This window comes from Tamandua tetradactyla, chromosome X, assembly GCF_023851605.1.
Source record: "Tamandua tetradactyla isolate mTamTet1 chromosome X, mTamTet1.pri, whole genome shotgun sequence".
NCBI lineage: Eukaryota > Metazoa > Chordata > Mammalia > Pilosa > Myrmecophagidae > Tamandua > Tamandua tetradactyla.
In genome coordinates, this window is record NC_135353.1 from 26147959 (window position 1) to 26292137 (window position 144179).

At 40.0% G+C, this 144179-nt stretch overlaps 1 protein-coding gene and 1 long non-coding RNA gene across 5 annotated transcripts; both read right to left on the reverse strand.

The window, feature by feature from the left end:
• Positions 1–27922: 27922 nt before the first annotated feature.
• Positions 27923–37342, reverse strand: LOC143671243 (uncharacterized). 4 transcript variants are annotated; one of them, XR_013169517.1, is made up of 4 exons: positions 35913–37342; positions 31046–31208; positions 30549–30682; positions 27923–30054 (listed from the first exon to the last, which is right to left on the reverse strand). It is a non-coding gene; the product is annotated as an uncharacterized LOC143671243 (long non-coding RNA). The 4 variants fall into 4 exon arrangements; XR_013169518.1 differs by having other exon boundaries at positions 31046–31168; positions 35913–37341; XR_013169520.1 differs by having other exon boundaries at positions 30571–30682; positions 31046–31199; positions 35913–37322.
• A 13105-nt stretch (positions 37343–50447) lies between these two features.
• On the reverse strand, positions 50448–92979 carry LOC143671749 (integrator complex subunit 6-like). Its single transcript, XM_077146937.1, has 4 exons — positions 92562–92979; positions 92097–92190; positions 91687–91723; positions 50448–50678 (listed from the first exon to the last, which is right to left on the reverse strand). Exons 1-4 carry the CDS (start codon positions 92977–92979, stop codon positions 50448–50450), a joined length of 780 nt encoding a protein of 259 aa, XP_077003052.1.
• Positions 92980–144179: the final 51200 nt, after the last annotated feature.

Consider the following 144179-nt stretch of genomic DNA (forward strand, 5'->3'; position numbering starts at 1 on the left):
ATGTCATTTGCAAAGAAGGATAGTTTTATTTCTTCCTTTACAATTTGGGTGCCTTTTATTTCTTTTTCTTGCCGAATTGCTCTGGCTAGAACTTCCAGTACAATGTTAAATAGCAGTGGTGAAAGTGGGCATCCTTGTCTTGTATCTGATCTTAGAGAGAAAGCTTTCAATATTTCACTACTGAGTATTGTTTTAGTTTGCTAAAGCTGACAAAATGCAATATATCAGAAATAGGTTGCTTTTACAATGGAATTTATTAACTTACAAGTTTACTGTTCTGCGGCCATGAAAAATTTCCAAATTAAGGCATCAACAGGATGATATCTTCAACTTGAAGACCAGCTACCAGCAGTTATCAACTTCTCTGTCACTTGGTCAGGAACATGGTGACATCTGCTGGTCTCTGCCTTCTCTCCAGGATTTCATTGCTTCCAGCTTCTGTCTTCAGTGGCTCCCTCCCTCAGTTTCTTTGGGGCTTTTTTCTGTGTCTTCTCTCTGTCTTATATCCTCCTAAGAAGGACTCCAGTAAGAGAATAAAAATGCATCCTGAAAGAGCTGGGTCACATCTCAATTTAAGATCCTACTCAACAAAAGATCCTATATATAAAGGTCCACACCCACAAGAATGGGTTAATTTAAGAATATGAAAAAATAAAAAAGTATATGTTTTTTTCTGCAGCACATATGGCCTCAAACTATCACAAATATGATGTTAGCTGTGGGCTTTTCATACTTACTCTTTATCATGCTGAGGAACTTCCTTTCTATTTCTTGTTTTCTGAGTGTTTTTATCAAGAAACGCTGCTGGAATTCATTAAATGCCCTTTCTGCATCATTGAAATGATCATGTGTTTTTTTGTTCTTTCACTCATTTAAATTACATTTAAAATCGTATCTTCAGTGAATAAAGAACTCGTAAAATAGATTAGGAAAAGTCTTAGGTGGCCAGAGAAAGTGAAAAAACAATGAAGACCTCTAAGTAGCAATAACCAGTAATACACTGATTATTGCTACTTAACGTGATTGATTTTCATGTTGGCCTACTATTTCAGTTTGCTGAATTTGCTGAAATGCAATATATCAGAAATAGGTTGGCTTTTAACAATAGTATTTTATTAGCTTACAATTTACAGTTCTTAGACTGTGAAAATGTCCAACTCAAGGCATAAATAGGATGATGCCATCTCTGAACAAAGGTTGCTGGCATCTGGGACACCTCTGTCACACAGGAAGGCACATGGCTGGCGTCTGCCAGTCTTTCACTCCCCGGTTTCATTACTTTCAAATTCTGGCTGCAGTAGCTGCCTCTCTGACTTCCCATGAGTCCTCTTTTCACGTCTCTAAGACTTTTCTTTATGAGTTTCTTTTAATTTCATCTCTTAGATTCGCTGGGGCTTATCTGAGCCATCTGAGGTTTTCTGTCTTTAAGCCTCTCATAGAAGACTCCAGTAAGAGGATTAAGACACAACGTGAATGGGGTGGGTCACATCTCAATTGAAATAACCTAACCAAAGTGTCCCACCTACAAAAGGTCTGCACCCAGAAGGATGGATTAAAAGAACATGGCCTTTTCTGGGGTGCATAGTAGCTTCAAACCACCACATCCACTCTTGCACTCCTGGGACAAATTCCATTTAGTCATGATGTATAATCCTTTCAATGTGTTGAGTTCAATTTCTTAGCATTTGTTGAGGGCTTTTGCATGTATAGTCACAAGGGACATTAGACTATAACTTACCTTTCTTATGAAATCTTTATCTGGTTTGTATTGCCTGGTAGAATGAGTTAGGAACTGTTGCCACCTCTTCATACTTTTGGAAGAGTTTAAAAAGGATTGGCATTCCTCTTTGAATGTTTAGTAAAATTCACCAGTGAAACCATGTGTCCTGAGCTTTTCTTTGTTGGCTGGTTTTTTATTCTGATACAATCTCTTTACTGTGTGATTGGTGTGTTGAGATCTTTCTTTTTTCTTGAATTAGTTTAGGTAATTTCTAAGAAGTTGCCCACATCATCTAGGTTACGCAGTTTGGTAGCATATAACTGTTCATAGTAACCTCTTATAACGCTTTTTATTTCTGCAGGGCTGGTAATTATGTCTCCTCTTTCTGATTTTTGTTGTTTGTGTTCTCTTTCTCTTTTCCTTTGTCCGTAGAGGGAAAGGCTTGTCAATTTTATTGATCTTTTCAAAAAACCAACTTTTGGTTTCATGTACCCACTAAGTTCAGCACCTATTATTTATTCTTACCTACAACGATTATTACTGTGGTATTTGCCAGTTGGTGATTTCCTATTACCACCCTTTCCTATACTTTTATTAATTGGAATTCTGCTGTAGGAAAGAACCGTACCTTCTTTAACTTCATTTATATATTTATTCACTTATTTATTTATATCAGTATGAACTTGTGAAAATTTATTTTATTTTATGGATATGAACAATTTTTAAGACTTTTGTTAAACTTGGGCAAATTGCTTTCCAGAAAAACACTGTACAGATTTACAGTCCGTCAGGTAGTACATGAGTGTGCCCTTCTCTGGGTACACCACAGGCAATGATTATTTATAAAAAATCTTTGTATTTGGTGGGGAAAATAATATCTAATAACTGCTTTTATTTGCATTTTTCTTGCTACTTAAATGTCTTCATTGTTTTTTCATTTTCTCTCATTGTTTTCTTGCCATCTAAGACTTTTCCTGATCTATGTTGTGATTTCTTTATTCACTGAGGTTATAATTTTAAATATAATAATTTGCAATGTATTTTCTCAGTTTCTTTTCATTTTGATTTTCTCTTAGTATGAATGAATTTTGCACGTGAATGTATCACGTCTGGATTCATCATTAAAGACAAAATCCTTCGGATTCTTTTGGCTTATAAAAATAGCAGTAACAATTGGGGAATATGAGTATAACAATAACAATTTGGGCATTATACCATTAATGAATAAAGAATCATGACAGTAATGAATAAATCATAACAATAAAAATTGGGGCATCACCCCGATAAATGCCAGAGGGATTTGGACAGTGAATAAAAAAGTATTTGCAAAGTCCCCTTCAGGGAATGGTGAGAAAGGAGGAAAATTCAACTTCCCCAAGTGGAGAATTCTTTATATTCTCACAAGCAGTGGGGAAAACCAAAGCAAAAGGCTGAGCCCCCAATCTTGGGGTTTGTTCATATGAAACTTAACCCTGCAAAGGATAGGCTAAGTCTACTTAAAATTAGACCTAAAAGTCACCCCCCCCCAAGGAACCTCTTTTGTTGCTCAGATGTGGCCTCTCTCTCTCAGCCAACACAACAAGCAAACTCACTGCCCTCCCTCTCTCTACGTGGGACATGACTCCCAGGGGTGTGGACCTTCTGGCAATGTGGGACAGAAACCTAGAATGAGCTGGGCCTCAGCACCAAGGGATTGAGGAAACCTTCTCGACCAAATGGGGAAAGAAAGAAATGAGACAAAATAAAGTGTCGATGGCTGAGGGATTCCAAACAGAGTGGAGAGGTTGTCCTGGAGCTTATTCTTATGCATTAAATAGATATCACCTTGTTAGTCAAGATGCAATGTAGAGGCTGGAGGGAACTGCCTGAAAATGTAGATCTGTGTTCCAGTAGCCATGTTTCTTGAAGATGATTGCATAACGATATAGCTTTTGCAATGTGACTGTGTGATTGTGAAAACCTTGTGTCTGATGTTTCTTTTATCTAGCTTTTCGACAGATAGTAAACATATAGATTAAAAATAAATAAATAATAGGGGAAACAAATGTTAAAATAAATTTGGTAGATTGAAATGCTAGTGATCAATGAATGGGAGGGGTAAGGGGTATGGCATGTGCGAATTTTTTTCTGCTTTCTTTTTATTTCTTTTTCTGAACTGATGCAAATGTTCTAAGAAATGATCGTGATGGTGAATATACAACTATCTGATGATATTGTGAATTATTGATCATATATGTAGAATGGAATGATCATATGGTAAGAATGTTTGTGTTTATATGTTGGTGCATTTAATAAATAAAATACATTTTTAAAATATTGGGGCATCATAAATATTTTCAAATGAAGATTATTAAAGTAAGGTAGTTGTATTGTAGAAGGAAATTACATTTTGCTGTATTTACTTGTGGTTTCTTTACCCATTCTTTAATAAATAAACTGGGAAGTTCCTAACTATTTAAAATGCAAATTCTTGGCATCCCCCAAAAGTTCTTTTCTTATGTTCTAAGGAACTGTAGGTTAACAGTTTTGTGAAGTATGGAAGGCAAAAGGCAAAAAAGAATCAAAATGTTAGAACCTGGACAAGAGATTCTTTTGAAATTTTATTGAGTCAATGGAGAAATTAACCCTCATTTTTTTCCCTTTATAATAAGATTGAAAACCTTTGAAGTTAATTGGAAGTCTAGGATCTGACATTTGCTCCATTGCTGCCAGCACGAATGATGCCACTTCAGAATGTCTCCTCCTTACACTTGCTCCCTTGGCAGGAGTATCTCCCCTCTGACCCTGGTTCTAAGATGACAGCCAGTTGCTTGGCATATTTATTTTAGGCCATATCATGACCCTGGTGTATGTTCTGAGATGAGGGTGAAGAATTCATGTTCAAATGGATATCCTATTAAAGTGGCAATTTTGTTTCCCCACCATACTGCTCTATTGCTGTATCATAAATCAAATAGCCCTATGTGTGTGAGTCTGTTCCTGGACACTATTCTGTTTATTGCAGCATACCAATTTAGATATCATTTTTACAAATAGTCTATTTCCCTGTTAAATTTATTGAATAATCTCTTATTGTCCTGTTGATTAGTGGTGTTGGAGCTCTCAAATTTATCTTTTTTTTTTCTGTTGCAAAAACTTAATTGTTTGCACTTGTTTTACTGCTCAAATTTGTCTTTTTTTCTTTAAATTAGGGTTTGCTTTGGATTTGGCCAGACTGTTGTACCACAACCAAGGAGTGGCAACAAAAGATGAACTGAAGATGACAATTGTGCCCTTTACACCTCCATGACAACTTGAACCTACTCTTTCTGTCCTAGAAACTGAGCCCTGTTACAGAAAGTTTGATTATCAGAGGGAACATTCCCCGAGAGTGCAGGGAACTTTATCATAGTTGGAGTATCTGTTATCCTAAAATGCAGGAAGCAGATCACAACATGTGGACAGGCTGAGAAGGAATGAATAACCCTTCAGGGGTCAGGGTAGGATACATCCCAGCAGTGATCCCTGCTGCGGGGCAGTAAACAGGTCATATCCACCAGAGAATTAGCCTTTCAAACTTAAAGTTTAATCTCAAGAACCTTAAGGTCAATCTTTTCTAGAGCCGCTATAGAGAGCAGAACGTATTCCTGAACAGTGTGTGCTTAATAAAAGCTGATCCAACCCCACACACTCCTTGACTATGACCTGACTGGTATATCATCGCTCTTTCCCTTGCTCCTTCCCTTAAGCTCTTTTCTTGATGGTGACCAGCTCCTGAACTTTAGACTTAGTCTCAGGCTCTTGACCTCTAACTTATTCTTATTCCCACAGTTGGCTTCCTGATTTGCAACTGGGATCTGTCTCTTCTGTGAACAAAATGTGGTTATTTCCTGTTAATGGGCCCATGCCATTTTAGCTACTCTATGCAAATACTTAACCAATCCAGCCCCAACCAATTTACTCAACTGTCTTCCCAGAGAGGTTCTTTGTATGATCACGAGAGGGGTTCAAGGTGGGGGTGTGTAGATCCAAGGGAGGTATGATGGACACTGCCCAAAAGGGGGGATTACTAACTCAGTGGAGTGGGGTCAAGTTCAAGGTTATGACATTGGCCAAAATGATAGATGTGAATGGAATTATAGGTATTAAGAATATGAAAGATTTAATACTATAAGTCTCTGAGTCAAAGTCTGAGAAAAACCTATTCCAAATTGTTGCCTTTAAGTAAGGCCTATCCCAGATTCAGTTATTATCCAAACCTGAAGGAAGTTACTTCTGTGTCCAGCACAATATACACATATCAGTTGCCTGGCGTTTATTCCTGGTTAGAGTGAGGCATTAAACATCCAGGATGAGGACATAAGTGGAATGTTTCTGAAAAACTGAACAGAGAGTAATATTGAGGGGCCTATATAAGAGTTAAAACTCTGAGCTCTCTGCCTCTACCTAAGCAAAGGCACAATAGACAGAGAAAAACAAAAGCCAAGCTGAAGTTGTAATCTATCAGTGAGAGAAGAATTAGAGACAAGGAAAGTTATTTCACACAAAAAAGGTGGCATTTAATAATGTAAACAATCAGGAATATTTCTAGACAAAATAACTTAAAAAATATATAATATTGATCAAATAATTCCATTTCTAGGAATTTATCCTGTGGAAATATATATAATATATATATTATAGCATTATTTGTAAGAGTAAAAAATTGACAAACCAAGTGAATAAGAGAAGCCTCATTAAGTAAATAAATTATGGAATAGCTATACAATATAATGCTATGGAGTTATTAATAAGAATGAGGCAGCTCTTCAAGTGTTAATTTGAAGTGATTTGCAAGATCTATGACTAAGTGAATAAAAGACAATATCAAGAAAGCTATTATTTATAAATACTCTCAGGCACACATCTCACAGGCATGTATCTGTAGACATATAGAATATAACTTAAGGGGACACATGGACAAAAACCTACTAACAGTATTTGCTTGAGGACAGTCAAGCAACTTCAGGAAAGCTCTGAAAATGAGAGATTTTGAACCTGGACTTCCAAGCCATTGCAAAATAGTCATCAATGGCACAGGCAGATTAAGGATATTTGCAGAGATGCACTATATCAAGGAGTTCACATACCAAGGAGTCATTTGGGGAAACTATTTAAAGATGGGTTAATGCCCAAAAGAGGACTAAACCAATCTTGAAGGGGCAGGAGGGTGAAAAGGAGTGTGGAGAAGTTGGAGGATGATGACTTACAGTTAGTCTAGATAGCAACAGGACTGCTTGGAGTGGGAGAGTGAAGGGCTCCAGATGGAAGTCTCCACTTTAAAAAGGGAGAGTAGGGATTGATAGAATAAACAGTCTGTCTGGAAGTCTGCATGCTAAGAGCTTAGTCTGACGGCAGTACATAGTGCTGAGCACACAATCTGTTAACCTAGTACCACCCTTTAAGAGAATTGTGTGAATTTACAGCAGAGATAAAAATGAAAATATTTATGAAACACAGTATTCTTTACATTTTCAAAGGGATTTCCCACAGAAATCTTATGAATGGATTCTTGACTAGTGTGATTTCCACATCAACAGCATTTATTATAAACATTGTTTTTACATTTTTTTATTAGAGAAGTTGTGGGCTTACAAAACAATCATGCATAAAATACAGGATTCCCACATAGCACCCCAACACCAACACTTGCGTTAGTCTAGAAACTTTGTTACAATTGATGATAACACTTTTTTTGTAATTCTATTTTTTTCATCATCGTTACACTTGTTACAATTGATGAAATATCATTAAAGTAGTACTATAACTATTACCTATAGTTTATGAAGGGGTATTTTTCCGCATATACCCAACTGTGTTAGTCAGGGCTCTCTAGAGAAACAGAATCAACAGGAGAGATCTGTAAATATGAAATTCATAAGATGTCTCACACAATGATGGGAATGAAAGAGTCCAAAATCCACAAGCTGTGAAGCTGGCAGCTCTGATGAAGGGTCTGGATGAACTCCACAGAGAGGCCTGCAGGCTGAAGAAGCAGTGAATGTCTCTCTTTTTTCCATAAAACCTTCAACTAATTGGATTATCTCAATGAGGGAGACATGCTCTCTTTGTTGGCACTCCAAGCATCTCCAAGCATCCCTGTCTCTGTCAGCTCTGAAGAAACTGTTCATCAAGCATCTGCTTCTGAGGTTTCTCCAAAATCTTTCCCCTTTTAAAGGACTCTAGTAAACTAATCAAGACCAGCCTCGAGTGGGTGGAGTCACATCACATCTCCATCCAATCAAAAGACCACACCCACAATTTCGTGTGTCACATCTCCATGGAAGTAATCTAACCAAAAGGTCACAGCTACAACTGAATGTCACATCTCCATGGAAACTATGCAATCAAGGTTTCCCACCCTAAACAATAGGGTCTGGCCCCAGAAGATTGGATCAGGATTAAAATATGATTTTTCTGGGGTACTTAATAGTTTCAAACTGGCACACATAGTCACATGATAAAAGCTAAAAAATTATACAGTCATTATCAAAGATTAAGGCTACCAGATTACATTTCAACTATTTCAAGTATTTCCTTCTAGCTGCCTTAATACACTGGAGACTGAAAAGACATATCTGTATAAGTGATTCAGTAGCATAGTTGTTTGTTAAATCCTAACTTCTCGGTTACAACTCAGTTACAGAAAATTTAAATTTTGGACAAAATAAACATCTCTTCTTTTGGTCTCACATAGAAGTTAGTGTTTAAAAATACAGACATATCATCCTTTACCCTGTATTCTGATTTACGTTAGTCCTAACCAGATTCTTGCCATTCATATCTCTAATTGAAGTCTGATCTTCTTTTCAGCTTCCTTAATCTTTGCCATACGGAGTAATGTTGACTTTCAGAGCTGCAGAACTCTAACTCTGCATCTCAAGTGTTATACAGGTACTTAAAGTTCCAGGGAACTACCAGGTTATACCCAAAGAGAACAGCATCTCAGAAGTTAGAAATAACAGTTAAAACTCTGGAATAAATGTGATTGCTGAAGAGTTTACAATCTAGGAACCATGATAATGGGCCTCATTGAACATTCTGTACTCCTTAATCATCGATTGCCTAGTATCTGCCTTTCAGAGTTTGCTCATTACAGGTAGTTCATATTAGTGAAACCATACAGCACTTGCCCTTTTCTTTCTGGCTTATTTCACTCAACATAATGTCCTCAAATTTCATCCATGCTGTTCCATGCTTGGTGACTTGACGCCCTCTTAAAGATACACAACATTCCATTGCATGCATACACCACAGTTTGTGTTTCCACTCATTGCTGTTAATGTTGGGATGTTTCCATCTGTTGGCCATCATGAATAATGCCACTGTAATCATCGGTGTGCAAATGTCTGTTCGTGGCCCTGCTTTCAGTTCTTCCAAGTATATACCTAGTAATAGGATTGCTGGATCATATGTGAATTCTATACTTAGCTTCCTGAGGAACCACCAAACTGCCTTCCAGAGCAGCTACACCATTCTACATTTCTACCAACAGTAAGTAAGTGTATCTATTTCCCCGTATTCGCTCCCACACGTGTAGCTTTCCGTTTATTTTCATAATGGCCATTGTAGTAGGTATGGGGTGAGATCATTGTGGTTTTGATCTGCATTTCCTTAATAGCTAGTGAAGTTGAGCATCTTTTCATGTGCTTTTGAGCCACTTGTATTTCCTCTTTAGAAAAGTGTTTATCCATGTCTTTTGCCCATTTTTCAATTGGGTTGTTTGTCCCTATATTGTTGAGTTATAGGATCTGTTTATATATTCTGGATATTAAACCCTTATCTGATATGTGGTTTCCAAATATTGTCTCATATTGTGTCAGCTGCCTTTTTACTTTCCTGGCAAAGTCCTTTGACACACAAAAGTATTCAATTTTTAAGAGATCCCATTTATCTATTTCTTCTTTCATTGTTGGCACATTAGGAATAAGGTCTAAGAAATCACCACCTAACACAAGATCTTAAAGATATTTCCTTACATTTTATTCTAAAGGTTTTATGGTCTGAGCTCTAATGCTTAGATCTTTGAGCCATTTTGAGTTAATTTTTGTATAAAGTGTGAGATAGGGGTCCTATTTCTTTCTTTTGGTTATGGATATCCAGTTCTCCAAGAACCATTTGGTGAAGAGGCTTCTGTATCCCAGTTGAGTGGACTTAGCTGCCTTACCAAAAAAAATTGTTCATGGAAGAGAGGGTTTATTTTTGAACACTCAATTCCATTCCATTGTTCAGTATATCTATCTTTATGCCAGTACCATGCTATTTTGACCACTGTAGTTTTGTAATATTCTTTAAAGACAGGTAGTGTGAGACCAGCCAATTCATTTTTCTTTCTCAAGATATGTTTTGCTATTTGGGGCACTGTGCCATTACAATAAATTTGATGATTGGTTTTTCTATTTTTGCAAAGTAGGCTGTTGGGATTTTATTTGGTATTGCATAGAATCTATAAATCAATTTGGGTAGTATTGACATCTTTACTATTCAGTCTTCCAGTCCATTAACACAGTTTGTCCTTCCATTTATTTAGGTCTTCCTTCATTCCTTTTAAGCAATGTCTTGTAGTTTTCAGTGTTTAGGTATCATGTCCTTGGTTAAATTTATTCCTGAATATTTGATACTTTTGCTTGCCATTGTAAACGGACTGTTTTCTTGATTTTCTCATCAGCTTGCTTATTACTAGTGCATAGAAACACTCCTGATATTTGCATGTTGATCTTGTATCCTACCACTTTGCTGTACTCATTTATTTGCTCTTGTATCTTTGCTATAGATTTGGGGGATTTTCTACATATCCGATCATGTCATCTGCAAAGAATGAAAATTCTTCACAAGTTCTTTTCCAATTCGGATGCCTTTTATTTTTTTTCTTGCCTAATGTTCTAGCGAGTACTTCCAGCACAACATTGAATAACAATAATGACAGTGGGCATCCTTATCTTGTTCCTAATCTTAGAGAGAAAGCTTTCAGCATTTCCCCATTGAGAATTATGTTAGCTGTTGGCTTTTCATATACACCCTTTGTCATGTTGAAGAAGTTTCCTTTTATTTCTATCCTTTGTAGTGTTTTTATCCAGAAAGGATGCTGAATTTTGTCATATGCCTTTTCTGCATGAATCAAGATGATCATGTGGTTTTTCCTCTTTGATTTATTCATGTGGTCTATTATATCAATTGATTTTCTTATGTTGAACCAACCTTGCATACCTGGAATAAAACCCACTTGTTATGGTGTATACTTATTTTAATGTGCTGCTGGATTCTGTTTGCAAGCATTTTCTTGAGGATTTTTGCCTCTTTGTTCATTAAAGTGATTGGTCTGCAATTTCTTTTTCTTGTACCTTTGTCTGGCTTTGTATTAGGGTGATCTTAGCGTCACAGAATCATTTAGGTACTTTTCCCTCCTCTTAAACTTTTCTGAAGCGTTTGAGCAGGATTGGCACTAATTCTTTCTTGAATACTTGGTAGAATTCACATGTGAAACCGCCTTGTTCTGGATTTCTTTTTTGAGTTTTCTGACGACTGATTCAATCTCTGTCTTCTTTTTTTTTTTTTGCATGGGCAGGCTCTGGGAATGAAACCCAGGTCTCTGGCATGGCAGGCGAGAATTCTGCCACTGAGCCACCATTGCACTGCCCACGATCTCTTTACTTTTGATTGGTTTGTTGAGGTCTTCTATTTCTTCTCAAGCCAATGTTAGTTCCTGCTTTTCTAGGAAGTTGTCCATTTTGGATTTGTTGTGTGGTTTGTAGAATATAGTTGCTCTTAGTAACTTCTCATTTTCTCATTTATTTCTGTGGGGTCAGTAGTTATGTCCCCCCATTCATTTCTGATTTTATTTGTTTCCATCCTTTCTCTTTTTCCTTTGTCGGCCTACCTAAGGGTCTCTGTTTTATTGATTTTTTCAAAGACCAACTTCTGGTTTTGTTGATTCTATTGTTTTCATGTTCTCAATTTCATTTATATCTGCTCTACTCTGTTATTTCTCTCCTTCTGTTTGCTTTGAGGTTTGATGTTCTTTTCCTACTGCCTCCAGGTGATCTGTTAATTTACCCACTTTGACTCTTTCTTCTTTTTTAATATAGGCATTTAAGGAATAAATTTCCCTCTCAGCACTGCTTTTGCTGCACCCCATAAGTTTTGTTATGTTATGTTCTTATTTTCATTTGCCTCGAGATATTTACTGATTTCTCTTGTAATTACTTCCCTGACCCACTGGTTGTTTAAGAGTGTGTTTTTTAACCTAAATGTTTTTGTGAATTTTCCAGCCCTCCTCCACCTGCATTCCATTATGGTCTGAGAAAGTGTTTTGCATGACTTCAATATTTTAAAATTTATTGAGACCTGCTTTGTGACCCAACATGCATCTTTACTATAGAGTGATCCATGAGCACTTGAGAAAAATGTGCATTCTGATGTTGTGGGGTGCAATGTCCTGTAAATGTCTGTTAAGTCTAATTTATTTATCATATTATTCAAGATTTCTGTTTCCTTATTGAAACTCTGTCTGATGAGAGTGGTGTATTGAAGTCTCCAACTATTATGGTAGAGACGTATACTTCTCACTTCAGTGTTGTCTGTATATGTCTCATGTATTTTGGGGCACTCTGGCTTGGTGCATAAATATTTCTGTTTGTTATTTTTCGTGATGAACAGTCCTTTTTATTAATGCATAGTGTCCTTCTTTGTCTCTTTTAATTGTTTCACATTTGAAATCTAATTTGTCTGATATTACTGTAGCTACTCCACTATTTTCTGGTTGTTGTTTGCATGAAATATCCTTTTCTGGCCTTTCACTTTCAAGCTATTTCTGCCCTTGGGTCTAAAGTGAGTCTCTTGTAGAAAGTGTATAGATGGATCCTATTTTGTTGTGTCTTGTTTCATCCTGTTTTTTTTAATCCATTATGCCATTCTATATCTTTTGATTGAAGAGTTTAATCCCATAACATTTAACGTCATTACTGTAAAGGTAATACTCTGGCCACCATTTTTTCCTATGAATTTTATATGTCATCTCTCTCTCTCTCTCTCCCCTCCCACTTTTGGATTATGTTTCAATTTTTGGCACTAATATATATATATATATCTGTAGACTCATCTGGGTGCCATATTCGAAATGCCCCTTGTTAGAATCCAGTTTTTTCTAACAGTAATCATTTCGAATTTTCTTTTTCAAATTCCTCAGGTGCTATATTAGGCTGACGTTTGATTTCCTGTGATTATAAATTAAAATTACAGATGAATAAACTGAATTTAGAAGCTACATTTAATCCAATTTTCTATTAAGTACCAATTAATTTAAATAGGATTAAAATTGAGTTTTTAATTTATACTCTAAGCTACGTTGAAGAATCAGAATTTAAAATAAAATTTATCTTTAAATATTATTAATTAAAAACAATATCAAAGTACAAAAGAAATTAGAATTAGCTCAAGACATCCTGCCACATATAAAATATTGAAATTGGATTCTAAAAAGGGGCATTTCGAATATGGCACCCAGATGAATCTACAGAGAATTCAACCAGAAAGCATTCAAAGAAGGAGAAAGAAAGTAAGGACACCCAGAAAATATTTATATATATATAAATATTAGGGCCATCATTGAAACATAACAAACACACATTGAAATTGCAAAGGGAGGACAAAACAGTGCATTGGTCAAAATCTTTAAAATGCAATAAATCAATGAATAGAGCTATAGACATAAATACTAAGATGTCGGCAAAACACAAAGTGGCCACAAAGATCCAAGAACAGTCATGACCTGAAAACATCCAATGGAAATGCTAACATTTTTATTACAGACAATTATACAGAAGTATAATTTAATACATAGAAACATATTTCACATTTTATCATGAGAAGTATATCATTCCTATTAAAGCTGTTTTAAAAAGCATCCCCATTCTTTTGCCTCAGTCTCAAGCTCGAGCTGGTAGCCAGGCATGCATGTTCCAAAATCTTCAGTAACCATCAATGTCCCTTAAGTTCCTCTGGGCTCATCTGTGCCAGTCTCCTGCCATGTGCTCCGCATTCACAGGCCACCATCATAGTGAGTCTCGTGAACGTTGGTAAAACTCAAGATGAACCTAAGAAAAAGTTGCCTCTCTCAAAGGAAGTAGAAGAAAATGAATAGGAGGAAGTGTGAGAAGAGGAAGAAGAGAGCAGTGACGAAGAGGTTAGCATCATTCAGGAAAAAAAGCAAGAAGGCACAATTCCGGAAAAGGTGGTGGTTTCCCCAGCAAAAAGATTGCTGTTACCACACTTGCTGAGAAAGCAGCTATCACCCCAGTCATGTGGGTCAAGAAGACAATCATACCAGCCAGAGTAGCCACAAGAGCTGGCAAGAAGGGAGCCACACTGGAAAATGTAGCTGTAGCAATCCCTGGCAAATAGGGAGCCACCAGCCCAGTTAAGAGTAAAGAATGACAACGCCAAGGAGGAGGACAGGGGTGAGGAAGACGATGATAATAAGGATGAATAGGAGGCAGTGGTGATTAAAGCAGCAGCAACCACCCATACTCAGAGGACAAGAATGCTGAGGAAGACAAAGATGAGAAAGACAACGAGGCTAAGAATGATGATGAGTATGATGACATGAAGAAGCATCTATGGAATCTGCACTTATGCAGCCAAGAAAGTTCCTGCAAAATCGATCCCCATGAAAACCAAGAGCATTGTTGAGAATAGGGTCAATAGATAAGATTCCTGAGAGAGAGAATGGACAGAGAAGAGACCCAGATTGAGAACTGCCTTCCCAGACACTGAATCAGGATGCCTGATGAGGACCAATATCTCATTACACTACAATGTGGAAATCACCCTGTTCATTACATTAGTAAAAAGCACAAGAGTCAAACACTTGGACATCACCTTGCCTCGATGCCCTCAGTTCCAGTTTACTCTGTGACCTTAATACAAGGCAGATGTGCCCCGTGAGTGTGCAATAAAAAGGTATCTGTGTGTGTGTGTGTGTGAGTGTGTGTTATTTTTTCTGGAGTAGGCAACTGGGAATAGCATGTCAGTTCATTTCCATTCATCTCTTCAGATGACCCCAGCTCACTATAAAAGTGATAAGAATGAGTGGTCAACTCAACCAAGGGTGATAGTTCACCAGAAATAATAGTAGCTCCTTCACAGCAGATTGTGTCAGGACAGTGGTCTGCAACAATACAGAGGGGGATGGAGGAGGTGAGGGAGGGAGGAGCAGAGGAAGACTGAGAGTAAGCAGCTGAGGACTTGCTGCACGGGGTCAGCCATGTCCACGGCTCCTGCCCTAGGGAAAGCCTGGACACTCCCAGCCCTCTTCTGAACCGAGTCTGCTCTACCTTGGGGCCTGACAAAGTCCCCTCATCCAGTGCCTGGAGGACCAATCCCGGATGTCCTAAAAAGGTCCTCAGTCACTTCGAAGGTCCTGGCAAAGGAAGCCTGATGCATTTCAGGCCTTAGCCTTCATTACGCGTTGACCAGAACCAGAACAAAAAGAAAGGAGCCACAAGGGGCAGGCCCCCTAACCCTCCCTACTTCTCCTTCCACTAGCTCCTACCCAAGGTGGTGCCACTTTTATGGACAAGGGAGAAGGGGGTAGGGGCCCCCTGAAGAGGGCAGAGTGATCTGTGCTGTGGGGGAAGATCAGAGACCCTCACCCTTCTCTGGAATGAGGGAAGTGTGTATCTGCACACAGCCCATGCCTTATGTACACTTGTAGTACACATGCATGCACCTCATGGCGGCTACTTCTCAGTACCAGGGTGTCCAGGGCCCAAGGGACTTTCCCTTCAGTCTTCAAATTTATACCGAGGGCGATGATTATGAGGAAACAGCATAGGTCCTGGCCCATAAAAGGAATGGGCCAATAAATTGATTCAATAAATGGAAGCAATCATTACTATGTATTTGAAATTACTTACACATCTTAAGACTTATACCAGTCTCACAGTTCCGTTCTCTCACAGAAAGTACATAACTTGTCTATCTGATTACATGCCCGTCTTTCTAAGTATTGATACTTGCCAATCCTGAGTTGAAATTCAATGTGAGAAATACTCCATTCTCACCAAGTTTTCTTTCTGCTCCTGCCCTGTAGGCCCTACCTCTCTCTTGAAGTTGTTTAGCACTCCTTGCCTTTCCTCTAATGTCTCATTTCCCAGGCCTCTTTCCCTGCCATCCAGGCTGGCTATCTCTCACACTACCTCTTAAAGAACCTCTTAAAGAGGTGAACCATCCCCAGAGGATCCCCGCTCTGCAGAGGATGACAGCTCAGAGACCGTCCAGTAGCAGCGATCCTTGTCTCAGTGTGACCTTGGATTTCAGGAACCTAGACACCTTAACTCACACATTCCTGCAGTTGGGCTGAGGGATGACATTATATACATGGCTAACGTTCCCATCAGCTTGGGGCAGGGTGGGCGATGGAACCGGGCACTGCAAGCGTCATATGAAAAAATATTCATTACTGAGCTAACATCTCAAGCTTGAGAAGTCCATCTGTGGTCAACGGTGGCTTTGCTGGTGCTGGACGCAGTCAGGCTAGCAGTGATACTCTTTTTTTTTTTATTCCCCTTAATAAGAAAAGTACTCTTACATCCTTTAGTTTTGCCATTTCCTTCCTCCCGTACTGTACCATCTTGAGAATTTCTAAAATTTAATTCTTGTTGTTACAGTTATGCTTTCTCTTGTTCTCCCTCTTTCTTCACTCTCGTTCTCTCTTGCTTCCCTCTCTTCTTCCCTTTCCCTCCCATGACCTTTTCAGAAAATTTTACTTTCTACAGCTCAAGCAGCATTTTATACTCTTGAACTTATTTCTCTTCTTATTTGAGTCTTTCTCTGAGCATGTTTATTAAAAATATTTTTCTTGAGAAATATACACACACACACAGTCCAACCATATTATACAATCTGTGGCTCACAAAATCATCACATAGTTGTGTATTCTTCACCATGACCATTTTTAGAACATTTGTATCACTCCAAAAAAAAAGAAATAAAAAGAAGAAAGAAGAACTCATACATCCCCAACCCCTTTCTCTCGTTGACCCACAATGTTTCAATCTACCCAATTTTTACCCTTTATCTCCCGCTATTATTTATTCATTTTTATCCTTATTTTTTACTCATCTATCCATTAGCTGGATAAAAGGAGCGTCAGACACAAGGTTTTCACAATCACACGGTCATGCTGCAAAAGCCATAGAGTCGTACAGCCTCCTTCAAGAAGCAAGGCTAAGCAGTAATACTCTTAATGTCACTGGCCACCAGCTCACCTCACCCTCAGTCCCTTACAAACTCACCTCCCAAAGCAGCATTCCAGAGAATGTCTTGGGAGAGGGACACATACTATGGAGGTCGCTCTCTCCTTGGGAGGGGGGCATGGGTAGGGGTCTCCTAATGGTAGACTCATTATTTAACACAACAGATCTAATGAAAGTTCAGAAATTAAGTTCCAGCTCTTATGGGAGAACAGGAGAAGTGATTTTTGATCTTGGCAAGCTGAGGAATACCTTAGGCAGTAGGTAAACCCTTCCAGCTTAAACCCCTCTAGACTGAATGTCAAGGACAGAGATACTGACACTCGCAGCCCAAATTCTTTAGAATTCCCAGGGAGAGACCTGGGAGTAACCACCCAGGATGGCCTATCTACAGGCAGGGCAAACTGCCACAGTCTTGCTCTCTTTTTTCCTAGGGCAAGGGTTTAATAACTACAATGTAAAAAATTCCATAGGCAGCTGAAAACTTATCTCAAAATTCTCTGGAGCTGGGCTTCTGGACATTTACCAATTTAAGATGTTAATTGATAAAATGTTTAAATAAGACTCAGTTGCGCTAGGAATTGTAATTATAGTAAATTAAGAATTGTAAATAATAGTTTGATGTATTTGGTATTATTAAGGAACAGACAACGCAAAAGGTATCTGCCCAGAACTTCAAACTCTTTTCTTTCTGTTCCTTAATCAAAGGAGGATTTTCTTCCTGAAATCCAGATTGAGTGGAGAAATGAAAATTCTTCAGATCAAGGGACCAAGACGCTAATGCAGGTTTTGACCAAGAATTAACTGAGTGCCCACCGCTTCCAGTTCAGGTCCAAATGATTTCTGAACTGATCTTCTGCAGAACCATGCTGGTCAACCTACCCTGCCTTACACTTGGCAGGATCAGGAGATTTGCCACAACCCCATTACCACCAAATAGGTGTTTGTGGCCTTCACGTAGTGGTAGCCAAAAGGACCCCTTCTCATAGGGATGCATTAGATTCCCCACTAAGTTTCTTCCCACACCTCTACCACCAAGCCCCTGTCCTCAATACCCCATACTCTGCCCTGGTACACTTGATGATGAACGTGACAGAGCCACAAGCTTCTTTGATCTTGCTTGTATTCAGTGGAAATAATACAAATGTACAATTAGGAACTTCTCCAACAAATCAGTTTTATTGGAAGAACATATGGATTTTACACATTCTAAGACGTATACCACATAGTACAGAAATGAAGGTAGCCTGGAAGAACTCAAGAAATAGTCTACTAAGTAAGGTTCTCTTAAAAGCAATGGCATTCGTGACACTTAGCAGAGAATCCCTCAGTCTTGGAGTCTAGTTTCAACTCCAAAATTAATAGGACAAACAACATATTTGCCTCACATTACAGTAATCATAGGGTAAGGTGACAAGTATTACAGTAAGAATCTATGGGCTGGGAACTCAGGCACAGGGCAAACAAGGGTGTCTATGCAGCGTGCAGATCTCAGACAAAAGGTACCAATATCCCGTGACTACTGTCTTCCACCGTATTGTATACAAACACAGTACATACACATTTTGTCATCTCCCCATAAGCATCATTTCAAGGTCCCTGTGTTAGCACAAATGCAGATATTGTAGACCTAGGAAAAAAACCCCAAAGCACCAGCCAAAGTCAAATACAAAATCACAGCAGCCACAGGGAAATCCAGTCATATCTTTGAATAGCTAACCTCCCGGGCCACCCCTGGAGTCAAAGTAGGGCAGGTGACATTCATGGCTTTTGTAGAACTAATGTGATTCTCTGACATTTAGTAACATATGAACTAAAGGTTACATTTTAAAACCTCTAAAAGAAATACAAATTGAGAAATCAAGGCAAACCAATTATATAGAAGCCGTAATTAGCATTACGCATTTCCCCTCATGAAGATATTTTTTACCCTTGGGTTCCAAAATCCTTACACATACAAAGAAAAGTGGAGGTGTCACGGTGTGGTGCTCCCTGTAATCATGGGAAGTACTATGATCACTTCTTAGCCCAAGTTCCCAGATTCCTCTGTTCAGGACTATGGAGAAGAAGCTTAGCTATCTGGTTGCTAAACCGCGTTCTACAGCCTGTAGTTGAGCACCCTGATTGGAAAACCTGTAGTCTCCCAGCTGAAATGCTAGTGGATTCTTTATCAGGCCTTTCCAGTATTGTATAGGACAGGCTTTTATAATTAAAGGGGTAGACTAAGAAAATCATTAAAGCCGACTAGGCATCCTCCCACCACTGTTCTTTTTCCAAATGATAAAGAGCAGTACAGTGAGACTCACTATGAATAGGAAGGGGCAAGGGAAGCTCAAAATGTCAACCCACACCTGCAATGCTGGGTGTCCTGCCTGGTGGCAGTCCCTAATGTGTATATTGTGATTTGGAGCAAGCAAGAACGTAAACCCAACTCTAGAGTAGTGGGCACAATTTGAACATACACTGAACACCTTTAGAGAGGTCCCTGAATAAGCAGTCTTATATGCAGATGACTACTGAGCTCAGAAGTCACCAGCATCAGTTCCTGCTTAATGACAGTTTCCACGGAACGTTTTTTTTCTCCACAAACACGCAGAGTATGCTCAGCAGAAGAGTGCAGGAAGCTATTAGGAAAACACTTAAAAACTCAAATGGCATTCCCATAGACTGGATCAGGATTTCTTATGGTTACTAATATCCCACTGTTCTGCAATGTAGAAACTGTACTGTACAGCTGATCAGTGTCAGAGCATGCGCATCTGACAATAGGCCATCTCCAGTTTCTTCCCTGGGACATGAAATTCCCATGCCTCAGATATTGCCAATGGCAGGAAGCTTTCCTGTGAGACCTTAAAGAAAACATCTGCGCTATACAAGTATACAGTAAGGGAATGCTATGTCTGGGGGAACAGGGTAGGTGGGAACAATCTACAACAAACAGCTGTTCATTTTCAAAAATATCTCCAGATGACCCCAGCTCACTGTAAGAGTAACAGGGTGGCTGAGTTTGATGAGGACTACATCGCATCAAGAACTTGCAGCACATTACCATTCCCACGTCAGTAGACATTCATTGAATATATGCCAGAGATGCATCAATGACAAGGCTGGCACGGGAAAGAAATCCTCAGAAAGACCCAAGGACCAGGACACACCGTACATTCAGAGGGGACTGGTTCATGAAATTACCATCAATTAGTCATCATCTTGGACATCTGAATCTTTACACCATTTTTTCATGGCAATGCTCAGTGGGATTATCCAATATTTCCTTCTGTTTAGCACACATTAAAGAGAACCAATTAGACTTCAATGGACAGAGGCCACAAGAGGATAATGTACTATTGGGCTTGACATAATGTAATTGTGGCTGTCTGTCTAACACCCAAACGTTTGCAGCAGAAAAATAGTGAAAGTAACAGCTGAAGAAAAACAATATTTGCCCTCTTGAGAAGTGAGGAAAGGGAAGTGTGAGGAATTGTATGGAGAGACTTACTGGGAATGATTCTGGAATCTCCACTATCATCTGCAGATGACCATGGGATTCAGGATCTGCTTTCCAAAATACAAATATACAAAGCGGCAGCCAAAGCGAGACATCACTTGCCCTATTGGGTACTGAGGAATAGGAGGTGTTAGGCATTCTATGTGGACAATTGTACTGATAGGTTCCTAGATCACGGTATCATCTGCAGATGGCCATGAGCATTCAAAGGTAATCAACTCAAGTTATTGATTAGACAGTTACTCAGATCACGTTTGTGTTCTGACCGCAAATATAGTGGTGGAGAATGAGCCTCAGAAGAGTGCTAGAAATTCTTACAGAATTGTTTGCAAAACACTCACTTTAGATTCCGGAACACATATATGGAAAGTAGCAGCCAAAGCTAGGAAAAAAATTTGATTTCTTGGCTTTGAGATATAGAAGCTGTTAGGCATACTATGTGGTCACTTGCCCTGATAGGTTCCCGGATTCCGGTATCATCTGGACATGGTCAGGAGGAATCAAACTTAAATCACTGATTTCAGACGTACAACAGGTCACTTTGGGGTTCCCACCTACTGGCAGAGGAAGAGCAGCAGAGGAGTGCAAGAAATTCTTACAGAAGTGTTTGCAAAACCCTCACTTTGATTTCCCAAATTCAAATATGGAATCTCCCAAGCAGGGACAGACTCTGACCTCTTGGGTTTGAGATATAGGAGGTCTGAGTCATTCTATGTGGACATTTGTTCTGATAGGTTCCCGGATCCTGGTTACACGTGCAGAGGAACAGCAAGAGAGCAGTGCAAGAAATTCTTAGAGAAGTGTTTGCAAAACCCTCACTTTAGTTTCCCAAACTCAAATATGTAATGTCCAAAGCAGGGACAGACTCTGACCTCTTGCGTTTGAGATATAGGAGGTCTTAGTCATTCGATGTGCACATTTGTTTGGATAGGTTCCCGGATGCCGGTTACATGTGTAGATGGCCTTGAGGTTACAAAAGGAATCAAAGCCAGGTTATTGATTACAGAATTACAGAGGCAAATTTCGTACCCCCCCCCTCAAACTGGCAGAGAATGAGCAGCAGAAGAGTACAAGAAATTCAGACAGAAATGTTTGCAAAAGCCTCACTTTGGTTTCCCAAACACAAATATGCAAAGTGGCAGCCAAAGACAGGGACAGACATTGACTTCTTGGGCTTTGAGATCAAGGAGGTATTAATCATTTTATGTGGACACATATTCGCATAGGTTCCGGGATCCCACAACCATCTGAAGAGGACAATCAAACTTCAAAAGGAATCTAACTCAAGTTATACATTAGAGAGTTAATCAGGTCACATTTGTGTTCCCCCCCATCAACACCACAGGCAGAGAATGAGAAGCAGAAGAGTGAAAGATATTCTTAGAGCAATATTTGCAAAACCCTCACTTTGTTTCCTGAACACAAATAGGAAAAGTGGCAGCCAAGGCCAGGGAAAGAATTGGAATTCTTACACTCTGAGATACAAGAGGTGTGAGGCATTCTATGTGGACACTTGCCGTGATAGGTTCCTGTCTCCCGGTATGATCTGCAGATGGTCATGGGGAATCAAACTCAAGTCATTGATTTCAGACTTACAACAGGTCACTTTGGTGTTCCCACCTACTGACAGAGGAAGAGCAGCAGAGGAGTGCAAGAAATTCTTAGAGAAATGTTTGCAAAACCCTCACTTTGGTTTCCCAAACACAAATATGGAAACTGACAGAGAAAGACAGGGACAGACATTGACTTCTTGGGCTTTGAGATCAAGGAGGTATTAATCATTCTATGTGGACACATATTCTGATACGTTCCTGGATCCCACTACCATCTCCAGATGACAATCCAAGTTCAAAAAAGAATTCAACTCAAGTTATACATTACAGAGTTACCCAGGACACTTTTGTGTTCCCCCCCATCACCACCACTGGCAGAGAATGAGCAGCAGAAGAGTGCAAGAAATTCTTAGAACAATGTTTGCAATACCCACGATTTGGTTTCCTGAACACAAATATGGAAAGTCGCAGCCAAGGTCAGGGAAAGAATTGGAATTCTTACACTCTGAGATACAAGAGGTCTCAGGCATTCTATGTGGACACTTGTCGTGATAGCTTCCTGCATCTCGGTATCATTTGCAGATGGCCATGAGGAATCAAACTCAAGTCACTGATTTCAGACTTAAAACAGGTCATTTTGGTGTTCACACCTACTGGCAGAGGAAGAACAGCAGAGGAGTGCAAGAAATTCTTAGAGAAGTGTTTGCAAATCCCTCACTTTGATTTCCCAAACTCAAATATGGAATCTCCAAAGCAGGGATAGACTCTGATTTCTTGCGTTTGAGATATTGGAAATCTTAGTCATTCTATGTGGACATTTGTTCTCATAAGTTCCCGGATCCTGGTTACATGTGCAGATGGCTTTGAGGTTGCAAAAGAAATCAAAGTCAGGTTATTGATTACAAAATTACCCAGGCAACTTTCGTATCCCACCCCACCACCCACACTGGCAGAGAATGAGCAGCAGAAGGGTGCAAGAAATTCGGACAGAAATATTTGCACAAGCCTCACTTTGGTTTCCCAAACACAAATATGGAAAGTGGCAGTCAAAGACAGGGACAGACATTGAATTCTTGGGTTTTGAGATCAAGGAGGTAATAATCATTCTATGTGGACACATATTCTGATAGGTTCCTGGATCGCACTATCATCTCTAAATGACAATCGAAGTTCAAAATAGAATTCAACTCAAGTTATACATTAGAGAGTTTCTCAGGTCACTTTTGTGTTCCCCCCCATCACCACCACTGGCAGAGAATGAGCAGCAGAAGCGTGCAATAAATTCTTAGAGCAATGTTTGCAAAACCCTCACTTTGGTTTCCTGAACACAAATATGGAAAGAAGCAGCCAAGGCCAGGGAAAGAATTGGAATCTTACACTCTGAGATACAAGAGGTCTCAGGCATTCTATGTGGGCACTTGGCGTGATAGCTACCTGCATCCCGGTATCATCTGCAGATGGTCATGAGGAATCAAACTCAAGTCATTGATTTCAGACTTACAACCAGTCTCTTTGGTGTTCCCACCTACTGACAGAGGAAGAGCAGCAGAGGAGTGCAAGAAATTCTTAGAGAAGTGTCTGCAAAACCCTCACTTTGGTTTCCAAACACAAATATGGAAAGTGGCAGCCAAAGACAGGGACAGACATTGACTTCTTGGGCTTTGAGATCAAGGAGGTATTAATCATTCTATGTGGACACATATTCTGATAGGTTCCTGGATCCCACTACCATCTCTAGATGACAATCCAAGTTCTAAAAAGAATCCAACTCAAGTTATACATTAGAGAGTTACTCAGATCACTTTTGTGTTTCCCCCCATCACCACCACTGGCAGAGAATGAGCAGCAGAAGAGTGCAAGAAATTCGGACAAAAATGTTTGCACAAGCCTCACTTTGGTTTCCCAAATACATATATGGAAAGTGGCAGCCAAAGACAGGGAAAGTTATTGATTTCTTGGGCATTGAGCTCAAGGAGTTATTAATCATTCTATGTGGACACATATTCTGATACGTTCCTGGATCCCACTATCATCTCTAAATGACAATGCAAATTCAAAAAAGATTCCAACTCAAGTTTTACATTAGAGAGTTACTCGGGTCAATTCTGTGTTCCCCCCCATCACCACCACTGGTACAGAATGAGCAGCAGAAGAGTGCAAGAAATTCTTAGAGCAATGTTTGCAAAACCCTCACTTTGGTTTCCTGAACACAAATATGGAAAGTAGCAGCCAAGGCCAGGGAAAGAATTGGAATTCTAACACTCTGAGATACAAGAGGTCTCAGGCATTCTATTGGACACTTGGCGTGATAGCTTCCTGCATCCCGGTATCATCTGCAGATGGCCATGAGGAATCAAACTCAAGTCATTGATTTCAGACTTACAACAGGTCACTTTGGTGTTCCCACCTACTGGCAGAGGAAGAGCAGCAGAGGAGTGCAAGAAATTCTTACAGAAGTTTTTGCAAAACCCTCACTTTGATTTCCCAAACTAAAATATGCTATCTCCCAAGCAGCGACAGACTCTGACCTCTTGGGTTTGATATATAGGAGGTCTTAGTCATTCTATGTGGACATTTGTTCTGATAGGTTCCCGGATCCTGGTTACATGTGCAGATGGCCTTGAGGTTGCAAAAGGAATCAAAGTCAGGTTATTGATTACAGAATGACCCAGGCAACTTTCGTATCACACCCCCACCCAAACTGGCAGAGAATGAGCAGCAGAAGAGTACAAGGAATTCAGACAGAAATGTTTGCAAAAGCCTCACTTTGGTTTCCCAAACACAAATATGCAAATTGCCAGCCAAATACAGGGAAAGACATTGACTTCTTGGGCTTTGAGATCAAGGAGGTATTAATCATTCTATGTGGACACATATTCGCATAGGATCCTGCATCCCACTACCATCTGCAGAGGACAATCAAACTTCAAAAGGAATCTAACTCAAGTTATACATTAGAGAGTTACTCAGGTCACATTTGTGTTCCCCCCCATCAGCACCACTGGCAGAGAATGAGAAGCAGAAGAGTGTAAGAAATTCTAAGAGCAATATTTGCAAAACCCTCACTTTGTTTCCTGAACACAAATAGGGAAGTGGCAGCCAAGGCCAGGGAAAGAATTGGAATTCTTACACTCTGAGATACAAGAGGTGTGAGGCATTCTATGTGGACACTTGCCGTGATAGGTTCCTGTCTCCCGGTATGATCTGCAGATGGTCATGGGGAATCAAACTCAAGTCTCTGATTTCAGACTTACAACAGGTCACTTTGGTGTTCCCACCTACTGACAGAGGAAGAGCAGCAGAGGAGTGCAAGAAATTCTTAGAGAAATGTTTGCAAAACCCTCACTTTGGTTTCCCAAACACAAATATGGAAAGTGGCAGCCAAAGACAGGGAAAGATATTGATTTCTTGGGCATTGAGATCAAGGAGTTACTAATCATTCTATGTGGACACATATTCTGATACGTTCCTGGATCCCACTATCATCTCTAAATGACAATCCAAATTCAAAAAAGATTCCAACTCAAGTTTTACATTAGAGAGTTACTCGGGTCAATTCTGTGTTCCCCCCCATCACCACCACTGGCACAGAATGAGCAGCAGAAGAGTGCAAGAAATTCTTAGAGCAATGTTTGCAAAACCCTCACTTTGGTTTCCTGAACACAAATATGGAAAGTAGCAGCCAAGGCCAGGGAAAGAATTGGAATTCTAACACTCTGAGATACAAGAGGTCTCAGGCATTCTATTGGACACTTGTCGTGATAGCTTCCTGCATCTCGGTATCATCTGCAGATGGCCATGAGGAATCAAACTCAAGTCATTGATTTCAGACTTACAACAGGTCACTTTGGTGTTCCCACCTACTGGCAGAGGAAGAGCAGCAGAGGAGTGCAAGAAATTCTTACAGAAGTTTTTGCAAAACCCTCACTTTGATTTCCCAAACTCAAATATGGTATCTCCCAAGCAGCGACAGACTCTGACCTCTTGGGTTTGAGATATAGGAAGTCTTAGTCATTCTATGTGGACATTTGTTCTGATAGGTTCCCGGATCCTGGTTACACGTGCAGATGTCCTTGAGGTTGCAAAAGGAATCAAAGTCAGGTTATTGATTACAGAATTACCCAGGCAGCTTTCGTATCCCACCCCCAACCCCCAAACTGGCAGACAATGAGCAGCAGAAGAGTGCAAGAAATTCTTAGAGCAATATTTGCAAAACCCTCACTTTGTTTCCTGAACTCAAATAGGGAAAGTAGCAGCCAAGGCCAGGGAAAGAATTGGAATTCTTACACTCTGAGATACAAGAGGTGTCAGGAATTCTATGTGGACACTTGCCGTGATAGGTTCCTGCATTCCGGTATCATCTGCAGATGGTCATTAGGAATCAAACTCAGGTCATTGATTTCAGACGTACAACAGGTCACTTTGGTGTTCCCACCTACTGGCAGAGGAAGAGCAGCAGAGGACTGCAAGAAATTCTTACAGAAGTGTTTGCAAAACCCTCACTTTGATTTCCCAAACTCAAATATGGAATCTCCCAAGCAGGGACAGACTCTGACCTCTTGGGTTTGAGATATAGGAGGTCTGAGTCATTCTATGTGGACATTTGTTCTGATAGGTTCCCGGATCCTGGTCACAGATGCAGAGGAAGAGCAGGAGAGGAGTGCAAGAAATTCTTAGAGAAGCGTTTTCAAAACCCTCACTTTAGTTTCCCAAACTCAAATATGGAATCTCCAAAGCAGGGACAGACTCTGACCTCTTGGATTTGATATATAGGAGGTCTTAGTCATTCTATGTGGACATTTGTTCTGATAGGTTCCCGGATCCTGGTTACATGTGCAGATGGCCTTGAGGTTGCAAAAGGAATCAAAGTCAGGTTATTGATTACAGAATGACCCAGGCAACTTTCGTATCACACCCCCCCCCCCAAACTGGCAGAGAATGAGCAGCAGAAGAGTACAAGGAATTCAGACAGAAATGTTTGCAAAAGCCTCACTTTGGTTTCCCAAACACAAATATGCAAATTGCCAGCCAAATACAGGGAAAGACATTGACTTCTTGGGCTTTGAGATCAAGGAGGTATTAATCATTCTATGTGGACACATATTCGCATAGGATCCTGCATCCCACTACCATCTGCAGAGGACAATCAAACTTCAAAAGGAATCTAACTCAAGTTATACATTAGAGAGTTACTCAGGTCACATTTGTGTTCCCCCCCATCAGCACCACTGGCAGAGAATGAGAAGCAGAAGAGTGTAAGAAATTCTAAGAGCAATATTTGCAAAACCCTCACTTTGTTTCCTGAACACAAATAGGGAAAGTGGCAGCCAAGGCCAGGGAAAGAATTGGAATTCTTACACTCTGAGATACAAGAGGTGTGAGGCATTCTATGTGGACACTTGCCGTGATAGGTTCCTGTCTCCCGGTATGATCTGCAGATGGTCATGGGGAATCAAACTCAAGTCTCTGATTTCAGACTTACAACAGGTCACTTTGGTGTTCCCACCTACTGACAGAGGAAGAGCAGCAGAGGAGTGCAAGAAATTCTTAGAGAAATGTTTGCAAAACCCTCACTTTGGTTTCCCAAACACAAATATGGAAAGTGGCAGCCAAAGACAGGGAAAGATATTGATTTCTTGGGCATTGAGATCAAGGAGTTATTAATCATTCTATGTGGACACATATTCTGATACGTTCCTGGATCCCACTATCATCTCTAAATGACAATCCAAATTCAAAAAAGATTCCAACTCAAGTTTTACATTAGAGAGTTACTCGGGTCAATTCTGTGTTCCCCCCCATCACCACCACTGGTACAGAATGAGCAGCAGAAGAGTGCAAGAAATTCTTAGAGCAATGTTTGCAAAACCCTAACTTTTGTTTCCTGAACACAAATATGGAAAGTAGCAGCCAAGGCCAGGGAAAGAATTGGAATTCTTACACTCTGAGATACAAGAGGTCTCAGGCATTCTATGTGGACACTTGCCGTGATAGCTTCCTGCATCCCGGTATCATCTGCAGAGGGTCATGAGGAATCAAACTCAAGTCATTGATTTCAGACTTACAACAGGTCACTTTGGTGTTCCCACCTACTGGCAGAGGAAGAGCAGCAGAGCAGTGCAGAAATTCTGAGAGACATATTTGCAAATCACTCACTTTGCTTTCCCAAACTCCAATATGGATTCTCCAAATCAGGGGCAGACTTTGACCTCTCTGGTTTGAGATATAGGTCTTAGTCATTCTATGTGGACATTTGTCCTGATAGGTTCCCGGATCCCGGTTACATGTGCAGATGGCCATGAGGTTGCAAAAGGAATCAATGTCAGGTTATTGATTCCAGAACTACCCAGGCAACTTTTGTGTCCCCACCGCCACCACCACTGGCAGAGAATGAGCAGCAGAAGAGCGCAAGAAATTCTTACAGAAATGTTTGCAAAACACACACTTTGATTTGCCAAACGCAAATATGCTAAGTGGCAGCCAAAGCCAGCGGCAGTATTTGATCTTAGAGACTGGTTGACTAGTAGTGAAACTGCCATCCCAAACAGGATCGGCCACCAAGTGGTAAATAATATCTCACTGTAATGTCATGTGCACATCATCATGTGCAGCCTATTTGTATCAGATCACAGGAGACCTACCAAGGACCACTGCCTATTCATTCCTCGGGACTCAATATATCCCATGTTCCTGATATTACCAGTATCAGTGTGCCCTCACTTCGTTGATATTATGCAAGATATCTCAGCTCTGTGATTCTACTAATGACAGGCTGAGTCTGTTGGAGGCTGCTGGAAGTATACTTATGCAACAGCATTTCATTTTTTGTAAGTATCTCCCAAAGGCCCCAGCTCACTTTGAAAGTGATAAGATAGCTAAGCTTGACATGGAATACGTTCTATCAAGAACTTGCAGTACATTACCATTCCCATCTGAGTAGACGTTCACTGATTATATGATAGTGGTGCCTACCTGTCAAGTCTGGCATAGGAAAGGAACCCTCAGAAAGTTCCAAGGACAAGGCCGTACCTTTAATTTTCAAGAGGGTCACCTTTTCTTTCCCCGAGGCCCTCAACTGTTGAAATTACCCCAATGAAACAGTAACCATTTTTGAATCCTCTCTCCTATACCAATACTCAGTGGAATTTTCCATTAAACCAAACCACTCACTTCTGGTTTTGACACGTGAAGAGGCCTAAAATGATTGGGACGCATAGAGGGCACAACAAGATAGCGTGGCTTGAGAAGGATGGGCCTCAGTTATAGTTAAGTTTTACAGCTGTTTTGGAGTAACAAGTAGGCCACCTTTCGTGAAGGAACATCACTGGCATAGTCCTACTAAGTGTGTCTGAGGAAAGCCTTTTGTAAAAACCTCAGGCCTCAGTTTTTCACTGGGTTGGGATATAACAATGGACCCCACCTTAGAGCATTTTAAAGTGATTTAACCACCTAGAGGATTAAACCTAGACTTGAAACGTTCACTTCAAGCTACACAGAGCTTACACAGACTCTCTGGTTCCTAGTAAAAAAGAATTGAACTTCATACTCTGTGATGCCGCCTTGTCAGTAAAACCCATGCTAATAGAAAAGTAGAGGAACTGGGGGTATCTATTGAGACAGAAGGTTAGAAGTCTCTTTGAAACCATCTAAGAACATTTCATATTACCCTGTCTCTCTCAAATTGCCAAATGTTTTCACCTGAATTGCAATGATTAAATCACCTCCCAATAAATGACTCTATACAGGCGAGGAAAACACAGAGACCCCTGTCACACAGCCAGTTAACAGGCACCCTCCAGCGAGCAGAGTGTGAGAAAACCTAGCAAGTCATGATAGGTGCTGAACCTCTTCACCCTTGATGTAAAGTGTCATAGTTGGCACCGACAGATGTCAGCACAGAGCTCAGCAAAGTTCGGGTTCCTCTGCTACCTGTAGCTTTACAGGAAGAATACAGTGGTGTCGTTTCCAAAGGGATTCCCGAGTAACCTCTGAGGAAATTTGCTGGTCCTGGAAAAGGAAACAAACATGTTAACTTAATTATGCCTAGGTCAAAACAGCTGGGGGTTAGGGGAATGGGGAAGGAGAGGAGGTAAACCAAGCACCATAATGCTCTCCTCCTGTATGTGAATTCATGAAGTGGTGCACTCATTGCTTAAGTACCTAGTGCATCCTGGGTCCTTTAAAAAGATTACCACACTTGATTCTCACAACCTGCCTACAGCAAGGTACGATTTACATTTTGCAAATGAAGAAACTGAGGCTCAAAGGTGAGAGTGAGCAAACCAGGGAAAATACCAACGATGCATGGCCAAGTACAGGTTTGGAGGAATACTGACTTATATATTACATTAATTGTTGACCTATACCTCCATGACCCCCCCTCAAATAAATGTCCTCCTCACTCCTGTAGAACAGACTGGCAGACTACCAACCATGCCACTCACTTGATCCTCAGAGCCTATCTTCCCCCCTCTCATAGACAGACTTGGTATTAAAATTACCTTGAGATCCACATTCTCATACCTGAGACAAAAGCACCTGAGCCGTACTTCCATAATCCCTGGACTCCCGATTTTATTATTATTTTTTGACAATCGCATCCAGTCTTTCCTGCTGTTGTCTGCCACTGCAAAGGCTTTGCAAAAAGGATAAAAAAGGTGGATCAAAACTTTGATTTTAAAATGTGAGTATCAGGTTTCTCTGAGATCAGAACATCCCAAGAATACTAATGTTTCTTTAACACTGGCACCCAAAATGTACTGAGGAACACACATATGCACTCAAAGGATGTCACTATCTAATTAAAAATAAGTGGTAGAAACATGGTCTCTACCACGGAGTTAGTTAGCAGTGGCCGGATAGTGACCCTGTGTAATTACTATCTCTAGACACTCAATGAAGAGATAGCGACATTCTTTGAAATATGGTTACCTGACAGAGACAGATGCTGCCCTCCCCCCATCATTTGTCACCTCACACTGCATAGCATTGCACTTACTCGACTTTCTGGCCTTGACAGTTGGTTCCAGTTCTACTCTTTCCATGTTACAGGCCCAGAGACAGACAGGAGTAGACTTTTTCCATCACAGGTCCTCAGGGAGAAGATGGTGATTGTACAAACCTGCAAGGAGGCTTGTCAGTGGGTCCAAAGCCTAGAAACACTGCAGGAAAATTACAACACTTGGAAACTCATAACGTGGGTTGCTGGGGCAAATTTCCTCTTTCCCATAACCAGAGGAACTTCTGAAAATAATTGGTTGGCCCAGGTTACTTAGTCATGCAACTTGTATGAGGTAGGCCAAAAGAGTGAAATGTAATGTGGGACAGGGACTGCACAAACCAAACCACAAGGTCAGGTATGACTGCTCTTCAGAGCCAGACAACCCTTCAAAACGAAACATAGCTCATAGTGCTTTAATTGAGTTTCATAGGGCAATTATTAATTATTACAGAGAGGCAATGACATTTCTTTGCTAGAAGAATAGTTTCAAAGAAGCTTGCTTTTTTCTCTTCACTCATAAGGCAACTGACACATGCAAAACCATGGGTAGAAATCCTCTGCAATGGGTTTCGTCTTCTTAATATGTTATCAAATACTGACACTATTATACTATGAAATGCACATTATGACATTATACAAGGGCATTTTTGGTATATTATTATCAAACATCAGTAACATAATAACTTGACAAACACTTTACACCAAAAACAAGTTAATATCATTCAGAACAATTTTGTGAAGAATTCATAACTTTTTTTTTGCATGGGCAGGCACCAAGAATTGAACCTGGGTCTCCAGCATGGCAGGCAAGAACTCTGCCACTGAGCCACCGTTGCCCGCCCAGAATTCATATCTTAAATAATGATGCTAACATCTGACATTGAACATAGGTCTTTGAGGAGAAAACAATGGAAAAGATTTGGTAGTTGCTAATAGGATGTAGATTTGGGGGATTTACGTTAAAAACAAATTTCTATTGACAAATCTTTACACACATACATTCCATACATGGTGTATGATCGATGGTTCACAATATCACATAGTTTTGTATTCACCACCATGATCACTTTTAGAACATCTGCATCACTCCAGAAAAAGAAAGAAAAAGAAAAGAGAAAACTCATACATCCCATACCCCTTACCCCTGCCCCCCACTGACCACGAGGATTTTAATTTACCCAATTTCTTCCACCCCTTTGGGGAATTTACCTTTAATTGCAACTATTTACATAGGATTCCTTAGGTAACAGGCATATAATAAAAGTACCTTCTTTCCACACTTACATGTTGTCCAGGCTGTGCCTGGAAAGTCAGGATTTGTGAGGCTAGAGTCTCAATTTCTGAAATCTCTATTCCTGTCTGTACCCAGGGTAGATAGAGCAGAAAACCCAGACACCAGCAAACCGTCTTTCTGATTTCTAAATGTAATCCAAGCGGATTACATTTAGAGAAATCAGGGGCCCACCAATAAAGGAGTCATCAAATCATCTCCACATGAGATAATAGACAAAACATCCATACCAAGAATGAACCAGAAAAAAGGCTGATAAGTAAACTCAATTGTTTCCATCATAAAAGGGAAGAGTTTGGATATTACTCCAAAGCAAGCAACGCTTTACTCTCAGTGACTACGGTGATGAGGTGTCTGTGGGAGATAACAAGAAATTCATTCGAATTCTGCCGTTGAATACCAATTAGGCATTACACAATGAAGGCACGCTTATAAATAGGCGGGCCCTGCCCACTTCATGCCAATACTTTCACTTGAAGCCCTGAGGCACAGTCAGAATTCGTGGTCACACTAGCCTCCTCCAGGATGGGAGGGGGTTGGGAGAGCATATTCGTGCCACTTTCGCTGTCAAACCAGCCAGGCCTTGAATCACTCTTATTTCTTCTACTTGTTTGCAAACAGAAACAACAAAAAATCAGTTTTTCCATAGAAGAATAGCTGGGAAGGAGGATCGGGTTGAAATCTTAAAGATCTAATGCTGCATTTAATAAACAATTACCGTTATAAATTGAATTCGAACACTAGGCAACACGACCTGCAAGGGCCATTCGACCCAGAGAACAGAAGCATTCAATCCGACCCATTAATTCCCACGTTTGGAAAGTGAAAGTGCCTCATGAATTTCAAGGGAAAGTTTTGAAAAAAAACTAAGGACAGAATTCAATTGAATGATGTGATATTCTGGCAACTGCCGCAGGAAATGAAATTCACACAGTCGTTCTGTGGTGGCCCAGGAACCGTACTTCCAGGTTTTTACTGTCCTAAAAGCACAGGGCCAGTTGGGCAACAGTGGCTCATTGGCGGAGTTCTCACCTCCGATGCCGGAAGACCCGGGTTCGTTTCCAGGGCCAGTCTAACAGGCTGTCTTTTTTGTTTGTTTATTTGATTACATGGGCAGACACCGAGAATCGAACCCGGGTCTCCGGCATGGCAGGCAGCAACTCTGCCTACTGAGCCACGGTGGCCCGCCCCAGGCCGTGTTTCTTTACCCTGAAAAATACCTTAAAACGTTATTTTCAATAGAACTATGAAATACGACGACGCACAAACACAAAACTGACAAGATAGATGTTAATAAAATGCAATTTAATAGTAAAATAAAATGAAAGGTTAGGCTTGCTGGCAGCACGAGGCCAGGAACCGCCGTAAATCAAGAAGCATAATGGCAATTAGAACACACTGTGAATTTGAGATAACACCAAACTATCACAAAGCTTATGATAGGAACCAAGGCCCACATTAAACGGAATAAAACCAAGCACGCAATTCCGTTGTAAAATTAAATGCCAAACTACCTTTAATAGCAGCTGATTTCAGATGTTTTAAGACTGAACTGTCGTAAAACATCAAGGATTCAGAGGATTAAGGCCCAAGAACCGTACTTCCGGGTTCTTACTGTCGTAAAACATCAGAGCCGGGTGGGCAACGGTGGCTCGTTGGCGGAGTTCTCGCTTCCCATGCCGGAAGGCCCGGGTTAGTTTCCAGGGCCAGTCTAACAGGCTGTGGATTTTTGTTTTGTGTTTTTTTTTTTGCATGTGCAGACACCAGGAATCGAACCTGGGTCTCCGGCATGGCAGGCGAGAACTCTGCCTGCTGAGCCAGCGTGGCCTGCCGCAGGCCCTGTTTTTTTACCCTGAAAAATTCCATAAAACGTTCTTCATTTTCAATAGAACTATTAAATAAGACGCACAAACACCAAACTTACAAGTTAGATGTTAATAAAATGCAATTAATAGTAAAATAAAATGAAAGGTGAGGTCCACTGGCAGCATGAGGCCAGTAACCTCCGTAAGTCAAGAAACATAATGGCAATTAGAACACATTGTGAATTTGAGATATGCCAAACTTTATCACAAAGCTCATGATATGAACCAGGACCACATTAAAGGGAATAAAACCAAACACACAATTCTTTGTAAAATTAAATGCCAAACTATCTTTATAGCAGCCGATTTCAGACGTTTTAAGACCTCACTGTCGTAAAACATCAAGTATTCAGAGGACTACGGCTGTATTTGTAAATTGAGAGTACCATGAAACATTTATTTTTGAAGAAAATATAAAGGGACAAGATTAGAATTGAAACAAATTATGTCAAAATATGCAATGAGAACCATCATATTATGAAATATAAACCTCTCCATCAGACGTTAATTTGCCGCTCTGAAAACTGAAATCATACAAAAACCTGAAAAGAAACTTTGGCAATGAAGATAAATGCACAGTTGTTTTTTGCTATTTAATGCCAAGGTGTGTCTAATCAAAGCTGTAAGACCTACTAAGGCATCCGCTGTATTTGTAAAATGTCAAGTGCTCAGCTTAGACGATTCATTTCCAAATGGATACTCCCCAAAGACTTTCATTTTAAAAGAATATTTATGAAATACGACCAATATCAAAGTTAAATACATGCAAACGAGTGCAATGCCATGGGAAAAAACCCACGCAGTCACATAGGAAATTAAAGCATGAAATAGATTCCCTGAGGGTTGATTCCTTTCAAAGTCTTAAAGGCTTTTGACCAACCAGACTGCTATCTTCCTTCTTAGTAAATTACAAATAACACCAAACATTTCCACGAAAACACAAGAAAAGCACCACATTTTTTAAAACAATGATATGAACTATGTATGTATATTACACAAAAATGCAAAACGGCAGTCAAAGATCACTGAAAACTATTCAGGGTGGTCAGTGAAGAACCGGTAGAATGCAGCCAGAAATATTTTCTTCAGACAACATATGAAGACAGATTAAGAAATTTCCACAAACAAATGATATTAAACATACAGTCATATTGTGAAATGAAACAACTAGTGCACTGAAAGGCAGCTAATGGCCATTATCTGTCCTAATCCCATGTACCCTCCCTCACCATGTTAATTTCCTTCTTTACTCGTCTAAAATCACAGACGTAATCCAGTCACTGATAACAGAACTCTCGGAAAATATATAGAACAAGATTCAACCAAAGACATAGTAAAAGAAAAGGCAAAATCAGGTTCATAGCGCCCAACAGACACTGAGCTATCCTGAACTGACAGCCGGTCAGGCAACCGCGCCATCCTTTTCCTCCTGTTTAAACTGAAAATGCAAATGCTAAGAACACGAAGAAATGGACACCAATAACATTTAAACTAATAAAATGGCATTAGAGAGCCATCACTGTGTGTACTAAAGCACGACCGTGCCCCCAAACGCGGCCAAATGACCGTCCACGTCACACACCCAAAAACCCTTCCGATATGTCTGTTAAAGTACATTTTTACACATCGCATAACAGATTCTACAAAAATCACACTACAAACAGCCAACAATGTATCAGTGTTAGAAAATAAATTATAGTAAACTTACATTTTTGTGACTTCAGGAGAGAGGAGCAGCCATATTCCCACAATCCTGTGTGGCACTTTCCCACCCCCACCACACTCCACCCAGCCAATAAGCGGTATGGCTGGTCACGTGGTGCTGAACGGCGTTTACTGTCAGTCTGTGCCCCACCCCCTGCCTTCCATGCTGCTGATTGGTGGGCCTGAAGTGATGGACAGCAACATGCTCCATTCTGGCCAAGTCTTCAAGTGGAAACTCCGCCTAGATGTCAAGGCCCTTGCTAAGCAATTCATTTTTGTACCTATTATCTCTTTTACAAAGTGTGAATGTCATGCTCATCCCATAACATCCAGCTCTACTTTTCCAGGCCTTAGCACATGCCATTGGCTCTAGTTTCCTGTCATCTCCGATTTTGGAAATCTTGCTCCCCCAATTTTCCTGGTCCAGCTCAATTGCATCTTCCTCTGGGAAGCCTTCCCATACTTTTTGCCTCCAACTCCTACACATAAATGTCAGCTCTTCTTTTGTAAAAATGTGCATATGGGAAGACATCAGAACTTGAATGCAGAAGAATGATGTAGGTTCTCGAATTAGACAGCACTGGGCTGGCTATGGTTCAGAGGACCCAAGATCTGCACTTGGAATTTTGGCAAAGTGGTTGACATCTGAATTGCATGTGAACTGATGGGATAAACAAGATCCAAGGGGAATTGCCTCAGAGGATCAGGGATGAACAGGTACATGGAAACAGGAGTATGAAACAACATGGCCTTCTTGAGTAGGAATGTACAATCTGGCATTTCAGAAAAGAGAAGGAATAACGTCTGTGGGAAAAGTCAAGGTAAGAAAAGCAGCCAAGAGCAAAGAATCTTGGGTTGGATGCTATTAACTCAGAGAACCGTTAAGGCCTTGAGTAAGAAGATCCAATTTGCACTTCATGTCTATTATTTGGTGTCATTGTACAGAAAAGTTTGGAAGAGAGACAGAGGGAAAATGGAGGCCATTTAGTGAGAAGGTTGTGAGAGTCCATATGAGATGCAAGGAAGGCTGGAGTTCCCATAGGTACAGTAAAGTTTCGAGGAAAACTTGGGTGAACTCATTAGGACATGGAATGGAGAAGATGTGCCGTGACCCCAGTGTTGAGGTTACAGCTCTGATTGAAGTCTTTCTTCTTTCTAAATATAAGCTTTAGAGTGATAAATTTCCCTCTCAGTACTGCCTTCACTGCATCCCATAAGTTTTGGTATGCGTATGGTGTATTTTCATTTTACTCACGATATTTCCTGATTTTAGTTCTGGTTTCCTCCTTAACCCATTTGTTGTTTAAGTGTATATTGTTTAATTTCCACATATTTGTGAATTTTCTCTTTCTCCCTCTGTTATTGATTTCTAGCTTCATTCTGTTGTGGTCAGAGAATGTGCATTGTATCATTTCAATTTTCTTAACTTATTGAGGCTTGTTCTGTGCCCCAAAACATGGTCTATCTTGGAGAATTATCCTACTTCATTTATTTTTAATTGTGGTAAAATATGCACAACATAGTAATCATTTCACCATTTCAAGTGGGAAATTCCTTGACATTAAGTACTTTGACAATACTGTTTAATTTACATCACAATCTATTTCCAGACTATTTTCATGATGCCCAACCAAAACTCATACTCATTTAGAAGCACGTCCCCATTTCTTCCTCCCCCTGTCCCTGGCAAGCACTACTCTGCTTTCGGTCTCCATGATATGCTTATTCTAATTATTTCCTACAAAATAACTCACACAATATTTGTCCTTTTGCATCTGGCCTGATTTACACAACATAATGTCTTCAATAATCATCCACACTGTAGCATGTACCGGCACTTCACTACTTTTTATGGCTGAATAATATTCAATTGTGTAGATATACCGCATTTTGTTTATCCATTCATCTACTAATGGACACTCGGGTTGCTTCCACCTTTTGGTAACTGTCAATAATGCCCAAGTTTGGACATTTCTATGGGCTTAGGACTATAAACCTGCAATTTATTAAATTCCCTTTTTAAAAGGCTTTCCATTTCTGGTATATTGCATTCCAGCAGCTTTAGCAAACCAAAACAGGCCACGGGTGGCCTTTTCCTTCTCTTCTGGGTTCCACTGATTTTCACCCTCTAGCTCTCCCTCTCCGGCTTTCTCTTTCTCTGTCTGAACTTCATTCTGCTTATAAAGGACACTAGTAATAGGATTAAGACCCATCGTGGGCCCCACCTGAATTGAAGTAACTCATCGAAAGGTCCTGCTTACACTGGGCTCACACCTACAGGAATGGATTACGTTTAAGGACATGATTTCCTGGGATACATACAGCCCCAACCTACCGCAGATGTGTCCCTAGGAGTGGAGCTGCTGGGCCATATTGTAATTCTGTGTAACTCTCTGAGGAGCTGCCAAACTGTTTTCCACAATAGCTTCACCATTTTCCATTGCCACCAACAATGAATGAAGTTTCCTATGTTTCCACATCCTTACCAACATTTATTATTTTCTGTCTTTTTAATAATAGTCATCCTAGTGGGTGTGAACTGGTATCTCATTGCAGTTTTGATTTCCAGTTTTACAATGGCTAATGTTCAGCATGTTTTCCTATACTTATCAGCCATTCTGAGTATCTTCTTTGGAGAAATGTCCATTCAAATCCTTGGCCCATTTTTTTAAGTTGATATTTTCATATTTTTATTTCAAAATAAGGTGGGTGAACGGTTCCTTCCTTTGTTGTTAAGGTTTGTGTGTTTGGCTCCCAGCCTCACATTCCCACAAGACTTTTAAATTTCAAGCAATTCCTGGCCAAAAAACCAAAACAGATTCATCCCATTCCCAAATGGATTTGAAGGAAAACTGCCAATACAAACAGGTATTATGCTAAGAGGAGACATTGGAAAAGAAACAAGCTGAGTCTCTAAGGTGTCACATACATGATGGCACACATATTTATGCTGTACCACAAAGACTAGCATATTGACATATAATGTTAAAAATGTCATTCCTTCTGAACAGTTGGACGTGTTTACTTATGAAAATAACTGTTTTTCCTTGCTTTTATGTTTCTGCATAAATATGATGGTTCAGTAATGACCATGTGAGAACTTTTGTTTGAATAAATAATAAGTTTGGTGAGAATGCTGTTTTTATCGGGAATCACCACTATCAGCTCTCAGTCTAACAATTTCCCAAATTGAGCTAACCACAGCAATTACCACGTCAAACAACATAACATCAACATGTGTCTGTGCCCAATTACAAGTGCTAGAACAGTTCCCTGTGGTGACAGTTATCATAGTTGTTTTGGCAATAGACATTAAATGAAGCCACTGTTGTCTTCCATTCTTAGTTTTGAAAAAACAGGAACCCAGCAAGCTGCCAACATGGATTTTATGTTCTAGAAAACAATTTTGCCATGGTTTTTTTTTAACTTTTTTATTCTATAGTATATATACAAAGCAAAGAAATAAAAAAGCAATAGTTTTCAAAGCACTCTTCAACAGGTAGTTACAGGACAGATCACAGAGTTTGTCATGGGCTACCTTACGATCCTCTCAGATTTCTCCTTCTAGCTGCTCCAGAATATAGGAGGCTAGAAGGCTTAAATATTTTTTTATCACCACAACTGACTTTTGTTCTTTCTTTTTCTGTGGAAAATAACATATATACAAAAAAGGAATAAATTTCAAAGCACAGCATCACAATTAGTTGTAGAACATATTTCAGAATTTGGCATGGGTTATGATTTCACCATTTTAGGTTTTTACTTCTAGCTGCTCTAAGATACTGGAGACTAAAAGAGATATCAATTTAATGATTCAGTCATCATATTCATTTGTTAAATCCTACATTCTCTGTATAACTCCAACATCACCTTTGATCTTTCCATCCCTCTCAAAAAGGGTTTTTTTTCCGGCTATGGCCATTCTAAATTTTTGATATTGGAAGGGTCTGTCATTAATATGGGGTAGAGAGATGGAACTATCTGATGTTCTGGAGAGGCTGGGCTAGGTTTCAGGACTTATCTGGACCAAGGACCTATCTGGAGGTTGTAGGTTTCTAGAAAGTTACTCTAGTGCCTGGAACCCTTCTGGAATCTTATATATTGCCCTAGGTGTTATTTAGGATTGGCTGGAATGGTCCTGGTTGGTGGCTGGCAGTTTATGATAGATAGCAAGGTCGAACTGAAGCTTGTATAAGAGCAACATACAGAGTAGACTCTCAACTCTGTTTGAAATCTCTGCCACTGATACTTTATTAATTACACTTCTTTTCCCCTATTTCGTCAGGATGTAATTGTTGATCCCATGGTGCCAGGCCTGCATTAATCCCTGAGAGTCGTTTTCCCCATGTTGCCAAGGAGACTTTCACCCCTGGATATCATGTCCTGTGTAGGGGGGAGGGCAATGATTTCACTTGCAGAGTTGGACTTAGAGAGACTGAGGCCACATCTGAGCAACAACAGAGGTCCTCCAGAAGTAACTCTTAGGCATACCGTTAGGTAGGCTAAGCCTCTCTACTACATGTATAAGCTTCACAAGAGTAAGCCTCAAGATCAAGGGCATGGCCTATTGATTTGAGTGGCCCTATAGTTTGACACAGTATCAGGGATTTCCTGATGGTAAAGTTTAATACTTCCATATTTTTTCTCCCATTCCTCGAGGGACTTTGCCAATACGTTTTGTTTATATGCTTAATATATTGTAGGATGTATCCAGGCATTACATTACTCTATACTGGATTAAACGACCTCTTTTTTATTCTGGGCTTCCTGTGTTTCAAGTGTTCAAATGAGTTATACAGATAGGTTAAGTTAGATTATCTGCTACATAATTAAGCTGGGCTTAATATATTTGCGATGCATCCATGCTTTTGCATGTAATAATAATTCATTTTTTTCATTGCTCAGTTATATTACTTTGAATAAATGCGACATCATATGTTTATCTATTCACTTTATGGTGGAGACCTAGGCTATTTCCATTTGGGTTGTTATAATTAAAGCTCGTATGTGTATTCTAGAGAGGACTAGTGTTTTGCAAATATATAATTTCATTCCTCTTGGGAGTAGAATGTTCAGTTTTATAAGAAATGGACAGACCTTCTTCCAAAGTGGTTTTACAATTTTACATGAGAATTGTTATACCATTTTACATAAGATATCTGAGTCTCCACGTGCTCTCCAACGTTAGGTGTTCTGAGACATCTTTCTTATCCCTCCTAGAGAGTGTGTAGTTGTATCACACTGTGGTTTTAACTAGCTGTGATGGTTGGGTTCAGTGTTCAACTTGGCTAGGTGATGATGCCCAGTTGGCTGCTCAGGCAAGCACTGGCCTAACCTTTTATTGCAAGAACACTTTGTGGCTGGTTAATAAAACAGAAGGCTGGGTTTTTAAATCATCAGTCAGTTGATTGCAACTGTGGCTGATTATACCTATGATCAACTAAGGCTGTGTCTTCTGCAACATGAGAATCCAATCAACTGGATTTTTTTTTTTTATTTATTATTTTTTTTGCATAGGCAGGGATCAGGAATTGAACCCGTGTCTCCAGCATGGCAGGCGGGAACTGTGCCTGCTGAGTCACCGTGGTCCACCCCAATCAGCTGGATTTAATCCAGTCAACTGAAGATTTTTCAGGGAGAAGAGAGCATTCGCACTTTTTTTTCCCGCCAACCAGCCTCTCCTGTGGAGTTTGTTGTGGACCTTCATTGGATTTGCCAGCTTTGTGGCCTGTCCTATGGATTTTGGACTCTTGCATTCCCACAGTTGTGTAAGACACTTTTATAAATCTCATATTTACAGATACCTCCTATTGGTTCTGTTTCTCTAAATAATCCTGAGTAATACACTAGCATTTCCCTGATTACTAATGATATTGCACTTCTGTTAACTGAAAACATTTTTTATTGAGAAATATACCATGTATGCAGAAAAAAATGATAGATTTCAAAGTACATTTGAACAAGTCATAATAAAACAAACTTCAAGGCATGGTATGAATTACAGTTCCATAATTGCAGGAATTTCCTTCTAGGTGCTCTGATACACTGGAGACTAGAAAGAATCAATATACTGATTCAGTAGTTATACGCATTTGTTAAATCCTATCTTCTTTGTTACAACTCCTCCCTCTCATTTGATCCTTCTCTCAATCTTCAGGGATTTACGTTGAGAAAGGGTGTTGACATTATAGGGTACAGAGATACAACTGGTTGATGTCCTTAGGGAAATTGGAACCTCTGGGTTTCAGGACTTCTCTACCACAGGAACAATCTGGAGGTTTTAGATTTCTGAAACATAAACTGAAATAAATAAAAAATGAACAGAATAAACAAAATCTATGCTGTTATACAATCATTATCAAAAACAATGGACCACAGCTCAACAATCTCAGGTATTCCCCTCTAGCTATTCTATTATACCAGAAACTAAAATGAAATATCTACATACTGAGTCAGTAGTCATAATCACTTGCCAAATTCTAATTACTCAGTTATACCTCCTCCTTCTCACCTGATCATTCCCTCAATCTTCAGTGATATCATGGCAATGACCATTTTAACTTCTTCATGCTGGAAAGGAGTCTTAATCTTATGGGGTTGGGGAATGGAACTTGTTGATATTCTTGGAGAGACTGGTATCTCTGGGTTTCAGGGATTATCTGGCATAGGAACAATCTGGATGCCTTACATTTCTGAATGAATAAACCTACTGCCTGGATTGAGTTGTTGCAGTTTTCCATTGAGTTTAATCACAGGGCATGGTAGTACTAAGAGATGCCTTAGGGATCTCCTGTATTCCAGGAAAACTTTTCTTTAACTCCATTGTGTAAATGCAGTCCTATTTCCCCTTGATAGTCTCAGTCAATCACCACAGCCAGTACAATAATTTTTCTTCTTTGCCTGTTTATTCAGAGGCATGGAAGCCGACTGCCGGGGAGCAGTCTTAACTTCCAGTTCAATGGAATCATTGTTGTGCCTCTTGGTAGGCGTATTCCTCTTTTCAGAACTAAGACCTGTATACTAGTAGAGCTTCAGGTTTCAGGAACAGGAAACAAAAATTTTTTTAATTTAAAAATATTTTTAATTCTATGTACCCCATGATGAACTGGCCAACTCCTGCAGCCAAAGTGCACTCCAGGTACCCAAATTTATATAAGTCAGTGTTCTCTAGAGAAACAGAAACAATAGGATGTTTATGTGTGTGTATGTAAATATTATGGAATTTATTCTAGTAATTGGCTTAATTCTCAATTCTGTAGCATAGGTCACAAGTTGGAAACTCTGATGAAGGTTTTAATGAATTCTCCAGGAGAAGCTGGCTGAAGTAGAAATAGAAATTCTTCTTTTGACTGCTAAAATAATCAGTTGTCCCTTTTAAGGTGTTCAACTGATTGCATGAGCCTTCTCATTCCTGAATGCAATCTCTTTTGTTATTTTTAGATGTAATCAGTCATAGATGCAATCAACTGACAATGATTTAAGGTTACAATTGTAATTATCACAGTTACAATGAGGCCAGTGCTTGTTTGACCAAACAAATGGATATCATAATCTAGCCAAGTTAACACATGAATTTAAGGATCTCACTTAACGTTCACACACAAACCTGTACATGCTGGATAGCTCATTTAAACAACCCAAACTCCTGGGTCCAGAATCGGAACAAGGCCTTGTAATTCTATACTTTAAAGTAACACCCAGATACATCCCAGACTATGGTGGGCTGATAAATAAAAAATATTGGTAGAGTCCCTTAAGCGTCTGAAGGGAAAAAAAATATGGAACTATTAAACTTTCCCACCTGGGAAACCCTGGGGATTTCTCAACTGTTGGGGTTTCCCAAGAAAATAGGCCTAACCCTTGATTTTGCCCTTACAAAACTTATTTCTGTAGTGTAGAAGCTAAGACTACCTATAAGAGGGCCTAAGAGTTGCTTCAAGGAAACCTCTTTTGCTGTTCAAATGTGGCCTCTCTCTCTCTAAGCCCAACTCTGCAAGGAAAATCATTACCCTCTATTCTAGTTTGCTAGCAGCTGGAATGCAATATACCAGGAACAGAGCGGCTTTTAAAAAGGGGAATTTAATAAATTGCAAGTTTACAGTTCTAAAGCTGTGAAAATGTCCAAATTAAAGCAAGGTTCTAAAAATGTCCAATCTAAGGCATCCAGTGAAAGATACCTTGGTTCACGAAGGCTGATGACATCAGGGTTTCTTTCTCAACTGGAAAGGCACATGGTGAACAAGGCAGACATCTGCTAGCTTTTTCTCCAGGCGTTTTGTTCCATGAAGCTCCCCCAAGATTGTTTTCCCTCTTCATCTCTGTTTTTGTTTGCTAGCTGCTAGAAGGCAACACACCAGAGATGGATTGGCTTTTAATAAAAGGGGATTTATTTTGTTAGTTTTTCAGAGCAACTGAGGTTCTTTCTTATGTGGGAAGGCACAGGGTGATCTCTGTTGGCCTTCTCTGCAGGCCTCTGGGGTCCAACAACTTTCCCTGGGGTTATTTCCTTCTGCCACTTCAAAGGCCTGGGCTGAGCTGTGAGTGCCGAGATGAGGTGTGCTGAGCTGCTTGGGCTGGGCCTATGTTGAGCTCTCTCATTTAAGCACAGCCAATTGAATCAAACATCATTTATTGCAGCAGGCACGCCTTCTAGCCGACTGCAGATGTAATTAGCAACAGTTGAGGTTCACATACCAATGGCTCATGTCCATAGCGATAGAACTAGGTGCCTTCACCTGGCCAAGCTGAAAACTGAATCTAACTACCACAACCTCCAAAGGTCTCTGGCTTCACGGGCTCTCGTGGTTCTCGTTGCTCTTGGGACGCTCTGCAAAATGCTTCCTCTTTTAAAGGATTCCAGTAAACTAATCAAGACCCACCTGGAATGGGTTGAGTCACATCTCCCTCTAATCAAAGATTAATATCCATAATTGGGTGGGTCACATCTCCATGGAGATAATCTAGTCAAAAGATTCCAATTTACTTTATTGAATAGAGATCAAAAGAAGGGTTGTTCCCACAAGATTGGCTCAGGATTAAAACATAACTTTTCTAGGGTGCATAATCTTTTCAAACTAACACACCCTCCCACCTATGTGGGACATGACATTTGGGGTGAAAATCTCCCTGACAATGTGGACATTACTCGCATGGATGAGTCAGGCCCTGGAACCATGTGATTGGCAATGCCTTCCTGACCAAAAGCGGGGAAAGAAGTGTAAAAAAATAAAGCATCAGTGGCTAAGAGAGATCAAATAGAGTCAAGAGGCTATTCTGGAGGCTACTATCATGCCAGCTTCAGTTAAATAGTGCTAATTGCCATGGTTTGCTAACTCCCAACCAAATCACTCCTGTTAGCTCTTAAGAACACCTAGGGCTCAAATTGAGATTCTACAAATATTTCATGCACTAAGTTTTTCTTCCTGGAACGTATAATTTCCAGAGGGTTACGAGTCCAGAAAATCCTGAAACGCATAGGGACCAGCGTCTCCCAGATTATTAACTAATTACATCCCCCTATCCTTTAGTGTTGACACCCCTTGTCAACATGAAAAAGTCAGAAGGGGCATTCCCTAAATATCCCTATAGATCGTGAGAAGGATCAATGGAGAAGGAGGAGCTGTATCAGAGAAAATAGGATTTAACAAATAAGTAGGACTGTTGAATCACTATATTGATATTTATTCTAGCCTGCAGTGATTTTGAGCAGCTAGAAGGTAAAAATCTGAAATAGTGGGGTGATAGCACATAATAAACTTTGAAATCTGTTCTGTAACTACTTGTTGAAATGTACACTGAAAATTATTGCCTTATCTTTCTTTTCTTTATATATGTTATATTTCACAATAAAAACATAAGAAACTGTATATGAATGTTATATCTGATTTACTTGTAATTGCTAATCATAAAAGCAACCTGTTGATGCCTTAATTTGGACATTTTCATGGCCTTAGAATTGTAATTTGTAATTTAATAAATCCCCATTGTAAAAGCCAATCCGTTTCTGGTATGTTGCATTCTGGCAGCTTGAGCAAACTAAAACATGAGGCAATGCGTTTTAACAGATTACCAACCTGCAGAGGAAGAAACATGATCTTCGACAATTGCAACAATAAAAAATTATTCTGAAATTCTTCAGGGTATGTTTTCTTCAAGAAGTGATGGCCAAAAGCCTGTTTCCCCATTCACTATGTCCATTCAGTCAGCTCTGAAGGGGAAAAATAATTTTGTTATTGACCCGGTCAGGACAGGCTGTGGGAAAACCAACCCAAATCCCAAAGGATTCCATAATAACAATAACAATATTTTATTTTTTGCTCACACAATGTATCTATCTTGGATCACCCAAGATTCTGCTCCACATTTTCGTCACCTCAGGATCTAAGCTGACAGAGGGACCTCTTTGAAACATTACCAGTCATCATAGAAGAACAGACACGGCAATCTATCTGGTGGCTCTAAAGCTTCTGCCCCAAGGGGACATGCTACATTTCTACAATGTTTCCTTGCAAAAGCAAGTCACATGGGCGTATCTGAGTTCAACAGGACAAAAATGTGACAAGGATTGCCACCCAGCAAGGGCCACAGAAAGTTAGGAACCAGAATATTTGGCAAAGAGGAATACAATCTACCACAGTATACCTTTATACTCAGTTTACTACATCAGAGTAACATTACCAGAGACAACATTTAAAACAGGTTAATAATATTTAGCAGAGGCATGGTTGCAGTGGTGAGACCGTATACCTTTCCAAAGGACCCCTGATTATGGATTTGGAAGGATGTAAATTCTTGTGGTGGTTTGAGATTGTATGTAACCCAGAAAAATATGTTCTTCGATTCAATCCATTCCTGTAGGTATGAACCCATTGTAAGCAGGACCTCTCGATGAGATTACTTCAGTTAAGAAGGAAAAGTCCAGTGGAGTGGAGTGAGGTTGCTTCGGGGCATATAGCTTTATCACCACAACTGTGATGCATTTGAATTTTGTCAACTGAACTTTGCTGAATAATTCTGTCTTTGCCATGCCCATGAGCATTTTTTTTTTTTAACTTTTCATTGTATAATATAACATACATACAAAGCAAAGAAATAAAAAAGCAATAGTTTTCAAAGCACTCTTCAACAAGTGGTTACAGGACAGGTCCCAGAGTCTGTCATGGGCTATGATACGATCCTCTCATATTTTTCCTTCTAGCTGTTCCAGAATATAGGAGGCTAGAGGGCTTAAAATACTTTTTCGTCATCACAAACAACTTCTTTTGCTTCTTTTTTGTGAATAATAACATATATACAAAAAAGCTATAAATTTCAAAGCACAGTACCACAATTAGTTGTAGAACATATTTCAGACATTGACATGGGTTACAATTCCACAATTTTAGGTTTTTACTTGTAGCTGCTCTGAAATACTGAAGACTAAAAGATATATCAATTTAATGATTCAGCATTCACATTCATCTGTTAAGTCCTATCTTCTATGTATAATTCTACCATCACCTTTGATCATTCCATACCTCTCTTTGGGGTTGTTTGGACTATGGCAATTCTAAATTTTTGATATTGGAAGGGTCTGTCACAACTATCTGATGTTCTGGAGAGGATGGGCTAGGCGTCAGGACTTATCTGGATCAAGGACCCATGTGGAGGTTGTAGGTTTCTGGAAAGTTATTCTAGTGCATGAAACTTTGTGGAATCTTATGTATTGCCCTAGGTGTTCTTTAGGATTGTTTGGAATGGCCCTGGTTGGGAATTGGCACGTTATGATAGGTAGCAAGGTCTACCTGAAGCTTGCATAAGAGCAACCTCCAGAGTAGCCCCTCTACTCTATTTGAACTCTCTCTCCCACTGATACTTTATTACACTTCATTTCCCCCTTTTGGTCAGGATGGAACTGCTGATCACTGTGCCAGCTCTGGATTCACCTCTGGGAGTCATCTCCCACGTTGCCAGGAGGACTTTCACCCCTGGATGTGTCATGTCCCACGTAGGGGGCAGGGCAATGATTTCACTTGCAGAGTTGGGCTTAGAGAGACTGAGGCCACATCCGAGCAACAGCAGAGGTCCTCCAGAAGTAACTCTTAGGCATGCCTACAGGTAGGCTAAGCTTCTTTGCTACCTACATAAGCTTCACTAGAGTAAACCTCACACTCAAGGGCACAGCCTATTGATTTGGGTGTCCCTAAAGGTTGACACAAATCAGGGGATTTCCTGATGGTAAGGTTTAATAGTTCCATAGTCTTTCTCCCCTCCCTCAGGGAACTCGGCCAATACTTTTTGATTCTCTGCTTAATATACTCTAGGATGTTTCCAGGCATTACAATGATCTATATAGGATTAAAGGACATCTTTCTTATTCTATGCTCCCTGTGTTTCAATTGTTCAAATGTCATACAGATACGTTGAATTAGATTATGCACTACAGAAAATTTAAGTTCCAGTCCATATAATCCTTTCTTCCATTGGTCTCAAAGAGGATGTGTGGGTCTAAAATATAGACACTGCCTTCCTTACCCTATGTTCTGAATTATTTTAACCCCAACCTGTTGGGTTTTGTTATCTCTAAATATCAGGTTATATATATAAAACAGCCTCTCAAAATCCAGAAATAATAATCACCACTCCAGACTTAATGTGTCTCCACGAGCAAACTTTTCCAAGGGAAATGTCAGGGACATTGTGCACTCTTATAGCTCACAAAGGTTGAGGCCAATTTACTGAGTGACCTTTTGTGTGGATACCAGCTAGCCCTCCTGCTGGAACTGATTCTTCAGCTTCTTTGACTCCTGGGCAGCTCCTGATGTGGCCCCTAAATCCACAATTTCTCCATTTAACCAAACAGGGAAAATTAGCACCTTTAAGATGTTGAGCAATTATACCTCACAACTGAGTATGCATTTCTCTTCACCACTTAAAAAATTTCAAGAGGCCTTTCCAATTATTTAAAGTATGTTCCTAGGAACTATTTCTTTTTGCTTTTCTGAATGGGGTCTTTAATAAAACTGAATAGTATAAATGTATATTTTCTGTATAAATGAAAGCTCCCGGTGGATTTATAATTATTTTGTACTCAGCCACACAACTGAATTTAGACATAACTTGTAATTGTTAATTTCCTCTCCATCTTTGAATTTGTAAAGCTCTAAATTACTCCTTTCCTTTATTCTTATACAGGGCCATGAATAAACATCATGACTGGAAAGCATCCAACGCATCTTATTTTCGTCTTTTCAGCATCTACGGGGATGACCCTATAATTTTCTTCATTTTGCCTCTCCATATAGCAAAACTAAGAGCTCTCTTAACATTTAACCATCCTTACATGAGCTGGTCATGGTGCTTTGCCTTTTGAATAGGCGCCTCTGGATTACGTTTGTTAGCACTGGGGCTTTCCGGTTGATGTGGCAAGGCAAGGACATCAGTGGCTACCGGTGCCAATACTTCTCAGGCTGACAGACATAACTAAGGGGTACAACTAGCAAACCGCGCTCAGTGGCGTCCAGAAGCAGAGGGTCCGCAAAGCAATATCAAATGGCCAGTGAAGGCAGGACAGAAGGGGGTGCCCCGGGTAGGTAACCGTGAGCCAGAACCCTCCTAGCCAGTGATTTCCACACTTAGCGGGCTGGGCCCTCACCCCACAAGGGCGCGGTCCCGGGCTCCTCCCCTGGTGCGCTGTAGCCTGGGAAACTGCACCGGCTCAGGTACCCTGCTGCCAAGGCGAGCCCCAGGATCGCGCCTGCGCAATAGCTACAGCCTGGCCCGTGGGCGGAGCGCGCGCCGGCGCCCGGCCCCGCCCCGCCCCTCTTTCCGCCCAGCTCCTGGGTCCCAGCGAAGGACTCGCCTCCGCGGACACGCACTTCCGGCGACGCTGCAGCACTGACCTCGGCATCCCCGCAGAGCCCAGCAGAGCCCAGCAGAGCCCAGCAGAGCGAGCACGGCGCGATGGACAGCCAGGCGAAGCTGATCAAGTTCCTCCTGCTGGCCCGGCCCCGGCGGCCCCAGGCCCGTCGGTGGAGAAACCCGATTCCCTTTCCCGAGACGTTTGACGGCAATACCGACCGGCTCCCGGAGTTTATCGTCCAGACCGGCTCGTACATGTTCGTGGACGAGAACATGTTCTCCAACGACGCCCTGAAGGTGACGTTCCTCATCACCCGCCTCACGGGGGCGGCGCTGCAGTGGGTGATCCCCTACATCAAGAAGCAGAGCCCCCTCCTCAATGATTACAGGGGCTTCCTGGCAGAGATGAAGCGGGTCTTTGGCTGGGTGGAGGAAGACTTCTAGGCCGGGAGACCCTCGGGCCTGGGGGCGGGTGTGCTCGGGAGGGGCCCCTGCCCTGGTGTGAGCCGCCGAAGGCGCTCGCCCTCCTCGCCTGCTCCCGGCCCCCCGCCCCTCGCCAGCCGCCGTGCTCTCCCTGCGCTCCTGACCCCTCCCGCGTAGTGCTTGTCTTTGTTCCAGAAATAGTGCTTCACGTCCCCGCTGTCGCCGCCGCTGCCGCTGGGCCTGGATCTGGAGCGAGCCACCGCCCTCTCCTGCCAGCTCAGCCCCTCCCATGCGCACTGGGACTCTTGTCTTGTGCTCCATCTGCAAGCCGAGCTCCTGTTGCACACCGGACAGACCACCGACTGCCCGGCCGCTGCCGTCTGCCCCATTGCCAGACCCCCGGGCCTGCATCTGACTGCCTAGAGACCTGCGTTGGCGCGGCCATCACCATCCGGCACATCCCAGCGACTGACTGCCGCCTTTGACCATCAGGATTCTCGGGAGGTATCTGAGATGGCCATAGCCCCTGGACAATGATTCAGACAGTCACCACCCCTCAAGCGGCCAGCGTTTCACGTTCAGCGGGGCCCCTCCCCTCCCCCCTCCCAGAGACTTCATCTGCCCTGACCAGATGGCTGCTGGGGCCCAGGTGTGCCTGGCAGTCAGATTGAGTTACTTATTTTCTCCTGTGGACCATTTGATTTTGCAAAGATTCCAGTTCTGTCCTGAAATCCCTGCAGTCTCTCAGATGTGTGCCTTTTGTTCAAAATAAAAGAACCCCTGCGCTCTGCCTAAGCTCCCTTTACACTACCTGGACAAAAGTCTTTTGATTATTTTCAATAAATGTGAGATACTATTAAGAAAAGAAATTGAGTCTCAATGACTATAGCGCCTCTCCCTCCCTGGTCCTCTAAATGGTAGTACTTATCTGCATTATATATCTGATTATGTTTTTGTTCCCCCAAATACTGAAATCTTACCTTGCAATAGGCATGACTTCTTGAAATCACAGGATAAACTTGAAATATTTACTAAAATGAAGTTTTTTTTTTGTGATTCAGTGTTGGTAAAGCAAAAGAAACCAGGCTGATTATTAGGAGCCAATTCAAGCTATGGCAATCTGCTTTCCAGGATGGATAAGAGGGACAGCTGTGTTGGGAACATTCACTGTTTTGTTTTAAATATAGATTCTGCTAATAAGCTTTGGAAAGTGTTTAGAAGCAGTTTCCGTTACAGAATAGGTCTGGCATATCCCCTACAATCTGTGTCCCCTGGGCTCTAGATATGGATGAAATGGGCAGTGACTCGCTGGGAATCCTTCCATCAGTGTTGGTAACTCTGTCTCCCAGAACAAAAAAGTGCCTTTGCTATTTTCTTCCTCCCTAATAGAGTGACTCTGTCAGGGAATTGTTTCTATAGTAGTTTTGTCATCTCAATTCCTCTTTTGTTTTGTACTATCTTGTAGATGGTAATGGGATTACAAGAGTTAAATATTAGCACTTTGGAGAGATTCTATAAAGGACATGTCACACTATTGCCACTTTATTTATTGTGTCAAGTGTTGGTCAGAAATAGAGATGCCCATTATGACTTCCAAGGGTGGTCTCACCCCATGAAGGGTAGAAAGAGCATTCAATGTGTGTTAGTAGTCAGTGACCTCTAGAGAAATAGAACCAATAAGATGTATCTATAAATATGATACTTATAAAACTGTCTCATGGAACCAAGGGGGCACAAGAGTCCAAAATCTGTAGGTTAGACTGCGAGCTGGCAGCTCCAATGAAGGTCCTCAACGAACTCCCTGGAGAATCTGGCTGTTTGAAGTAGAGAGATTCTCTCTTCTGAACTCTCCTTCAAAGCCTTCAGGTAATTAGATTAAGTGTCACTCGTTGCAGAAAGCACTCCCATTAGCCAACTGCAGATGTTATCAGCCAGGGATGCAACGAACATGCTCATGATGTCCATGAAATGTCTTCACAGCAACAAATGGGCCAGTGCTTGTTGACCAGACAACTGGGCACCACCACCTGGCCAAGTTGGCATATGAACCTAAACATTACAGTCCACCCCTTGTCAACTTGGCAGCTATACACATCACCTTAACCCATACTTAATCTCTAAATAGAAAACAATTAAGAGCCACATTTTTTTTTCACCTAACAATACTCAACTGTTGTGCATACAACCGGAAGCACACCTAATCTCTCCAGGATAGGATGCAAGTCCTTGGGTAATATTCACTCTTGAACTTGATATCCCATAACTTAAATACCACGGCATGATCAATACAATTTGTATGATAAAGGGGGTAAGACAGAGAGCAAAAGAAAGATATTTGCTTTATATACAAATAGAAGTGTACTCATTACAAAGCAAGGAAGAAATATTCATACCATTACAGTCCACATTTCTATAACTGGTCAGTGGTTACAGTTCATTTTTATTACTACCTTCTTCCACCACCCATTCCATGTTCACTTTACCGTCAGCAAGTACCTCAGCTGGCCGTGGTTCTTTCCCTGGTGGAGTGACCAAAAGATTCATTCTGAAGTTTCTGGGCCATTCTTAGACCTGCCTGGATTGGGTTGTTGCAGTTTTCATTGATTTTAATCATATGGCATGTTAGTACTAAGATACACCCTGGGGAATGTCCTTTATTGCAAGAAAACCCTTATTTACCTCCACTGTGTAGTTGCAGTCCTATTTCCCCTTGATAGTCAGAGTCAATCACCCCAGTCAGTAAAGTAATCCCCTTCTTTGCCTGTTATCCAAGGGCATAAGTAGCCCAAAGTGACCAGGTGGCAGTCTTAGCTTCAGTCCAATGGAAAATTTTTGTATCTCCTGGTGGAAGCACTCCTCCTGGAACTAAGACTTGTAGACCGGCAGAGCTCAAGGTTGCAGGGACAAGAAGCAAAAATTTTTCTAGTGAATCACTAGGGGTAATACTGAGTGGTGCCACTCCCATTTCTACCCCTTGATTCCTGGACCGCTGAATCCTGGCTACAGGAGAAATAGCATATTAGAGTGTATGCTGATTCAGCATACACAGCCTCGTGGAGAACATTATTCCTGCCCTGAAAAGTATTGCCACCCAGTTGGTGCCATAATTGGGTCTTCAAAAGACCATTCGACCGTTCTATCAATACAGCTGCTTCAGGATGATGGGGAACATGATAAGACCAGGAATTCCATGAGCATGTGTCTATTCCCATACTTTATTTGCTGTGAAATGGGTTCCTTGATCAGAAGCAATGCTGTCATCCATACCATGACAATGGATAAGGCATTCTGTAAGTCCATGGTGATAGTTTTGGCACAAGCATTTCGTGTAGGGAAGGCAAACCCATATCTAGAGTATGTGTCTATTCCAGTGAGAACAAATTACTTTCCCTTCCATGACAGAAGTGGTCCACTATTATCAACCTGCCACCAGGCAGCAGGCTGATCACCTCGGGGAATGGTGTCATTTCATTGGCTGAGTGTTGGTCTCTGCTGCTGGTGGAGTGGGCACTCAGCAGTAACTGTAGCCAGGTCAGCCTTGGTCAGTGGAAGTCCATGTTGTTAGGCCCATGCAAAAAAACCTCCATCCCTACCCCATGCCCACTTTGTTCATCAGCCCTTTGGGCAATAACAGGAGTTGTGGGGGAAAGATCATGACTTGTATCCACTGAATGGGTCATCTTATCCACATGATTATTAAAGCCTGAAAAAGCTGAAGTCATGCTGCAGTGCACATTCACAGAGGACACAAATATCTTCATGTTCCTTGCCCACTCTGAAAGGTCTATCCACATAACCTCTTCCCCAGGCCTCTTTGTCAACAATCTTCCAATCATGTTCCTTCCAAGTCCTTGACCATTAGCAACAACCCATGAGTCTGAATATAAATGCACCTCCTGCAAATTCTCCTTCAAAGAAAAATGAACAGCAGCTGCACTGCTCAAAGTTCTGCCCACTGGGAGGCTTTCCCTTCATCACTGTTCTTCAGGGACATCCCGGAAAGTGGCTGCAGTACTGCAGCTGTCCACTTTTTGGTGGTATCTGCATATCATGCAGAACAATCTGTAAACCAGGCCCAAGTTTTGTCATCCTCAGTCAACTTATTGTAAGCAGCTCCCCAAAAAACTATAGTTCTGGGCTTGGAAAAAAAAGGTAATGCGGCAGAATTAGGAGCCATGAACATTTGGACCACTTCATGTAATTTGTCTTCAGGAACTGCTTGGGCCCTATTTCTTATATACCATTTCCATTTTATGATGGAATGCTGCTGTGCATTACGCAGCTCATGATAGGCAACTCAGGTCTCATGGTAACTTGGTGGCCCATGGTTAAATGTTCAATCTTTACTGAGGCCCATTAACAGGCCAAAAGCTGTTTCTCAAAAGGAGAGTAGTTATCTGCAGTGGATATTAAGGTTTTGCTACAAAACGTTAAGGGTCTGCATTTTGATTCTCCTATAGGGGCCTTCCAAGGGCACCAGATAGCAACACTATTTGCCTCTTCCAGCACCATTGGATCTGCAGGATCATATGGCCCAAGTGGCAAAGCAACTTGCGCAGCAGTCTGGACTTGTAGCGCCTCCTCTTATTCTGATCCCCATTCAAAACTAGCAGCTTTTCTCAACGCTTGGTAAATGGGCTGGAGTAGTGGACCCAAATGAGGAATACGTTGTCTCCAAAGTCAAAGAAGCCAAGTAGACATTTTGCTCTCTTTTGGTTGTAGGAGGGTCCAGATGCAACAGGATATCCTTCACCTTAGAAGGGATAATTTGACTTGCCCTATACCACTGGACACCTAGAAATTTCACTGAGGTGGAAAGCCCCTGTATTTCTGTTGGATTTATCTCCTATCCCCTGACATGCAAATACCTTAAGAATAAGTCTAGAGGAGTTTCTATTTGTTGCTCACTAGATCCAATGGACATATCATCAAAATGATGGACCAGTATGATATCTAGCGGGAGGGAGAAATGATCACATTCCCTGCAGACAAGATAGTGACATGGATGCAAACTATTTCTGGTGGTCCTTACTCACAGCTATTGAGAAAAAAGCATTTGCTAAATCAAAAGCTGCATACCAGATACCAGGTGGTGTGTTGATTGGCTCAAGCAATATGCCAAATCTAGAATAGCAGTTGCAATTGGAGTCATCCACTGATTACGTTTGCAATGATCCAGTCATCCAAGACCCATCCTGTTTTTTCACAGGCTAAATAAGAGAGTCAAATGGGGATGTGGTGGGAATTATCACCCCTGTATCATTCAAGTCCTTAAGAGTGTCACTAATCTCAGCGATTCATCCTAGAATCCAGTATTGCTTCTGATTCACTATTTTGCTAGGTAGGGGTAGTTCTAGTGGCTTCCATTTGGCCTTTCCTACCATAATAGCCCTCACTCCATGAGTCAGAAAACCAATGTGGGGTTTCTGCCAGTTGCTGAGTATTTTGATTAATTTTTTTTGTCGTGGGCTGGCACCAGGAAATGCATGAGTATTTTTATTTTAATCATGCATTTTGGAACTGGGGAAATGACCACAGAATGGGTTTGTGGACCCGCTGGGCCCACTGTAAACAGACCTGAGCTAAAAGTCTATTGATCACCTGGCCTCCATAAGCCCCTACTCTGAACGGTGGATCAGAGTGATGTTTTGGGTCTCTTGGAATTAGTGTCATTTCTGGGCCAGTGTCTAATAATCCCCAAAATATCTGATCATTTCCTTTTCCCCAATGCACAGTCACCCTGGTAAAAGGCTGTAGGTCTCCTTGGGGAAGGCTGGGAGGAAGGTTAACAGTGTAAATTTTGGGCATTGTCACAGGGTCCTTTCCCAAGAGTACCCAGCCCTTCCCTCATTTAATGGGCTCTGGGTCTGTAAACTGTCTCAAGTCTGGGAACTGAGGGGCTAAGGCTCTCTGTTTTTATAACTCAGGTTTGATTTCTGTTCACTTGACCTAGAATACTTCTGCTTATACAGCTCAGGCAAGAATTTAGTAGGCCGTCCATCTATTTTACTTCTAGGTACTCCATGATCTGCTAGTCAATGCCACAAGTCTCTGCAAGTCAGATTATTTTGACTGCTGCTTTGAGTCTGCTGTCTATTATGGTGGTCATGCCCACCTTGTCTATGGTGACTAACTGTTGCCACATGGCTTCTGCCAACTTGGGATGCAATCATCCCCATTGTGTTTAAGGATTCCAGCTCAGTGACAGCAGTTCCCACAGTAATCTGACCTACAAGAAGAGTGACTACAGAGCTCTTCAGGGATGATGGAGCTTGTCTCACGAATTAGTTTCTCAAGATTCTGGAGAAAGACATGTCCTCTGGACATTCCTGGAGTGTGTGAGCAGGTCTTCCATGATAAATCAACTCCAATATTCCCATCTCTCTAAGTCTCTGGATCTGTTTATCTACATTTTACCAGGGAAGTTCTTGCATTTCTTCCTTGATACCTTTGATCCATGTTTCAGCCAACCATCCAAACTGTAATGCCCTTTCTAACTACTCAAGCTACCACATTGAATGCTGAATCTCTGCTTAGTGGGTCCGTATCAATAAATTCATCTTGATCCACCTTTATATTATATATATTATATATGTCAACATTGCAAGGTGTTGAAAATGGATGGTATACAGGAAAAAGTACAATCAATGCAACCTAGGGTCTATAGTCAACAGTAGCATTGTAATATGCTTCCATTGAATGTTACAAAGGCATTATGCCAAAACTAAATGTCAACAAGTAGGGGATATGGGAGTAGAGTATGGATTCTTCGCAGAAGAAAAATATATGTCTTCATATAGATTAGGTCGGCGAAGGCATGACAATTTACTTAGGTTGGATTATATGGTGTGTGAATAAAACTGTTTAAAAATGAACAGAGAGAAACAAGTTCTAGAGAAAACGTGGAAAAACAGATGTACCTATTCATTGTTGGTAGGGAGGCTGAGAGGTGCAATCCCTTGGAGGGCAGTGTGGTGGCTCCACAGGAGGCTAGGGGTGGGGTTGTCATGTGATCCTGCAGCCCCATTGCTAAGTATATACCTGGAGGAACTGAGAGTGGGGACATGAATGGACATTTGCACACTGGTATTTATGGCCCAGTGTTTGTGATTCACGGTGGATGTAGGGGGTCTAAGGGTACAACTACTAAGGGATGAAAGGAGGAACTATGGTGTATACACACAATTAACTACTGAGCGGCTGCAAGAAGGAATGAAGTTAGGCATGCAATGAGGTGAATGAACCTTGAGAACAGTATGTTGAAGGAAATGTCAGAAACAAAAAGACAAATAATATCATGCCTCACTCATATGGACTAACTACAATATACAAACTTGGAGAATTGAAGTCAAAAGCATGGGTTATCAGGTTGGGGCCTACTGTAATGGGTCTTAGATTGTAAGCTCTTACAGCAGTCACATATATTCAAGAGTTGTAACTGCTATTTCTAAATTATGAGATACTGAACTATTTGTTTATAACCTGGTCATTCCCTGAAACTTGGGTATTTATGTGACCTCTGAGACTCTGAGTTACAGCTCTGAAGCTATGAAAGTCAGCATTACCCCATACAGCAACTGTTAAAAATGTTGAAAAAGTGATCAGACTTTGACGAGATATGAATGAAGCTGATCTGGATAGGACTAAGGTAAATCAGAATACAGAGTAAAGGATGATGTGGTCCACATTTTAAAACTTCATCTTCTGTGTGAGACCAAAGGGAGAGATATTTATTTAGTGAAAAATTTATATTTTTGGCTGCACATTATCTAATTTAACTTGTATGGTCAGTTTAGTTGAACATCATAAGTACATGGAATCTTGAATAGGCATGAGATCATGTCGGTTTGTACAGATTAATGTGATGCCTAGAGTAATTTGGGCAAAAAATAAAAAAGTATTTCCAAAGTCCTCTTCAGGGACTTGGTAGAATGGAGGAAACATTCAAATTCCCCATCTGGGGAATTCCTGATATTCTCACAAGCAGTGGGGGGCAACCAATTCAATAGGCTTAGCTGTCCATCTAGGTGTTGGCCCCTATGAAACTTACTCCTGCAAAGGAGAAGCTAAGCCTACCTATAATTATGCTTAAGAGTCACCCCCAGAGAACCTCTTTTGTTGCTCAGATGTGGCCTCTCTCTATAAGCCAACTCGGCAGGTGAACTCACTGCCTACCCCACTACATGGGACATGACTCCCAGGGATGTAAATCTCCCTTGCTACAAGGAATAGAAATCCCGGGATGAGCTGGGATCTGGCATCATGGGATTGAGAAAACCTTCTTGACCAAAAGGGGGAAGAGAGAAATGAGACAAAATAAAGTTTCAGTGCTGAGAGATTTCAGAGTCGAGAGTTTATCCTGGAGATTATACAGATATCCCTTTTTAGTTTATGGTGTATCGGAGTGGCTGGAGGGAAGTTCCTGAAACTGTCAAGCTGTGTTTCAGTTGCCTTGATTTTTGAAGATGATTATATAAAGATATAACTTTTACAATGGGACTGGGTTTTTGTGAAAACCTTGTGTCTGATACTCCATTTATTCAGAGTATGGACAGATGAGTAAAAAAAAAAACTAAGATAAAAAGTAAATAAACAATAGGGGGGAGATAAAGGGTAAAAATTGGGTAGATTGAAACATTAGTGGTCAATGAGAGGGAAGGGTAAGGGGTATGGGATGTATGAGTTCTTTTTTTCTTCCTTTGTATTTCTTTTCCTGGAGTGATGCAAATGTTCTAAAAAATGATTATGGTGATGAATACACAACTATGTGATCATATTGTGCACCATTGATTGTGTGCTATGGATAAATTGTATGTGTGTGAAGGTTTCTCAATAAAAATATTAAAAAATATAAAAATAAAGAATTATTGGTGCCCCAGAGGGAGAAGAAAAGAGTAAATGGATAGGAAGGCTAATTGGAGATACAGTGGGAGAAAACTTCCCAACCCTTATAAAAGACATAAACATCCAAACCAAACAGGCCCAATGAATCTCAAGCAGAATAAATCCAAATAGGCTTAACCCAAGATATAAGCTTATCAGAATGTCAAATCTTGAAGAGAAACAAAAAAATCATGAAAGCAACAAAAGAAAAGAGATTTATTACATACAAGGGAAACTATTTTAGACTAAGCTCAGACTACTCAATAGGCACCATGGAGGCAAGAAGGAAGTGGTATGATATATTTAAGACTCTGAATGAGAAAGACTTCCAGCCGAGAATTCTTTATCCTGCCAGGTTGTCCTGCAAAATTGAGGGAGAGATTAAAGTCCCACAGATCAACAACAGCTGCAAGAATTTGCCAGCACGTGACCTATGCTACAAGAAATATTAAAGGGAGCTTTGTATAACTGGAAGACTAGAAGGGGGGGTCTGGAAGAGGGAACATAATGGAAAAGTATTAGCAAGAGTAGCTTAAAAGATAAAAAGTGAGACAGGGAAAAGAATATATATGTTGGAGAGCCATAAAATATCGCTCACCTGGCTGCCATGGTTGATGCAAGGCAACAATGATGACCAATCCCAGAAATCTGCCCTCCGCCCTAGCAACAACAGCCACCAATCCCCATTCGACACATGTCCCTGCATGCTTCCCAGCCTATATAAGCCTGTGCACTTCCTCAATAAAGCGGACGCCTTCCACTCACCCCTGAGGGCTGTCTCCTGAGTCGTGTGCTGTGTGCTCTATGTCCGTGTGACTGATCAGTACGGCTGCTTACCCCCAGCCATCAGCTAACCAGCCATCAGCTAACCAATATATATAGATATCACAAATAACTATAAGATAAGTTGCTAGACCCAAGAATTGTTTTTACAGTAGTAAATTTGAATATTAATGAACTAAACTCAGTAATTAAAAGACACAGATTGACAGAATGGATTAAATAGTATGATCTATCTATATGCTGCTCATAAGAGATTTATCTTAGATGCAAGAATACAGATTGAAAGTTTGAGGATGGCAATAGATGTTCTATGCAAACTGGAACCAAAAATAAAAAGCACAAGTAGCTTATGCTTTCTATAGTACTATTGCTTTTGGGCTACAGTAATATCCAATGAAATACATTCTAAATGTCATGATATCATGAGATAAGATTTTATTATATTAATTGTAAAAAAAACTTGTATCTTTATATTTTCCTGAAATCAAAAACTTGAAAATATTCAGTAATGTAGGTCATTACTATAGCAAAGTTGATGATTCTAATAACTTTCTACTTGATATTTTGAGAATGTAGTTTTGACAGCTAATCAAATGGCATTTAAGTTAGGGTTTAATACTTAGAATTCAAGAAACTCTGATATCTATATCTCTAGATTTTTTCCTGGTTTGCATTAATTTTAAATTGGTTTATGAAGCTTAATGAACAAACACAGGTTTTATGATGATTACATTTTATTTTATATACCTATGGCTAAGCTAACCAAAATATCCATTTTTGGTGGTTAATATTTCCATAAATTGGGTGGTGCGACAGTGGCTTAGTGGCAGAATTCTCACCTGCCACATCTGAGACCCAGATTTGATTGATAAAGAGATTTATCTTAGATCCAAGAACAGAGATTGAAAGTGAAAACATGGAAATAGATGTTCTATGTAAGTGGTTACTAAAGAAAGCACAAGTAGCTATGGTAATATGAGATGATATAGATTTTTAAAATATTTTTATTGAGAAATCTTCACACACATACAGTCCATGAAAAGTATATAATCAATGGCTCACAATATCATCACATAGCTGTGTATTCATCACCATGATCATTTTTAGAACATTTGCATCATTCCAGAAAAAGATATAAAAAAAACCTCATACATCCCATACCTCTTTCCCCTCCCTCTCATTGACCACTAGCATTGCAATCTACCCAATTTATTTTACCCCTTACCCCCCCATTATTTATCCTTTTATCCTTTTTTACTTATTATTATTCTGTCCATACCCTGGATAAAAGGAGGATCAGAAACAAGGTTTTCACAAACACAGGATGAACTTTGTAAAAGTCTTTCTCATTTTCATGCCAGGTTCCAGCGAATCTTGGAGTTCTGTCCCACGTGCTGGGAGGGCAGTGAGTTCACCTATGAATATATGAATATATGGCTCAGCATATTGAATTGGTTGTCCCCCCTGCTGCTGAGAATATCAGGAATTCCCCAGATGGGGAAGTTTAATATTTCCTCCTTTTTCCCCAGGTCCCCCAAGGGGACTTGTAAATACTTTTTTATTCTCTGCCTAAATTACTCTGTGATGTATTGGAGCATCACACTAAGATGTACAAACTAACGAGAGCTCATGCCCTATTCAAGATTCCATATTAATTATGATGTTAAAATAAACTGACCAAAAATTTTAAATTGAATAATACAGTACCCAAAACACAAATTTTCCACTGAATATACAGCTCTACCTTTGGTCTCACACAGAAGTTGAAGTTTTAAAATATATACCATATTAACCTTTATCTTGTATTCTGACTTACCTTAGTCCTATCCAGATCAACTTCATTCATAAACTTGTTGAAATCTGATCACTTTTTCAACTTTTTAAATTGTATAGTATAAGCATATATACAAAGAAAAGACGTAAAAAAGCAATAGTTTTCAAAGCGCTCTTCAACAAATGGTTACAGGACAGATCCCAGAGTTTGTCGTAGGCTACCATACCATCCTCCCATATTTTTCCTTCTAGCTGCTCCAGAATATAGGAGGCTAGAGGGCTTAAATACTTTTCTATCATCACAATAGACTTTTTTCCTTCTTTCCTTGTGAACAATAGCATATATGCAAAAAAGCTATAAATTTCAAAGCACAGCACCACAATTAGTTGTGAACATATTTCAGACTTTGACATGGGTTACAATTTCACAATTTTAGGTTTTTACTTGTAGCTGCTCTAAAATACTGGAGACTAAAAGATATCAATTTAATGATTCAGCATTCATGTTCATTTTTTAAGTCCTATCTTTATTGTATAACTCCATCATCACCTTTGATCTTTCCATAAATCTCTTTAGAGTTGTTTGGGCTATGGCAATTCTAAGTTTTTAATACTGGAAAGGTCTGTCACTAATACGGGGTTGGGAGATGGACCTATTTGATGTTCTGGAGAGTCTGGGCTAGGTTTCAGGACTCATCTGGACCAGGGACCCACCTGGAGATTGTAGGTTTCTGGAAAGATCCTCTAGTGCATGGAACCACTGTGGAGTCTTATATATTGCCCTAGGTGTCCTTTAGGTTTGGCTGGAATGGTCCTGGTTGGGGGTTGGCAGGTTATGATAGGTAGCAAGGTCTACCTGAAGCTTGTGTAAGAGCAAATCCAGAGTAACCTCTTGACTCTATTTGAACTCTCTCTGACACTGATACTTTATTAATTACACTTCATTTCCCCCTTTTGGCCAGGATGTAATTGTTGATCCCATGGTGCCAGGTCTGAATTCATCTATGGGAGTCATCTCCCATGACACCAGGGAGAGTTTCACCCCCTGGATGTCTTGTCCCATGTAGGGGGTAGGGCAATGATTTCCCTTGCAGAGTTGGGCTTAGAGAGACTGAGGCCACATCTGAGCAACAACAGAGGTCCTCTAGAAGTAACTCGTGGGCATGCCTATAGGTAGTCTAAGCTTCTCTGCTACCTACATAAGCTTCAGAAGAGTAAGGCTCATGATCGAGGACATGGCCTATTGATTTTGGTATCCCTAAAGTTTGACGCAGTATCAGGGGATTCCCTGATGGTAAGGTTCAATAGTTCCATATTCTTTCTCCCCTCCCTCAGGAGACTTTGCCAATCTTTTTTGATTATCTGCTTAATATACTCTAGGATGTTTCCAGCCATTACAATAATCTACACAGGATTAAAGGACATCTTTCTTATTCTGTGCTCCCTGTGTTTCAATTGTTCAAATGAGCTATACAAATAGATTAAATTAGATTATGCACTACAGAAAACTCTCAGTTCCAGATCCAATAAACTTTTCTTCCATTGTCTCAAAGAGTATGTGTGGTTCTAAAATATAGACACTGTCATCATTACCCCTATGTTCTGAATTACTTTAACCCCAACCTGTTCAGTTTCATTCTTATCTCTAAATATCAGATTACATATATAAAACAGCCTCTCAAAATCCAGAAATAGTAATCACCACTCTGGACTTAATGTGTCTGCTCTAAAAGCTTACAATCTAGGCCCCTGTTTCCTTATAAGCATTTTCTGAAGGTGACCATTCTATTGTTGTTCCTCTGTTTCTGGTTTATTTTGTCTCACCAAATGTCCCACATGTTCATTCACATCATTACATGGACTCACGACTTTGTTCCTTTTTATAGCAGCACAACCTTCCTTCATAAGTATACACCATCATTCACCAATCTACTTCTCCATCAGTGTATCCTTCAGCCACCTGCATCAGGCATCATGTACAGGGTTCAAAGTCCACAGCCCATCAACATTCTCAATTTTGGATAATTTTACTGTCCCCAAGAAAAAGGAAACCAATAACACACCCTAGCCAAATGAGAAATCTAAACCTCTTCTTAACTCTTGTCCCTCACCCCATTATTTACCTCTGCTGTTGCTGTGGTAGTGCTGATGGTTTCCTTTTGAACATAGCTCATTGCATGCAATAGCAGTTTTCCCCCGTCCCCTGGACTTAAACACTCTTTATACAAAGATTATATCTTTGAAGTAATTCTTATGAGAGCGAATTCATATTTCTATTGTGAATCAGTGGAACACCTAGGTCTATACAATCCCCCTTTCAACCTCGTTCATCTTCAGTGTGGTAATATTACTTATAGACCCAATAGAGAATCACCTTCACTCCTACCTATTCCCTTACAGTGGAGTGAACCTCATTAGCTAACAGTTCACCCATCTCTAGTTTTTATGTATCTCTAAATCCCCCATATTCTGTATTATAATGTCTGATTATACCTTTATGCTGGTCATAAAAGTGGAATCATACAGTATCTACCATTTTGTTTCTGGCTAATTTCACTCAGCATTATGTCCTCAAGGCTTATCCATGTTGTCATGTGCTTCAGGACGTCATTTTGCCTTACTGCTGCTTAATATTCCATCTTATATATATACCACATTTTGTTGATCCACTAATTTGTTGATGAGCAGTTGGTTTGTTTCCATCTTTTGGCAATTGTGAATAATGCTGCTATGAACATCAGTGTGCAAATGTCTGTTTGTGTCATTGCTTTCAGCTCCTCTGGGTATATACCAAGTAGTGCTATTGCTGGGTCATAGGGCAACTTGATATTTAGTTTCCTAAGGAACCACCAGTCTTCCATAGCGGCTGAACCATTAAACATTCCCACCAGCAGTGCATAAGTGTCCCAGTTTCTCCACATCTTCTCCAACATTTATAGCTTCCTGTTTGTTTAATAGCAGCCATTCTTATAAGTGTGAGGTGGAACTCATTGTAGTCTTAATCTGCAATTTCCCTTATAGCCAGTGGAAATGAGCATCTCTTCATGTGCTTTTGAGCCATCTGTTATTTGCTTTTCAGAAAAATGACTATTCATATCATTAGCCCATTTTATAATTGGGTTGTCTGTTCTTTTGTTGATGAATTGTATGATTTCTTTGTATACACAGGAAATCAAACCTTTGTCCGATATGTGATTTGCAAATATTTTCTCCCATTGAATTGGCTGCCTCTTCACCTTTTTGACAAAGTCTTTTGAGGGGCAGAAACATTTGATTTTGAGGAGTTCCTATTTATCTATTTTTGTTGTTGTTGCTTGGGCTTTGGGTGTAAAGTTCAGGAAGCTACCTCCTACTACTAGCTCTTGAAGATGTTTCCCTACATTTTCTTCTAGAATATTTATGGTGTTAGTTCTTATATTTAGGTGTTCGTTCTACTTTGAGTTAATTTTTTGTAGGGTGTAAGATAGCTGTCCTCTTTCATTCTCTTGGCTATTGATATCCAGTTCTTTCATGCCCAATTACTGAAAAACTATTTTGTCCCAATTCAGAGGATTTGGGTGCCTTCCCAAAAATCAGTTTGCCATAGATTTGGTGGTCTATTTCTGCACTCTCAAGTCAATTCCATTGGTCAATGCTTCTGTCTTTTTGCCAGTACTTGTCAGGCTTTATAATAGGTTCTAAAGTCAGGGAGTGTTAATCCTCCCACTTTGTTCTTCTTTTTAAGGATGCTTTTAGCTATTCGCGTCTCTTTCCCTTCCAGATGAGTTTGGTAGTTAGCTCTTCCAAATCTTCAAAATAGGTTCTTAGAATTTTGATTGGTACTGTACTGAATCTGTAGAACAATTTGGGGAGAATTGATTAACTAAATAAGATGAACTGTATTTAGCCTTCCTATCCATAGGAAGAATAGCAGGGAATATCTTTCCACCTATTTAGACCTCCTTTGATTTCTTTTAGCAACGTTATGTAGTATTCTAGGTACAAGTTCTTCACGTGCCTGGTTAAGTTTGTTTCTAAATATTTGATTTTTTTAGTTGCATTTTGAGTGGAATTTTTTCCTTGACTGACTTCTCAGCTGGGTCATTGCTTCTGTATAGAAATATTACTGATTTTTGCACATTAATCTTTTTTATTTTAACATTTGCTCCCCCATTATTTATTTTTATTCCAAATGTTCTACCCATCTGTTAACAATGTAGATAAAAGGAGCATCAAACACAGGTTTTCACAATCACACAGTCACATTGTGAAAGCTATATCATTATACAATCATCATCAAGAAACATGGCTACTGGAACACAGCTCTACATTTTCAGGCAGTTCCTTCCAGCTTCTCCATTACATCTTGACTAACAAAGTGGTATCTACTTGATGCGTAAGAATAACCTCCAGGATAACCTCTCAGTTCTGTTTGGAATCTCTCAGCCATTGACACTTTGTCTCATTTCGCTCTTCCCCTCTTTGGTCAAGAAGGCCTTCTCAATCCCTTGATGCTGAGTCTCAGCTCATTCTAGGGTTTTTCTCAATCCTTTGATGCTGAGTCTCTGCTCATTCCAGGATTTCTGTCCCATGCTGCCAAGAAGGTCCACACCCCTGGGAGTCATGTCCCATGTAGACAGGGGGAGGGTGGTGAGTTTGCTTGCTGTGTTGGCTGGAGAGAGAGGCCACATCCGAGTAACAAAAGAAGTTCTCTTGGGGGTGACTCTTAGGCCCAATTCCAAGCAGGCTTGATCCATACTTCGTGGGGCTAAGTTTCACATGAACAAACTCCGAGACCGGGGACTCAGCCTATAGCTTTGGTTGTCCACACTGCCTGTGAGAATATCAAGAATTCAACTTGGGGAGGTTGACTTTTCCCCCATTCTCACCACACCCTGAAGGGGACTTTCCAAATACTTTTCTATTCACTGATCAAATCACTCTGGGACTCATTGGGGCATCACTGTGGACAAACCAACCAAATCTCATGTCCTGCTCAAGGTTCCATGTACTTATGGTGTTCAATTAAGCTATCTGCAGAAGTTATATTAGGAAATGCACTAGTCAAAATATAAATTTTGTACCAAATAAACATTTTTTACTTTAGTCTCACACATAAGTTGAAATTTTAAAATATTAATTACCATCTATTTTCAGCACCCTGCAGTAATGACATTCCTTTGTTCTTCTTCATGCAAAATTGCACATTAATTTTATATCCCATCACCTTGATGAATTTGTTTACTAGATCAAGTAACTTTACTCTAGATTTCTCAGAATCTTCCAAGTATAGTATCATATCATCTGCAAATGAGTTTTACTTCCTCCTTTCCAACTTGGACACCTTTTATATCTTTGTCCTGCCTGATTGCTCTAGCTAGAACTTCTAGCACAATGTTGAATAATAGTGGTGACACTGGGCATCCTTGCCTTGTAACTGATCCTAGGGTGAAAGTTTCCAGTCTCTCTCCATTGAGTACAATGCTGGCGATTGGTTTTTCATATATTCCCTTTATCATATTGAGGTAGTTACCATTGAGTCCTATCTTTTGGAGTGTTTTTATCAGAAAAGGATGCTGAATTTTGCCAAATGTTTTTTCAGGATCAACAAGATGATTATGTGATTTTTCCCTTTTCATTTGTTAATATGCTATATTACATTAATTGATTTTCTTTTGTTAAACCATCCTCACATTCCTGGTATAAACCCCAGTTGGTCATGGTGTATAATTCTTTTAATGTGCTGTTGAATTCGATGTGCTAATATTTTGTGGAGAATTTTTGCATCTATGTTCATCATTACGGAGATTTACCTGTAGTTTAACTTTCTTATAGCATCTTTACTCCGTTTTGGAATTAAAATGATATTAGCTTCATAAAATTAATTAGATAGAGTTCTTTTTCCCTCAATTTTTTGGGAAAAGTTTGAGCAGGATTGGTGTTAGCTCCTTATGGAATGTTTGATAAAAATTCCACCATGAAGCCATCTGGCCCTGGGCTTTTCATTGTAAGAAGAGTTTAGTTGACTAGTTGAATCTCTTTGCTTGTGATTGGTTTGTTGAGAGCTTCTGTTTCTTCCTGAGTCAGTGTAGCCTGTTTATGTTTCTCCAGGAATTTGTCCATTTCATCTAAGTTGTCTAGTTTGTTGGTGTATAGTTGTTCATAGTATCATCTTATGATTTCTTTTATTTCTTCGGGGTCTGTGGTAAGTCACACCTTCTCATTTCTGATTTTGTTTATTTGCATTCTCTCTCTTTTTTTCTTTGTCACTCTTGCTGGTGGCCCATCAGTTTTATTGATTTCTCAAAGAACCAACTTTAGGTTTTATTGATTCTTTCTATTGTTCTTTTGTTCTCCCATTCATTTGTCTCTGCTCTAATCTTTGTTTTTTTTCTTCTCCTATCTGCTTTGGGGTTAGTTTGCTGTACTTTCTCCAACTTTGCTGTTAAGTCCTTGATTTTTGCTCTTTCATGTTTTTTAATATAAGCATTTAGGGCAATAAATTTCCCTTTTAGCACAGCTTTTGCTGCATTCCACAAGTTCAGATAAGTTGCATTTTCATTTTCGTTCATTTCCATATAGCTACTGATTTCTCTAGCAATTTCTTCTTTGACCCACTGGTTGTTTAAGAGTGTGCTGTTTAATCTCCATATATTTGTGAATGTTCTCATTCTTTGGTGGTTACTGAGATCCAGCTTTATCCCATTGTGATCTGAGAAAGTATTTTGAATAATTTCAATATTTTTATATTTATAAAGACCTTGTTTTGTGCCCCCACATATGATCTATCTTGGACAACGTTCCATGAGCAGTAGAGAAGAATGTATAAACTTGTGATTTGGGGTGTAATGAACTATATATGTTTGTTAGGTCTAATTCATATATCAAGTTATTTAACTTCTTTATTTCCTTACTGGTCTTCTGTCTTGTTGTTGTATCTATAGAAGAGAGTGGTGTATTGAAGTCTCCTACTACTATTGTTGAAACATCTATTGCTCCCTTGAGTTTTGCCAATGTCTGTCTCATGTGCTTTGGAGCTCCTTGATTGGGAGCATAAACATTTATGATTGTTATATCTTCTTGGTGAATTGACCCTTTAATTAGTATATAGTGTCTTTCTTTGTCTCTTATGATGTCTTAACATTTAAAGTCTACTTTGTCCAATATTAATATAGCTACTCCTGCTTTCTTTTGGTTAAAACTTGTATGGAACATTTTTTCCATCTTTTTATTTTCAAACTATTTGTGTCCTTGTGTCTACGATGAGTTTCCTGTAAGCAGCATATAGCTGGATTATGTTTCTTAATTCATTCTGCCAATCTGTATCTTTTAATTGGTAAGTTTAGTCCATTAACATTCAAAGTTATTACTGAAAGTGCGTTTCTTGATTCCACCATCTTATCATTTTATTTTTTTTTCAGATCTATATATTCTTTTCCTTCTTTCTTTTTGAATTCTTTAAATTACCCTTAGTGGTACTCTTCAATTCTGTGCCCTCCTCCAGACGTCTCTCTCCTGTCTTTTTTTTTTTTTTAGCTGGCAGAAGTCGTTTTAATATTTCTTATAGGGTTGGTCCCTTGTTGACAAATTCTTTCAGGACTTTTCTGTCTGTGAAAAGCTTTAATCTCTCCCTCAGTTTTGAAGGACAGTTTGGCTGGGTATAGAATTCTTGGCTGGAAGTCTTCCTGTTTCAGGATCTTGAATATATTATACCACTGCCTTCTCGCCTTCAGGGTGCTAGTTGAGTAGTCTGAACTCAGTCTCAGATCATTTTCCTTGTATATAATAGATTATTTTTCTCTTGCTGCTTTCAGGATTTTTTGCTTTTCTTCAATATTTAACAGTTTGATTAATACGTACCTTGGAGTATGTCTATTTGGATTTAATCTATTTGGAGTTTTTTGGGATTCTTTGACTTGTATATTTATATCTTTTATGAGGTTTGGGAAGTTTCCCCCCATTACATCTTCAACTACTATTCCTAGCCCTTTACTCCTCTCTTCTCCTTCTGAGACACCAATGATTCTTATATTTGTGTGCTTTGTTTTGTATATCACTTCCCTGAGTTCCCATTCAATTTTTTCCATCTTTTTTTGCCACTTGCTGTTTTGAGTCTTTGAAGTCAATTATTGTGTCCTCTGTAGCACTTATTCTTTCTTCTGTCTTTTCAAATCTGGTATTGTGTGCCTCTAGTATGGTTTTTATTTGGTCAGCAGAGTCTTTAATCTCTCGTGATATCTGCTATTTTTCTATTTATTCTTTCAAATTCCTCTTTATACTCTTTTATTGTCTTCTTCATCTCCTTTACGTCATTTACTATCCCACTTATTTTATTAAGTAGAGTTGTATGAACATCTTTGATTAGTTGTTTCAGCATCTGTGTCTCCTCTGGTGTTTTAATTTGGTCATTAGGCAGGGCTATATCTGTTTGCATTGTGATATGCTTAGTGATCTTCTGCTATCTTCGTGGCATGTAAAATCTTGATTGAGTTACTTTGGGAGTTGATTTCTTTCAATAGTCTAAGGCTTTCTGTTTTCAGGATGGTTGTAAAGCAGGGAGCAGAGCACAGGGAGGGCACTTAGTGTGGTGATTTGTTTCAGGGAAGGTATAGATGCAGGTTGGGGACATTACACTGATGCTTGTGAATGTGGGCCCCCAGAAGCCAGGGAGAATGTAGCTGAGCAGGTGCACCAGGCTGGGGGGCATAACCCTAGTGTGTGCTCATCTGGATATAGGGCCCTTTGTGCACATGCATAGAGATGTGGCAGCAGGTCGGCATTATGCCTTTGTGGATTGGGGACAGATGTGACCCGGCTGCACAGGTCAGCACTTTCTCCCAGCTGGAAAGTGTGGCTGAGAGCCATATGCTGCATGGTTCTAGGACTGCTGTAAAGTGTGGTTCCCAGAGCTGAATGATGGGATTTGGGGCCCGTACACATGCATGGGCCTAGGAGTGCCATAAACGGTTGCACAGAGCTAAGGCGGGGTGGAGTAAGGCTATGTGACACCATGGGTGGGGTGGGCCTGGGTATGGAGGTTGGTGCCCGCAGCCTTTATGTGCTGACAACAGCCTACAGCGAACAGGGAAGGGGAAGTAGTGCATGGGAGGGGTGAAAGAGAGGTGGATTGGATTGCCCTTGGGGTGGGTGTGTGGGGCAGGTAGGTGCATTGGGGGCTGGTGGGACAGGGGTGTCTGGAGCATAAGGAATGAAAGTGGGTGATGTGGTTCAGGTGCGTGGGGTGTGGGGTGAGTCATTGGTCACGGGGCTGTGCTGTTCAGGATAGTGAGCCCAAGGAATGTGGTCTGGCTTACTTCCTAGTCCCAGGTTCCCGACCGTGCACTCCCACAGGCTCCATGGCTCTGCGCCTCTACACCAGGCTCCAGCTTTCTGCCTCTCGGTTCCTCGGCCTCTGCAACCAGGGCTGCTGTATGTGCAGAAGTCTCTCCCAGGTCATCCACACTCCCAAATCACCACTTCAATCGCCCTCCTGTCCCTTCTCGAACTTTTCCATGGAGCAGGGCTGAGATCGAGCTAGTCTATTTTGCCATCATCCCGGAAGTCTCACCAATAATTCTTATCTTTGTACACTTCATGTTGTCTATCATTTCCCTGAAATCAAGTTGCATTTTTTCCATCTTTCTTGCTATTTCTTCTTCTGGAACATTCAATAAACTTGAATTCAAGTTCATTTGTCCTGTCTTTTACTTTGCTTATTCTTTCATCTGTCTCATGAAATATACTATCGTGAGTCTTTAATATGCCCTTAATTTGATCTGCAGTATCTTTCACCTCTGTGAGGTCTGATATGTTTCTATTTATTCTTTAAAATTTTTCTTTATGCTCCTGTAGTAACCTCTTGATATCTTTCATATCATTATGTACAACCTTTGTTAGTTGTTCTGAATTCTAAGTCCCCTCGGATAATTTAACTTGGTCATTTGGTTGAGCCATATCTGTCTCTTCTTTATGCTTCCCCAGTATTGTGGGGATGTCTTTTGTTTCTTTCTGAACAAGTTTAAGCAGCTATTCCAAAATCTGGGTCCCTCAGGTGATTTAATTTAGTCGTTTGGCTGAGCCATGGTTGCTTGTTCCTTCACATGCTTTATAAACTTCTATTGTGGATGGGACATTTTAATGGATTAATAAAGTTATTTTGCCCATTTATTTCCATCCCACATCTAAAACTTAGAATCAGGACTCCAGCCAGGGCCAAAACTCTGACATGCCCTGAAATATGCCAACTCTGGGACTGGGAGATGAATGACATACATGTTAATGGAGACTCCTCCATACCACCGATGGATCTAATGGCTACCAGACTCCACCCCTGGAGGATGCCAAGCTGCAGGACCAGGCACTTCAGCTTCACACTCTTGTGGTTTTCACGCCGCCATAGGGAAAGGGGAGTGGTACCAAGGCCCAAACAGGTCTCTTGCTGGTTGGATGTCAGACTGGTCCACTTCACATCTCCCCCTTCTCCCAGGGGAAGGTCCCCTCCAGTCTTCACCAAAAAAAGAAAACCAGGTGCCCACAGCAATGTGCCACAAAGGTGGAGAGCAGGCACTTACCCTAACCAAGTGGAGTCTATGCACAGGGAAAGCTTGTCTGTTATTTTCCAAGTTAGCCACGGACACTCCCAGCTATGAAGCTAAAGGGAAAATCATCCCAAGCCAGCTGTAGGGGTAGCCAGAGTCATGACCAAACACATTCACCCCATTCTCTCCATCTCAATTTCTCAGTACTTCATCCAGGGTCTCCCTATGCAGGGCAGGAGACCGTACATGATCACTCACACCTCAGATCTGCTGTGCGGCCATTTTTTGGACATGTCTCTTATTTTTACAGGGAGACAGGGTGACCCCAGCCTCCTCTACTCTGCCATCTTACCAGAAGACCCCTATAGTAGTTCTATCATCCCAATTCCTCTTTTGTAATGTAAATATCTTGTAGACGGCAATAGGTTTGCTAGAGTTAATTCTGAGTGTTTTAGAAAGGTCCTATAAAGGACATGTCAAATATCATCACGCTACTCATTGTGTCAAGTGTTGGTCAGAAAGAGAGATGCCCATTACTACCTTCAAGGGTGGTCTCACCCCATGGAAGGGAGAAAGAGCATCTCAAGGCCTGCCACCAGAACCAGCAGTCCTAGGCTCCCAACTCTCTCCGTGGTTTGCAGGTGTTGGTGTCACCAGCAAAAGCATAACTCACACAAATGCTGATGGAAAGATGTTTACTCACATAAGGAAGAGACTGAACAAGGTCAGCTTCACCAGTGAACATGAGTCCCCCATGGCCAGTGGGTCCTGATCTGTGGCCAGTGTGGGGAGGAATTCTGAATTATGCAAATGCCTCTTGTTCATAGTGGAAAGATTCTGTTCCCTCCCCGCAAGGAACAGATGTAGTAGGTTTGAACCAGGCACCATAAAATGTACATACTTTAGCCAGGCTGTCTCCAGTGAAAGTGTACATATGTTCAAGATAAAAGAGGAAGAAATGTGTGGCATGAAAGTATCTGCTGGGGATGAGTTTTATCTCAAGGCACTCCTGAGAAGAGAGTCAGCTTACATTTATCATCCCATCCTAGAAGCCAGGATATCACATCTAGTGCAGAGAACTGGGTTTATTTTTTGGTCGCAGGGAAAGTGTGAAGGCCATTCTTGGACTGCCCCCTACCATGGGACAGAAGGAATGGAATTTTTAAGGGGAATAGGGAGGTTTTTTTTCAACATTTTGCATTCTCAACAATTACAGTTGCCATTCTTGTTTTGTTACCCAACCAATAAGCTTCACCTCAGAAGGAGGGGGGAACAAGAGGGAAAAATAGAAGGGCAATTCATTTCTTTTTTATTTTTTCTTTTTTTGATGTTCAGGGCCAGTAATGCCTTGGAGCTTATTCTTAAGATAATATTACATAAACTGCAACCCTCAAATCCACAAAATTTAATATGGGAGCAAAGTCGTCTCTGGGTGGTTCAGTGCCCTGAGTTTTTTGGTTTCAGGTGAATCCTGGAAGAAAGAGTTGAGAAAAACCTTCTTCAACCCAGAAGCCTAAGTGTACTCAAGAAAGCAAAGCCAACTCTAGGTAGAGATGGAGTAGAGAAGGGATTCCATATGGACTGTGTGAGTGTGCTGGTCTACCTAGAAGACTACCACTAGCAGCTTGGAGGGGGCTGACGGAGTTGGCTGGGAGAATGAGTGCCAGAAATCCTGGATGCAGGGAAGCGTCCACCAGGGCCATCGCAGGGTCTAGTGCCCTGCCTTTACTACAGGTCTGAGACACTGCTTTGTCTTCATCATGTGGGGTACTGTGGCAACTAAGGTTCTACAGGAAGCACTTCTGAGCAATAATGAGTCTAAGAGGAAAAAGAACAAGTTTATGTGGAGCAGGTGTGGGAAGGACAAAGATCAGCAGAACACACATACAATAAAGGAAAACAAGTAAAATGAAAATCCATACTGATCTCAAACTTTATTTAATGACTTGGGGAAATGGTCATACCCAAACAGTAAGGAATAAAAGCAGTCTGCAAAATAGTTGAAGCATAGTGGGGGCAATCCAGGCCCCACTCTCTTACCACCACAGCAGCGAATCACAGATTCCCTTACTGAAGGTACCTGAACTCTGTGATTAGGGGGTGTGGGGGTTCCTAACACTGTGATGATGGATAATGCGATTCGGCGAAGGCAGTCTGGCTCGACTCGTTGGTAGATGGCCCAGGACTGAATTCTTTCTGTTCCCTGTGCTCTGCTCCTATTGTTGCTCTTGATAGCAGTGCCTCCTTCCCTCATTTAGCTTGAGTCCTCTTCATGCCCACCTCTTACTGGTTCCCCACAGACAGTCAGTCCCCAAATTCATGCTCCTCTTGATTCTCATTTCTTTGATGTCCCTCTTCTCCAGCCCTGAGCCCTCTGCACAATTTGTCTGCTCTTCCTTACATTGTTGATGCAGAAACCCTTAACCCCCTTAGCCTACTTTTAATGAGGCCCTGCCACTGTTGCCCAGATTTCCTCCTTCTGCTGTTGATGTTTCTCTATGTGTTATGGCTTTTGAGAGCACATATGTGTGAATGATTAAGTTCACCGTCAGAAGCTGTGCCACTGGCAAAATTTTCCCTTTGTAGTGCAGCTGCAGTACATTTTTATTTTTCATCCATTACTGAGCCAACCGATCCACGAATCAAACTCCTTTCCCCCTTCTCTGTCAGCTAGTCATTAGAGTGTCCTCTACCTCATGTGGCCATAGGCATCAGCTGTAAGAGAGGTTCCAGTGCAACAGCAGAAACCACCTGCTTCTATAGCCTACTTATGCCTGCTGGTTCTGCTTCTGCTTAAATTTTGGATGTACCACTTCCATCTCAGTGGATTGCTGCTGGGCCTGTTTGATTATATGATTTTGTGGGACTGACAAGACCCAGCTCACGTTTGGTAGTCTCGGCTGCATGGATTGATATCCCATGATCTGGTGTTCCACCCCTCCAAGGCCAACCTATATCCAAGGAGTTGTTTTTTGATTGGTGCATAATTCTCCACTCTATATGGTACATCATTTCTTCATGTCATTAGAGGTCTGTGTTGTGATTCTCCTGCTGAGACTTGCCATAATCTAAAGATGACATATATTTCTTCCATTCATACTTCTAATACTGTAATGTATCAGTACTTATGGCCAAGAACCAGGGCTTCTTGGATTGCAGCCTGGACCTGAAGAATAGTCCATTCCTGAATGAAAATGAACTGCTTCAAGCCTTCTTTCCTGATAACAAAAGAAAAGAACCAGTTATTCAGATCTCAACAACCATACGCCATGTACATGAGGCTGTATTAATCTGCTCTAGCAAAGATACCATATTTGGCACAGCAATAATATTGGGGATACAACTTGGCTGAGTAAGCCATAGTCCATTGTCTTCCTTCAGGATTCATCTGATTTTCTGTAGGAATCTGATGGGTGAATTAAATTGAGATATGATAAGAACCACCACACCTGCATTAGTTAAATTTTTAAGGGTAGCAATAATCTCTGCCATTCCCACTGGGTTGCAAATTGATATCTTTAATGCCCTTTTGAATTCCATAATGTATCAAGGCAAGTGTTAACTTTCTACTGGGTAGGGGGGAAATGCCATAAAGGCCCAGGCCCTGAAAGGATAATGTGAGGAAATATTTTGGATATCTTTTAAAAGTGTTTTTATTTAAAAATTTCCAAAATTTACCTACAAGGCAATAACTCCTTCTTTCTCCTTCCCTCCATTCCCTCATAGCCTCTAATCTACTTTGTGTCTCTATGAATTTGCCATTTCTAAATAGTTCATAAGTGAAATCTACAGTATTTTACCTTATTGCCTTGTTCATTTCACTCAGCATAGTGGTTTCAGGTTCATTCATGTTGCAGTATGTCTCAGAGCTTCATTCCTTCTTACAGCTGAATAATATTCCATTGTGTAAATGTACCACCTTTTGTTTATCATTTCATCTGTTGATGGGTTGTTGGGTTATTTTTACCTTTTGGCTATTTTGAATAATGTTGCTATGAAAATTAATGTATAAGTATCTGTTTGATTCCCTATTTTCAATGTCTTTGGCTATTTACCTAGAAATGGAATTGCCAGGTCACATGGTAATTTTATATTTAACTTTTTGAGGAAGCGTCATGCTGTTTTTCTTAGTGGCTGCATCATTTTATATTCCTATGCTTATTGTTTTTTTGTATACTATTTTTATTGAGCAGGTTCAGTTTCAGGAACTTCCACTTTGGCTTTCCCTTTGTGATAACTCTTACTTCACTGGCCAAGAAACCAATGTACGGGCTCTGACATGTACCAACTATGTCCCTTCTAATTATAAATTCAATGACCAATGAAATGACCATTGGTCTTAGCATATTTACTTAGTTAACTATACACTATTTTGAGAACTTCTGATACAGGTTTGAGTTGATATCTAGGAACATGAAATATCATCATAGCCTCATACTATAGTAGAGGCATATGGAAGCAGGTAATAAAGAGTATCTTGGCCCACACTTAGTTCCCAGGGTATCTACTGAGTCATTTACCTGTTCTTTGGGTGCTACGTTGACCTTGCCACTGATTATGACAATTGTATTCTCCTTGCACTGCTACTTAGCCTATATTATTTTGTGATCTTATAATTTTCATTGCCAACAGAGAGCTCACTTTTGCATAAACATCTCTTACTGCCCAGCTCAGCCCTAAATAATACACCCACAACTAAGCTTCCCAAGGGTGCTTGCTACACCTCTCATCAGTACAATCCCTATTGGTTTGGTGAATAGAATGCTCTCCAAGCCATCCTACATTACATAATTAGATGGGGTGGGTGGGTTCTAGCTTTGCATTGTATATCTTCTCTAGTAAAGGCCATTTCATTGAGCTCTTTGATTCTTTCTTTCACAGTCTGCTTTAATGCTATGGCATTTATCATTTAGTGTGATCTCTAGCTATCTCCAAACTTTCAAGATTTATCCTAGTAGCATGCCAAGATCATCTCCCTGGGTCTTAGCCAGGAGATTAAATCCTATATTACAGGAGAGTGTTAACTTACTGGTAAACTCTACTGTGCCACTTTGAAAGGATTTGAGTATCCTAGAAAGGCCATGTCTAAGTCCTAATCCAATCTTGTGGAGCCAGTCATTTCTTTAATTCCTTTTCAGCACTGTAAGTTGAAAGCTTGATTACATTATCTCCATGGAGATGTGGCTTGCCCAATTGTGGGTATGAACTATTGAATAGAAGGAGATGTGACTCCACCCATTCCAGGTGAGTCTTGATTACTTTACTGAATTTTTTTATAGAGGAAGCATTTTGGAAAAGGCTTGAGATTCTGAGAGAGCAGAGAAGTCTATCAGACCTGTCTAGATGACAGAATGATGAAAGCCTCATATGAAGCAGAGACCCCACATGCCAGAGACCTTTGGAGATGAAGAAAGAATCCACCCCTGGGAGAGCTTTATGAAGCAAGAGGCCTGGAGAGGAAGCTAGCAGACACTACCTTGTTCTCCATGTGCCTTTTCTGTTGAGAGTGAAACCCTGAACTTCATCAACCTTTCTTGAGTGAAGGTAACCCCTTGTTGGTGATTTAATTTGGGGATTTTTATGGACTTGCTTTAATTGGGACATTTTCTCAGCCTTAGAACTGTAAATTAGCAACTTATTAAATTCCCCTTTTTAAAATCCATTTCATTTCTGGTATATTGCATTCTGGTAGCTAGCAAACTGGAACGTCTATTATCCATCTTTATTTTTCATTCCTCTTGATCCAGCACTTCAGGATCCAGTCCCATACATATCCTTTTAATTGGGGTTTCAAGAATTTCTGGTGAATCAACCGAAATGTTACAATCTTAAGTCTCAGGGTCCCATTCTTTCTAAGTAAAGGCTTGACTTTAGTCTAGCAGACCTGTCTAGATTGAGAATTCAACATTTTCTGGAGCATTGCTATCTTTATAATTAAGTCCTAGGACTAATCCTTAGACTTTTTTGCACCCTCCTCCCCCACCCCTTCAGGAGATGAGATTCTTTTTAGATGGTGTCAAAGCCACCCTTTGACTTTTCAGCTTTACCTTCAGTTTGTGATTAGTCAACCTTAGTCTTTGATTGTCTTTCTTTAATTAATCAATAGCCTCTAGTAAAAATTATCTAATTTCACAATCTTTGTAATCACTATTTATCCTCACCCTCTCAGACACGTGAAATGCCCTGCCAGTAATATCCTTTCCCAGTTTGCCACTTGAGAAACTATTGACAATTGTACCATTACCACGTTATAGGAGTAATCCATGCTTCCCTTACCACCAGGGATGTAGTCCTCATTTCTAGACAGGTTGCAGGTAATTCAACACTAAAATATTTTTTCATAATATGCTTCTTAGGACCACTCCTAGCACCGAAAATTAAGCTTCAAATTGTCTGAGAAACAAGCTCTTATGAACAACACTTGAAATGAGAGTGGACAGCACGATTGAGCAGATGGAGTATTTGAAGAGAGATGCAATTGCAATAGCGGTCTCAACTGATCCCAAAGGGGTATCTCAAGCTGAGATAGCCCTTCAGACACTTCTGAATTGATGAAAAGGGTTCAGGCCTTTGTATTTCATTGACTAGTCATTGGATGAAGTCTTAACTGGAGGAGGTGATGTACCCCTGGGCAAGGCAGCTACTTTCAATAAGTAACAATGCCTCAGAAGTGACTCAGCTGTGACTGTCAACAGTCTACACTTCCAGAAGCTGGAGGAATGAGTTCTGTCCTGAAGGTGGGATCTGGGTAATATATCATAACATTCAATTCACCCATCAATAGAGGAATGGAATAAACATTATGGAATATGAGTCAACTGTTAAAAAGAAGAAGGCAAACATATACTAACTTCCTTGAAGAGATTTTTGCACATTTGTGTTAAGTTAGAAACACAATATGCAAAATACTCCACATAACATGGTATATATTATTAAATTTTCATTAACCCCAAAAGGCCTACATACTAATAAACACAAACACACACACACACCATTAGCTAAGTATTAAGAAAAATAGAGAAACATATGTACTGGGTTGTTTGAGTGGGATATAAGCGGTAGAGAAGAGTTGATGCCAGTGATGGTGTAGGGCTTTTGGGCAGAGAGACCCACAAAAAAGGGAAAGAAAAAAGTCTGCACTAAAATGGGGAGTGGGAATTCGTGAATGACTTTGAAAACTGAAAAATCTATGAAATTTGTAAGAAGGATATAATATCAATAGGTTCCCAACAGGAAAGAGATGGTACACACAAATAGGGGAATTGAGGAAAATTTAATGAAGAGACTACTTACAAGAGAATAGGCTGGGTTTAGAGAAATTGTGATAAACTAGATAATTGTTCTGCAAATTTCAATCCCTCTTTCCCTTGGGGTGGAGTGTACATCCCTGCTCCATTGATGCTTGGCTGGTCACATACTTGATTTTTCTTTTATTTATTTTTAAATTATTATTTATTTGTTTATTTTTATTTTATCTTTTGTTTGCTTTTGTTTTGTTTATGTACTTGCTTTTGTAGATGTAATATGAATAAACATGAATGAATTGAGGATTTAATTATGCTTGTATGATTTTTTCTTGCCATCTTCTGTTCTTGTGATTGTGAGAAGATCATGACCAGGAGGTTACTGGTCCTTCATCTTGGTCCACACAGTGATTCCCTTAGACATATGAACAAAATCTGCATCCTGGAGCCCAGTGCAGCCTAACTGCAACCTGAAGCAGAGTAGATCCAGGTGGCCCATAAACACATGAGCAAGGAAAACAATTAACTTTTAAAGATTTGAGGAAGATTTCTTATACTGGATTGTGGAAGCAATAACTGACTATTACTGATAACCACAAAAGATTTTGAATTATCTTGGAGCTGGTAATAGTGGGAAACTGTTAAGTCCCATGAAAGAATGAAGGGGAAAAGGCAGGGAGTGGTTACTGCATTGTGGAGAGCTGTGGCTATAGAAAAGAATCCCTGGATAGGACTTAGGGCCTTTGGTAGAGAAATCAACCACAGCCACCTGGCAACCTGGTACATATGGAGCTCTCCCTTTGGCCAAACTTAGCCCGAAGCCAGAAGACAAGGTAATCATTAATGCAAGTCCATAAAGGTCAGCCTCTTGGGTATAGAGTAGGGTGGAGGATTGTAGAGAGACATCTGGAAGAGCTAATGGAAAATATCCAACAGATATTATGACTATCAATTCCAAGTGAAAACATTTGAAAAAGTGCACAGTCACACCAGTAATCAAGGATATATTTTTATTAGACAAGTTGTGGGTCTATAGAACAGTCATGCACGAAATACAGAATTCTCATATATCACCGCATCACCAACACCTTGCATTGGTGTGGAACATCCATCACAATTGGCTATAGCAACACCGTTACAATTGTACTATTACTTTAAGCCCATGATTCAGCTTAGTGTTAACCATTAGTGCTGTGCAGATTCATGGATTTTTAAAAATTTTTCATTGTTACCATATATTTGATCCCAAATCACCCCAATCATATTCATATATATATATTTCAGTGCTGTTAAGTGCATTCACAGTGTTGTTCTATCATCACCACCATCCACCACCAAAACACCCCCATCATTCCAAGAAGGAACTTTGTACATTTTAAGCCTTAACTTCCCATTCCCTATCCCCACCCCAACCCTTGGAAACCTAGATTTTAGATCCCAACTGTGCTGGCTTGAAAGTATATGTACCCTAGAAAAGCCATGTTTTAATCCTGATCCATCTGTGGAGGCACCTATTGCTTTTACTCCCCATTGAGCACTGTTGGATGGAAACTTGATTAGATTCTCTCCATGGAGATGTGACACACCCTATTGAGTATATTAATCTTTGATTAGAGGGAGATGTGACTCCATCTGTTCCAGGTGGGACTTGATTACTATACTGGAATCTTTTAAAAGAAGAAACATTTTGGAGAGAGCAATGAGAATCACAAAGAGCCCACACAGCCAGAAACTCTTGGAGATGAAGAAAGACAATGCCCCTTGGAGAGCTTCATGAACAAGAAGCCTAGAGAGAAAGCTAGCAGACATCACCATGTTTACCACATGCCTTTCCAATTGGGAGAGAAACCCTGAACTTCATCGGCCTTTTGAAGGTAACCTCTTATTGGTGCCTTAATTTGGACATTGTCATATACTTGCTTTAATTGGGACATTTGCACAGCCTTAGAACTGTAAACTTGCAACTTAATATATTCCTCCTTTTAAAAGCCGTTCAGTTTCCTCTGCATTCTGGTAGTTTGCAAACTAGAACACCAACTCTATGAGTTTGTCTATTCTAATTGTTTCAAATCAGTGAGATCATGCAATATTTGTCCTTTTGTGTCTGGCTTATTTCATACAACTTGATGTTTTTAAAATTCAACCATGTTGTCACATGTATCAGGACTTCATTCCTTAATACAGTAGAATACTATTCCATTTTATGCATATACCACATTTTATTTAGCCATTCATTGGTTGATGGATACTTGGAATACCTCCATCTTTAGGCAATTGAGAATAAAGCTGCCATGAACGTTGGTATGCAAATATCTGTTCGGTTCCCTGCTTTCAATTATTTTGGGTATATACTTAGAACTGCGATTGCCAGGCCATAGAGTAGTTCTATACTTAGCTTTCTGTGGAACCACCAAACTCTCCTACAATTGGTCATATGATATTTGACAAGGTTCCCAAGACAAGTCAACTGGGACAGAACACTTTCTTCAATAAATGATATTGGGAGAACTGGCTAACCACATCCAAAAGAATGAAAGAGGACACTACCTCACACTTTACGCAAAAATTAACTCAAAATAGATCAAAGACTTAAATGTAAGAATTTAAATTTGCATAAGGTGTGAGGTAAGACCATAAAACTCCTGAAGGAAAGTTTAAGGAGGCATTTCAAGATCTTGCAGTGTGCAATGGTTTTTTAAACTTAACACTCAAGCACAAGCAATGAAAGAAAAAATAGATAAATGGGACCTCATCAAAACTGAATACATTTGTGCTTCAGAAGACTTTGTCAAAAGGTGAAAAGGCTGCTTACTCAATGGGAGAAAATATTTCAAACCACATATCCTTTAAATAAGGTTTATATATAAAGAAATCTACAACTCAACAATAAAAAGACAAATAACCCAATTAAAAAATGGGCAAAAGACCTAAATAGACATTTTTTCGAAGATGAAATACTGATGACTAAAAAGCATATGAAAAGATGGTCAACATCACTTGCTCTTAGGTAAATGCAAATCAAAACTGCAATGAGGTATCTAATAGATATGACCTCTGTTTAAGAAAAACAGAAAGCTACAAGTGCTGGGGAGTATCTGGAGACATTGAAACACTCATTCACTGTTGGTAGGAATGGAAAATGGTGCAGCTGCTGTGGAGGAGAGTTTGGCAATTCCTCAGAAAGTTAAATATAGTATTTTTATATGATCCTGCAATCCTGCTACTAGATAGATAACCAGAAGAACTAAAAGTAGGGATGTGAACAGAAATTTTCACACTGACGTGCTGGCAGCATTATTCACAACTGTCAAAAGATGGAAACAACCCAAGTGCCCATCAACCAATGAACAGGTAAATGAAATGTAGTATATACATAATGGAATAATTATTTGGCAGTAAGAAGGAATGAAATTCTGATGCATGTGACAACCAGGATGAACCTGGAGGACGTCACGTTAAGTAAAATAAGCCAGACAGAAAAGGACAAATATTGTATGATTTATTTAATATGAGCAAAGCATAATAAACAAACTCATAAAGGTAGAATCTAGAATATAGATTAGCAGGAGATAGAATGGGGTAAAGAATGGGAAGCTGATGCTTAATTTGTGCAGAATTTCTATTTTGGTTTAATATAAAAGTCTGGGAATGGATAGAGGTGATGTTAGCACATTACTGTGAATGTAATTAATAGCATTGAACTGTGTGTATGAATGTACATGTAAGTGGAAGTTTTAGGTCGTGTATGTTACCAGAAGGAAAGCTAGAGGATAAAATATGGGACTGCATAACATAGTGAACTCTGCAGCAGATGATGTCTATGGTGAATAGTATAAATATAAGTGTTCTTTCATGAAATATAACAAATGTTTGTGTGCTGGTTTGAAATGATGTATGTGCCTGTTCTAGTTTGCTAGCTGCTGGAATGCAACACACCAGAGATGGATTGGCTTTTAATAAAAGGGGATTTATTTAGTTAACATATATTTCTTCAGAAGAAAGGCAGCTAACTTTCAACTGAGGTTCTTTTTTACGTGGGAAGGCACAGAATGGTCTCTGCTGGCCTTCTCTCCAGGCCTCTGGGTTCCAGCAACTTTCCTGGGGGTGATTTCTTTCTTCATCTCCAAGGGCCTGGACTGAGCTGCGAGTGCTGAGATGAGGTATGCTAAGCTGCTTGGGCCATGCTACGTTTGTGCTCTCTCATTTAAGCACCAGCCAATTAAGTCAAACATCATTCATTGCAGCAGGCACGCCTCCTAGCCGACTGCAGATGTAATCAGCAACAGATGAGGTTCACGTACCATTGGCTCATGTCCACAGTGACAGAACTATGTGCCTTCACCTGCCCAAGTTGACAACTGAATCTAACTACTGCAGTACCCTAGAAAAGCCATGTTTTAATCCTAATTCCATTTTGTAAAGGCAGCCATTTCTTCTAATTTCTATTCAGTATTGCTGTTTGAAACTGCAATAAGATCTTCTCCATGGAGATGTGATTTAATCAAGAGTGGTTGTTAAACTGGATTAGGTGGAGGTGTGTCTCCACCCATTTGGGTGGGTCTTGATTAGTTTGCTGGAATTCTATAAAAGAGGAAACATTTTGGAGAAAGCTAGAGATTTGGAGAGAGCAGAGAATGCTGCAGCACCACGAAACAGAGAGTCCACGAGCCAGTGACCTTTGGAGATGAAGAAGGAAAATGTTTCCCATGGAGCTTCATGAAACCGAAGCCAGGAGAGAAAGCTAGCAGATGATGCCTTGTTCACTATATGCCTTTCCAGCTGAAAGAGAAGCCCTGATTACATTCACCATGTGCTTTCCCACTTGAGAGAGAAACCCTGAACTTCTTCGGCCTTCTTGAACCAAGGTATCTTTCCTGGATGCCTTTGATTGGACATTTCTATAGACTTGTTTTAATTGGGACATTTTCTCAGCCTTACAACTGTAACCTGGCAACTTATTAAATTCCCCTTTTAAAAAGCCATTCTGTTCCCAGTATGTTGTGTTGTGGCAGCTAGCAAACTAGAACAGTATGTCACTAGTACAAGATATTAATAATAGGGTGTTATATGAGAAAAATACATCTAATGAAAATTATAATTAACAGTAACATTTTCATATTCTTTAAATATAAATAAACTTATAGAGACAGAATTAGATTGGTGGTTATGTAAGGTTGGGGAAGGGTAGAGGGATTGAGAGGTGACTGCTGAGGGATATCAGGTTTTTCTCTTTGGAATAATGAAAATATTCTAAAATTGACTGTGATGAAGAATATCCAACTCTGTGATTATATTAAAAGCCATTGATTGTACACTTTGGATGGATTGTATACTATGTGAATATATCTCAATAAAACCGCTTAACAAAAATCAATTGGCCACAGATGTGATGGTCTATTCCCAAACTCTCAATTTTATTCCATTGGCTGATACATCTATTCTCATGCTAAATACCGTTGTGCTTTGACTACTGCAGCTCTGTAATATGCTTTAAAGTCAGGAAGTGTGAGTCACCCAACTTCGTTCTTCTTTTTCAAGATATTTTTGGCTATTTGTGAGCTCAACTCTTTCCAAATAAATTCAATAATTTTCTTTTCCATTTCTTTAAAGAAGGCTGTTGGAATTTTGATTGGGATTGCATTGAATCTGTAAATCATTTTGGGTAGAATTGACATCTTAACAATATTTAGTCTTCCCATATGTGTGAGTTTGAAGCTGTATGTACCCAAGAAAAAATCATGTTCTTAATCTTTTCCTGTGGGTGTGGGCCCATTCTAACTAGGGTCTTTTGGTAAGTAGGATCTTAAGTTAAAATGTGACCTGACCCACCCCATTCACGGTGAGTCTTAATCCTCTTACTGGAGTTCTTTATGAGAGAAACTCAGAGAGAAAAGCCAGAGAGGCTGAGAGAGGCCACACAAAAAAACAGAGAGAAAGGCAGTTACACCAGAAGCTAGAAGAAATGAAACCCAGGAGAGAAGAGAGAGACCAGCAGATGTTGCCATGTGCCTGGCTGTATTACAGAAGAGCTAAGTATCATCAGTAGCTGATCTTTGGGGAGAAAGCATGACCTGTTGATGCATTAATTTGGACATTTTCATGGGCTCAGAACTTTAAACTTAAAAGGTAATAATTCCCCATTGTAAAAGCCACCTATTTCTACTATATTGCATTTTATCAGCTTTACCAAATTAAACACGGTCCATAAACATAGGATGTCCTTCCATTTATTTAATTATTCTTTTATTTCTTTTAGCAATGTTTCATAGTTTTCTGTGTACAAGTCCTTTACACCCTTGTTTAAATTTATTCCTAGAAATTTGATTCTTTTAGTTGCTATGTGAATGGAATGTTTTTCTTGATTTCTTCTTCCAGTTGTTCATCACTTGTGTAAAGAAACACTACTAATTTGGGGGCGTTGCTCTTGCACCCTGCCAATTCATTGAGGTCGTTTACTATCTCTAGTTGCTTTGTTGTAGATTTTTCAAGACTTTCCATATATAAGATCTTATCATCTGTAAACAGTGAAAGTTTTACTTCTTCCTTTCCAGTTTGGGTGCCTTGTATTTCTTTTTCATGCTTAATTGCTTTGTCTAGAACATCTAGTACAATATTAAATAACAGTGGTAACTGTGGACATCCTTGTCTTGTTCCAGATCTTAGAGGGAAAGTTGTCAGTTTTTCACCATTAAGTGAGACTGACTTGTTGTAAGCTGTGAGTTTTTAAATATATACCCTTTATCACATTGAAGACGTTTCCTTCTATTCTTCTTTTTCTACATGTTTCTATCAAGAAAGGATGTTGAATTTTGGCAAATGCCTTTTCTGCATCAATTGAGATGACCATGTGTTTTTTCCCTTCCTTTTGTTAATGTGGTAAATAACATTAATTGATTTTCTTGTGTTGAACCGCTTTTGCATACCTGGGATAAAACCCATTTGATCATGTTGTATAAATCTTTTGATGTGCTCTTGGATTTTATGTGGAAGCATTTTTTTGAGTTTTTGCATCTATATTCATTAAAGAAATTGGTCTGTAATTTTATTTTCTTCTAATATCTTTATCTGGCTTTGGTATTAGAATGATAGTTAATATTTTTATGCTAACTTTATAGTTATACTAACTTTATAGAATGTGTTAGTATTTCCTCCTCTTCAATTTTTTGAAGAGTTTGAGCTTCTGGGAATGATAGGTAGAATCCATCTGTGAAGCCATCTGGTCCTGGTCTTTTTTGGGGTGGTCTTTGATGACTGATTCCATCACTTTACATGTAATTGGTCTGTTGAGGTCTTCTATTTCTTCTAGAGTCCGTGTAGGTTGTTTGTGTTTTTAGGTGTTTGGCCATTTCATCTAGGTTCTCTAATTTGTTGGCATACAGAGTTCATAGTATCCTCCTATGTTCCATTTATTTTTGTGGGGTCAGTATTAATAGCCTCCTCTCACTTCTGATTTTATTTATTTGCATCTTCTCTCTCTTTTTCTATGTCAGTCTAGCTAAGGCTTTGTCAATTTTATTGATATTTTCACAGAAGCACTTTTAGCTTTTGTTTTCTTATTGTTTTTATTCTCAATTTCTTGATTTCTGCTCTACTCTTTGTTACTTCTTTCCTTCTGCTTCCTTTGGTGTTAGTATGCTGTTGTTTTTCTAATTCTTCCAAGTGTGCAGTTATTTCTTTGATTTTAGCTCTTTCTTCTTTTTTATTGTTAGAATTTAGGACTATAAATTTCCCTCTCGGCATGGTTTCACTGCATTTCATAAGTTTTGATGTGGTCTCATTTTCATTCATCTCAAAATATTTATCGATTTTCCTTGCAATTTTTTTCTTTGACCCCATGATTGTTTAAGAGTGTGTTATATATCTTCCAAATATTTGTTGGTTTTCCAGTTCTCCACCTGTTATTGATTTCCAGCTTCATTCCATTATGTAATAACAAACTTTGAATAATTTCAGTCCTTCTAAATTTATTGATACCTGTTTTGTGACCATGTAGTCTACCCTGGAGAATGATCCATGTGCACCTGAGAAGAATATATATCCTGCTGTTTTGTTGTGCAAAGTTCTGTATATGTCTTTTAGGTCTAGTTCGTTTATCATCATATTCAACTTCTCTGTTTCCTTATTGATCTTCTGTCTAGATCTTCCATCTATTGATGAGAGTAGTGTATTGAGGGTTCCAATTATTATTGTAGAGGTTTCTATTTCTTCCTTCAGTTCTGCCAGTATTTGCCTCATGTATTTTGGAGCATTATGATTAGGGACACAAATATTTATGATTGTTGTTTCTTCTTGGTGGATTGCCTATTTTATTAATATATTGTGTTCTTCTTTGTCTCTTATAACAGATTTGACTTAAAGTCTATTTTGTCCCATATTAGTATAGGTACCCCAGAACTTTTTTGGTTACTATTTGCATAGAATATCTTTTTCCATCCTTTCACTTTCAACAAATTTGTGTTTTGAGTCTAAGGTGAGTGTCTTGTAAACAACATACAGTTGTATCATGCTTCTCTACCTATTCTGCCTATCTATGTCTTTTGATCAAGAAGTTTAATCCACTATAATCAATGTTATCCTTGTAAAGGTATTACTTACCTCAACCATTTTGTCCTATGGTTTAATATGCCATATCTTTTTTTGTTTGCCTCTTTTTCTTTATTGCAGACTCCTTTTCTGTATAGTTGATCTTTTGTGATGTATCCGACTGATCCCTTTCTCATTTGTTTTTGTATATTTTAAAAACGCTTCCTTTGTGGTTAACCTGTGGCTTATATTACATAACCTACATCTATAAGCTATAATTTGAGAAGATAGCAATTTAACTTCAGTAGCCTGCACATTTTCTGCTCCCATATCCCTCTGTTTCCCCTCTTCATGTTGTTTTTGTCCCACTTCACCACTTTACATTTTGTATGTTCATTATCAGGAAATGTGCCTTTTCCTTGTTCAATTGTATTCTGACTTATATGAATTAAAACGAAGAGTTGTAGATTGAGGATACAGTACTATTGGGTTTTACATTTACTCCTTTAGTGACCTTTATTGATCATCTTCATTTCTTTACACTACTTCAAGCCACTCTCTCCTATATTTGTTTTCAACCTGAAAAACTCCCTTTAGTAATTCTTGTTATGCATGTCTGTTGTTGACAACTTGTCTTAGTTTGTTTATCTGTGAATATTTTAAAACTCCCTCATATTTGAAGGACAGTTTTGCTGAATAAAAAATTGGGAGCTGGAAGTTTTTCTCTTTCAGCACCTTAAATATATCCTACCATTACCTTCTTGCCTTCTTGGTTTCTGTTGAGAAATCAGCACTTAGTCTTCTTGAGGACTATTTCTATGTGATGAACTATTTTTCTCTTGCTGTTTTCAGAACTCTTTATGTTTGGCATTTGACATTCTGATTAGTAAGTGTCTTGGAGTAAGTCTATTAGGATTTATTCTGTTTGGAGCATATTGTGCTTCTTGTACATATATTTATGTCTTCATTAAGAGTTGGAAAAATTTTGGCTATTATTTCTTCAAATATTCTTTCTTCCCTTTTTCCATTTTCTTCTCCTCCTAGGACACAAGTGACACATATTTTTGTACACTCTCTGTTGTCACTCAAATCCTTTAGACACTGCTCAATTTTTTAAATTCTTTTCTCTATCTATTTTTCAGACTGCATGATTTCAATCGTCCTGTCTTCAAGTTTGCTGATTCTTACTTCTGCCCATTCAAATCTGCTCGAGTGTATTTTTAAACTCTGCTATTGTGTCTTTCAACCCTATAATTTCTGTAATGTTTCTTTTAATATTTACAAATTATTTTTTATGCTCACACATTGCTTTCTTAATATCCTTTAGCTCTTTATACATGTTTTCTTTCATCTCCTTTAATCGATCTAGGAGATTTTTTTGAAAACATGTATTAGTTGTTCCAACTTCCGAGTCTCCTCTGAAATTTTGACTTGTTCCTTTGGCTAGGCAATAAATTCCTGTTTCTTACTATGGCTTATAATTTTCTGCTGCTGTCTAAGCATCAGACTATCTTTATGAGCTAATGCTGAAGTTCCATTTCTCCCTTTTGTCTAGGTTTTTATTGTTGATTGTTGTATTAGTCAAGGTTGTCTAGAGAAATAGAACCAACTGGAGATATCTGTAAATTTGAGAATTATAAAAGTGTCTCAGGAAACCATGGGGTTGCAAAAGTCCAAAATCCACAGAGCAGGCTGCAAAGTTGGCAACTACAATGAAGGGTCTGGATGAACTCCACAGGAGAGACTTGCTGGCTGGTGAAGCAGTGAAAGAGTCTCTCTTCTTCCTTAAAAGCCTTCAACTGATTGGATTACCTGGTTGTGGGAGACATGCCTTCACTGATTGTAGATGTAATCAGCAACAACTGATGGCTTAACATATGTCATGAAATATCCTTGCAACAGCAGTCAGGCCAGTGCTTGCCTGAGCAGATAACTGGACATAATTAATTGGCCAAGTTGACAACAGACCCTAACCATCACAGGGCCCCTTACCTTTAAAAATAATTTTGGAAATTATCTTTTCCAATTCTGCAAAGTAGACTACTGGAATTTTTATTTAGATTGCATTGTTCGTGTTTTTGTAGAAATTGTTCATTTCATCTAAGTTGTCTAGTTTGTTGGTGTATAGTTGTTCATGGTATCTTCCTATGGTCTTTTTTATTTCTTTGGGGTCAGTAGTAATGCCCCCCCACTAATTTTATTTATTTGCATCTTCTCTCTTTTTTTGTCAGTATAGCTAAGGGCTTATCAATTTCTGAAAGAACCAACTTTTGATTTTCTTCATTCTCCTTATTGTTTTATTTTCTCTTTCATTTATTTCTGCTCTAATCTTTATTTCTTTCTTTCTGCTTACTTTTGGATTAGTTTTTAGTTCTTTTTCTCATTCCACCTGGTGTGTAGTTAGGTCTTTGACTTTTAGCTCTTTCTCCCTTTTAATGGAGGTATTTAGGGCTATAAATTTGTGACAAGGAGGTATTGGGAAGAGGTCCATGGATAAAACCGTCCAAATGGGCCTATAATACACCTTCTAGAGTTGTTCAGCAATCCATGGGGTTTCATGGCATGTAACTGCACAACTCCAGTCTCTGTCCCCATCTTCACATGGCCTTCTTAGTGTGATGTTTGCTTCTTCTTCTCTTCTTATAAGGTCACCAGTCATACTGGATTAGAGTCAACCTGAAAGAGGTTTGGCCTCAACTTAACTAATCACAACTTCAAAGACCCTATTTCTAAATAAGATCATATTCAAAGGATTGGGCTTAGGACTTCAAGATTAGTTTGGGTGGCAGGGCATTTTTCAACTCATAAAACTGAACTTGTTAACTCCCATTCATCATGAAGTGGATGCCTCAATGGAACAGTGCAATGGCCTTTGAAGACTCAGGTAGGATTCTAGCTAAATGCCAGTAACGTTGGGGTTAGGGAATTTGCCTTTGTCCTAGAATTCACTAAGTGCTACTGCTTCTCCCAGAGCCAGGATTCTTGTCTCTGTTAAAGAAAAGGTGACAATGATATTGTCTCCTCTCATTATTAGCTCTTGTGATACACTAGCATGAATTATTCATCCCATATCCATTACTTTACACTCATCAGGACTGAAGGTATTTTTTTCAGTGAGAGGCTTTCAACAGGGAACACAACAATGATTCAATCAGCAGGTAACAGAAATGGGGTTACTAGCTGGCGTGTCTGATTCTGGGTTTCTAGTACACAAGGGGCTACAGAGGGGTATGCTGAAATGTCTCCAGTGCTTTTTAGTATTCTTGTGTATTGTGATTATGGCCAGTGGAAAATGTCAACATTCAATGGTGACAGGGGATCTAATGGCACAGAGCCTTAAGGAGTGAAGGTTTGAGTCATCCAAGCAGGCAAAGAACCATGACAAAAGGGAATATCGAATATGGAATACGGAAAATAGGCAGTTATAAACAGCAGCTTCCACCGTGTGACCAAGTGCAGTAACAAAGTTGTAATTATGTTTAGCCCGAGGAATTAAAATTTTCCACCTCACATGGGAAAAGAAGTAAACAAACAACAAAGTATCCTTTCAAAGGAAAATCTTAGGGCAAGAGCCCAGCTTTTACTGGCAGACAACCATAAAATTAAAATGCTCCCCTGCTTTCCCTTAGCCTCTGTAAGGCAATGCCATTTTAAGAAGCTTCAACAAGCTTCCATTCCAGGCCACAGTAAACTTGTCCTTCTTTCTCAATGGTATTTATGAGGACATGGTTATATGTTTTTCATGTCATTATGTTTGCTGAGAAGGTGGTGGGAACTTATTTTTTTCTAGTACCTTCTCAAGGTCCTGAATTAAGACTTGTCTTTTAAATCTGAAAATTAAGAGACATTTCATTAGTCAAAAGATATCTAAACATCTATGGTTTGGAAAGCACTGACTGTGGGGATTACAAAACGGGACTGAAATTTACTTAGGAATAAAAAATAAATCTTCATTGAAATACATAGTTCTGCAAATATCAAGAATGTGAACTGAGAACCCAATCCCACTTAAGCATATGATGATCCTGGAAGAATGGTTTAGACTCACATAACACTCAATTAAATACCTGTGGACAGTAGCAGCTACAATTTAGGGCCAGGGTTTAAGATGCATGATGTAAGGCCTCTTCTCCCTATCCCACACCCCCATCCCAAACAGGGGAGGAATACAGAGCAAACTAAAGAGTTCCTCTTTACACCTACCTTGTGGCTTCCTTGATGGTAAATTCAACAAACTGTTTCTTCACTTCTGGGGGCCCTTGTACTTCTTCAAACAAAATAAAGATTCGCTCAAACTCTGAAAATATTAAACAAAAAAAAGAACAGAACTAGTGTTTTTCTAAAATATGAATAAGAAGTATAACTTTATCTTAGTGTAGCTACTACTTCAGTTATCATTTTCCATGGCTAAAAATATTCCCTGTAGTTTCTGTTTTAAATACGTAAATAAAGAAACCTGAGCATAGCTGATGCAAGCTATTGGGAAAACTGACCAAATGAAAAAAAGGAAAGAAAAAAGCTTTATTGGAAATTTTTAGTCACAGTAAAAAGAAGCCATCCTGAACTATGTCAAAATCCTTTTGACATAAAAGGAGGCAACTCAAGTGGTTCTTCAACATTGAAGCGACTTCCTATCGCTTTATTGATAGGCCTTCTTTTATCACTTACTTCGTCCAAACTTTCCAATTTCCTTCCTGAATTGGTATTTTATGCCATCGTTGATTATCTTTGCCGCTGCAGGACTTATAGGCGATTTGCTTCGCATGGATCCCAAAATGGAAGCTGCTGTTACTTTTGTGTCATCTAAAGACGTGCTGCGGCCTTCGGCTCCTTGTAAACGTGCATTGCTACCAATTTTGTCATTCACTCCATATTGCCTGGAAACAGTTATATCATTAGGCAAAGAATCCAGATTTTGGGGTGGAATACCATCTCCTGCCATATTAATTAGTTCCAGCAGAACATATTTCGACGAGACGCCATCAGTTGGTGTTTGACCATTTTCCATCTTCTCATAGGCATTGTGAATGCCGATATCATCTGCAACCAAATAAAGAGGCTGAGCTGTGATGTCAGTGCGTATCATCACCCCCACAGGTACACCTCCCTGCTCGTCTGTTTTGAAGAATTTATTTCATAAGAAAGTGGGTGTACTAGGTAGAAATCTCAGACTTTAAAGGTGAGCGCAGGAATAACGATGAAATGAAACCTCCTTCTTGCCTTATTCACAGTATGAATACAAACAGAAAACAAGTATGTAAGACAGAACAATGAATAAGCAAGCATTCAAAATATCTTTCTTACTAAGAATCTCTTGTCATAGTACCCTTTAAAAGTGCAAAGTTGGAAATCTCATACGATATTATGAACTGAGTTTTTTTTTTACTCGAAACTAACACCTCTACATTTCTTATTCAATCTACTCTCTGCCAGGCACTCTGCCCAGGAAATTAAAGTGGCACTGAAGACAACAGAAAGAAATGTTCCCTACCTTCATGGAGTTTACAGTCTCTTGGGGAACTCAAAGTGTCAAGTTTACCTGAAGCAAACAAATAATTCCATTTTGGGTTTATGTTGGGGAAGAAATACTCAGGAATGAGATGAAGCAGGAAAAAGTGCCTCAATGTACAATGAGTTTAGACATGGCCTTTCTGAGTAGGTGTCCTCTGATAAAGAGCTGGCCAACTGAAGATCCAGAGGAAGTGTTCTTGAAGTAAGGTCACGTCCAGAGGCCATGAGGAGAAAAAAGCCTGCCACTAAAGATAAAAGGGCGGAGAGTAGAAGGCAAGGAAGAGACTGATTGGAGAGATGTTAGGAGGGGATTGTAGGAGCCAAGTATGCAGCACCTTGTAGACAATTGTCACAAAGGAGATTGGACAGTGTTTTGATGCAAAGGAACGTTCATGGAGGATTTTCAAGGTGAACCTGGCGTAACCCAAGTTTCAAGGCAAACCTGGCATAACCCAAGTTGTGATCAGCCTGGTTGCAGGGTTAGGGAAAGTTGCTTATATGGGAGCAAAACGGGAAACAGGCAGATTAGCTAAGGAGCTATTGTAGTAACTGAGTGGAAGACCATAGCCCCACGGTCTCTAGCAGTGTAGAGAAATGCTGGGTTTCAGGATTTATTTCAGACACCAAGTTGCCTGGACATGTTAATGGCCTGGAAGTGAGCAAAGAATGAAAGAATTCAAGGTGAATCTAAGGATTCTCATAGAAATGCTGGGTAAATGTTAGAACTAGGTGTATTAGGAGGGGTCATGCAACTGCTCACAAAAGGAGATTGGGCCCAACCTTCCCTGAACCTGCATTCAGTGACCTCAGAGTGTGAAACTAGCCATGGAGGGAGAAACAAAACTATGGAAAGCTGCCACTCTAAAAATCAGGCCCTCTACACTCTCCCACCAGCTCCTTGAATATGTGGACAGCAGAATGTTACAAGTTTACTAGTGTACTGCAGGATGGTTCATTAACTGAGATCGGAGGGCAGCAAGTAGAGCAGATACTGGGCAGGGGCATCTCATGTCAGTGTACACAGAGGGAAACTGTTGCACTTTATGTATTTGACACCATAATGGACATACCATGTACATATATGAATGAGTTTGGAGTTCAGGAGCAAATTGTAGTCTAGAGGAATAAACTTGGAGATTTGTGATGTAAACCACATTTAAAGCCCCAAGATAACATGATATCACTTAAGGAGAGCATGTATTTAAGAAAGAAGGCATAGGATTTGGCTTTGGGAACAATCAATATTTAGAAGTGGGGAGGAAAGGAATCATCACAAAAAGAGGAAGAAAAGGAATTGCCAATAAGTGGGGAAGAACCCAGGAGAGTTTACTTTTTGGGAACCCAAGGTTTCCCTGTAGGAGAGAGTGAACAACTGTCAACACTGCTGTAAATTAATAGCAACTTGGAACAGACTGTGGTGACAATAACAAGGACCATTTAAGTGAGTGAAGAAGGCAGATACTGTGGGATAGAGCATAAACAGGAGGTGAGGACAGGCAGACAGTGAGTTCAGACCTATTGTCTACTTGTGTGCACTGTCTGCTATGGCCACAGCAACCTGCTTCATCCTTCTAACTCTTTCAGTCCCTGCACATGACTGCACCTCATTACAGCCTTTCCCTTCCACTTGCAAACATGCTCATATTTCTCCTTCCCACAAAGGCATAAATACCATTTTCCAATGAAACGGATGTGCCCCAAGGACACAGTTCCCCTTGTCCTTTCTGTTTCTTTAACATTGGGGCCATATTCTTCCTTCTCTTAGAAGACATATGACTTGCGCATCCTCTAGGACATTTTGCTTTACTTGGAAGCCCTGTTGCAAACTTATCTGCTACATTCATCATCATATGCTGAAAAACATTAGAGAACATTTTTTGTTAAAGACAAAATCCAACCATTGTATAATAAAAGCATTCTTCATAAGCATAGAACAGGTATACATTTGCTGCATCAATTTAAGTTTGGGCCAAGGCTTTATCCTCACCCAATAAGCACTCTTTTCTTAGGACATACAATTCAATTTTAGTCCAGTCTAGGTACATAAAGAGGTAGGTAAAATACAAGGTGTTGTCCAAGGAAACATCATATAACCATGATTACTCAGACTCCTTGGGGAATGAGTGGCTTTCATCAACCCATGGTGCATAAATACGTGGTAGTCCCCTTTAAGAAGTGCAAACATAAGTCAACCCTTTTCAGAGACATACTTCCTTGATGTCTCCTTGTGTGCTTCAAATGCATCATTAACAAATATTGGTTAACACATTACAGAATGCTATATGTAGATGATGATGGCAAGATAGTTTGAAAATGTCAATGCACCCAGTCCACATCCCATGAAGATTCAAGCATATCTACTATGGATCAAGGTGTGAGGGGTGTTGGCAGTGCTGTTCAACGTTGGGTGTAGATACGACAAGATCGAGTGGGATAGAATGACATATACTTAGCGTAAAGCTGTTTTCCTCCAAGGATAACCCAAAACTATGCTTACCACTGTTCGAATAAAATTGTGATAAACGGCGTTCCGGAACATTTTACATTTCTTTTTGAAGAAGAGTGCAACATTGAGAAAATTATTTTTATCGAGCGCTTACGACCTACCAGGTATGGTTCCAAAGTTTACATGTATTAACTCATTTGATTTTCCACAAGCTTATGAATTAAGTGAGATTTTCTATCTCTCTTGTTATGAATGAGCAAACCGAGGTGTGCCATTTTGAATCTCTGGTGGACCCCAGAAAAACCATATCCTTTAGTCCTCCTTCAATATTGCTGGCTGGGAGATTTTTGATTGTTCCCATGGAGATGTGACCCAACTGTGGGTGGTAACTTTTGATTAGATGATTTCCATGGAGGTGTGTCTCCACCCATTTCAGGTGGGTTTGCTTACTGGAGCCCTTTAAGAGGGAACCATTTTGGAAAGGACTACAGAGCCCGCACAGCCAGAGACCTTTGGAGGTGAAGAAGGATAATGCCCCCAGGGGAGCTTCATGAAACCAGAAGCTGGGAGAGAAAGTTAGCAGATACTTCCAGGTTCACCATGTGTCTTTCCAGTTGAGAAAGAAATCCTGAACATCATCTGCCTTCTTGAATGAAGGTATCTTTCTCTGGATGCCTTAGATGGGATATTTCTTTATAGCCTTACTATAGTTGGGACATTTTAATGGCCTTAGAACTGTGAGCATGCAACTTAATAAATTCTCCCTTTTAAAAGCCATTCTGTTTCTGTTGTATCACATTCCAGCAGCTAGCAAACTAGAACACAAGGCCATAGAGAGTTTATGAAAAACTGCAATTAATTGTGGACTGGGGTGATGTTGAATACAGCTAGTCTTGCTCAGTTACAGAAGATATTACCACATGTTCTGTGCCTTAATACCACTGTTCTGCTCCATGAGTGCACATAGAGTCACATATGTCTTGGTGGTTGAATGGTCATGAAAAGTATGTCACTCATATGTACTCACTCACACACACAGGGCCACACCACACATGAAGATCACCGGTAGGGCAAAACAGATGAGGCAGCAGCACATCACACTTCATAAGCAAGGGAACAGTAAATCATGGATTAGATAGAGCATGACTGATCTGCATAACAGACACAGAGGAAGTAGACTGATTTCAGTACTAAGGGAGTTAGAGGGCAGTGGGAAAGAATACAGACTCCAGTCAGAGAGACGTGGGTTCAAATCCTGGTTTTGCCACTTGCTGGATGTGTCACTGAGGGCATTTAATCATTGTGAGCTTGAATTTTTATTTTAAAATGGGAGATAATTTTATTCACCTTACACAATAGTTGTGAGCTTCAATTGTTTTAAATGCTAAATTTAATTGTTTTAAATGCTAGCTTCTTCCCATGAAAATATGCTTAATTAGAGCCATTTGGGGAAATGCAAGTTAAAAGCACAATCACATTACACTTCATGCCTAATAGAATAGCAATTGTTTTTTTAATAAAACCAGAAAGTAACAGATGATGATGAGGAAGTTGAGAAACAGGAACCCTCATATATTGTTCATGGGAATGTAAAATTGTGTAGTCACTGGGGAGTACAATTTGGAGGTTCTTCAAGAACATAAACACAGAATATTCATATGACCCCGCAATCAATTTCTAAGTATATACCCCAAATAATTGGAAGCAGGGACACATACTGTTATTTGTACACCAATACTGAGAGCAGCATTATTAGTATTAGACAAAAGTGAAGCAATCCATGTGTTCACTAACAGATAAATGAATAAAAATATCATCTACACATCCTAAGGTCTATTTCTCAGCCATACAAAGGAATGATGTTCTGATAAAAGTGATAACAGGATGAACTTTGAAATCATCTTGTTCAGTGAAGTACATCAGACACAAATGGACAGACAGTGTATGACTTCACTTACATGAAATAACTAGCATACGCATATTAACATAGTCAGAAAGTGCTTACACTTTACAGGGGGGTGACAGGGAAGGGGAATAGGTGTGTCAGTGTTTAATGGGTGTAGAGTTTCTGTTCGGGATGGTGGATCTGTGTGACTAATGGACGGTGGTGATGGCGGCACTAATTGTGAATGTAATGGATGCCTCTGAATTCTATGCTGGAAGTGTTCAAAGGGGAAATTTTAAGTGGAATATACATTACCAAATTAAAAAAAAAAGAATTAGGATGGTTTTTAACTATCATTACCACTTCTGTTTGCTTATTTAACCTCTGGAAATAAATTTATGTTGATTTGTTTAAAAAAAATTTTAAATATCAGCTTCTAGTCAGGACTCAATAAATGGCAGCTATTATATCTGTTCAAACAACACACTCCTGCATTAGTAGCTTCCCTCTTTCCACTCACAATAAAGCCCCAGGTTCCTACTTTATTTTTTAAATAAACAGAATGAGAAACTCTGATTTGTATTATTCTCTCAAAAAGAAAAAAAATACAGGAAAAGTTCATAAATAACTTGAGCAGAAATAAAAGTAGTTTCCTTACCTTATCTTGTTTAACTCGAATACCAGGAGCATGAAAGCATTTTGGTAGATCTCGGTCAGTCTCTCTGGGTTGAGAACCTGACATCCTCAGAAAGTCTTGACTGTAACCTATTAGTGGGACTCTGACATTATGAAGGGAAAGCGGTAGATCATCAGAAAAGAAACTGGGGCTATACGGTTGAAGTGTAGGATCATTTTGCGAGGTCACGATCATACACTGTTGTAGCAACGTGTATCAGCACCAAAGAGAGTTTAGAATCTGAAACTAGCATCATCATGCCCTAGAATCTAGGGCCATCTCCCTTCCATTCAATCTGTACTGCCCACCAGTCCTCCTGCCTACAAGCACAAATAACTAACAACTCCCTTACCCTTCAAGACAGATTTGAGAATGCGCTGACCCCTCAACTTACATCATCCCAACTCATAAAACCATCACTGCTCTTTCTTAAGGCACACGGAGGTCTCCTATCACCCAGAGAGCCTTAAATAGTCGGCTTTGACATCTTTCATTATTTAAGTACATCTACAGACTCTCCTCCCGGCAAAGTCCCCTCACAAATAAAACTTGGTGTACAATGTCAGGAGGTGGGGCAGGAAGAGATTTTCTCATGTACGTGGACAGATGAGCCAACTTAAAATAAAAAACAAAACACGGGAACAAGGTCTTTGAGGCAGCCACAATTATTGTGGACATTGGCTCATTATCTTCATGTAAATGAGAAATTATCTATTGAACTCATCATGATAGGCAGTGTGGTATATACTGTTAGGGCATGCAGACTTCAGACTTTGAAGATCTAGCCGTTGCCACTTTGCATCTAAGTAAACATGGCACACGGCTTAAATGCTCACACTCACTTCCCATGTCCATCAAAGGGTCATAAAACTGTACCTACTTCTTGTGGCTGTTTTGAAGGCCAGAAGAATTAAGCCTGGGGAGTGTAGTATTGTGTTGGTTTGAAAGGAAGTATATCCCCTAGAAAAGCCATGTTTTAATCAAAATCCCATTTCATAAGGCAGAATAATCCCTATTCAATACTGTATGTTTGAAACTGTAATCAGATCATCTCCCTGGAGATGTGATTTAATCAAGAGTGGTTGTTAAGCTGGATTAGGTGACGACATGTCTTCACGCATTTGGGTGGGTCTTGATAAGTTCTGGAGTCCTATAAAAGAGGAAACATTTTGGAGAATGAGAGATTCAGAGAGAGTGTAGAGCAGAATGACATAGCCACGAGAAGCAGAGTCCACCAGCCAGTGACCTTTGGAGATGAAGATGGAAAATGCCTCCCAGAAAGCTTCATGAAACCAGAAGCCGGGAGAGAAAGCTAGCAGATGACATCATGCTCGCCATGTGCCCTTCCGGCTGAGAGAGGAACCCTGACCGTGTTCACCATGTGCCTTTCCAGATGACAGATAAACTCTGACCATGTTTGCCATGTGCCTTCTCACTTGAGAGAGAAATCCTGAACTTCACTGGCCTTCTTGAACCAAGGTATCTTTCCCTGGAAGCCGTAGATTGGACATTTCTATAGACTTGTTTTAATTGGGACATTTTCCCAGCCTTAGAACTATAAACTAGCAACTGATTAAATTCCCCTTTTTAAAAGCCATTCTATTTCTGGTATATTGCATTCTGGCAGCTAGCAAACTAGAACAGGTATACATACTGATTATCACTCAATTCACGTGACATTAAGTTTGTACCAATTTGAAAGTATTATGTACCCCAGAAAAGCCATGTTTTAACCTTGATCCAATTTGGGGGAGGCAGATGTTTCTTTTAATCCTAATCCAATACTATAGGTTGGAAAACCTTGATTAGATGATGTCCACAGAAATGTGATGTGCCCAATTGTGGGTGTGACCTTTTATTAGATGGAGATGTGATTCCACCCATTCCAGGTGTGTTTTGATTAGATTACTAGAGTACCTTAAAAGAGGAAATATTTTGGGAAAAGCTTAGAACCAACAGAGCCCACACAGCTGGAGACATTTGGAAATATATAAAGAAAATGCCAGGAAAGCTGTTGAAGAAGTCTTGAGAGAAAGCTGGCAGGCATTGCCATGTGCCTTTCCAACTGAGAGATAAACGCCAGACTTCTTCAGCCTTCTTGAGCTGAGATATCATTCCCTGGATGCCTTAGCTTGGACATTTTTTATAGCCTTGCCTTAATTTGGACATTTTCATGGCCTTAGAACTGTAAACTTGCAACTTATTAAATTCCCCTCTTAAAAGCTGTTCCATTTCAGGTTTATTAGATTCCAGCAGCTTTTACAAACTAAAACAGTAGCCTTCAGGATTCAGTGAAAATAAGCATTCTAAACATTATAGTATTTCAGAATAACTCAGTCATTATGCAAGAGACTCGCCATTTTCATTATCAAGCAAATGTTTTCCACAAAACTTTTGTTGATTTCAGCAGAGGGAATCTCCTAGTTAACTGATCTAAAAGGCATGGCATATCATAAGTATTTCTGTAGGTCTAATGTTTCAAACCCTGCTTTAAATTTAGCAAATCATTTCCATTACTTCTTAGGTTTTAACTTAAATATTTAATGGTGTGCTGGTTTGAATCTGTTATGTACCCCAGAAAAGCCTATGTTCTTTGAGTGCAATCTTGGGGTGGGGGTGGGGGGAGACCTATTGTTGGATAGTACCTTTTGATTTCTTTGTTTCCGTGGAGATGTGATCCTGCTTTTTCAAGGTGGGTATTAATCAACTTTCTGGAGAGATATTTTGGAGAGAGCTCAGAGTAGAGAGAAGCTCAGAGAGAAAGGAAATGCCTACAGAGACATTTTGGAGAGAAGGACCAGCAGACAATGCCATGTGCCTTCTCATGTGACAGAGGAACCCTAGATGTCAGCAGCCTCCAAGAAGATATCTTCTTGTTGGTGCCTTAATTTGGGCATTGTCATGGCCTTAGAATTGTAACAATAAATCCACCTTGTAAAAGCAACCCATTTCTGCTATTGCATTCCAATAGCTTTAATAGACTGAAACAAATGTGTAATCCTCTTAAAATCTTAATGACAAGATCTACATTCAATACAACTGGTTACATTAAAAGGTTCCCATTGGAGAATTAATGCTAGCATCCTTGTTCTGAATTCTAATCCATCCACAAAATATGAAAACCACTGGAGATATTCTCTTTCAAGTATATTAGTTAAAACACCAAACCCTGAGATTTCCAAAACTTGTGGGATGGCCACATGGATTATAGATTTGCTCCTGGGCAGCTATGGAGATGACAAGCTGAGAGCCCCCTTGTGAAAATAATGATGGATCCAGTGAGTGGAGTGCAATTTACTTTGACAGCTTTCAGCCTCATTGCCTTTGCTATGTGCTAGAGCTTGGAACAGAGGCCAGGCTCTTCCCAGGCTGTCTACAGCCAGTGACTGAGGAGCTGACATCTCTAAGGAGACCACAATTAAACACAGACCAAGAGCATGAAGAATGGGGAATGAGTGTTTGCGGCAAAGGGAACAGCAACTGCGAAGGCCAGGAGTGGGCACGTGCCTGCCATATTTAAGGCACAACCAGGAGGCTGATGTGTCTAGAGCATAGTGTGGGAAGGGAAAGGTAGGAGATACCACACAGGTTGGAGGTACAGAGGGACCATGGCCCTTCAGGGCTCTCTTTTGATTGTTCCTTCCAGGGTGACATTTGCCAGACTGTCATGAATGAAGGATTTAGGGATATATATTTCCAAAATGATTTATAGATATAAATTTTTAAGCACATTCAAAAATTCACAAGCCATAACTTTAATAAGTAATAAGGATTTTGCCTTCAGAAAGGTATAATATAAGGATTTGAAGAGCTTGCTTGTTTTTCCTCCTCTTGATCCAAATTGTCAGGGAAGCTAGTGAGAGCCTTAACAGTAGCATGTTATACACCTGTAACAGAGGAGAGATTAAAGGCCGAAGTTCTTACTTTTCTTTTAAAATATTCAATGAACTGAGAGAAATGTGATAATTATCATCAATCTTTTCTCATATGCCTTCATGGACTTGACATATTAGAGAGAAGTGAAAGATTGTGTTTGTTTTTATAGTGTTTTTGTTCTAAAGATGTGAAACTTACTTGGAAAAACAAACTCAAGGATTAATAAAATCTCAAGTTTTCAAGGATTAAGTAATTAATTAATTAATTAGTTAACTATTTATCAAAGGCAAAGGCAAACTAGAGCTCCTTCTTATATTTTATCTAGTTTTTCCTCTAAACTATGTAGTTGAGGTTGAATTAATCCTAAATTATTTAGGTAGGAATTATTATTGACATCTGTTAAACATCGACATCTGTTTAGCTTTGTTTTTTTAATTGAAGAATAAAATAGGCAAATCCATGAGCACGTGTCTCCTTTAGAGAGACCAGTGTTTATGCAATGGAAAACCGTGGAAGCTGGGTACAGCTTGCTGCCTTTCCCTGTCACCCACGAATAGACCCTGTGCTCAGGACTAGATGTGTTATCTTGGCTTCCACAACCTAATAGTAATTGTGGGCTAACTCCCTCCTTGGAGTATCTCAGAGATTGGTCTGTCTTTGCATTCCCTTCCCTATTGCCTTGAGAACATATAAACACCCCCAGACTAAGTATGTAAGTTTTATGGCACCTGGCCCACCTCTGCTGCTAAATCTGTTCCCAACAGGGAGGGAGCAACATTCTTTCATTATGGCACAAGAAGGGTCTGCATAGATCATCTGTCCTACACTGACTTCAGATTGTGACCCACTGGCCAAGGGGAGCTTATGCCCACTAGTAATGTTTTCCTTAACCTGTCTTTTCTCAGTTTTTTTAAAATGCAATTTTACTGAGATATAGTCATATACCGTATAATCATTCAAAGTGTACCATCAGTGGTAGTCAGTATCACCATATAGTCATGCATTCATCACCACAACCAAATAAGAAAAAGAATAAAAATAAAACAAAAAGGAACACCCAAAGTATCCCATACTCCTTATCCCCTTTATTGTTTATGTCCTTTTTGTCCTTATTTTCTTACTCATCTATCCATATACTAGGTAAAGGGAGTGCCAGCCATAAGGTTTTCACAATCACACAGTCACACTGTAAAAGCTGTATAATTATACAGTCACTTCAAGAATCAAGGCTGATGGGCAGGCTACGCTGGCTCAGCAGGCAGAGTTCTCGCCTGCCATGCCAGAGACCCAGGTTCAATTTCCGGTGCCTGCCCATGCAAAAAAAAAGAATCAAGGTTGCTGGAATACAGTTAAACAGTTTCAGATATTTTCCTTCTAGCTATTCAAATACACTAAAAACTAAAGAGGGGTATAAGAATAACCTCCAGAATGATCTCGTCTCTATTTGAAGTCTCTCAGTCACTGAAAATTTGCTTTTCTTTCATTTCTCTTCCCTCTTTTGGTCAAGAAGGACCCTGGAGTCATGTCCCACATTGCCAGGGAGATTTACACCCCTGGGAGCCATGTGTCATGTATGCAGGCGGGCAGTGAGTTCACCTGCAGAGTTGGGTTAGAGAGAAAGGCCGCATTTGCACAACAAAAGAGGTACTCTGGGGGGACTCTAAGGAATAATTATAAGTAGGCATAGCTTCTCCTTTACAGGAATAAGTTTTATAAGGGCAAGTGCCAAGATTGAGGACTTAGCCTATTAAATTGGCAGTCCCCAATGCTTGGAAGAATATCAGGAATTCCCCAGGGCGGAAAGTTTAATATTTCCACATTTTTCCACAGTCCTTCAAGGGTGCTTTGCAAAAACCTTTTTATTCTCTGCCCAAATTACCCTGAGATGTATTGGGGCATCACGTTAACCTGTACAAACCAAAACGAACTCATTTCCTACAAAAGTTTCCATGTAATTATGGTATTCGAATAAACTGACCATGCAAGTTAAATTAGATAGTGTGCTACAGAAAATGTAAATTTTGCACCAAGTAAACATCTGTTCCTTTGGTCTCACCCAGAAGTTGAAATTTTAAAACACAATCAGTTTGATCCTTTACCCTCTAGTCTGGTTTACTTTAGTCCTAACTGGATCTTCTTCATTCGTATCTCTAATTGAAGTCTGATTTCCTTTTCAGCTTTTAAAACAGTTCCAGTATGGGGTAATGCTGACTTTTATACCTGCAGAACTCTAGCTCTGAGTCTCAGGTGTTACACAGGTAACTGAAGTTCCAGGGAATGACCAGGTTATGTACAAATAGCTCAGCATCTCAGAATTTAGAAATAATCATCAGAACTCACGAATTAATGTGACTGCTATAAGAGCTTACAATCTATAAACCTTTACAATAAGCCTACCCCTGATAACCTATGCTGTTGAACTAATTCTTAGAACTTGCACATTGTAATTAGTCCATATTAGTGAGGCATAATGTTTGTCTTTTCATTTCTAGCTTATTTCACTCAACATATTGTCCTCAAGGTCTATTCACCTAGTTGCATGCCTCACAACATCATTTCTTCTTGTAGCCACTCAGGATTCCATTGTACACCACAATTTGCCCTTCCTTTCATCAGTTGATGTACTCTTAGGCTGCCTCCATCCATTGCAAATTGTGAACACTGTCACCATAATCACCAGTGTGCAAATGTCCATTTGTCTCCCCCCACTCAGTTCCTCCAGGTATACACTAAGCAACGGGGTTGTAGGATCATATGACAACCCCAAACTTAGTCTCCTGTGGAACCACCACCCTGCGTTCCAGAGGGGCTGCACCATTCTACTTCCCTACCAACAGTGAATAGGTGCATCCCACTCTCCACATTTTCTCCAGCATTTATATCTTTCTGTTTATTTTTAAACAGTTTTATTCACACACCATATAATCATCCTAAGTAAACAATCAGTGGTTCCCAGTAATATCATATAGTTATGCATTCACTACCACAATCTATATGAGGATAATTCCATTTCTTCTTCCAAGAAAAAGGAAGCGTAAAAAAGAAAAGGAAAAATAATAAATAAAATAAAATAAAAAGGAAAAATAACAACAACACCAAGCATGCCATGCCCCTCGCTCATATATCCCCCTCTTTTTGCCATTTTGCTTTGGTATATTGATTTTTTTTTGCATGGGCAGACACTGGGAAATGAACCTAGGTCTCTGGCAAGGAAGGTAAAACTCTGCTTATTGAGCCACCATGGCCCACCCTGTATTTTGCTTTTGTTACATTTACTTGAAATACATTATGATATTACTGTTAACTATAGACTCTAGTTTGCATTGGATTGTATTTTTTTCATGTACCATCCCATTTTAAACACTTTGTTGACATTCATTTGTTCTCCCTCAAGTAAAACCATTCTTATATTTGTACATTTAATCAACCTCATTGACCACTCTAGGTTTCCCTACGTTATACAGTCCCAATCTTTATCTTCTCTCTTTCCTTTCGGTGTCATATATGCCACTAACTTTATTCTTTCAACCATACTCACACTCATGTTTGTTCAGTGTACTTAAATATTGTGCTACCATCAGTTGGTATTGTACTATCCATTTCTGGATATTTACAATCAATCCTGTTGAAACTTCTATACTCTTTCAGCACCAAATCCTCAATCTCTATCCTATTTCTATCTCCTGATAACCTGTAGTCTCAATTTTAATTCTCAAAGTTTGCTCATTAATGTTAGTAATATAACTGAGACCATACAGTATTTTTCCTTTTGTTTCTGGCTAAATTCACTCAACACGATGTCCTTAAGTTTCATCCACGTTATTGCATATTTCATGAATTTATTCTGTTTTACATTTGCATAATATTCCGTCACATGTATGTACCATAATTTGTTTATCCACTTGTTAATTGTTGGACATTTGGGCTGTTTTCATCTCTTCACAATCATGAATAATGCCTCTACAAACATTGATGTGCAAATGTCTGTGTCCTTGCTTTCAGTTCCTCTGAATATATGCCTAGTAATGGGATAGCTGGATCATATGGCAACTGTATGTAAGTTCCTGAGGGACTGTCAAACTGTTTTCCAGAGCAGTTACATCATTCTTCATTCTAACCAACAGTGAATGTGTGCCTCTTTCTGTACATGTTCTCCAGCACTTGTAGTTTTCTGTTTGTTTATGTTATTTTTTTTTTTTTACAGATTCAAGGACTTTTTTTCTCAGGTGCCAGGGGCAAGCAAACACTTTCTTTTTTAAAAAAATGTTTTTATTGAGAAATCTTTACACACATACAGTGCATACATGGTGTACAATTAATGGCTTACAATATCATCATATAATTATGTGTTCGTCACCATGATCATTTTTAGAGCATTTACATCATTCCAGGAAAAGAAATAATAAAAGAAAAAACTCATACATTCCACACCATATGCCTTATGCCCCCTCTCATTGACCACCAGTATCTCAATCTACCCAACTTTTTACACTTTATCCCTATTATTCATTTATTTATTATCCTAATTTTTTCACTCATTTGTCTATACCCTGGGTAAAAAGAGCATCAGAAACAAGGTTTTCACAATCACATGGTCACATTGTAAAAGTAATATCATTATTCAATCATCTTCAAGAATCAAGGCTATTGGAACACAGCTCAACAGTTATAGGTATTTCCCTCCAGTTACTCCAATAAACCATAAACTAAAAAGGGATATCTATATAATGCATAAGAATAACCTCCAGGATAACTTCTTGACTCTGTTTGAAATCTCTCAGCCACTGAAACTTTATTTGGACTCATTTCCCTCTTTCCCCTTTTGGACAAAAAGGCTTTCTTAATTCCACGATGCTGAGACCTAGTTCATCCTGGGAGTTCTGTCCCACGTTTCCAGGGAGATTTGCACCCCTGGGAGACATGTTCCATGTAGAGGGGAGGGTAGTGAGTTCAGCTGCGGAGTTGGCTTAGAGAGAGAGGCCACGTCTGAGCAACAAAAGAGTTTTTTTGGGGGGTGACTCTTAGGCATAATTATAAGCAGACTTAGCTTCTCCTTTACAGGAATAAGTTTCATAGGGGCAAACCACAAGACTGAGGGCTCAGCCTATTGATTTGGTTGTCCACATTGCTTGTGAGAATATCAGGAAATCTCCAAATGGGGAAGTTGACTATTTCCTCCTTTCTCCCCAGTCCCCCAAGGGGACTTTGCAAATACTTTTTATTCTCTGCCTAAATTACTTGGGGCCATATCAAAGCATCACACTAACCTGTACAAATCAACAAGATCTCACACCCTATTCAAGATTCTATGCACTTATTCTGTTCAACTGAACTGACCTTACAAGTTAAATTAGATAATGTGCTACCCAAAACATAAATTTTGCACCAAATAAACATCTCTCCCTTTGGTCTCACACAGAAGTTGAAGTTTTAAAATATGGACCATATCATCCTTTACCCTGTATTCGGATTTATCTAAGTCCTATCCAGATCGGCTTCATTCATATCTCTAGTTGAAGTCTGGTCACTTTTTCAACTTTTCAAACAATTCCAGTAAGGGGTGCTGCTGACTTTCATAGATTCAGACCCTTAACTATGAGTCTCAGGTATCACATAAATAGTTGAAGTTTCTGGGAATGACCAGGTTATATACAAACAGCTTAGTATCTCAAAATTTGGAAATGACAGTTACAACTCCTGAATATATGTGACTGCTGTAGGAGCTTACAACCTCGGCCACTTTACAATAAGCCCCAACTTGATAACCCATTTTCTCAACTTCAATTCACTGAGTTTGTACATTACAGTGAGTACATATGAGTGAGGCATGGTAATATTTGTGTTTTTTTTGCCGACATTTCATTCAACATACAGTCTTTAAAGTTCATTCACCTAGTTGCATGCCTAATAACTTCATTCCTTCTTATGGTCACTCAGTAGTCCATTGTATGTGTACACCACAAATCCCCTGTCCATTCCTCAGTCAATGTGCCCTTAGGTCACCTTCATCCATTGTGAATCCTGAACACTGCCACCATAAACACCAGTGAGCAAATGTCCATTCATGTTCCCATGTGTCAGTTCCTCCAGGCATATACTGAGTAATGGGCTTTCACAATCACATGGCAACCCCACCCCTAGCCTCCTGTGGAGCCACCACACTGCCCTCCAGAGGAGCTGTACCTCTCAGCTTCCCTGCCAACAGTGAACAAGTACATCTTTCTCAGCATGTTTCTTTTTGTTCTGTTCATTTTTAAACAGTATTATCCACATATCATACAATCCAACCTAAGTAAATAGACATGCCTTCATCAACATAATCTACATGAAAATATTTCCCTTTTTCCACAAAAAATCCATACCCCTCCCCCATACCCACTTGTTGACATTTAGCTTTGGCATAATGCCTTTGTTACATTCAGTGGAAGCATATTACAATGTAACTGTTGATTATAGAACTTAGCTTTCATTGACCACTTTTTCCTGAATACCATCTCATTTTCAACACTTTGAAATGTTAACATTCGTTTGTTCTCCCTCGTGCAAAAACGTTTTTATATTTGTACATTTAATCACCATCATTATCCACTCTAGGCATTTCCTAAGTTATACCACCCCAGTCTTTATCCTCTATCTTTCCTTCTGGGTTCATACATGCCCCGAGCCCTTCTCTTTCAATCATACTCACATTCAGCTTCATTCAGTGTACTTTCATTATTGTGCTACACTCAGGCAGTATTGTGCTATTCATTTCTGAATTTTTACAATCAGTCCTGCTGCACAATCTGAATTCCTTCAGTACCAAGTGCCCAATATCTACCCTATTTCTATCTCCTGATAGCCTGTGTTCATAACTTTAACTCTCAAATTTCACTAATTAATATTACTTCATATTAGTGAGACCATATAGTATTTGTCCTTTTGTTTCTGGATAATTCCATCAGCATAGTGTCCTCAGGGTTCATCCACAGTGTTACATGCTTCATGACTTTATTCTGTCTTACAGTTGTGTAATATTCCATCACATGTATTTACCACAGCTTATTTAGTCACCCATCCATTGATGGACATTTGGGCGGTTTCCATCTCCTGGTAATTGTACATAATGCTGCTATAAACATCGGTGTGCAAATGTCCATTTGGGTCTTTGCCTTCAGCTCCTCTGAATATGTACATAGCAATGGGATTGTTGGATATTATGACAATTCTATACTTAGCTTCCTGAGGAGCCACCAAACTGCCTCCCAGAGCTGTTGTACCATTTGACATTCCCCCCAACAGTGGATAAGTGTGCCTCTTTCTCCAAATCCTCTCCAGCCCTTGTCTTTTTCTGCTTTTTCTGTTGTTTTTTTTTTATAATGGCCATTCTCATGGATGTGAGATGATTTCTCATTGAGGTTTGATTTGCATTTCTCTAATAGCCAGTGAAGTTGAGCATCTTTTCATATGGTTTTGAGCCATTTTTATTTCCTTTTCAGAAAAGTGTCTGTCCATGTCTTTTGCCCATTTTTAAATTGAGTTGTTTGTCTTTTTGTCATTGAGTTGAGGATCTCTTTATTTTTCTGAATATTAAACCCTTATTTGAAATACAGTTTCCAAATATTATCTCCCCAGTGTAGGCTTCATTACTTTTCTAACAGTGTTTTGATGCACAAAAATGTTCAATTTTGAGGAGATCCCATTTATCTATTTCTTCTTTCATTGCTTGCACTTTAGGTATAAGGTTTAAGAAAGTGCCTCCTAACAAGATCTTTTAGATATTTCTCAGGGGTATATTTTAAGGGGTTTAAAATGTAACTTTGTGCAGATTCTGACTGACTCCATATTGGACTTTTGGTTGAAGCTGGCTATACATATTCCTATTCATACATTACCTTGGGAGTCACTTTTACTCATCTACCTCATGAAGACTTACCCAGCACTTGGAACTCTTCAAATAGGATACCAGCTATATACATAATTTTATGGTCTTCAAGTGCTGGTTCAGAAAATCTTCTATTCTGATTCTGAAATGAGTACATTTTTAAAATATCTAATAGTGAAAGTATGCCTTAAGCAAACCATCAGTTTTCAGTGGGAGCCAGCTGTACATCTGTCGGAGAAATTGTGTGAGGGCTATAATTCTTAACCTCAAGAGAAGTTCTTCTTTTTAAAGTAAAAGCAGTTTTGATAATCATCCAGTTGTGTTATGCATGTAAACCAAGGTCAGGAGATTGGCCAGCAGTTAATTTCACCCACCCCACAAAGCAGGTCTTAAAAGCATTTGCTGGCTCCAACAGCCTGGCTGTTCTTCCCCAACCATAAGGAACTGGCTTTGATATTTACTGACTGTGTGTCTTGGTCACCACCTCATCGGCCCTGGCCTTACATTTCTCAACAGGAAAATGGGGTGACTTGTTCCTACTCAATGATATCCTCAGGAAAAATGAAGGAGGTTAGATGTGACAGGTACCCGCACTAAGAAAATTTGGGGTGATGACGCTGGTGATGATGAGTGATTATGGTTGAATTCCTAAGACACATGCCACAACTGCAGAGAAACTGACTGTAATGAATCCAAAACACACAAATAGAGTCTTCAATATTGTGGAAGAGGTATATGCCTGCCTATGGCAGAGTGGAAATGTCAACATGCCTTTGGAGTCAGGCCAACAGTCTTGATTTGCCATGTTGAACCTTAGTTTTTTTTTTTTTCAATTGTATTCAAATATATTCACACACCACACAAACCATCCAAAGTAAACAATCACTGGCTCACATTATCATCACATAGTTGTTACGTACATCCCCATGATCAACATTTTCATTACTCCAGAACAGAAATAAGAATAAGAAATAAAACCCAAATCCTCCCATGCCCCTTATCCCCCCAATTGTTGACCCATAGTATTGGTGTAGTAAATTTGTTACTGTATTGTGTTGAGGAAGTTTCCTTTGATTCCTACCTTTTGAAGTGTTTTTTACCAGGAAAGGATGCTGAATTTTGTCAAATGTCTTTTTCCACATTAATAAAATGATCATGTGACTTTTCCATTTCAGTTTGTTAGTGTTATATTACATTGATTGATTTTCTTGTGTTGAACCATCTTTGCATACCTGGAATAAACCTCACTTGGTTGTGATGTATAATTCTTTTAATATGCTGTTGGATTTGATTTGCAAGTATTTTGTTGAGATTTTTGCATCAATATTTGTTAGAGAGATTGGTCTGTAGTTTTCCTTTCTTTTAGTGTCTTTACCAGGTTTATGTATTTGAGTGATGTTTACTTAATAGAATGAGTTAGGTAGTGTTCCATTTTCTTCACTTTTTTGGGAAGAGTTTGAGCAGGAATGATGTTAGTTCTTTTTGGAATATTTGGTAAAATTCCCTTGTGAACCCATCTGGTCTTGGGCTTTTCTTTGCAGGGAGGCTTTTGATGATTGATTTAATCTCTTTATTTGTGATTTGTTTGTTGAGGTCTTGTATTTCTTCTTGCATCAGTACAGGTTGTTCATGTATTTCTAGGACATTGCCCATTTCCTCTAAGTTGACTACCTTGTTGATATACAGTTGCTCATGGTATTCTATTATGATTTCTAAAAAAAATATTTGGGGGTTGTTGGTAACGACTCCCCTCTCATTTCTGATTTTATTTATTTTGCATCTCCTCTCATTTTGACTTTGTCAGTCAACCTAAGGGTTTGTCAATTTTGTGGATCTTCTCAAAGAGCCAACTTTTGGTTTTATTGATTCTATGGTATTTTTTTCCAATTCATTTATTTCTGCTTTAATCTTTATTTCTTTTCTTCTACTTGATTTGGGATTAGTTTGCTGTTCTTTCTCTAGTTTCTTCATTTGTTCAGTTAAGCCTTTGTTTTTTCTCTCATTTTCCTTTTTAATGTAGACATTTAGAGCTATAAATTTCCCTCTCGATACAGACTTCACTTCATCCCACAGGTTTTAATATGTTGTGTTCTTGTTTTCACTTATCTAAAGATATTTACTGATTTCTCTTGCAATTTCTTCTTTAACCCACTGATTGTTTAAGAGTGAGTTGTTTAATCTCCATATATTTGTGAGAATTTCAGTTCTTTGATGGTTCTTGATTTCCATCTTCATTCCATTATGATCAGAGAAACTACTTTGAATGATTTCCATCCTTCAAAATTATTAAGACCTGGTTTTTGCCCCAGCGTGTGGTCTATCCTGGAGCATGTTTTGTGAGCACTTGAGAAGAATGTATAGCTTTGTATTGTATATTACAACAATCTATATGTCTTTTATGTCTCATTCATTTATCATATTGTTTACATTCTCTATTTCTTTGTTGATCCTCTGTGTGGTTGTTCTGTCTATAGAAGAGAGTGGAGTGTTGAAATCTCCTACTATTATTGCAGAAACATCTATTAATCCCTGTAGTTTTGGCAATGTTTGCCTCATGTACTTAGGAGCTCCTTTTTTGTGTGCATAAATATCTATTATCGTTATTTGTTCTTGATGAATTGTACCTTTTATGAATATGTAATGTCTTTCCTTGTGTCTTGTAACATCTTTACATTTAAAGTCTATTGTCTGATATTAGTACAGATACTCCACTTTTCTTTTGCTTACTATTTGTGTAGAGTAACTTTTCATCCTTTAACTTTCAACCTATTTGCATCTTTCTGGTCTCCTGTAAACACGATATAGATGGCTCATATTTTTAATCTATTGTGTCTTTTGATTGGAGAGTTTAACCTGTTAGCATTCAAAGTTATTACTATAAAGGCAATTCTTGACCCAACCATCTTACCCTTTGATTTTTATTTGTCTGATCAATTTTTCCTCTCTCTTTTTATCTTTTAAGGTACTCTTACTCTTCAATTCTGTGCCCTCCTCCATACATCTATCTTCTGTGTTTTTTTCAGCCAGCAGAGCTCATTTTAGTATTTCTTGTAGGGCAGGTCTCTTGTTAACAAATTCATTCAGCATTCATTTATCTGTGAAATTTTAAAATTCTCCCTGACTTTTGGAAGACAGCATTGCTGAAGAAAGAATTCTTGGCTGGCAGTTTTTCTATCTTCCAGAATCTTAAATATATTGTACCAATGCCTTCTCACCTACATGATACACAGGGAATAGTCAGCATATAGTCTTAAGTGGTTTCCCTTGTATGTGGTGATTCCCTTTTCTCTTGTTGCTTTCAGGACTCTTTCCTTCTCTTCAGCATTTGACAGTCTGATTAATATGTGTCTTGGAGTGGGTCTATTTGTATTTATTCTATTTGTAGTTCATTGGGCTTCTTTGATTTGCATATTTATGTCTTTTATAATGTTTGGGAAGTTAATCTTCCTAGGCCTTTACTCTTCTCTTCTCCTCTGGGGCACCAGTGATTCTTATATTTGTGTGCTTCGTGTTGTTAATCATTTCTCTGAGATCTGATTCAAATTTTCCATGTTTTCACCATTTGCTCTTTCATGCATTAGAATTCAGTTGCTCTGTCCTCTAGTTCACTTATTATTTCTTCTGCCTCTTTAAATCTGCCATATATATATATATATATATACACATACAAAAGAAATATATATATATCCATGCAAAAGAAATAATTATATATATTATATAACATATATAAAATATATACCTAAAATATTTATATATATATATATATATATATATATATATATATATGTATGATCAGGTAGAAATGTTTTGAAAGGACATGCAGGCACTCTCACGAAGACAGAGGTTAAAAAGGTGACAGGCCTCAGCATTGTGGGTCCATTTGTTTTTATAGATTAGTTTTACTTACTCCCCCCCCCCTTCATTATTCAGGGCTCTTTCTCTTACCTTCTCTTCTCTCCAGGGTAGTACTTGATGGTAGATAGTATATTTGGGTGGGTCACTTGGCTTCACCCGTCTCCTGTAGATGACTCACTAAGGTGGGGGTCATTTGTCTGCTGCCAGGTTTTCCCCATAAGTGAGTAGCCACCAGGCAGGGTGTCTGACAATGGGCCCTCCTGACCTTGATTAACCATCCTTGCTCAAGGGCTCCTTCATGGTATTTTTTTTCTTCCTTCTCTTGCTGTTCTAGCCTGTCTCAAATTCCCCCTCAGAGAGTTCTCACCCCTTCATCTTCAGGGTTTCTGAAGGACAAGGATCTGTTTTCTGCAGCTTCTTCTGGCTTGTCAGGGGATGTAGGCCTTACCTAATGGGGCATAGAACACTATAGCTATTTTCCCTTTAAGTTGCAAGGGAAAGAGTCTAGGGGGGGTGGTTGGAATGGCTGAATATTCTCAGATCAGTACTGGCTTGGTGTGAAAGTCTTCTAGTCTGGAAGAAATAAGCTTGGTGAGAAGTTTGAAAATGCAAGGGTCAATCAATAGCAAGAAAAGGATAGAAGTGAGGGGGCTTAGGAGACGCTGTAGCCAAGAGAGACCAGGAAAGAGGGGAAGGAATGACCATCCTTTAGGTGTAAGAGTGAATCTTAGCTGGGTGGCTCATTCCTGCTTCACTTGGAAATAAGAGGGCACATGTGTCAATTAAAAGGTGTGGAATGAGGCTTAGAAGGGGCTCAATTGATTGGGCTGTGGCCTTAGCTGCTACATCAGCCTGGTTATTTCCTTGAAAGATGTTTATATTTTTTCTTTAATGGCCAGAGCAATGAATTACCACTATTTTTCTGTGGGTAAGCATTTAAGAGATTGAGTATCTTTTGACAGTGTTTAATTGGGGTCTTACCTTTTGTGAAAAAGTCTTGCTTTTTCCATACTGCTGTTTAACATGAAACACTAGGAAAGGATGCTTGGTATTGGTATAGAGTTATAGCCTTTTCCCTTTTCCTAGTTTTAGAACTCAGGTGAGGGCGATTAGCTCTGCTTCTTGAGTTAAAGTCCCTGGGGGCAGGGCTTTGGCTTCACTCTAGTTTGGCTGACTATTGCATACCTTTCTTTCTTTTTTTTTTTTTTGGTTAATACAGATACTTTTGGAAATAAGGCTATTTGCAAACTACGGCAGAAGTTTTGTCCTGATTTACCTTTACACATTTACTAGGGTTATATTAATTAACAGGTAGAACAAAATTTATATACTTCTCTCTCTCTCTTTTTTTGTGTGTGCTGTATGGCGGGGTCACATTTCATTTTTTTTCCATGTGAATATCCCGTTATTGTAGCACCATTTGTTGAATTTTTGTTTGGTTGGGGTTTTTTGTTTGTTTGTTCATTTGCTTGTTTTTTGGGGGAAGTACATGGACTGGGAATCAAACCTGAGTCTTCCACATGGCAGGCAAGAATTCTACCACTGAACTACCTTCACATCCTTACTTCTCTTTTAAAGTCCTTTTTGTTGAAGATGTAGTTCTCACTTATAGCTGACCACAAGTCCTTCTAGAGAAACTTTAACTAGTGTAACTGACAAATAAATTTGGCTAGTCCCATGATCTGTAACTTTTAACATTATAGTATTAGAATAGTACATCGTTAGGTTTTTAGGAATTTTAAACAATTTTGAAATATATGAATAACATTTTATCCATGCAAATTCAGCTAACAGAAGGATAGAATTTTTTAAATTACTGTAATATTTAATATGTTAAATTATTTAAGCACTTCACTTTTTACAAGGTAAGAGAACAAATCTTTTGTAACAGTTTTCCTTTAAGAACGAGAAGACATTTTTTGAAATAGAGGATGATGAGATTAACGCAAACATTACTAAGGATATTATATTGATATGATATAAAATTTTATCTTTCAGAGTACTTAGATGATTAACTTTTATAAAGTTTCATTAAGAAGAGACTAATAATTATTTTAACAAGGTTCACATTTTCAAAGTAGGAATATGTTAGCTTGCAAAATTAATATATTGCAAGACTGTACTTTTGAGGTAGTGGAAATTAGTAAGGTTTGGTGCTCAGGAATTCTTAAAGATATGGAGACTATTTTGAAATCCTTGGGTTAGCACTGTCTAAGTGACCAGGATGGGACTCCTAACCTTAAGTTCCTGCCATTTAAAAGCAAATAGGCATTGAGAGTCAGGGTGAAGATGGATATAAAAAATGCATTTTTAAGATCTAGGACTGTCCATATTTTAAAACTCCAACTTCTAAAACAAACAAACAAAAAATCCTCCAACTTCTGGGTGAGACTAAAGGGATAGATGCTTATTTGGTGCAAAATTTATGTTTTGGATGGTGCATTACCTAATTTAACATGTACGGTTAGTTTAGTTGAATACCATAAGTATATGGAATTTTGAATAGGGTGTGAGATTTTGTTGATTTGTCCAGGTTAGTGTGATGCCCTGATATATCCCAGAGTAATTTGGGCAGTGCAAAAAGAAGCATTTGCAAAGTATCCTTGGGGGACTGGGGAGAAAAGAGGAAATATTCATTTGGAGAATTTCTGATATTCTCAGAAGCAGTAGGCACAACCAAATCAATAGGCTGAGCCCTTGATCTTGGGTTTCACCCCTATGAAACTTATTCTTGCAAAGGACAGGCTAAGCCTACTCAAAATTAGGCCTAAGAATTACCCCCAGGGAGCCTCTTTTGTTGCTCAGATATGTCCTCTCATTCTAAGCCAACTTGGCAGTTGAACTCACTGCCCTACCATCTATGAGGGACATGACTCCCAGGGGTGTAAATCTCCCTGGCAACATTGGAGAGAATCCTGGGATGAGCTGGGACCCAGCATCAAGGGATTGAGAAAGCCTTCTTGACAAAAGAGGAAAGATAGAAATAAGACAAAATAAAGATTCAGTGGCTGAGAGATTTCAAACAGAATTGAGAGGTGATCCTGGAAGTTATTTTAATGCATTATATAGATATCCCTTTTTAGTTTGTTGGAGTTGCTAGAAGGAAGTACCTGAGTCTGTTGAGCTGGTTCCAGTAACCTTGATTCTTGAAGATGATTGTATAAAGATATACAATCTTCATACAATTGTATAAAGATATAACATTTACAATGTGACTGTGTGATTGTGTCCTATGCTCTTTCTATCCAGGGTATGGACAGATGAGTAAGAACATATGGATAAAAAAATAAATAATAGGGGGGACAAAGGTTAAAATAAATTGTGTAGATGGAAATACTAGTAGTCAATGAGGGGGGTAAGGGGTATGGGAAGTATTAGTTTTTTCTTTTAATTTCTTTTTCTAAAATGATGCAAATGTTTGACAAAATTATCATGGTGATGAATACACAACTATGTGATGATATTGTGAGCCATTGATTGTATACCATGTATGGAAAGTATGTATGTGAAGATTTCTCAATAAAAATATTTTTAAAAAGATCTAGGACTGAAAATTTGAATGCAGACAGGGGCTAGTTTGTGGGCTCGACCCAGGGTGCTTTCATTGTATACAGATGGGATTATTTTTAAGGAGTTTCTTTGGGATACCACGAGGTCCTGATTTAGTGGGGGACTCAGGACAAAAAAGGGGGTAAACACTAGCTTGGTTTACTAGTCTTAAAGTGGCCTGCAGGGGATAAAGGAGATCCCCCTAGAAGGGGGAAGGGTGGAGCATTCAGGTACGATGAGAAATTGATGGTATACTAGAATGTCCTTAAGCTTAGTTTTGGCTTTACTGTCAACTCCCATAACTAAGCAGGTCTGAGTGGAGGTAGGCTTGGAGTGTCAATTCAGAACAGAGTAAGTGACTCTATTATTGAATTTAGAAATTAATAATATTACCTGCCACATGGAGCGTTACCTAAGACTCCTCTAGGTTGATGGACAGATGTGAAGTCAGCAGAGCCACATATGGCTTCTGGCACCTTCAGTGTTCTTTCCTTGCTATGTACAGAGCTTGAAGGACTGTTCTGACTCCCCTTGGGAGATAGTGCAGTTCCTAGCCCAGTGCGTATGTTGGTGACACCTGGGGCAAGGCCCCAGTTGGTCCTGAAGTTGAGGATTGTTTTGAGATTTTTGGCACTCTCCTTGCCAGTGGCCCTCTGACCTGCAGTTGCTTTGAGGCTTAGAGCCATGATTTGGGTAACCTTAAGGGGACAGGGTGCTTTTAACAGTGACTACAATAAGTTGAGCCTGTTTTATTATTTTTTTGTTTACCTCTCTTTGTCTTTATATCTTCTTCATCCTTGTTTTGATTATTAAAGACAGAAAAGGCAGTTTTTAATAGGTTATTAGGAGTTTACAGGCCCATGGAGAACTTTTGTAGCTTTTTCCAAATGTCGGGGGCAGACCGGCTGATGAAATAGGCGCTTAACAAAATCTGACCTTTCCAAGAGTTTAGGCTGACATAGGTATACTTTTAAGAGCATTCACTAACTTCTCTAGTTCTAAGAGTTTTTTAATCCTGAGTGATTTTCATTATCTTATTATAATTAACTTACTTGGTTGCATATCTTTTATACTTTTTAGCGAACAAGTTTAAAAAGGGGCCTATTAAGATTTTTTAATGGAAATTGAGACATGGGTATTGTGCTGATTTGAAATGTGTGTACCCTAGAAAAGCCGTGTTCTAATCCTACTCCTCTTTTGTAAATGCAGCTGTTTCTTCTAATCCTTATTCAGTACTGTATGTTTGAGACTGTAATTAGATCATCTCCCTGGAGATGTGACTCAATCAAGAATGTTGTTAAACTGGATTAGGTGGAGACATCTTAATCCACTCAGGTGGGTCTTGATTAGTTTACTGGAATCCTATAAAAGAGGAAACATTTTGGAGAATGCGGGAGATTCAGAGAGATCAGAGAATGCTGCAGCACCACGAAGCAGAGTCCACCAGCCAGCGACCTTTGGAGATGAAGAAGGAAAACGCCTCCCAGGGAGCTTCATGAAACAGGAAGCCAGGAGAGGAAGCTAGCAGATGGTGCCGTGTTCACCATGTGCCCTTCCAGCTGAGAGAGAAGACCTGACTATGCTAGTCATGTGCCTTCTCACTTGAGAAAGAAACCCTGAACTTCATCAGCCTTCTTGAACAAAGGTATCTTTCCCTGGATGCCTTTGATTGGACATTTCTATAGAATTGTTTTAATTGGAACATTTTCTTGGCCTTAGAACTGTGAACTAGCAACTTATTAAATTCCCCATTTTAAAAACCATTTTGTTTCTGGTATATTGCATTTTGGCATCTAGCAAACTAGAACAGGTATAACATAAGCAATAAGTTCCTTATAGTTCCATGTCTAAATAGAAAGCTATAAACATCTGGGCATGAGGAATTTGTGACTAATTTCTTTGTCTTTTACAGCCTGTAGGATTGTATTGTATTTGAGAGACTCATTGGAGGGCTGTGCTTCCCTACTTGCTAGCTTATATTGACTGTTGGAATTTCCCATTTTCTCTGGAAAAGGTAATAGAGGAGACTCATTAGCAACAGTGTGACCATGTGGCAACCCAATGTGCTTCAGGACAAAGCAATTCTCCCTCCACCAATCCAATTTCTTGGGAACATGGAGAGTACATTTGTCAGGCATCTCCATCTCACCTTTCCTGAGAGATGTCTGGATCTATATTTATGGGGGTTTTCTGGGCCTTCCTAGAAGAATTCCAGGTCAGTGCTTTCAAGGAATCTTCTCCATGGCCCAATCTCTTTGGAATACAGCAAGTAAGTTGCCAGGTATCTCCTGGACCTGTTGCTAGGTGTTCCCAGGACATTCCTCCACAGGAGATATCCAGACCTATGCTCCCAGGTGGGGCTTGCTTCTCCACCTGAGAGAAGTCAAGGACAATGCTCCAAGGAATACCTTTGTACTCTGAGTGTTCTGTTTCCTGAGGGCTGAAAAGCAAGCATACCCTAGTAGGGGAGCTTTATATTTAGCCACAAAGGGTTCAATAGAGACAAAGTAATTAAGGCCTAGAGGGGAGACAATCTTACTGGCATAAATCAGAGGTGATTCCCTAGAATGTTAAAGAAAACACTTTGTTTGGTACAAAAATCTATCCCAGAATCCCATGTTACAAAAGATGGAATGTCTCAGTAGGCATTGAAAAGCAGAAAAAGGAGAAAGAAGGAGACTCTCATGGAGGCAGGGGAGAGGACTTCTATTGAAGAAGTGAAAAAAAGAACCAATTCAGCAGGAGAAGGGTCTGGGTCCTTAAAAGGGAGAAAAGGAGACTGTGGGGATGTCTCAGAGAGCCAAGGAAAGAGGTGATGGGAGAGAGTTGTAGACTTGACTAGGGTCCCACTGGACTCCTGCTCAACACAGGGAGAAGTCCCCAAGTCAGGTCCCAAAGGGCAGTATCACCCATTGCCCTAAACCTCCTTGCATTTACATGGCATGGAGACAGGCTCCTGCCACCTCCAAGGAGGGAACTGGAGGCTCAGAATGAAGAGAGTTTGTGTACCGGGGGAGCCATATCAGTACCCCTATATTCCTAGAAACATAAAAGCCAAGCTAGTAGGGAAGTCTTGGAGAACCAAAGAGAGAGAGAAAGACGGGGTGGGGGAGGGATAAAGAGAGAGAGATGGGGACTTGATTTGGCTCCCATTGGATTCTTGCTTGACATGGGGAGGAATCTGGAGTCAAGTCCCAAAGTGTGGTATCACCTACTATTCTGAGGCTCTTTGGATCTACACAGTGTGGAGACCAGCTCCTGCCACCTCCATGGAGGGAGCTAGAGGTTCAGAGTTAACCAAGTTTATGTCTTGAGGGAGCCAGATCAGAGCCCCTAGATTCCTAGAGAGAACAGTGAAAGTGATACCACCCTTTCGGAAGGACACAGAGTTGCATGAGTGCCTAGAAAAGGATAACGACGAGCCAAGCAAAAGCACACGGCCAAGCCTCCCCATCAATAGCCATGACTAACCAGTACAGACATTTGAGAGAAGCTACCCCTGGCTGGCTTGCCAAAATATGTTGCTAGATTTGGGCGCTCAGGTTCTTGGCCATGCTGTGAGAAAGAATTTAAGGGCACAGCATAGCATAGAACAAGCAGGTAGAAAATTTATTGATAACACATGTGAGAGAACACGTGGGGACTCTTGTAAAGACAGAGGTGAGAAAGATGAGAAGCTTCCAACATATTTTTAATTTAATCTACTGTATCTTTCATTTCTGTAAGATCTGCTATTTTTCTATTTATTCTTTCAAATTCTTCTTTATGCTCTTCTAGTGTTTTCTTGATACACTTTATGTCTTTAGCCAACCCGTTGAATTTATTTTGGAGATTTGTTTGAACATCTTTGATCAGTTGTTCCAAATTCTGTGTGTTCTCTGGCTTTTTAATTTGGTCATTTGGCTTGGCCATACCTTCTTGCATCTTCATGTGCTTTGTGATTTTTTTGTTAGTTTCTCAGCATTTGATTATCTCTATAAGGTGGTTTTGAAAGTTGATTTCCCTCATTTATCTAAAATTTTGTAGTTGCTTGAGTTTGTCTTGAAGGTCTCCTTTGGAACTTTGCTTGTCAATAATTCCCAGCTGAACTAGGGACAGAGACTCACACAGGAGATTCAGTCCTTTGCAGAAGTCTGTTAGGACCTGAACAGAAAAGCAGTTTGTCAGAGTCCACTTTCTCTGTCTTCCCAGCTGATGGTGCTCTTGGGCCACCTCTTCCCCACAACCTTGCCTCTCCCAGACTGTGGCTGCCCACTGGGCAGGGACCCAAACAGGCAACCATCCAATCAAAGCCACAGTTATCCATGTGTGCTGGAAGTCACTGACTCTGGGGATAGGGGCTGGGCACTATGCACCTTTGCTGAGACCCCACCTGTGAGCACAAAGATTCTGGTGATTCCTAAGCTCCCACGTGGAAAGATCTTGGGCTGCAGGAATGAGAATTTTACTTCCCTAGCCAACAGCTGGCCCAGGAATGCTCTGTTTTAGTTGGCCAGCAAGACTTGGGTTTGTTTTAGGACACTGTTTTGAGTTGTGTTGTTCATATTTCTCAGGCAAAACAGAGCTCAGTCCCCACACAAGGGGTGTAGACAAGCTTCAATGGGCCTGGGATGAGTTCTGGAAAGGCTCTGAAAAGCCCTGAGATTTCCCTGTACTTTCCAGCCTGTCCCAAAGATGGTGCTGTAATGTGACTTAATCATCCTCAAAAGCTGTTTTTCTCCTGGAGCCTTAGCAGGATTTGACTGGGCAGAGCTGAACCTGCAGGGTGCCTGTGCATTCACTTTGCCACCTAAAATCTGGCTCATTGTGGGGCTGTTTCCCCCACTTTACTTGTGGCAGAAGATTCCCCTGGCTGTTCCAGTCTGTATCCATTCCTCAGCAAGAATCAGGCTGCCCACTGATGTTTCCCTCAATGATAGGGGATGGGCACCAGAAATTAAGGCATGTACCGTTGGTGCAAGGATAGACACATAGACCCATGGGATACAATAAACAGACCAGAAAGAGATTCACACTTATATGGTTGCCTGATTGATGACAAAGACACCACTTCAATTCATTGGGAGAATAATTTTCTCAGTAAATGTTTCTGGGTCAATTAGATCTCCATATTGAACAAATAAGCATTGTTCCCTACCTTTAAGCATACACAAAAATAATTCAATATGGATCATAGATCTAAACTTTTTTTTGTATGCCATATGGTAGGGTCACATTTCATTATTTTTCCATTAGAGTATCCCATTATTGCAGCACCATTTGTTGTTTGTTTGGGTGCTTTGCTTGTTTGTTTGTTTTCTTGGAAGTGTATGGATTGGGAATCGAAACCGGGTCTCCCTTATAGCAGGCTAGAATTCTACCACTGAACTACCCTTGCATCCCCTCCATTTTCCAAGTCATTGAATAAAGTTTTGAGAACATTATGAATTTTCATTTTACTTGTTTTCTTTTATTGTGTGTTCTGCTGATTTTTGTCCTTCCCACATCTGGTCCACATAAACTGGTTCTTTTTCCTCTTAGATTCATTATTGCTCAGAACGGCTTATTGTAGGACCTTAGTGGCCTCAGTACCCCACATGACGAAGACAAAGCAGTGTCTTAAACCTGTAGAAAAGGCAGGGCACTAGACCCTGCTGATGGCCCTGGCAGATGCTTCCCTGCATCCAGGATTTCTGGCACTCATTTTCCCAGCCAACTCCATCAGCCCCATCCAAGCTGCTAGTGGTAGGCTTCTAGGTAGACCAGCATACTCACACAGTCCACATGGAATCCCTACTCTACTCCATCTCTACCTAGAGCTGGCTTTGCCTTCTCGGGTACACTTAGGTCTTTCATGAACTCTTTCTTCCAGGATTCTCCTGGAACCAAAGAACTCAGAGCATCAAACCACCCAAAGGCCACTTTGCTCCCATATTAAATGTTGTGGATTTGAGGGTTGCAATTTGTGTAATATTATCTTAAGAATAGGCTCCAAGGCATTATTGACCCCGAACACCAAAAAAGAAAACAAAAGGAAGTTAATTGTATTTCTGCTTTTTCCCTCTTGTTTCCACCTTCTTTTCATAAGTTTTTCTTTCTCCCTCCTTCTGAGGTGAAGCTTGTTGGTTGGGTAACAAATCAAGAATGACAACTGTAATTCTTGACTTGGCAAAATACTGAAAAAGAACCTCCTATTCCCCTTAAAAATTCCATTCCTTCTATCCCATGGTAGGGGACAGTCAAAAAATGCCCTTCACACTTCTCCTGTGATCCAAAAATAAACCCAGTTCTCTGCACTAGATGTGATATCCTGGCTCATAGGATGGGATGATAAATGTGAGCTGACTCTCTTCTCAGGAGTGCCTTGAGATAAAACTCATCCCCTAGCAGATAGCTGCATGCCACACATCCCTTCCCCTTTTAACTTGAACATATGTAAACTTTCACTGGAGACAGCCTGGCTAAAGTATGTATGTTTTATGGTGCCTGGCTCAGGCCTGCTACATCTCATCCTTGCAGGGAGGGAACAGAATCCTTCCACTATGGAATAAGAGGGGTTTGCATAGATCAGACCTTCTCCCTGCATTGACCACACATCAGGCCGTGGGGGCTGATGCTTACTAATGAAGTTGACCTTGTTCTATCTCTACCTTATGTGAATAAACATCTTTCCATCAGCCCTTGTGTGAGTTGTGCTTTTGCTGGTGATACTAACACCTGCAAACCATGGAGAAGGTTGGGAAACTAAGACAGCTGCTCCTGATGGGAGGCATTGTTTGATGTTTAAGTTCATGTGTCAACTTGGCCAGGTGATGCTACCCAGCTGCCTGATCAAATAAGCACTGGATTATCTGTTGCTGTGAGGACATTTCATGGACTTAAATAACGAATTCATTGCTTGCATCCATGGCTCATTACATCTGCCATCAGTAAAGGGGAGTATCTTCTGCAATGAGTGACACTTAATCTAATCACATGAGTGCTTTTAAGGAGAATTCAGAAGACAGAATCTCTTTCTCCATTTCAGCCAGCCAGACTCTCCTGGGGAGTTCATTGAGGACCTTCATTGGAGCTACCAGCTCATGACCTGCCCTACAGATTTTGGCTTCTTGCATGCCCACAGTTGCATGGGACACTTACAAATCTCATATTTACAGATATACTCTGTAGGTTCTGCTTCCCCAGAGAACCCTGACTAATACAGCTTGATCCCAGGAGTGGTTCTTGAGAAACAGAATCTTAAAAATGGGCTTTTACAATTGGTTTTCTCCTTTAATTAGTTTCAAAGGCACTGATGACTCTATTTCCAATAATCAAAATGGCACTGACAGTTCATGAAGTAAGTTGGCAAGAGAGATAAGCAAAATATCACCATTTATTCCACTAATTGTATGCTTATACAAGGCAAGGCTCTGGGTGACAGTGTTTTTAACACTTTAACAGAGTTTTGTGGAGTTAAAAGGTATGATGATGTTCGCTGGCTATTCCTAGATATGCTGGATACAGTTATAAAAGCAAGGAATGAGCTGAAGTCTTCAAATTTGCAGTGTAAGTGCTGTGTGAAAGATGTAAAAGTTTTTATGTGTGCCCTGAAGGGAAGTCTTATTTCCTGTGGCTATAGACTTGAGGTCTCTGAAAGTCAGACTCAGAGTCTCATTGCTTGAGTAGCAGATTTACAATGTAAACTGAAATCTCAACCTAGCAGGGTGTCTGCTGTCAAAGTGAGGCCAATGATTGGGAAAGAATGGGATCCTGAAAATTGGGATGGGGACATATGGATTATGATGATGACAGTGGGAACACTGAAACCCTGTATTCTCCTGAGTATTTTCTAGATAAATCTGTAATAGAGGTCTGTCCTGAGGAAATAGCTACAGGACCTCCAGCCTGCCTTGAGGAAACAGATTCCTGACCTCCACTCCACCCTGAGGAGTTTGCCATGCAACCTCAACTTGAAGAGATTAACCCTTCAGTGCCTGCTAACTTGAAAGCACCTCCTCTGAGGAAACAGCCCTTGCTCCTCTGTCTGGAGAGATTAATCATATTTCATCAGATGAAACTGCAAGGGAATGCCCTGATGTAATTGGCTTGACAGACACTTCTAATTCTTTTCATGACCTACCCCCACCACCCCTCTTTTCTACCAGACCTATAACTAGATTAAAGTTCTAACAGGTACCTCAAGGTGTGGTACAAAGTGTCACCCATGAGGAGGTATGCTATATTCCAAAAGAGCTATATGAGTTTTCCAATTTACATAGACAGAAATCAGGGTGATATGTGTGGGGATGGGTATTAAGGGTGTGGGATAATGGTGGAAGGAATCTAAAGCTGGATCAGACTGAATTTAATCACCAAAGACATGGTGGACATGTCTACCATAATGGACAACAGACTCAGAGTAGCAGTCAAAACACTCTGACTCACAGAAACTTATGGTGCTGGCTGGTAGATCATGGGGTACTAGATGTAAAATAGATGGGTAGTCTACTAAATTCTTGTTTGAGCTGTAAAAGCAAAAGAGTTCTAGGGCAAGTGAACAAAAGTCTAACTTGAATTACAAAAACAGTGTCATGGCCCCTTTATCAGTTCCTAGAGTTGAGATAGTTTCCATACCCAGAGGCCCTTGAATGAGGGGAGGGCCAGATATCTTTGGGGAAGGACCATGTTACACTGCCTGTTCTAGTTTACTAGCTGCCGGAATGCAATATACCAGAAACGGAATGGCTTTTAAAAAGGGGAATTTAATAAGTTGCTCATTTACAGTTCTAAGGCCAAGAAAATGTCCCAATTAAAACAAGTCTATAGAAATGTCCAATCAAATACATCCAGGGAAAGATACCTTGGTTCAAGAAGGCCGATGGAGTTCAGGGTTTCTCTCTCAAGTGAAAAGGCACATGGTGAACACAGTCAGAGATTCTCTCTCGGCTGGAAGGGCACATGGTGAATGCAGCATCATCTACTAGCTTCTCCTGGCTTCTTGTTTCATGAAGCTCCCCGGGAGGCATTTTCCTTCTTCATTTCCAAAGGTCGTTGGCTGGTGGACTCTCTGCTTCGTGGTGCTGCAGCATTCTCTGCTCTCTCTGAATCTCTTATTCTCCAAAATGTTTCCTCTTTTATAGGACTCCAATAAAGCTATCAAGATCCACCCAAATGGGTGGAGACATGTCATCCCCTAATCCAGTTTAACAACCACTCTTGACTAAATCACATCATCCAGGGAGATGATCTGATTACAGTTTCAAACATACAGTATTGAATAGGGATTATTCTACCTTTATGAAATGTGATTTTGATTAAAACGTGGCTTTTCTAGGGGACATACATCGTTTCAAATCAGCACACTGCCCAAGATTTACACTGCTAATCTTCCTCACAGCCTTCCTCAAAGGAGACCTACAGTCTTGTACTGGGGTAACTGCATTGGGGAAAAAGAAATGATAAGATATTCAGGGATTATGAGACACTGGATCAGAAGTGACACTTATTTCAGGAGACCCAAAACATCACTCTGGTTCACCAGTGAGAGAAGGGGTTTATGGACGTCAGGTGATAGATAGAGTTTTAGCTCAGGTCCATCTCACAGGGGACACAGTGTTTCTCTAGACATATTCTGTAGTTATTTCCCTAGTTCCAGAATGCATAATTGGAATACAAACACTGAGCAATTGCTAGAATTCTCAAATTGCCTCTCTCATGGAGTGAGGGCTGTTATGGTAGGAAATGCCAAATGGAAGCCAATAAAGCTTTCTCTATCAAACAAAATAGTAAATAAGAAGTAATATGGGATTCCTGGAGTGATTGCAGAGATTAGTGCCACTCTTAAGGACTTGAAGGATGCAGGGTGGTGATTCCCAGCACATCCCCATTCAAATCTCCTATTCAGCCTGTATGGAAAATGGGTGGGTCTTGGAGGATGAGAGTGAATTATATAAGCTTAACTAGGTGGGGACTCCAATTGCAGCTGCTGTTCTAGGTGTGGTATCTTTGTTTGAGCAAATGGACACATATCCTGGTACGTGGTCTTCTAGTTTGCTAGCAGCGGGAATGCAATATACCAGAAACGGAAAGGCTTTTAGAAAGGGGAATTTAATAAGTTGCTAGTGTACAGTTTTAAGGCCAAGAAAATGTCCCAATTAAACAAGTGTATAGAAATTTCCAATCACAGGCATCCAGGGAAAGATACCTTGATTCAAGAAGGCAGATGAAGTTCAGGGTTTCTCTTTCAAGTGAGAAGGCACGTGGCAAACACAGTCAGGGCTTCTCTCTCAGCTGGAAGGGCACATGGCAAACACGGTGTCATCTGCTAGCTTTCTCTCCTGGCTTCCTGTTTCATGAAGATCTCTGGGAGCCGTTTTCCTTCTTCATCTCCAAAGGTCGCTGGCTGGTGGACTCTGCCTCGTGGTGCTAGAGCATTCTCTGCTCTCTCCGAATCTCCTTCATTCTCCAAAATGTTTCCTCTTTTATAGGACTCCAGAAACTTATCAAGACCCACCCAAATGGGCGGAGACATGTCATCACCTAATCCAGTTTAACAACCACTCTTGATTGTGTTATATCTCCAGGGAGATGATCTAATTACAGATCCAAACATACAGTACTGAATAGGGATTATTCTGTCTTTATGAAATGGGATTTTGATTAAAAACATGGCTTTTCTAGGGGACATACATCTTTTCAAACCAGCATACCTGGTATGTATCTATTGCAATGGCAAATGCATTTATTTTTAAAACCATACCTATTATACGGACTATCAGAGCCAGCTTACTTTCAGCTGGCAAGGCCAGAAATATACCTTCACCGTCCTATCTCAGAAGTATATCAACTCTCTAGCCCTATGTCATAATCTTGTCCGCAGAGAACTTGATCCTTTCTCCCTCCCACAAGACATCACAATGGTCAGTTACATTGATGCTATCATGTTCATTGACGTAGTGAGCAAGAAGTAGCAACTACCCTAGACTTATTGGTGAGGCATTTGCGTGTTAGAGGATGGGAGATAAATCTAACAAAAATGTAGGGGCCATCCAACTTAGTGAAATTTCTAGATGTCCAGTGGTGTGGGGCATGTTCAGATATCCCATCTAAGAAGGATGAGATGTTTCTTCTGGCCCCTCTTACAACTAAAAAAGAGGCACAATGCCTAATTGGCTTCTTTAGAGTTTGAAGACAACATATTCCTCATTTGGGTGTGCTACGCCTGCCCATTTACCCAGTTACCTGAAAAGCTGCTAGTTTTGAATGGGAATCAGAACAAGAGGAGTGCTTCAGACAAGTCCAGGTTGCTGTGTGCTCTGCTTTGCCACTTGGGCCATATGACCCAGCAGATTCAATGGTGTTGGAGGTGTCAGTGGCAAGTAGGGATGCTGTCTGGAGACTTTGGCGGGTTCTTATAGGAGGATCACAATGCAAACCCTTAGGATTTTGGAGTAAAGACTTCCCATCTACTGCAGATAACTACTCTCTTTTTCAGAAACAGCTTTTTAGCCTGCTACTGGGCCTTAATAGAGACTGAACGCTTAACCATGGGACACCAAGTTACCAAGAGACCTGAGTTGCCTATCATGAGCTGGGTAGTACACAGCAACAGCAGCACTCCATCATAAAATGGAAATGGTATATAAGAGATTGTGCCTGAGCAGGTCCTGAAGGCAAGTTATATGAGGAAGTGGCCCAAATGCCCATGGCCCCCACTTCTGCCGCATTACTTTTCTTTCCCAACCCAGAACTACAGCTTCTTGGGGAGTTCTTTATAATCAGCTGACTGAGGAAGAGAAAACTCGGGCCTGTTTATAGATCATTCTACATGCTATGCAGGTGCCACCCAAAAGTGGATGGCTGCAGCACTGCCGCCACTTTCCAGGATATCCCTGAAGGACAGTGGTGAGGGGAATTCTCCCAGTGGGCAGAAGTTCTAGCAGTGCACCTGGTTTATTTTTCTTGGAAGGAGAAGTGGAAAGAGGTACATTTATAAGCCGAATCATGGGCTGTTGCTAATTGTATGGCTGGATGGTCAAGGACTTGGAAGGAGCATGATTGAAAGATCAGTAACAAAGAAGCCTGGGAAGAGGTTATGTGGATAGATCTTTCTGAGTCAATATAACAGTGGAATGGCCTTTTGAAGACCCAATTATAGTACCAACTAGGTGGCAATACGTGGCAGGGCTGGGACAATGTTCTCCAGGAGACTGTGTATGCTCTCAATCAGTGAACACTTTATGATGCTATTTCTCCCATAGCCAGGATTCACAGGTCCAGGAATCAAGGGTGGAAATGGGAGTGGTACCACTCACTATTACCCCTAGTAATCCACTAGGAAAATTTTTGTTTTCTATGCCTGCAACCTTGAACTCTGCTGGTCTACAGGTCTTAGTTCCAGAAGGAGGGATGCTTCCACCAGGAGACTCAAAGATGGTTCCATCTAACTGAAAGACTGCCACCTGGCCACTTTGGGCTACTCATGCCCTTGGATAAAAAGGCAAAGAAAGGGATTATTTTACTGACTGGGGTGATTTACTCCAGAGATACTATTAAGAGATAGTATCAATGGGAAATAGGACTACAACTACACAATGGAGGTAAATAAGGGTTTTCTTGCAATAAAGGACATCTCCTAGGTTGTCTGTTAGTACTACCATGCCATGTGATAAAATCAATGGAAAACTGCAACAACCCAATCCAGGCAGGTGTAAGAATGGCCCAGAAACTTCAGGAATGAAAGTTTGGGTCACTCCACCAGGCAAAGAAACCACGGCTAGCTGAGGTGCTTACTGAGGGTAAAGTGAACATGGAATGGGTGGTACAAGAAGGTAGTAATAAATATGAACTATGACCACTGACCAGAGAGAAAAATGTGGACTGTAATGGTATGAATATTTCTTCCTTGCTTTGAATTGAGTATATTTGTATTTGAACATAAAGCAAATATCTTTGTTTTCCTTTCTATCTTATTCCCTTTATCATATAAGTTGTATTGTTCATTTCATAGTATTTAAGTTATGGGATATCAAGCTTAAGAGTGAATATTACCCAAGGACTTGCACCCTACTCTGGAGAGATTAGGTGTACTTCCGGTTGTATGCAGGACAGTAGAGTATTGTTAGGTGAAAAAAAAATGAGTCTGTTAATGTTTTCTATTTAGAGATTAAGTATGGTTTAAGGTGATATGTATAGTTGCCATGTTGACAAGGGGTGGACTGTGATGTTTAGGTTCAGGTGATGGCCAGGTGATGGTGCCCAGTTGTCTGGTCAAGCAAGCACTGGCCCATCTGTTGCTGTGAAGACATTTCGTGGATTTATATCATGAGCATGTTGGTTGCATCCCCAGCTGAATACATCTGCAGTCGGCTAATGGGAGTGCCTTCTACAATAAGTGACACTTAAATCTAATTACCGGAAGGTTTGAAGGAGAGTTCAGAAGAGAGAATCTCTCTGCTTCAACCAGCCAGACTCTCCTAGGGAGTTCATTGAGGACCTTCATTGATGCTGCCAGTTCGCAGCCTGCCCTACAGATTTTGGACTCTTGTGTCCCCTTGGTTCCATGAGGCAGTGTTATAAATATCATATTTACAGATATATCTTACTGATTCTGTTTCTCTAGAGAACACTGACTAATACACGTTGAATGCTCCTTCTACCCTTCATGAGGTGAGACTACCCTTGGAGGTCATAATAGGCATCTCTCTTCCTGACCAACACTTGACACAACGAGTAAAGTGGCAACAGTGTGACATGTCATTTATAGAATCTTTCTAAAGTGCTCATAATTAGCTTTTTTTTCAACTTGTAACAAAGATCTTTAATAAATATTGGTGTCACAGAAATGAATAAACTAATGAAATAAGATGATGCATACAAAGTTTAGATATTCCTTTTCCCCTCACCCTTTCTTCAATTTCCATTTTTAGTAAAAATTTGTGAGTAGAAAAGAAATGATAAAAATACAGTGTAATTAATAATATACCATAATGAGAATATTTACATGCATTTTGTACTAAAATATCTTATACCTTATCAATAATTTATCACCTAAAGCTTAGCCAAATTACTCTAAAAATATCAGGTTTAACTCAAGTCTTATTATGTAGCCAAATATTTTCAGTTCTATTTAATGCATTTCATTTACACAACTTTGTAAATAGTAAAAGACACATTGTTCGTAGGGCAGTTATCAAGAGCCTTAGCCAATCATTTCTACCAACTGTTACAATATTTATGCTGTATATAGGACTCTGGTGTATGTAGTTAAATGATTTACTTAAAATTTAGCCTGGAATATTAATAAAATAATACCTTATGATGGTAGCTAAATTTTTATTTTAAGTAAGTGACACACAAGCCAACAGCCAAAATGACCAAAATTGTCTTTCCCAACCATTGGAACTGAAAGATTATCTAACCTTTTTCTGACAGTGACATTTATGCTATTGCCTAGCTCTGTGTAGCATCCTGATCGAAAGCTGAACAGTTTCAATTACCTGTTCTCTCTGTGATTTGTTAAGTTGGAGGATCCAAATCTGTACTACTTCTTTTCAAGAAAATAATTCACCTATTATAAATATAATTGGATGATCTGATAAGGGCATCCTGATTAACTCTTGCAAATCTATTACCATCTACAAGATATTTACATTACAAAAGAGGAAATTGGGATATAAAATGGCTATAGGAACAATTCTCTAACAGAGTCATTCTATTCTATTAGGGAGAAAAAAAAACTGTAGGGGCATTTTTTCCTTCTGGGAGATAAAGTTACCAACACTGTTTAAAGGGTTCCCAGCAGGTCACTGCCCATTCTATCTATATCTAGAGCCCCAGGAGACACAGATTGTAGAGGATATGCCTGACCTACTCTGTAACGTGAACTGCTTCCAAACACTTTTCAAAGCACATTAGCAGAATCTATATTTAAAACAAAACAGTGAATGTGCCCAACACAGCTGTCCCTCTTACCCATCCTGGAAAGCAGATTGCCTTATCTTGAATTGGCTCCTCATAATCAGCCTGGTTTCTTCTGCTTTACGAATGCAGTAAATCATTACAAAAACTTCCTTTTAGTAAGTATTTCAGGTTTCTCCTGTGATTTCAAGAAGTCGTACCTAACTGCAAGGTAAGATTTCACTATCTGGGGGAACCAAAACATAATCAGATATATAGTGCAGATAATGTACCTCTAAATACAATGTTCAGTCCTGTGAACCACAGCACATGAATGGCAAAAGCTTAGCTGTACAAGTGAACAGGAAAAAGTAGTGATAACCCACTGCTGTGAGTCCTTTTTCACGTTCTAGAAAAATCACCCAAACGTAGAAATGAGGAGAGATGATTGCACCTTTTAACATCAACTAGAGTTTTGCCCTATAAGCCCACCTGAGGAGCCTCTGACTCTATGGGAATATTCAACCTAGACCAACATGAAGGAGCAGAGGCTTTTTACAGTGCTTAAGATTTAACAGGTTAGCCTGTAGAAAACCAGTAATAGTGAAGGTTATAGCTTTATTATCCTACAGACTTCAACCAGGTTTGTACCTAAGGTAATAATCACGGTCTACATTCTTTTCTGTTACCTACATATTCAAAGCTATATGAATGTAAGCCCTCTTTTCCTAGCACTTCTGTCATCCCGCTGGTTTTATGAATTATGGGTTGAATCAAATACTGACAGGTGTTCACCAATATTCTGCGTGTGATTTATGGTTATAAATAAATAAGAAGTTACGCATTTAAGCTGCTTTTTGGAACCACGTAAACCAAAAATCCTGTTTGGTGAAATGCTTACCAGCTGACTTCTCACATCACCTTGGCCAAAATCAGGCCAGGGCCATTTCCTGAGGAGCATGGAATGATCCTGACTACTTTCAGAGACATCTGGGATTGAATGCTCACCTGTGGCCTCTTCTCCCACAGGACCACCAAGGACTCGATGATCTATCTCTGTTTTGTAATGGAAGTGTCAGTATCAACCATGAAAGGGCAGGGTGATGTAGCTTCTGCACAAGGTATGGACATCATTTAGAGGACCAGGGAAGGAGAGGCGCTATAGTCATTGAGACTCAATTTCTTTTTTTAATAGTATCTCACATTTATTGAAAATAATCAAAAGACTTTTGTCCAGGTAGTGTAAAGGGAGCTTAGGCAGAGCGCAGGGGTTCTTTTATTTTGAACAAAAGGCACACATCTGAGAGACTGCAGGGATTTCAGGACAGAACTGGAATCTTTGCAAAATCAAATGGTCCACAGGAGAAAATAAGTAACTCAATCTGACTGCCAGGCACACCTGGGCCCCAGCAGCCATCTGGTCAGGGCAGATGAAGTCTCTGGGAGGGGGGAGGGGAGGGGCCCCGCTGAACGTGAAACGCTGGCCGCTTGAGGGGTGGTGACTGTCTGAATCATTGTCCAGGGGCTATGGCCATCTCAGATACCTCCCGAGAATCCTGATGGTCAAAGGCGGCAGTCAGTCGCTGGGATGTGCCGGATGGTGATGGCCGCGCCAACGCAGGTCTCTAGGCAGTCAGATGCAGGCCCGGGGGTCTGGCAATGGGGCAGACGGCAGCGGCCGGGCAGTCGGTGGTCTGTCCGGTGTGCAACAGGAGCTCGGCTTGCAGATGGAGCACAAGACAAGAGTCCCAGTGCGCATGGGAGGGGCTGAGCTGGCAGGAGAGGGCGGTGGCTCGCTCCAGATCCAGGCCCAGCGGCAGCGGCGGCGACAGCGGGGACGTGAAGCACTATTTCTGGAACAAAGACAAGCACTACGCGGGAGGGGTCAGGAGCGCAGGGAGAGCACGGCGGCTGGCGAGGGGCGGGGGGCCGGGAGCAGGCGAGGAGGGCGAGCGCCTTCGGCGGCTCACACCAGGGCAGGGGCCCCTCCCGAGCACACCCGCCCCCAGGCCCGAGGGTCTCCCGGCCTAGAAGTCTTCCTCCACCCAGCCAAAGACCCGCTTCATCTCTGCCAGGAAGCCCCTGTAATCATTGAGGAGGGGGCTCTGCTTCTTGATGTAGGGGATCACCCACTGCAGCGCCGCCCCCGTGAGGCGGGTGATGAGGAACGTCACCTTCAGGGCGTCGTTGGAGAACATGTTCTCGTCCACGAACATGTACGAGCCGGTCTGGACGATAAACTCCGGGAGCCGGTCGGTATTGCCGTCAAACGTCTCGGGAAAGGGAATCGGGTTTCTCCACCGACGGGCCTGGGGCCGCCGGGGCCGGGCCAGCAGGAGGAACTTGATCAGCTTCGCCTGGCTGTCCATCGCGCCGTGCTCGCTCTGCTGGGCTCTGCTGGGCTCTGCTGGGCTCTGCGGGGATGCCGAGGTCAGTGCTGCAGCGTCGCCGGAAGTGCGTGTCCGCGGAGGCGAGTCCTTCGCTGGGACCCAGGAGCTGGGCGGAAAGAGGGGCGGGGCGGGGCCGGGCGCCGGCGCGCGCTCCGCCCACGGGCCAGGCTGTAGCTATTGCGCAGGCGCGATCCTGGGGCTCGCCGTGGCAGCAGGGTACCTGAGCGGGTGCAGTTTCCCAGGCTACAGCGCACCAGGGGAGGAGCCCGGGACCGCGCCCTTGTGGGGTGAGGGCCCAGCCCGCTAAGTGTGGAAATCACTGGCTAGGAGGGTTCTGGCTCACGGTTACCTACCCGGGGCACCCCCTTCTGTCCTGCCTTCACTGGCCATTTGATATTGCTTTGCGGACCCTCTGCTTCTGGACGCCACTGAGCGCGGTTTGCTAGTTGTACCCCTTAGTTATGTCTGTCAGCCTGAGAAGTATTGGCACCGGTAGCCACTGATGTCCTTGCCTTGCCACATCAACCGGAAAGCCCCAGTGCTAACAAACGTAATCCAGAGGCGCCTATTCAAAAGGCAAAGCACCATGACCAGCTCATGTAAGGATGGTTAAATGTTAAGAGAGCTCTTAGTTTTGCTATATGGAGAGGCAAAATGAAGAAAATTATAGGGTCATCCCCGTAGATGCTGAAAAGACAAAAATAAGATGCGTTGGATGCTTTCCAGTCATGATGTTTATTCATGGCCCTGTATAAGAATAAAGGAAAGGAGTAATTTAGAGCTTTACAAATTCAAAGATGGAGAGGAAATTAACAATTACAAGTTATGTCTAAATTCAGTTGTGTGGCTGAGTACAAAATAATTATAAATCCACCAGGAGCTTTCATTTATACAGAAAATATACATTTATACTATTCAGTTTTATTAAAGACCCCATTCAGAAAAGCAAAAAGAAATAGTTCCTAGGAACATACTTTAAATAATTGGAAAGGCCTCTTGAAATTTTTTAAGTGGTGAAGAGAAATGCATACTCAGTTGTGAGGTATAATTGCTCAACATCTTAAAGGTGCTAATTTTCCCTGTTTGGTTAAATGGAGAAATTGTGGATTTAGGGGCCACATCAGGAGCTGCCCAGGAGTCAAAGAAGCTGAAGAATCAGTTCCAGCAGGAGGGCTAGCTGGTATCCACACAAAAGGTCACTCAGTAAATTGGCCTCAACCTTTGTGAGCTATAAGAGTGCACAATGTCCCTGACATTTCCCTTGGAAAAGTTTGCTCGTGGAGACACATTAAGTCTGGAGTGGTGATTATTATTTCTGGATTTTGAGAGGCTGTTTTATATATATAACCTGATATTTAGAGATAACAAAACCCAACAGGTTGGGGTTAAAATAATTCAGAACATAGGGTAAGGAAGGCAGTGTCTATATTTTAGACCCACACATCGTCTTTGAGACCAATGGAAGAAAGGATTATATGGACTGGAACTTAAATTTTCTGTAGTGCATAATCTAATTCAACGTATCTGTATGACATTTGAACAATTGAAACACAGGGAGCATAGAATAAGAAAGATGTCCTTTAATCCTATATAGATCATTGTAATGCCTGGAAACATCCTAGAGTATATTAAGCAGAGAATCAAAAAGTATTGGCCGAGTTCCCTGAGGGAGGGGAGAAAGACTATGGAACTATTAAACCTTACCATCAGGAAATCCCCTGATTTGTGTCAACCTTTAGGGACACCCAAATCAATAGGCTGTGCCCTTGAGTGTGAGGTTTACTCTAGTGAAGCTTATGTAGGTAGCAAAGAAGCTTAGCCTACCTGTAGGCATGCCTAAGAGTTACTTCTGGAGGACCTCTGCTGTTGCTCGGATGTGGCCTCAGTCTCTCTAAGCCCAACTCTGCAAGTGAAATCATTGCCCTGCCCCCTACGTGGGACATGACACATCCAGGGGTGAAAGTCCTCCTGGCAACGTGGGAGATGACTCCCAGAGGTGAATCCAGAGCTGGCACAGTGATCAGCAGTTCCATCCTGACCAAAAGGGGGAAATGAAGTGTAATAAAGTATCAGTGGGAGAGAGAGTTCAAATAGAGTCGAGAGGCTACTCTGGAGGTTGCTCTTATGCAAGCTTCAGGTAGACCTTGCTACCTATCATAACGTGCCAATTCCCAACCAGGGCCATTCCAAACAATCCTAAAGAACACCTAGGGCAATACATAAGATTCCACAAAGTTTCATGCACTAGAATAACTTTCCAGAAACCTACAACCTCCACATGGGTCCTTGATCCAGATAAGTCCTGACGCCTAGCCCATCCTCTCCAGAACATCAGATAGTTGTGACAGACCCTTCCAATATCAAAAATTTAGAATTGCCATAGTCCAAACAACCCCAAAGAGAGGTATGGAATGATCAAAGGTGATGGTAGAATTATACATAGAAGATAGGACTTAACAGATGAATGTGAATGCTGAATCATTAAATTGATATATCTTTTAGTCTTCAGTATTTCAGAGCAGCTACAAGTAAAAACCTAAAATTGTGGAATTGTAACCCATGTCAATGTCTGAAATATGTTCTACAACTAATTGTGGTACTGTGCTTTGAAATTTATAGCTTTTTTGTATATATGTTATTATTCACAAAAAAGAAGCAAAAGAAGTTGTTTGTGATGACGAAAAAGTATTTTAAGCCCTCTAGCCTCCTATATTCTAGAACAGCTAGAAGGAAAAATATGAGAGGATCGTATCATAGCCCATGACAGACTCTGGGACCTGTCCTGTAACCACTTGTTGAGGAGTGCTTTGAAAACTATTGCTTTTTTATTTCTTTGCTTTGTATGTATGTTATATTATACAATGAAAAGTTAAAAAAAAAATGCTCATGGGCATGGCAAAGACAGAATTATTCAGCAAAGTTCAGTTGACAAAATTCAAATGCATCACAGTTGTGGTGATAAAGCTATATGCCCCGAAGCAACCTCACTCCACTCCACTGGACTTTTCCTTCTTAACTGAAGTAATATCATCGAGAGGTCCTGCTTACAATGGGTTCATACCTACAGGAATGGATTGAATCGAAGAACATATTTTTCTGGGTTACATACAATCTCAAACCACCACAAGAATTTACATCCTTCCAAATCCATAATCAGGGGTCCTTTGGAAAGGTATACGGTCTCACCACTGCAACCATGCCTCTGCTAAATATTATTAACCTGTTTTAAATGTTGTCTCTGGTAATGTTACTCTGATGTAGTAAACTGAGTATAAAGGTATACTGTGGTAGATTGTATTCCTCTTTGCCAAATATTCTGGTTCCTAACTTTCTGTGGCCCTTGCTGGGTGGCACTCCTTGTCACATTTTTGTCCTGTTGAACTCAGATACGCCCATGTGACTTGCTTTTGCAAGGAAACATTGTAGAAATGTAGCATGTCCCCTTGGGGCAGAAGCTTTAGAGCCACCAGATAGATTGCCGTGTCTGTTCTTCTATGATGACTGGTAATGTTTCAAAGAGGTCCCTCTGTCAGCTTAGATCCTGAGGTGACGAAAATGTGGAGCAGAATCTTGGGTGATCCAAGATAGATACATTGTGTGAGCAAAAATAAAATATTGTTATTGTTATTATGGAATCCTTTGGGATTTGGGTTGGTTTTCCCACAGCCTGTCCTGACCGGGTCAATAACAAAATTATTTTTCCCCTTCAGAGCTGACTGAATGGACATAGTGAATGGGGAAACAGGCTTTTGGCCATCACTTCTTGAAGAAAACGTACCCTGAAGAATTTCAGAATAATTTTTTATTGTTGCAATTGTCGAAGATCATGTTTCTTCCTCTGCAGGTTGGTAATCTGTTAAAACGCATTGCCTCATGTTTTAGTTTGCTCAAGCTGCCAGAATGCAACATACCAGAAACGGATTGGCTTTTACAATGGGGATTTATTAAATTACAAATTACAATTCTAAGGCCATGAAAATGTCCAAATTAAGGCATCAACAGGTTGCTTTTATGATTAGCAATTACAAGTAAATCAGATATAACATTCATATACAGTTTCTTATGTTTTTATTGTGAAATATAACATATATAAAGAAAAGAAAGATAAGGCAATAATTTTCAGTGTACATTTCAACAAGTAGTTACAGAACAGATTTCAAAGTTTATTATGTGCTACCACCCCACTATTTCAGATTTTTACCTTCTAGCTGCTCAAAATCACTGCAGGCTAGAATAAATATCAATATAGTGATTCAACAGTCCTACTTATTTGTTAAATCCTATTTTCTCTGATACAGCTCCTCCTTCTCCATTGATCCTTCTCACGATCTATAGGGATATTTAGGGAATGCCCCTTCTGACTTTTTCATGTTGACAAGGGGTGTCAACACTAAAGGATAGGGGGATGTAATTAGTTAATAATCTGGGAGACGCTGGTCCCTATGCGTTTCAGGATTTTCTGGACTCGTAACCCTCTGGAAATTATACGTTCCAGGAAGAAAAACTTAGTGCATGAAATATTTGTAGAATCTCAATTTGAGCCCTAGGTGTTCTTAAGAGCTAACAGGAGTGAGTTGGTTGGGAGTTAGCAAACCATGGCAATTAGCACTATTTAACTGAAGCTGGCATGATAGTAGCCTCCAGAATAGCCTCTTGACTCTATTTGATCTCTCTTAGCCACTGATGCTTTATTTTTTTACACTTCTTTCCCCGCTTTTGGTCAGGAAGGCATTGCCAATCACATGGTTCCAGGGCCTGACTCATCCATGCGAGTAATGTCCACATTGTCAGGGAGATTTTCACCCCAAATGTCATGTCCCACATAGGTGGGAGGGTGTGTTAGTTTGAAAAGATTATGCACCCTAGAAAAGTTATGTTTTAATCCTGAGCCAATCTTGTGGGAACAACCCTTCTTTTGATCTCTATTCAATAAAGTAAATTGGAATCTTTTGACTAGATTATCTCCATGGAGATGTGACCCACCCAATTATGGATATTAATCTTTGATTAGAGGGAGATGTGACTCAACCCATTCCAGGTGGGTCTTGATTAGTTTACTGGAATCCTTTAAAAGAGGAAGCATTTTGCAGAGCGTCCCAAGAGCAACGAGAACCACGAGAGCCCGTGAAGCCAGAGACCTTTGGAGGTTGTGGTAGTTAGATTCAGTTTTCAGCTTGGCCAGGTGAAGGCACCTAGTTCTATCGCTATGGACATGAGCCATTGGTATGTGAACCTCAACTGTTGCTAATTACATCTGCAGTCGGCTAGAAGGCGTGCCTGCTGCAATAAATGATGTTTGATTCAATTGGCTGTGCTTAAATGAGAGAGCTCAACATAGGCCCAGCCCAAGCAGCTCAGCACACCTCATCTCGGCACTCACAGCTCAGCCCAGGCCTTTGAAGTGGCAGAAGGAAATAACCCCAGGGAAAGTTGTTGGACCCCAGAGGCCTGCAGAGAAGGCCAACAGAGATCACCCTGTGCCTTCCCACATAAGAAAGAACCTCAGTTGCTCTGAAAAACTAACAAAATAAATCCCCTTTTATTAAAAGCCAATCCATCTCTGGTGTGTTGCCTTCTAGCAGCTAGCAAACAAAAACAGAGATGAAGAGGGAAAACAATCTTGGGGGAGCTTCATGGAACAAAACGCCTGGAGAAAAAGCTAGCAGATGTCTGCCTTGTTCACCATGTGCCTTTCCAGTTGAGAAAGAAACCCTGATGTCATCAGCCTTCGTGAACCAAGGTATCTTTCACTGGATGCCTTAGATTGGACATTTTTAGAACCTTGCTTTAATTTGGACATTTTCACAGCTTTAGAACTGTAAACTTGCAATTTATTAAATTCCCCTTTTTAAAAGCTGCTCTGTTCCTGGTATATTGCATTCCAGCTGCTAGCAAACTAGAATAGAGGGTAATGATTTTCCTTGCAGAGTCGGGCTTAGAGAGAGAGAGGCCACATTTGAACAGCAAAAGAGGTTTCCTTGAAGCAACTCTTAGGCCCTCTTATAGGTAGTCTTAGCTTCTACACTACAGAAATAAGTTTTGTAAGGGCAAAATCAAGGGTTAGGCCTATTTTCTTGGGAATCCCCAACAGTTGAGAAATCCCCAGGGTTTCCCAGGTGGGAAAGTTTAATAGTTCCATATTTTTTTTCCCTTCAGACGCTTAAGGGACTCTACCAATATTTTTTATTTATCAGCCCACCATAGTCTGGGATGTATCTGGGTGTTACTTTAAAGTATAGAATTACAAGGCCTTGTTCCGATTCTGGACCCAGGAGTTTGGGTTGTTTAAATGAGCTATCCAGCATGTACAGGTTTGTGTGTGAACGTTAAGTGAGATCCTTAAATTCATGTGTTAACTTGGCTAGATTATGATATCCATTTGTTTGGTCAAACAAGCACTGGCCTCATTGTAACTGTGATAATTACAATTGTAACCTTAAATCATTGTCAGTTGATTGCATCTATGACTGATTACATCTAAAAATAACAAAAGAGATTGCATTCAGGAATGAGAAGGCTCATGCAATCAGTTGAACACCTTAAAAGGGACAACTGATTATTTTAGCAGTCAAAAGAAGAATTTCTATTTCTACTTCAGCCAGCTTCTCCTGGAGAATTCATTAAAACCTTCATCAGAGTTTCCAACTTGTGACCTATGCTACAGAATTGAGAATTAAGCCAATTACTAGAATAAATTCCATAATATTTACATACACACACATAAACATCCTATTGTTTCTGTTTCTCTAGAGAACACTGACTTATATAAATTTGGGTACCTGGAGTGCACTTTGGCTGCAGGAGTTGGCCAGTTCATCATGGGGTACATAGAATTAAAAATATTTTTAAATTAAAAAAATTTTTGTTTCCTGTTCCTGAAACCTGAAGCTCTACTAGTATACAGGTCTTAGTTCTGAAAAGAGGAATACGCCTACCAAGAGGCACAACAATGATTCCATTGAACTGGAAGTTAAGACTGCTCCCCGGCAGTCGGCTTCCATGCCTCTGAATAAACAGGCAAAGAAGAAAAATTATTGTACTGGCTGTGGTGATTGACTGAGACTATCAAGGGGAAATAGGACTGCATTTACACAATGGAGTTAAAGAAAAGTTTTCCTGGAATACAGGAGATCCCTAAGGCATCTCTTAGTACTACCATGCCCTGTGATTAAACTCAATGGAAAACTGCAACAACTCAATCCAGGCAGTAGGTTTATTCATTCAGAAATGTAAGGCATCCAGATTGTTCCTATGCCAGATAATCCCTGAAACCCAGAGATACCAGTCTCTCCAAGAATATCAACAAGTTCCATTCCCCAACCCCATAAGATTAAGACTCCTTTCCAGCATGAAGAAGTTAAAATGGTCATTGCCATGATATCACTGAAGATTGAGGGAATGATCAGGTGAGAAGGAGGAGGTATAACTGAGTAATTAGAATTTGGCAAGTGATTATGACTACTGACTCAGTTTGTAGATATTTCATTTTAGTTTCTGGTATAATAGAATAGCTAGAGGGGAATACCTGAGATTGTTGAGCTGTGGTCCATTGTTTTTGATAATGATTGTATAACAGCATAGATTTTGTTTATTCTGTTCATTTTTTATTTATTTCAGTTTATGTTTCAGAAATCTAAAACCTCCAGATTGTTCCTGTGGTAGAGAAGTCCTGAAACCCAGAGGTTCCAATTTCCCTAAGGACATCAACCAGTTGTATCTCTGTACCCTATAATGTCAACACCCTTTCTCAACGTAAATCCCTGAAGATTGAGAGAAGGATCAAATGAGAGGGAGGAGTTGTAACAAAGAAGATAGGATTTAACAAATGCGTATAACTACTGAATCAGTATATTGATTCTTTCTAGTCTCCAGTGTATCAGAGCACCTAGAAGGAAATTCCTGCAATTATGGAACTGTAATTCATACCATGCCTTGAAGTTTGTTTTATTATTACTTGTTCAAATGTACTTTGAAATCTATCATTTTTTTCTGCATACATGGTATATTTCTCAATAAAAAATGTTTTCAGTTAACAGAAGTGCAATATCATTAGTAATCAGGGAAATGCTAGTGTATTACTCAGGATTATTTAGAGAAACAGAACCAATAGGAGGTATCTGTAAATATGAGATTTATAAAAGTGTCTTACACAACTGTAGGAATGCAAGAGTCCAAAATCCATAGGACAGGCCACAAAGCTGGCAAATCCAATGAAGGTCCACAACAAACTCCACAGGAGAGGCTGGTTGGCGGGAAAAAAAAGTGCGAATGCTCTCTTCTCCCTGAAAAATCTTCAGTTGACTGGATTAAATCCAGCTGATTGGGGTGGACCACGGTGACTCAGCAGGCACAGTTCCCGCCTGCCATGCTGGAGACACGGGTTCAATTCCTGATCCCTGCCTATGCAAAAAAAAAAAAAAAAAAAAAAAAAAAAAAAAAATCCAGTTGATTGGATTCTCATGTTGCAGAAGACACAGCCTTAGTTGATCATAGGTATAATCAGCCACAGTTGCAATCAACTGACTGATGATTTAAAAAACCAGCCTTCTGTTTTATTACCAGCCACAAAGTGTTCTTGCAATAAAAGGTTAGGCCAGTGCTTGCCTGAGCAGCCAACTGGGCATCATCACCTAGCCAAGTTGAACACTGAACCCAACCATCACAGCTAGTTAAAACCACAGTGTGATACAACTACACACTCTCTAGGAGGGATAAGAAAGATGTCTCAGAACACCTAACGTTGGAGAGCACGTGGAGACTCAGATATCTTATGTAAAATGGTATAACAATTCTCATGTAAAATTGTAAAACCACTTTGGAAGAAGGTCTGTCCATTTCTTATAAAACTGAACATTCTACTCCCAAGAGGAATGAAATTATATATTCGCAAAACACTAGTCCTCTCTAGAATACACATACGAGCTTTAATTATAACAACCCAAATGGAAATAGCCTAGGTCTCCACCATAAAGTGAATAGATAAACATATGATGTCGCATTTATTCAAAGTAATATAACTGAGCAATGAAAAAAATGAATTATTATTACATGCAAAAGCATGGATGCATCGCAAATATATTAAGCCCAGCTTAATTATGTAGCAGATAATCTAACTTAACCTATCTGTATAACTCATTTGAACACTTGAAACACAGGAAGCCCAGAATAAAAAAGAGGTCGTTTAATCCAGTATAGAGTAATGTAATGCCTGGATACATCCTACAATATATTAAGCATATAAACAAAACGTATTGGCAAAGTCCCTTGAGGAATGGGAGAAAAAATATGGAACTATTAAACTTTACCATCAGGAAATCCCTGATACTGTGTCAAACTATAGGGCCACTCAAATCAATAGGCCATGCCCTTGATCTT

Coding starts and splice junctions, on each gene's coding strand:
- LOC143671749 (XM_077146937.1), bottom strand. CDS start 92,979: ATGATACGCACTGACATCACAGCTCAGCCTCTTTATTTGGTTGCAGAT. Junction 92,191..92,561: donor AATTGGAAAGTTTGGACGAA/GTAAGTGATAAA, acceptor TAATATTTTCAG/AGTTTGAGCGAATCTTTATT. Junction 50,679..91,686: donor TAATTCAGGACCTTGAGAAG/GTACTAGAAAAA, acceptor TGGCCATCTCAG/ATACCTCCCGAGAATCCTGA.